This window comes from Procambarus clarkii, chromosome 23, assembly GCF_040958095.1.
Source record: "Procambarus clarkii isolate CNS0578487 chromosome 23, FALCON_Pclarkii_2.0, whole genome shotgun sequence".
In the NCBI taxonomy this organism is placed as follows: domain Eukaryota; kingdom Metazoa; phylum Arthropoda; class Malacostraca; order Decapoda; family Cambaridae; genus Procambarus; species Procambarus clarkii.
Window position 1 is genome coordinate 6,779,946 of NC_091172.1, and position 144,179 is coordinate 6,924,124.

General features: G+C 41.1%; 1 protein-coding gene across 1 annotated transcript; it reads left to right on the plus strand.

Moving 5' to 3' along the window:
- Positions 1-10,755: 10,755 nt before the first annotated feature.
- On the plus strand, positions 10,756-91,287 carry LOC123753024 (keratin-associated protein 10-6-like). Its single transcript, XM_069329623.1, has 11 exons — positions 10,756-10,765; positions 11,222-11,344; positions 34,131-34,253; positions 36,468-36,590; positions 37,337-37,459; positions 60,223-60,345; positions 62,552-62,674; positions 63,422-63,544; positions 84,710-84,832; positions 85,417-85,545; positions 90,322-91,287. Exons 1-11 carry the CDS (start codon positions 10,756-10,758, stop codon positions 90,579-90,581), a joined length of 1,383 nt encoding a protein of 460 aa, XP_069185724.1. The 3' UTR covers positions 90,582-91,287.
- The last annotated feature ends 52,892 nt before the right edge of the window (positions 91,288-144,179 follow it).

Sequence of the window (144,179 nt, forward strand, 5' to 3'; positions counted from 1 at the left end):
TATATATGTCGTACCTAGTAGCCAGAACGCACTTCTCGGCCTACTATGCAAGGCCCGATTTGCCTAATAAGCCAAGTTTTCCTGAATTAATATATTTTCTCAATTTTTTTTCTTATGAAATGATAAAGCTACACATTTCATTATGTATGAGGTCAATATTTTTTTTGGAGTTAAAATTAACGTAGATATATGACCGAACCTAACCAACCCTACCTAACCTAACCTAACCTATCTTTATAGATTAGGTTAGGTTAGGTAGCCGAAAAGGTTAGGTTAGGTTAGGTTAGGTAGGTTAGGTAGTTGAAAAACAATTAATTCATGAAAACTTGGCTTATTAGGCAAATCGGGCCTTGCATATTAGGCAGAGAAGTGCGTTCTGGCTACTAGGTACGACATATATATATATATATATATATATATATATATATATATATATATATATATATATATATATATATATATATATATGTCGTACCTAGTAGCCAGAACGCTATTCTCAGCTACTACTATGCAAGGCCCGATTTGCCTAATAAGCCAAGTTTTCCTGAATTAATATATTTCTCTAAATATTTTCTCATGAAATGATAAAGCTACCCATTTCATTATGTATGAGGTCAATTTTTTTTATTGGAGTAAAAATTAACGTAGATATATGACCGAACCTAACCAACCCTACCTAACCTAACCTATCTTTATAGGTTAGGTTAGGTTAGGTAGCCGAAAAAGTTAGGTTAGGTTAGGTTAGGTAGGTTTGGTAGTCGAAAAAACATTAATTCATGAAAACTTGGCTTATTAGGCAAATCAGGCCTTGCATAGTAGGCTGAGAAGTGAGTTCTGGCTACTAGGTACGACATATAATATATATATATATATATATATATATATATATATATTATATATATATATATATATATATATATAATGGAGAAATATATATATTTCTCCATTATATATATATATATATATATATATATATATATATATATAATATATATATATATATATATATATATAATGGAGAAATTAAGGAACATATAATCTCTTCCCACAACCAAACCATCGCCAGAGAAATCCTAGTAAACAACACAGAAATCATCGATAGATACAGCGATAGCAGGCGGCTTGACGTTTGCGAGGCACTACACATCAAGAAGTCAACACAGTAATCAACAGCCAATTATTGCACAACTATATTCTGCCCACCTCAAGACTCCGCTCCAATATAGAAGCATCAAGAAATATGGACCAATAGGCTTTCTACAAACACTTCTATTCAATATCCATTGTTTTCGTGTTCTGTCTTGTGTTGATGAAATTAATACCCTATTAATACTCTGTTCTGTCCTTGTGTTGATGAAATTAATACCCTATTAATACCACATCTTGTTCCTGTCTTGTGTTAATGCCACATCACCCCTTTCACCTCCCTCAAATGTAGAATATAAATCGAGATGCGTAGTTCTATTCAGTTGTGTATTTGTGAACTAAAGTCTTGAAAATGTAATAAGTTTTACGAAACGCGCTCGTGTCGCGTCAGACTAGAAATAAAAATGAATTTTGGGGAATTGATTTTTTATTTACCTCCAACAGTGAAGCGAAATGTACGAAAGATTGAGAAAATTCGTGTTAGAATTATTAATCTTACTTTTTCGGTCATATTTAATAATATATATATATATATATATATATATATATATATATATATATATATATATATATATATATATATATATATATATATATATATATATACATATATATATATATATATATATATATATATATATATATATATATATATATATATATATATATATATATATATATATATATATATATATATATTAATACCTAGAAGGGGTACCACCTCTGGTGCAAGTGTAGGGACCCATAGCCTCGGAGAAGAAAATAAAGAGTACTCAGAGAAGAAACTTGTGGATCTTCACTGAACACTTATATTTTCTTCTCTTACCACCCCTATTCTTTTAGTATGTGTGTATATTTATCTAACTTTATTTGAAAATGTCATTACACAAAAAAGTTACAATTTTGATTACATGCAGGGTACAAGGCTGCTTGTCACAAGTTGTATAGCTCTTTCAGCTCCTCAGATGGCGGGCAGGAACCATGGATGCAGTGAGCATTTCCTCTCTGGATTGCCACACTAAGGCGCTGAAAAGAAAACTGGCAGCTCTAGGGTCTCTGGTTGTTTCGATTAGCTTAGGATCCGAACTCCTTCAAAAAGCTAGCAGCACTTTTACCCCAGGCACCAAGTGTCTCTGAAGCAATGGGGACAAAATTGTAGTGGTGCTCAAGGTCTCTGTATTTACGTGACTTTGCTGCTTCCCGGTGATTGGCAGCTCCTGCTTGTGTAGCACTGAAGTCAACATAGGTATTGGCTGAAGTTGAAACGCAAGTGAAGTCCCACACCAACTATCTACCATTCTTCCAGGGGTTCACCGTGATTCCGTCTGGGCGGCCGACAGGTTCATCAGAGTTGCAGGACATTAGGTAACAGGGCTCTCTCTCTGCTGGACAACCGGCTGTTGTAATGCTTCTATTAATAATGTCATTGACCTCGCTGTGTCTTTCATGCCATCCTCCTGTCCTTTGGCAGAGAAGGACATGCCGTCCGTACCTGTCGGCCTCTGCCTCGCCGCAAATACACCTGTATTCGGTGTGGATTGGGGCAGCATGGCGGAGAAACACGGCAATTCGGAGGGCCTGCGGTGTGAGACGGGTGCCAGTTGCTGACATTAGGGTTGCTAATAGGAAATCACCTGCATGGGGAGCTGCTACATCTCCAAATCGGGGCAGTGTCATGTGGTGTTGTCGCAGCTTCTAGCAAAGTCGCAGCTTCTTGGTCGGCAATGGGGCGATCCCAGCTGGATTGCTTATGGGCTTCAGAAGGCGGAGGTTGGGGTGCTGGTCCTGCAAGAGAGACCCATTTGGTTGTGCAGTCTGTGAAGCTGGGATCATGTACCCTGCCTGTTGAACTAGGTGCTCAGGTTAGGATTTCCTTCACCAAGTTGTCAGACCCCACTGAAGAGGACAGAAACGCTGGTACAGCAATTTGTGTTGCTGTGCGCACGCCAAGGCCCCCGAGGTCTGACAGGAAGGGAGGCCTGTTCCACTGTGAGTCGCTGAAGGAAAGATTGAGGGCTTTTTCTATTGTTGATTTCAGCAAGCTGTCGCACTCTTCTAATTTAATATTGTTGAAAGATGGCGAACATCTTAGAAAGTAGGTCAGCCTGGGGAGGGACAAGCGTCTGGTGATGAGGTAAAGTGCATCATGAGCATCGATGTCTTCAGTCCTCTCGTTCATCCTCTTCGGGTCAGTGATCTTCTTACGAAGGACCCCGTCGATGGCATTCCTTCCAAGAGGAGCATCTAGGATGTGTGCTGTCCTCAGGGTTGGTTGTATGAATGTCAGGCAAACAACCTTTATTTGCTCTATTATGCGCTGGTTGGTGGAGGTTATTTCGCACTTGCAAGGGTTCAGGGTAAGACATAGGCTTGCTCCTTGCTCCTGAATTATTCTTATGTCGTCCAAGAGTGAGGCTGGGGAGCCAGTTAGAGTACCATCGTCCATAAACCAAATGTTGAGCTCACTGGACAGGTTATCGGTGACTTCCTTGATGACTAGGCATAAAAGAAAAGGAGCAAGGGGGTCACCCTGTTGGACACCTTCTTGTGATTCAATTTCATGTTCCCCAAAAAGCAGAGTTAGATTCTTGCTGTAGCATGAGTTTACAAACGGGTAGAGGGAAGGAAAAAGGCGATGAACCGCACTGAGTACTGCATCCCTTCTAACCAGATTGAAAGCATTTTTGAAGTCTAGCTTAATCAGGGCTTTTTCATCCGTAATGTTGGCAATGTAGGCTCTAGCTTATATATATATATATATATATTATATATATATATATATATATATATATATATATATATATATATATATATATATATATATATATATATACTATATATATATATATAACTGAAAACTCACACCCCAGAAGTGACTCGAACCCATACTCCCAGAAGCAACGCAACTGGTATGTACAAGACGCCTTAATCCACATGACCATCACGACCGGACATAATGAGGTGATAGCCGAGGCTATATGAACCACCCCACCGCCGGCACTCGGATAGTTATCTTGGGCATAGCATTTTACCAAATCACCTCATTCTTTGGGGCACACGTGAGGAACACAAATGCGAACAAGCCTGAATGGTCCCCAGGACATATGCAACTGAAAACTCACACCCCAGAAGTGACTCGAACCCAATACTCCCAGAAGCAACGCAACTGGTATGTACAAGACGCCTTAATCCACTTGACCATCACGACCGGACATAATGAGGTGATAGCGAGGCTATATGAACCACCCCACCGCGGCACTCGGATAGTTATCTTGGGCATAGCATTTTACCAAATCACCTCATTCTTTGGGGCACACGTGAGGAACACAAATGCGAACAAGCCTGAATGGTCCCCAGGACATATGCAACTGAAAACTCACACCCCAGAAGTGACTCGAACCCATACTCCCAGAAGCAACGCAACTGGTATGTACAAGACGCCTTAATCCACTTGACCATCACGACCGGACATAATGAGGTGATAGCCGAGGCTATATGAACCACCCCACCGCCGGCACTCGGATAGTTATCTTGGGCATAGCATTTTACCAAATCACCTCATTCTTTGGGGCACACGTGAGGAACACAAATGCGAACAAGCCTGAATGGTCCCCAGGACATATGCAACTGAAAACTCACACCCCAGAAGTGACTCGAACCCATACTCCCAGAAGCAACGCAACTGGTATGTACAAGACGCCTTAATCCACTTGACCATCACGACCGGACATAATGAGGTGATAGCCGAGGCTATATGAACCACCCCACCGCCGGCACTCGGATAGTTATCTTGGGCATAGCATTTTACCAAATCACCTCATTCTTTGGGGCACACGTGAGGAACACAAATGCGAACAAGCCTGAATGGTCCCCAGGACATATGCAACTGAAAACTCACACCCCAGAAGTGACTCGAACCCATACTCCCAGAAGCAACGCAACTGGTATGTACAAGTGGATTAAGGCGTCTTGTACATACCAGTTGCGTTGCTTCTGGGAGTATGGGTTCGAGTCACTTCTGGGGTGTGAGTTTTCAGTTGCATATGTCCTGGGGACCATTCAGGCTTGTTCGCATTTGTGTTCCTCACGTGTGCCCCAAAGAATGAGGTGATTTGGTAAAATGCTATGCCCAAGATAACTATCCGAGTGCCGGCGGTGGGGTGGTTCATATAGCCTCGGCTATCACCTCATTATGTCCGGTCGTGATGGTCAAGTGGATTAAGGCGTCTTGTACATACCAGTTGCGTTGCTTCTGGGAGTATGGGTTCGAGTCACTTCTGGGGTGTGAGTTTTCAGTTGCATATGTCCTGGGGACCATTCAGGCTTGTTCGCATTTGTGTTCCTCACGTGTGCCCCAAGAATGAGGTGATTTGGTAAAATGCTATGCCCAAGATAACTATCCGAGTGCCGGCAGTGGGGTGGTTCATATAGCCTCGGCTATCACCTCATTATGTCCGGTCGTGATGGTCAAGTGGATTAAGGCGTCTTGTACATACCAGTTGCGTTGCTTCTGGGAGTATGGGTTCGAGTCACTTCTGGGGTGTGAGTTTTCAGTTGCATATGTCCTGGGGACCATTCAGGCTTGTTCGCATTTGTGTTCCTCACGTGTGCCCCAAAGAATGAGGTGATTTGGTAAAATGCTATGCCCAAGATAACTATCCGAGTGCCGGCGGTGGGGTGGTTCATATAGCCTCGGCTATCACCTCATTATGTCCGGTCGTGATGGTCAAGTGGATTAAGGCGTCTTGTACATACCAGTTGCGTTGCTTCTGGAGTATGGGTTCGAGTCACTTCTGGGGTGTGAGTTTTCAGTTGCATATGTCCTGGGGACCATTCAGGCTTGTTCGCATATATATATATATATATATATATATATATATATATATATATATGTCGTACCTAGTAGCCAGAACGCACTTCTCAGCCTACTATGCAAGGCCTGATTTGCCTAATAAGCTAAGTTTTCATGAATTAATTGTTTTTCGACTACCTAACCTACCTAACCTAACCTCACCTAACTTTTTCGGCTACCTAATCTAACCTAACCTATAAAGATAGGTTAGGTTTGGTTAGGTAGGGTTGGTTAGGTTCGGTCATATATCTACGTTAATTTTAACTCCAATAAAAAAAAATTGGCCTCATACATAATGAAATGGGTAGTTTTATCATTTCATAAGAAAAAATTAGGGAAAATATATTAATTCAGGAAAACTTGGCTTATTAGGCAAATTGGGCCTTGCATAGTAGTCTGATAAATGCGTTCTGGCTATTAGGTACGACATATATATATTTATAATATACATATAATATATATATATATATATATATATATATATATATATATATATATATAAATATATATATATATATATATATATATATATATATATATATATATATATATATATATATATATATATATATACATATATATATATATATATATATATATATATATATATATATATATATATATATATATATATATATATATATATATATATATATATATATATTATGATATGTTTGCCCGAAACGCTATGCGTATTAGTGGCTTTAGGTATTGTATGTACCAGCTCTATCTATAAATCCAACATTATGTTTGTAAATCAACAACGTATGTACTTTTCCGGAATAAAAATTTATTATTTATTATTATTATTATTATTATTATTATTATTATATAATAATAATAATTCCTTGTGTCAGTGGACAGTCCAAAAATGTCCAAAACCTTTGGACATTATTCAGAAGTAGAGGAAACCTAAATGATGTTATTCTAGCAGTAGTAACGAAGGTCCTGGGAAGCAGAGCGAATGTAAATTGTATTTAAATTAGCTCAAGGTACATAAAACTGCATGAGAGAAACAAGCAGATTCTACTGGACGCGGGACAGAGATGCGACGTTAATGAGAGAGTGATCTTACCTCTCTTGTAATTTTCCAGGAATTGCATGCCCCCTACAACAGAATAAGAGATATGTGGGAATGGCTTAAAAACATGTATAGAGAACATCCCGCATGGCTTATCGTTCCACAGAGGCCTCCAATGTTAGCATTAAGGAAGAATAAATCTTTAAAGGATCATCTGGTTAGAGCAAGCTTTCTTTTATATTAAAACTTTTCAGTCGACGCTTCGACCCACTGACCTATGTCAGCTGAGTTTCAATCTATCCAGAGTGACTATGTAGGGGGTTAGGAAGGCCCTTCGATAAAACTAGGCAGAGTTATGGAGGACCTTTTAATAGAACTATGCAGAGTTATGGAGGACCTTTGATAAAACTATGTAGAGTTATGGAGGACCTTTTAATAGAACTATGCAGAGTTATGGAGGACCTTTGAGAAAACTATCCAGGGATTAAAAGACCCTTCATTTAAAAAAATTGAAACTTACCCAGTTTATACCCATTGTTTTGTATTTCATTATGTGTTTACACTCCTTATACCTTTCTAATATTCCCTTTGGCATATTACTTCATTCATCCATATGTGCACTTCTATTATGTCACCCTAAATCTTCTTTTCTTTCTTTGTTGGTGGTTAAGGAGACTGAACTTCTTTTAACAGAGACTGAACATTCTTGTCTACTACATTAGTTTGCAAATTTTCAAAAGTGCAATAACGTGGGCTTAAAATTTTGGAAATTGTTTAAATATTGATATTGTATTAATAAGTAGACATAATTAATTTTGTTTAATAAATAACATGTTATAACTCTTCTTCAACAGTTCCTGCATTTTGTTTTAATTAGCTTTCTTACTTAATTTCTCCTTATCTCTATCTCTCTGTTTACCTTCTCTCTCTCTCATATTCAATTTACAGTAATAGCCTAGAACACGTTTAATAATATAAAATGGCATTAAATATTGTTACAGACTGTAAAATCTCGACCAGCGCGTGTTTAGCCAGGGGAGGCCACTGCAGCGACACATGCAACGCAGATGAGGACACAGTCAACAATATCTGCAGTAGTCCAGGCTGCTCCTGTTGCGTTAAAAGTAAGATTTTCCTTGTAAATCGTATTTATAAAGATAATATTTTATGTAATAACTTCACTGATATTTTTCCTGAATTTAACAGCAATTATTCTGAATACGCAGGTGAAAAAAAATCAATGAAAAATTTAAATTAAATATAAAATTTAAATGTCGATTCAATGATTTGGTGTCTCAACAAAATATTATAATGAAATAATTTATGCTTGTAATACATTAAATAAGTTATTTTTGTAATTGAATTATTAATCAAGTAGTTTTATTCATTAAGCAGTATAATGAAAAGTTGAAAGCTGTTTAAAGAACCTTCATGTCTCTCTTTAAAGAAAAGTTGTTTGAAATAATCATGAATCATGCAAGTGCATTTCATAGATTCTTGGTTTCCATTAATGAACATTTGAAGTTTTATTAACATTTTCTTTGAAGAGTTAAATGTTTGTTTGGTACATTAGTTAACAAATGCCAACATTGCAATTCCCGTTGTTTACGTTAATAAATGAAAATGTTTTATTAAATTAGTTCATGTCATAAAAAAATCCATATTATCGTCTCATTGAAGCTTTGCACCTTTGAATAAAAAGTTCTCTCTGTCTTTCTGTCTCTATTTATCTCTCTCTCTCTGTCTCTCTCTCTCTGTCTCTCTCTCTCTGTCTCTCTCTCTCTGTCTCTCTGTCTCTCTCTGTCTCTCCCTCTCTCTCTCTCTCTCTCTCTCTCTCTCTCTCTCTCTCTCTCTCTCTCTCTCTCTCTCTCTCTCTCTCTCTCTCTCTCTCTCTCTCTCTCTCTCTCTCTCTCTCTCTCTCTCTTTCTTTCACTCTGTTTTTTAACTTGAACTAGGGTTTATTGGGAATGTCATTGATGTTCCCGAGCTAATAACCCTTAATATGGGGATTAATGATTCTCCAATCTATGAGGTATTATTATCCTCCATCAGGTCATCTTGAGATTTATCTCAGAAACTCATTTAATAATAAGCTTATTAATAGATCTCATCAGGAATAAACAAAATGTAATGATATATTGCTCTGACATATGATAGAGAATGAACCAGGAGTCGGCTGTGTGCTACAGAACTCATTTGTTCGGTTAAATTCATTTCACGTGTATGTCCATGTTAAGTGAACATGTTCCAACTGCGAGTCAGTCTAGGCACGAATGATCGCTGATACAGCGATGTTCTATAGAAAGGCACAGCCAGCATGAGACTGTTGGTTACTGAACACCTTGTTTTGTGTTTGTCAACTTCTGGTTGACCTCGATGGTGGGACAGCTGAGGAGTCTTTTGAGCGTTGGCCTTGAAGATAATAATACGTTCACAACATCTTTCCTGTATTGAGCAATATTCCAACCAGAATGGGTCAAAACCCTAGATGAGCCATCTTTCACCGGAGAAGACCAAATTGAAGAGCGGTGCATACTCAAGACAGGAGCAAACTGGTCCTTCATATTAGGTTTTGCAATCCCTGCTGTCAAAAATGTATGGGGATGCAAAATAAGACTGGAAGTATCTTTACTGCCTTGTCTGTACAGCTGTTTTTTCCTATATGTAAATATTACAGTATAATTACAGTACAGTGCTTGAAGATATGTAGAACTCTGAAGTGATAAACCCAATCAAAGTCGTCTGTAGTGTTCAGGTCTATGGCACAACTAGTCTTGGAGTCCTCCAATGACTGATGCTACTTTGTGAAGAGTATTAGCAAAAGATCAGAAGCCGAATGATCTTTCCTGAAACAGTAATCTATGTTGGTAATAAAAAAGTTATTTGTTTTTGAGATTTTGTCACAAGAACTTTGCTAATAATTGAATGATTTTTTGCTTTGTGACTTGCAACTATATGCACCATCAACATTGCGAGGGCAAAATTCCTTCAGCTAGAGAGATTTGTGTGAATCCAGCAGATCTGCACAAATATGTAACAGTTGTTGATGTGCTTATCTGGCCCCATTGTTTGGGGCCAGATAAGCACAGGTGTTTAAGGAAATGGTTGACTTCATCCTTTTGAATAACACTTCAGACAACTTTGACACAGCTTGGATCACTCTGATCATGTTTCCTTCTTGATCAGGGACCTGCGTCTAAGCAGTAAAAACACTAGAAGGTCTCTCCCTGGCCTTCTTTGATTCCTTCTATACCTCTCTCTCTCTTTTATCTTCTTCAACTGTCTACAACACTTTCTTAATTAAAATGCAATTAAACATTTTTGTCACAGACTGCAAAACTCCGACCAGCGCGTGTACAGCCAGGGGAGGCCACTGCAGCGACAAATGTAACACAGATGAGGACACAATAAAAAATATCTGCACCACTCCAGGCTGCTCCTGTTGCGTTAAAAGTACAGATTATTCTTTAATTCAGAGATGGCATATTTAGAATTGTAATTCCACTGCTGCTCATTCTACTATAGTAAAAAATAATTGTTCATGCAGTTCCAATGATAGGAAAACAAAATACTATAAAACTATTGACTAATCATTAACAAAACAATCTTGGAGATATACAGTAAACTTGTTTAAAAATAAATTTTTCAATACATTAAAAAATAAATGCCAAACACTACAGATTTTACTTTTCGTAACATATATTTTGAGTCTCATACTGTTGTTCTGAGTATGAAGATGTTACATGGTGTGTGGGACATTAAAGATTTACTTATATGACTGTGATAAATTATGTGCTTAAAAAAGTAATCAATTGACTAAGAATATTATTTAAAGCATTTGATTCAATAAATATACTAATTGAGCAAAATCAAGGGCAGTTAATTACAACGATATATATATATATATATATATATATATATATATATATATATATATATATATATATATATATATATATATATATATATATATATATATATATATATATATATTTTTTTTTTTTTCTGGAATTTAGTGTGGTGTTTAATAGATATTGTTACGCAGACTTCGTAACTTACTATGTAATTCAAGTATGTAATTTTCCAATTTAGTCACTGGTTTTTATCTTTAATAATTGCCAAAACACTTTTGTTTATAGAGTGTTTATAGAGTATATGGACAACCTATAGAGTATTAATTATTTATAACTTAATTTTTTCAGACTGCAAAACTCCAACCAGCGCGTGTACAGCCAGGGGAGGCCACTGCAGCGACAAATGTAACACAGATGAGGACACAATCTACAATATCTGCACTAGTCCAAGCTGCTCCTGTTGCGTTAAGAGTAAGTTGTTTATGTAAATCATTATGCCATTGTGATAATACTTAAGCTATTAACTTAACTGCTCATCTTCCTACTGAAAAAAGAAATTATTCTAAAACGGAACATGACTGACGAAAAAAGTTAAATATAAATTTATATATTTATCATAACACGATCTGGAAGTTATATATATATATATATATATATATATATATATATATATATATATATATATATATATATATATATATATATATATATATATATATATATATATATATATATATATATATATACTTCTTTTCCGCAGCTCATAAAACGGAGGAAAGGGTCCTGAAAGATATTGTTAATATTGATATTTAATAATATATATATATATATATATATATATATATATATATATATATATATATATATATATATAAATATATATATATATATATATATATATATATATATATATATATATATATATATATATATATATATATATATATATATATATATATATATATTATTAAATATGACCGAAAAAGTAAGATTAATAATTCTAACACGAATTTTCTCAATCTTTCGTACATTTCTTTTCACTGTTAGAGGTAAATCAAAAATCAATTCTCCAAAATTCATTTTTGTTTCTAGTCTGACGCGACACGAGCGCGTTTCGTAAAACTTATTACATTTTCAAAGACTTTAGTTTACAAATACACAACTGAATAGAACTTACGCATCTCCGATTTTATATCTACATTTGAGTGAGGTGGAAGGGGTGATGTGGCATTAATCAACACAAGACAGAACAAGGGGTGGTATTAATAGGGTATTAATTTCATCAACACAAGACAGAACAAGAGGTGACATTAATAGGGTATTAATTTCATCAACACAAGACAGAACACGAAACAATGGGTATTGAATAGAAGTGTTTGTAGAAAGCCTATTGGTCCATATTTCTTGATGCTTCTATATTGGAGCGGAGTCTTGAGGTGGGTAGAATATAGTTGTGCAATAATTGGCTGTTGATTGCTGGTGTTGACTTCTTGATGTGTAGTGCCTCGCAAACGTCAAGCCGCCTGCTATCGCTGTATCTATCGATGATTTCTGTGTTTTTACTAGGATTTCTCTGGCGATGGTTTGGTTGTGGGAAGAGATTATATGTTCCTTAATGGAGCCCTGTTGCTTATGCATCGTTAAACGCCTAGAAAGAGATGTTGTTGTCTTGCCTATATACTGGGTTTTATGGAGCTCACAGTCCCCAAGAGGGCATTTGAAGGCATAGACGACGTTAGTCTCTTTTAAAGCGTTCTGTTTTGTGTCTGGAGAGTTTCTCATGAGTAGGCTGGCCGTTTTTCTGGTTTTATAGTAAATCGTCAGTTGTATCCTCTGATTTTTGTCTGTAGGGATAACGTTTCTATTAACAATATCTTTCAGGACCCTTTCGTCCGTTTTATGAGCTGTGGAAAATAAGTTCCTGTAAAATAGTCTAATAGGGGGTATAGGTGTTGTGTTAGTTGTCTCTTCAGAGGTTGCATGGCTTTTCACTTTCCTTCTTATGATGTCTTCGACGAAACCATTGGAGAAGCCGTTGTTGACTAGGACCTGCCTTACCCTACAGAGTTCTTCGTCGACTTGCTTCCATTCTGAGCTGTGGCTGAGAACACGGTCGACATATGCGTTAACAACACTCCTCTTGTACCTGTCTGGGCAGTCGCTGTTGGCATTTAGGCACATTCCTATGTTCGTTTCCTTAGTGTAGACTGCAGTGTGGAAACCTCCGCTCTTTTCCATGACTGTTACATCTAGAAAGGGCAGCTTCCCATCCTTTTCCATCTCGTAAGTGAAACGCAGCACGGAACTCTGCTCAAATGCCTCCTTCATCTTCTGCAGATGTCTGACATCAGGTACCTGTGTAAAAATGTCGTCAACATACCTGCAGTATATGGCCGGTTTCAAGTTCATGTCGACTAAGACTTTTTGCTCGATGGTACCCATGTAGAAGTTTGCAAATAGGACACCTAGGGGAGAACCCATGGCGACCCCATCTACTTGCTTATACATGTGCCCATCCGGGCTCAAGAAGGGTGCCTCTTTAGTACAAGCTTGGAGTAGTTTCCTCAGAATATTTTCTGGTATGTCGAGAGGAGTACAGGCTGGATCACGATACACTCTGTCGGCTATCATTCCGATTGTCTCGTCCACAGGTACGTTGGTAAACAGCGATTCTACGTCCAACGAGGCTCTTATCCCTGTGGCCCGTGTGCCCCGCAGTAAGTCAACAAATTCCTTTGGAGACTTCAGGCTGAAGGCGCAAGGAACATGAGGAGTCAGCAGGCCGTTGAGTCGCTTCGCCAGTCTGTACGTGGGTGTGGGTATCTGGCTAATGATTGGCCGAAGTGGGTTTCCAGGCTTGTGTGTCTTGACATTTCCATACGCATATCCAGGTTTATATTCCCCAATGATCTTTGGCAGGTGGAGTCCGGATTTCTTGGCGTTCACAGTTTCGATCAGTTTGTTGACCTTTGCTTTTAATTCGGCTGTGGTGTCCTTCGTTACCCTTTGGAACTTAGTTTGGTCATAGAGTATGAGGTTCATTTTCGCCAGATATTCGTCTTTTTTAAGAATGACATATATTGGCGACTTGTCACCTCTCCTGACAACTATCTCCTTGTTCTCACGAAGGCTTTTAGCTGCCGCTTTAAGCTCGGGGGACAGTATGGTGCTTCTGTAATTGCCTCGATTCTTTCCTCCTTCTGCAATAAGTTCTGCTTGTAAGGTATCAAAACTGCTACCAAAATATACTAATATTAAAGCGCACGACCCAGCAGCAAGGAATCAAGCCTTCACGATAAAATATCGCGAGGATCTGATTCGTGATCAGATATACAGGGCAGAGAATGAAATCAAAGACAACAAAACGCAACTACTTCATGCTACAAACGAGTGGAGAAATAGCAACATCGACGAAAGAATCCGTACCCGCATTGAACAACACCTCGACATCCTCACATAGTGTCCCCCGAGCTTAAAGCGGCAGCTAAAAGCCTTCGTGAGAACAAGGAGATAGTTGTCAGGAGAGGTGACAAGTCGCCAATATATGTCATTCTTAAAAAAGACGAATATCTGGCGAAAATGAACATCATACTCTATGACCAAACTAAGTTCCAAATATATATATATATATATATATATATGTCGAACCTAGTAGCCAGAACGCACTTCTCAGCCTACTATGCAAGGCCCGATTTGCCTAATAAGCCAAGTTTTCATGAATTAATATATTTTCTCTAATTTTTTTCTTATGAAATGATAAAGCTACCCATTTCATTATGTATGAGGTTAATTTTTTTTTATTGGAGTTAAAATTAACGTAGATATATGACCGAACCTAACCAACCCTACCTAACCTAACCTAACCTATCTTTATAGGTTAGGTTAGGTTAGGTAGCGGAAAAAGTTAGGTTAGGTTAGGTTAGGTAGGTTAGGTAGTCGAAAAACAATTAATTCAAGAAAACTTGGCTTATTTGGCAAATCGGGCCTTGCATAGTAGGCTGAGAAGTGCGTTCTGGCTACTAGGTACGACATATATATATATATATATATATATATATATATATATATATATATATATATATATATATATATATATATATATATATATTTATATATATATATATATATATATATATATATATATGTCGTACCTAGTAGCCAGAACTCACTTCTCAGCCTACTATGCAAGGCCCGATTTGCCTAATAAGCCAAGTTTTCATGAATTAATATATTTTCTCTAATTTTTTTCTTATGAAATGATAAATCTACCCATTTCATTATGTATGAAGTCAATTTTTTTTTATTGGAGTTAAAATTAACGTAGATATATGACCGAACCTAACCAACCCTACCTATCCTAACCTAACCTATCTTTATAGGTTAGGTTAGGTTAGGTAGCCGAAAACGTTAGGTTAGGTTAGGTTAGCTAGGTTAGGTAGTCGAAAAACAATTAATTCATGAAAACTTGGATTATTAGGCAAATCGGGCCGTGCATAATAGGCTGAGAAGTGCGTTCTGGCTACTAGGTACGACATATATATATATATATATATATATATATATATATATATATATGTCGTACCTAATAGCCAGAACGCACTTCTCAGCCTACTACATATATATATATATATATATATATATATATATATATATATATATATATATATATATATATATATATGTCGTACCTAATAGCCAGAACGCACTTCTCAGCCTACTATTCAAGGCCCGATTTGCCTAATAAGCCAAGTTTTCATGAATTAATGTTTTTTCGTCTACCTAACCTACCTAACCTAACCTAACCTAGCTTTTTTGGCTACCTAACCTAACCTTACCTATAAATATAGGTTAGGTTAGGTTAGGTAGGGTTGGTTAGGTTCGGGCACATATCTACGTTAATTTTAACTCCAATAAAAAAAAATTGACCTCATACATAGAGAAAATGGTTGCTTTATCATTTCATAAGAAAAAAATTATAGTAAATATATTAATTCAGGAAAACTTGGCTTATTAGGCAAATCGGGCCTTGAATAGTAGGCTGAGAAGTGAGTTCTGGCTACTAGGTACGACATATATATATATATATATATGTCGTACCTAATAGCCAGAACGCGCTTCTCAGCCTACTATGCAAGGCCCGATTTGCCTAATAAGCCAAGTTTTCCTGAATTAATATGTTTTCTCTAATTTTTTTCTTATGAAATGATAAAGTTACCCATTTCATTATGTATGAGGTCAATTTTTTTTTATTGGAGTTAAAATTAACGTAGATATATGACCGAACCTAACCAACCTTACCTAACCTAACCTATCCTTATAGGTTAGGTTAGGTTAGGTAACCGAAAAAGTTAGGTTAGGTTGACATAGGGGTACGACATATATATATATATATATATATATATATATATATATATATATATATATATATATATATATATATATATATATATATATATATACATATATATATATATATATATATATATATATATATATATATATATATATATATATATATATATATGTTGTACCCCGTTACGCAGGGTGCAGTCGCACCTCCACAGATCTCCAGTATCATCTATTGATACTGGTGATGGTTCAAAAGGGGCCACCACGTACGGGCTATTCATGCCCGTGCCACCTTTTGGATGGCTTCATCTTCATCTTAACACATTCACAAGGGAGACATCTCCCGTCATGCAGGGTGCATTCCCACCTCCACTGATCTCCAGTATCAGCTCTTGATACTGGTAATGGCTCAAAAGGGCCACCACTTACGGACTATTCATGCCCGTGTCACCTTTTGGGTGGCTTAATCTTCATCAATCAGTGTTTAGCATTTTTTATTGTGATTCATTGCACAGGTTCCTGAAGGATGTTTTGATGTTAGCCAGCCTCGTGTATGTTGCAGATGTAACTTCTAGATATTTCTCTCTGTCCGTTTCATGAAGTACTTCATCTTCTATTCTGTATCTTGTGTCTGATCTTCTGTTTCCACTGCCTAGTATCATTACTTTACATTTACTTGGGTTGAAATTTAATAGCCATTTGTTGGACCATTCATTCAGTCTGTTTGAATATTTGCATCATCATCAAACAGTGAGAGAAACGAGTCTATACCATCTGGGAAATCATTTACATATATCAGAAACAGTATAGGTCCAATGACTGACTCCTGCGGGACTCCACTGGTGACGTCTCACCAATCTGAGACCTCACCCCTCACAGTGACTCGCTGTCTCTGTTACTTAGCTACTCCCTTATCCAATGGAGTACCTTTCCTTTCACTCCAGCCTGCATCCTGAACACAGTGTGAGTGTGTGTGTGTGTGTGTATTCACCTAGTTGTGCTTGCGGGGTTGAGCTCTGCTCTTTTGGCCCGCTTCTCAACTGTCAATCAACTGTTTCTACTACTTTTTTTCAACACCACTCACACCCCAGGCAGCAGCCCGTGACAGCTGACTAACTCCTAGGTACCTATTTACTGCTAGGTAACAGGTGCATAGGGTGAAAGAAACTCTGCCCATCGTTTCTCGCCGGCGCCCGGGGATCGAACCCAGGACCACAGGATCACGTGTCCAGCGTGCTGTCCGCTCGGCCACCGGCTGTGTGTGTGTGTGTGTGTGTGTGTGTGTGTGTGTGTGTGTGTGTGTGTGTGTGTGTGTGTGTGTGTGTGTGTGTGTGTGTACTCACCTATTTGTACTCACCTATTTGGGCTTGCAGGATCGAGCATTGATTCTTGGATCATGCCTTTCTAGCCATCGGTTGTTTACAGCAATGACTCCTATCCCTTTTCCCTATCATATCTAGTTTTAAAATTATAAATAGAGTTTGCTTCCTCAACCTGTTCCTTAAGTGCATTCCATTTTTCCACTACTCTCACGCTGAAAGAAAACTTCATAACATCTCTGTGACTCTTCTGAGTTTTCAGGTTCCACCCATGTCCCCTCCTTCTATTGCTATTATGTGTGAACATTTCATCTATTTCCACTTTGTCTGTTCTCCTGAGTATTTTATACGGTCTTATCATAATCCCCCGCTTCCCTCTTTTTTCTAGTGTCGTAAGGTTCAGTTCTTCAAATGCTCTTCATATCCCATCCCTCGTAACTTTGGGACAAGCCTCGTCACAAACTTCTGAACCTTTTCCAGTTTACTTATGTGTTTCTTCAGGTGAGGACTCCATGATGGGGCGGCATAATCTAAGACTGGTCTCACGTAGGCAGTGTAAAGCGCCCTAAAAGCCTCCTCACTTAGATTTCTGAATGATGTCCTAACTTTTGCCAGTACAAAGTACGCTGCTGTCGTTATCCAATTTATATGTGCCTCAGGAGTTAGATTAGGTGTTACGTCCACGCCCAGGTCTCTTTCTCGAAACGTCACAGGTAGGCAGTTCCTCTTTATTGTGAACTGGCCCTTTGGTCTCCTATCACCTAGTCCCATTTCCATAACTTTACATTTACTCGTGTTGAACTCCAGTAGTTATTTCTCTGATCATCTTTGCAACCTGTTCAGGTCCTCTTGGAGGATCCTACAATCCTCATCTGTCACAACTCTTCTCGTTAATTTTTCGTCATCCACGAACATTGACATGTATGATTTCACTCCTGTAAACATACCATTTACGTAAATTAAAAATAGAATTAATCCAGCACCGATCCTTGTGGTATTCCACTCGTTACTGTTCGTCAGTCCGACTTCTCACCTCTTACCAATACTCTCTGGCTCCTTCCTGTAAGGTAGTTCCTTACCCATGCTAGGGTCTTTCTGCTTACTCCTGCCTGCCTCTCAAGTTTGATTAGCAGTCTCATGTGCGGTACTGTATCAAAGGCCTTTTGGCAGTCTAGAAATATGCAGTTTGCCCAACCATCTCTGTCCTGCCTTATCCTTGTTATTTTATCATAAAATTCCTAAAGGTTTGTTAGGCATGATTTCCCTGTCCAGAACCCATGTTGGTGCTTGTTTACAAACCTAATGCTCTCCAGGTGTGCAACAAGTCTTGACCTAATTATTCTTTCAAGTATTTTGCAGGGGATGCTTGTCAGAGATACGGGTCTGTAGTTAAGTGCCTCCTCTCTATCTCCTTTCTTGAAAATCGGTACGACATTTGCTTTCTTCCAGCAACTGGGCAATTCTCCCGACATAATGACTCATTAAAGATCATTGCTAGAGGCACACTGAGGGCCTGCGCTGCCTCTTTTAGTATCCACGGTGATACTTTGTCTGGTCCAACCGCCATAGTTGCATCCAGTGTTGTCAAATGTTTCATTACCTCCTCTTCTGTCACATTTATATCTGATAGTCTTTCATCTAGGGTAATCTCTTCTAACAATGGGAACTGCTCAGGCTCGGTTGTGAACACTCCATGGAAACTAACATTCAGTGCCTCGCAGATTTCCTTGTCACTTTCTGAATATGACCCTTCGGTTTTCCTTAATCTTGTCACTTGATCGTTTACCGACATCTTCATTCTTATATGGATATGTAGTAATTTAGGTAGTTTTTATCGCTTTGATTGCAATATCATTCTAATAATTTATTTCCGATACTCGTCTTATGTTAATGTAATCGTTCCTAGCTCTCTTAAATGTAATCCTGTTGTTCTCTGTCCTTTGTCTTCTGTACTTCCTACACTCCCTCCTGCTTCTCATTTTTGCTTCCTGACACTGTCTATTAAACCATGGGTTATTATATTCCCCTCCTGCATATTTCCTTTGCTGTTGGGATCAATCTCTCTTCGGCCTCCTTGCATTTCCATATGACTTGGTTCATCATATCCTGCAGTCTTTCCCCTAATTTCCTCCTCCCACTGCACTTCTCCCAGGTAGTCCCTTATCCTTCGGTAGTCCCCTTTTCTGTAATCAACTCTCCTTTCCCATACCTCTTGTCCTTTGGTCTCAATTTTGAGCTCCATCATGTAGTCAAAGACTAGGACACAATGGTCACTGGCTCCTAGTGGTATTTCATGTTCCAAATTCTCGACGTCTTCCACATTCTGGATGAAAATCAGGTCTAATAGGCTCGGCGTATCCCCTCCTTTTTCCCCTTGTGTCTTCCTTCACATGTTGTGTTAGGAAATCCTGTCTAAAACGTCTACTAACTTCGCTCCCCACGTTTTCTCCCAGCAATGGGGATTTCTTGTTTCCCCAGTTTTTCTCTCCGTGATTTAGGTCCCTCATGACCAGCAGTTTCGCTCTCATTCTATGCGCTATTGTTGCTGCCCTCTGCAGTTCATCTATACATGCCCTGATGCTGCCATCATACTCCAGCCTGGGCCTTCTACTGTTTAGTGGGGGGATTGTAGATGATCAAGATCACAATCTTCTTCCCATTCGCTGTCAGAATTCTATGTATGGAGCTTGTGCTTTCATTGGTACCCTGATTTTCCAGGTCATGAAACTTCCATTTCCGCTTTATTAGGAGTGCCACTCCCCTTCCCTGTCTCTGTGTCCTTTCTTTTCTTATCACCTGGTACCTCTCTGGAAAGATTGCATCCGAGAACATGCCATTTATTTTAGTTTCCACTATTGCAACTATGTCGGGATCTGCCTCACTAACTCTTTCTTTTATCTCTTCTGCTTTATTGGATACCCCATCAGCATTGGTGTACCAAACCTTGAGACTCTTCTTGAAAACTCTGGTACCAGAGTTCGCTCATTCTCTGGGGGTCTAAGGGGTGGATGGGGGCTGGGGGGTGCCTTGGAGGGGTGCTGGTGGCTGCCTTGGGGTGCCTGGGAGGCGAATGGTGTCTGGGCATCTAGGGGGTTAGGAAGGGCATAGTGGGTCTGAAAATTAGGGAGGAGTCTAAATGGCATAGAGGGGTTGAGAAGTAGAGTGAGGCTGAGTGTCTGATAAAGATTGAGAGATTGGGTGGGAGAAGGATAGTGGAGACACAGGGCTGAGGGGAGAATGGAGCATGGGTGTTGGGAGTGGAAGACAGGGTGTATCAGTCAAAGGGGGGAATCAGGGGTAGGTGGGGGTTTTGGGGTAGAATAGGGGAGGAGGGAGATGGGGGAAGGGGTTACCCTGGAAACACAAACCGAAACTGTCTCTATTTTCCGCTTGTTACAACTTGTAATAAAGTTGTTACATCTTGGCTTAACGTGTTTATGACGTATTAGAACGTTGTTACAACTTGATATATTGGTTGTTATAACTGGTTAGGAGGTGTTAAAACTTGCTCGAACGTTGTAGCAACGTCGTAGTTTCGGTGTGTGTTTGGCGGGTAGGAGGTCACAAGGTGAGGGGGTTATATGGGAGATGGGGGGTGCAGAGCAGGGGTGCGGGTTGGGTGGGGTTTGGGGGTGAGGGGAAGAGGGGGAGCAGGGATGGAGCAGATGGAATTGAAGGCAATGGGGTAGAAAGGGTAGGGAAGCTGGAGGGGGTAGTAGAGAAGGAGGGATCAGAAGGTGGGTTTGAGGAGGGTATGGCTTGGCCCGATAGGGTCATTGAAGGGTGCAATGCAAGTGTGGAAGGGGCAGGGAAGTTGTTGGGGGTTGAAGCAGGGGAAAGGGATGGGAGGGCAGAGTTGGGGAGGGTGTGACCTGGGAAAGAATGGTGGGACTACTTGGGAGACTAGGGTTTCGGTGTCTTGCAGGCCATTTCGCCTTGCGGGCTGTTTGTTCATCTTTCGTCATATACCTCTCAATAAACACAATGTAATGAGCTTCGATGCCTCTGAGTTTGTTCTTCATTATGTAATCCATTGCCTCTTCGTTAGAGAATTGTACCAGAACAGGTCTATTCTTGGTACAATTGTAAGGTCCAACCCGGCGGCTGAGTTCCACTTCGTTTCCTGCCATCTCGGTCTTAATACATCTCAAAATCTCATGCAATTCATATTTTTTTTTTTCATTTTTATCCTTTTTTGTCTTGATGTTGCTCCAGATTTGAATAATCCTTAGAGTATAATTGAGCGCCTTCTCAGTGATTCACTCTCATGCTGGTAGCCCCTCCCCTGGATACCCCCCATCTCTCCCACACTCACTAATCCATTCCACTAATCCACTGTCCCTAGACATGCTGTTAATCCTTCCTAATTCATTTGGGAGCCGAGCACATTCACTCTCTCATTCGTCCCTGCTCTTCCTGATTTCTTCCTGAATATAGTGCATAAGCTCTTGTTTCTGTCTCTCAACCTCGTCCTGTATTTGTTGAAATATCTCACTTTTAATCTCTTGGATTAGATCCTCCATCCAAATGCTCCTCCTCTCTACAAATTTCCCTATTAACTTGTCTACAAATCTATCCTCCTCATCTTCCTTGCTGGTGGTTGATCGTGAGACCCTTCCTGATTTTGTCATTGCAATAAACAACCTAACCAACAGGCGCTCCAAAATACCTTGCACGATCTGCTACACAAACGGCGAGCAAGTACTCCACACGGTGCGTCAGGTGTGAGGTCCTGATCGGTCACAGATTGAGGTTGGTGAGGTCGCGGCCACCACGAGGTCTGCTCCACTATTCCACAATACCACAGAATGTTCAACACTTATTATCGATGGTGCTATTGCTACTTTTTTTCTTCACTTTCTTGTGGTTTGAGTCAGTTTACTAGTTATTCATTCACTTATATACACTTTTTTCACTTCAATGTAATCTGATTATCCCTCCCTATTCACTAGTAGTCCAAGAGCTTCCCAGACCTCACTTTTGTCCATCACGGCTGACTGACCACGACTGTGAGTGCGTGTGTGAGTGTGTGTATTCACCTAGTTGTGTTTGCGGGGGTTGAGCTTTGCTCTTTCGGCCCGCCTCTCAACTGTCAATCAACTGTTTACTAACTACTTTTTGTTTTTTCTACACCACACACACACACACACACACCAGGAAGCAGCCCGTGACAGCTGACTAACTCCCAGGTACCTATTTACTGCTAGGTAACAGGGGCATTCAGGGTGAAAGAAAACTTTGCCCATTTGTTTCTGCCTCGTGTGGGAATCGAACCCGCGCCACAGAATTACGAATCCTGCGCGCTATCCACCAGGCCTACGAGACCCCTGTAAACACACACACCCCCCTGTGTGTGTGTGTGTGTGTGTGTGTGTGTGTGTGTGTGTGTGTGTGTGTGTGTGTGTACTCACCTAATTGTGCTTGCGGGGGTTGAGCTCTGGCTCTTTGGTCCCGCCTCTCAACCGTCAATCAACTGGTGTACAGATTCCTGAGCCTACTGGGCTCTATCATATCTACATTTAAAACTGTGTATGGAGTCAGCCTCCACCACATCACTTCCTAGTGCATTCCATTTACTAACAACTCTGACACTGAAAAAGTTCTTTCTAATATCTCTGTGGCTCATTTGGGTACTCAGCTTCCACCTGTGTCCCCTTGTTCGCGTCCCTCCAGTGTGGAAATCCTTGTTTATCCGGTCGATTCCCCCTAGGATTTTGTAGGTTGTGATCATGTCCCCTCTTACTCTTCTGTCTTCCAGTGTCGTAAGGTGCATTTCCCGCAGCCTTTCCTCATAACTCATGCCTCTTAGTTTTGGGACTAGTCTAGTAGCATACCTTTGGACTTTTTCCAGCTTCGTCTTGTGCTTGACAAGGTACGGGCTCCATGCTGGGGTCGCATACTTGATCGTGAGACCCTTCCGGGCGCACCCGAAGCAGGAGCCGCGAGAGCATCAGAGTCAACAGACAGAGCAGAGGACCCAGCAGCAGACGGAGAGGTAGGGACAGCTGGGGACGACGCCTCCAGAGGCACACCCACAGAGCCCGGGCCCACTGGGGGCGCCCCAGCCTCCGGCAGAAGTGGAAAATCATCCGCATGGAAAACCGATGGGTCCTCCGGGCGAGGGGCACGGCAAGCTGCAGCGAAATGGCCTACCTCACCACACCGGAAACAGGAGCGAGTCTGCCCTGGTAGAACACACGCACATAAAACCCACACACAGCCACCCGAGAGGGAATAGCCCCAGAGAGCCGCATGCGCAAAGTACGGGCACCCATACGGAGCCCCTTCAGGCGCCCACTAAGCAGACAGGCATGACGCTGCCCCACCACCTCACCATACCGACGGAACGCGGCGGACAGCTCATCCTCAGGAAACTGCACCGGCGCACCATGAACGCTCCCATACGTCAGGGGGGCCCCACGGATCGGAGACCTCCATCGTCACAGCAGAACCTGGAAGTACATGCGTCCGTGTACCCATCGACGCACAAACAGCTGATACACCTGCGCCGAGGAGAACGTCACCGCCACCCGGGTAGGGGAAAGTTCCTCAACACCGTAGAGATCTTGGTACTCCACACGCATGACGTCCATAAGGGCAACCTCCACCAAGGGCCAGTCAACGGAGGCCGAGAAATCAAGCCGGGCGGTGTCGACCCGGCGAACACGGCCACCACTAGTCGACGCCATGACACCCGCCAGGCCCCGGCCAATGGCCGCACCACACCGGCAACAAGACGACCACCACGCAGCAGTTACAGGTCAACACTGACAGCCCGGGCCGAACGTCAGCGCCCTCCGGTAGCAGAGCGGCGAATCATGATTGAATTTGTTAAGATAGGGTATTTATGTCACGTTGGCTTGAAGTGGTAGTTTGGTGATCGACGAGGGTGGTGCGGCGACAGCGAGGAGGGGGGAGTGGAGTGAATGTACCTCCCTGTAGAGACGTCTGTTATTCCACTTCTATAATTTTCTTGAATGTGGTATCTTGATGTTGCAGACGTAAAGAAGTAACGAGATGTAGGAAAGAGCATGTTAAATCTCTCTTGAAAGAGATTACTGTCACAATATGTTGTTAAATATGACCGAAAAAGTAAGATTAATAATTCTGATACGAATTTCTCAATATTTCTTATGTTTCTTTTTACTGTCGATGGTAATTGAAAAATCAATATTCCATAAATCATTTTTATTTCTAGTCTGACGCGACGCTTGAACGCGTTTCGTAATAACGTATTACATTTTCAAAAGACTTTAGTTTACACACACACACAACTGTAACCTGAAACACTTAAAAGAGTTTTACTAATTCTAACACTAAACAGCTTGTCTTATATACTCGCATTTCGGTGAGGTGATATGTTGAAACAGTTTTGGATGAGGTGAACAAACTTTTGACCAACACAAGACAGAACACGGTTCAATGGGGATAAATTGGATAAGTGAAAGGAAAGAATGGAAGTAACTGCAAAGGGCCTATTGGCCTATGCTTCCTCTTGATGCTTCTATATTGGTACGGAGTCTTGAAGTGGGTAGAATATAGTTGTGCATAAATTGGCTGTTGATTGCTGGTGTTGACTTTTTGATGTGTAGTGCCTCGCAGATGTCAAGCCGCCTGCTATCGCTGTATCTATTGATGATTTCTGTATTGTTTGTTACGACTTCTCTGGTGATAGTCTGGTTATGGGAAGAGATCACGGATTCAGCAACTTGCAACCGTCACGGCCGGACGTGTTCTCGTTGCTCCAGCTCTTCTCTCTCGCACCTATCACTGCAGAGTGGGTAAATAATTGGCAGAAGACTTGCGTCTCTCTAGATGGTCAGACCCCACTCCTAACTTGGTATTTTATGCCGAGTAAAGACAGGAGGCCATCTCCATCTCCAGTCTTTGAGAGAGACTCATCGGCCACCAGGAAGTTCACCATGCGCCACAAACGCTACAAGATCCGGGGAACGCCCCTTAACGAGCAACCATTCTCCAAGACATCACTCCTGAAGCTTTTAAAGACATTGCAGGAGTGACACTAACGACATCAAACAGGAAGGCACGGACATCCTCTTCTTCTATTATAGTGAGGAGGAAGTCGACAAACTTCTGTTTTTTCAGCGTCAATTTCTCCAATCAACATCTTTATCTCAACTTCCCATGCCAGTACCGGCTGCACGCTCTGTCGTTATTCATGATCTCAGCCAATGGATCGTGGAACAAGATGAAGCAGATGAAAGCGCATTCATGCACGACTTCAAGGAATCAAACCCGAACTTAGGGCTTCACGAAGCTCACTTCTTCAACAGAAATCGCTCCCTGAAGCTGACCTTCGAGACCGTAGCTGTGGCTACTATGGCTACCAGAAATGGAGTTTACAGCTTTGGTATTCACATTCCGCCATTCCGTGTGAAGATGGAACGTTTTCACATCGTCAACCAGTGCCTCCGGTGCTACGAGTACACCCACTCCACCAGCAAATGTACCCAGCGTATTCAGAAGTGGAGCCTCTGCTCAGCTGATCACCATTACTCCATTTGCAAGTCAGAAACACTATGCTGTTTACTTTGCAAAAGCGACCATCCTGCAATCTCCATACGTTGTCCTCATAGACAAGATGTCATCAAAAACATGGAGAAATCCACATCTTCTACCGGAGCCAGTACCTCTGAAGCAACAAGCCAATCAGCGACCACCTCTACTTCAGGTTTCAACGCCCAAGCCGCCATTTTCCCGGAGCTTCCGGGAGGACGTCCCACTGCTACTACCAGCCAATGGGGAGCCAGTTCCCAAACACCAGCCAGCAACTCATCGAGCCAGCCGACGCCACCTCCGGCTCACACCGACCAACCACTGTACAGCACAGTTCAAGCGTTAACATCAGCGGCCAGCATGATAGCTTGCAATAACCTCCAGGAATACGTAAGAATATTAAATATTCTATACAAAGCAAATGGTTTTCCAGCTTTCATAGTTCCAGAGGAAGTCTTCACCAACACCACTTCAAGTTCTCAAGATACAGTTTCGGTCCCTGACATCACCGTGAACGCCGCCGTGCTCACTGATCTACTATCAACAGCTGCAAAGCCTGCTCCTCCAGCAACTTTATCACAAGACACCCAGACGCCGACGCCTCCTCTATCGACAACTGCCACAGTTCCACCTCTCCTGTGCGAACCCTCTCAACGTCCTAAATCAGCTGCAGGTCCCATTAAGCCTCAACAGGCAAGAACTCATCCCTCAAGATTCCCTGCATCTACTTCTGAGTCAGCTGACTCGTCAGATGAGGACATCCCGGTTGGAACACTACCTCCTCCACTGAAGGACTCCTACACAACTAAAGATTTCAGGCTGGAAGCTACCTCCAACGATAGCCTCACCGTACCAACGCGAAGCAAGACCAACAAACTGGCCAGGAGGCCTGGGAAGAAGTACACCGACGATCTGCGCCCGAGTAAATCAAGTAATCAGTAGAACACCAACGTAATGCTGTAAAGAACACCGCGACGAGAAGCCCTGCCTCCTACAAGACACATCAGCAAGCAACCATGAGAACTCCACTTTACCACCAAACCGCAGCATCTGCTGCAATTCTTACCCACGGTGGTTGGGCCACCGATTTCTCATCTCCCCTCTTCACCTCGTCTCCAGTTCCTAGCTCAAGATTTCTGCATCCTCGCCCCTGTCTTCAACCCCCTGCTTGCCAGTTCTAGGGCCATGAAACTTAAACCTAATGGAGCCCTGTTGCTTATGCATTGTTAATCGCGTGGAAAGAGATGTTGTTGTCTTGCCTATACACTTAGTTCTTTGTGGCTTACAGTCCCCAAGTGGACATTTGAAGGCATAGACGACGTTAGTCTCCTTTAAGGCGTTGTGCTCTTTGTCTGGAGAGTTTTTCATGAGTAGGTTGGCCGTTTTTATGGTTTTATAGTAAATGGTCAATTGTATCTTCTGATTTTTGTCTGTAGGACAAAACGACATATATATGTCGTACCTAGTGGTTAGAACGCACTTCTCGACCTACTATGCAAGGCCGGATTTGCCTAATAGGCCGAGTGATTTTCTTTATTTCCAATAATTTTTTTCCAAATAGTTTATTTGAATTATTATTATTATTTTATATTAAGACCATAATTTATTTACTTGTGTTACTTTAGGTTCGGTTAAGATAGGTTAGGTTAGGTTAGGTAGGGTTGGTTAGATTAGGTTGGGTAGGGTTGGTTAGGTTAGGTTAGGTAGGGTTGGTTAGGTTCGGTCATATATCTAGATTAATTTTAACTCCAATAAAAAAATTGACCTCATACATAACGAAATAGGTAGCTTTATCATTTCAAAAGAAAAAAAATAGAGAAAATATATTAATTCAGGAAAACTTGGCTTATTATGCAAATCGGGCCTTGCATAGTAGGCAGAGAAGTGCGTTCTGGCTACTAGGTACGACATATATTATATATATATATATATATATATATATATATATATATATATATATATATATATATATATATATATATATATATATATATATATATATATATATATAATTAAATATGACCGAAAAAGTAAGATTAATAATTCTAACACGAATTTTCTCTATCTTTCTTACGTTTCTTTTCACTGTTGATGGTAATTCAAAGATCAATTCTCCAAAATTCATTTTTATTTCTAGTCTGACGCGACACTTGAGCGTGTTTCGTAAAACTTATTACATTTTCAAAAACTTTAGTTTACAAACACACAACTGAAACTGAATAGAGCTTACACATCTTCGAGTTTTTATCTACATTTGGGTGAGGTGGATGAGGTGAAAACAAACTTTCAACAATGGGTATTGAATGGGTATTAAATTCAAACACAAGACAGAACACGAAACAATGGGTATTGAATGGGTATTAAATTCAAACACAAGACATATATACACAGCTCAGAATGGAAGCAAGTCGACGAAGAACTCTGTAGGGTAAGGCAGGTCCTAGTCAATAACGGCTTCTCCAATGGTTTCGTCGAAGACATCATAAGAAGGAAAGTGAAAAGCCATGCAACCTCTGAAGAGACAACTAACACAACACCTATACCCCCTATTAGACTATTTTACAGGAACTTCTTTTCCACAGCTCATAAAACGGAGGAAAGGGTCCTGAAAGATATTGTTAATAGAAACGTTATCCCTACAGACAAAAATCAGAGGATACAACTGACGATTTACTATAAAACCAGAAAAACGGCCAGCCTACTCATGAGAAACTCTCCAGACACAAAACAGAACGCTTTAAAAGAGACTAACGTCGTCTATGCCTTCAAATGCCCACTTGGGGACTGTAAGCTCCAAAAAACCCAGTATATAGGCAAGACAACAACATCTCTTTCTAGGCGTTTAACGATGCATAAGCAACAGGGCTCCATTAAGGAACATATAATCTCTTCCCACAACCAAACCATCGCCAGAGAAATCCTAGTAAACAACACAGAAATCATCGATAGATACAGCGATAGCAGGCGGCTTGACGTTTGCGAGGCACTACACATCAAGAAGTCAACACCAGCAATCAACAGCCAATTATTGCACAACTATATTCTACCCACCTCAAGACTCCGCTCCAATATAGAAGCATCAAGAAATATGGACCAATAGGCTTTCTACAAACACTTCTATTCAATATCCATTGTGTCGTGTTCTGTCTTGTGTTGATGAAATTAATACCCTATTAATACTCTTGTTCTGTCTTGTGTTGATAAAATTAATACCCTATTAATACCACATTTTGTTCTGTCTTGTGTTAATGCCACATCACCCCTTCCACCTCACTCAAATGTAGATATAAAATCGGAGATACGTAAGTTCTATTCAGTTGTGTATTTGTGAACTAAAGTCTTTGAAAATGTAATAAGTTTTACGAAACGCGCCCGTGTCGCGTCAGACTAGAAATAAAAATGAATTTTGGAGAATTGATTTTTGATTTACCTCCAACAGTGAAGCGTAATGTACGAAAGATTGAGAAAATTCGTGTTAGAATTATTAATCTTACTTTTTCGGTCATATTTAATAATATATGTCTACAGGAAAGACTGCTACCAAAATATACTAATATATATATATATATATATATATATATATATATATATATATATATATATATATATATATATATATATATATATATATATACATACATATATATATATATTATATATATATATATTATATATATATATATATTTATATATATTATATATATTATATATATATATATATATATATATATATATATATAATATATATATATATATATTATATATATATATATATATATATATATTATATATATATTATATATTATTATATATATATATATATTAATACCTAGAAGGGGTACCACCTCTGGTGCAAGTGTAGGGACCCATAGCCTCGGAGAAGAAAGTAAAGAGTACTCAGAGAAGAACTTGTGGATCCTCACTGAACACTTATATTTTCTTCTCTTACCACCCCTATTCTTTTAGTATGTGTGTATATTTATCTAACTTTATTTGAAAATGTCATTACACAAAAAAGTTACAATATTGATTACATGCAGGGTACAAGGCTGCTTGTCACAAGTTGTATAGCTCCTCCAGCTCCTCAGATGGCGGGCAGGAACCATGGATGCAGTGAGCATTTCCTCTCTGGATTGCCACACTAAGGCGCTGAAAAAGAAAACTGGCAGCTCTAGGGTCTCTGGTTGTTTCGATTAGCTTAGACCCCGAACTCCTTCAAAAAGCTTGCAGCACTTTTACCCCAGGCACCAAGTGTCTCTGAAGCAATGGGGACAAAATTGTAGTGGTGCTCAAGGTCTCTGTATTTACGTGACTTTGCCGCTTCCCGGTGATTGGCAGCTCCTGCTTGTGTAGCACTGAAGTCAACATAGGTATTGGCTGAAGTTGAAACGCAAGTGAAGTCCCACACCAACTATCTACCATTCTTCCAGGGGTTCACCGTGATTCCGTCTGGGCGGCCGACAGGTTCATCAGAGTTGCAGGACATTAGGTAACAGGGATCTCTCTCTGCTGGACAACCGGCTGTGGTAATGCTTCTATTAATAATGTCATTGACCTCGCTGTGTCTTTCATGCCATCCTCCTGTCCTTTGGCAGAGAAGGCCATGCCGTCCGTACCTGTCGGCCTCTGCCTCGCCGCAAATACACCTGTATTCGGTGTGGATTAGGGCAGCATGGCGGAGAAACACGGCAATTCGGAGGGCCTGCGGTGTGAGACGGGTGCCGGTTGCTGACATTAGGGTTGCTAATAGGAAATCACCTGCATGGGGAGCTGCTACAGCTCCAAATCGGGCAGTGTCATGTGGTGTTGTCGCAGCTTCTAGCAAAGTCGCAGCTTCTTGGTCGGCAATGGGGCGATCCCAGCTGGATTGCTTATGGGCTTCAGAAGGCGGTGGTTGGGGTGCTGGTCCTGCGAGAGAGACCCATTTGGTTGTGCAGTCTGTGAAGCTGGGATCATGTACCCCTGCCTGTTGAACTAGGTGCTCAGGTAGGATTTCCTTCACCAAGTTGTCAGACCCCACTGAAGAGGACAGAAACGCTGGTACAGCAATTTGTGTTGCTGTGCGCACGCCAAGGCCCCCGAGTCTGACAGGAAGGGAGGCCTGTTTCCACTGTGAGTCGCTGAAGGAAAGATTGAGGGCTTTTTCTATTGTTGATTTCAGCAAGCTGTCGTACTCTTCTAATTTAATATTGTTGAAAGATGGCGAACATCTTAGAAAGTAGGTCAGCCTGGGGAGGGACAAGCGTCTGGTGATGAGGTAAAGTGCATCATGAGCATCGATGTCTTCAATCCTCTCGTTCATCCTCTTCAGGTCAGTGATCTTCTTACGAAGGACCCCGTCGATGGCATTCCTTCCAAGAGGAGCACCTAGGAGTTTGCTGTCCTCAGGGTTGGTTGCATGAATGTCAGGCAAAACAACCTTTATTTGCTCTATTATGCGCTGGTTGGTGGAGGTTATTTCGCACTTGGAAGGGTTCAGGGTAAGACCTAGGCTTGCTCCTTGCTCCTGAATTATTCTTATGTCGTCCAAGAGTGAGGCTGGGGAGCCAGCTAGAGTACCATCGTCCAAAAACCAAATGTTGAGCTCACTGGACAGGTTATCGGTGACTTCCTTGATGACTAGGCATAAAAGAAAAGGAGCAAGGGGGTCACCCTGTTGGACACCTTCTTGTGATTCAATTTCATGTTCCCCAAAAAGCAGAGTTAGATTCTTGCTGTAGCATGAGTTTACAAACGGGTAGAGGGAAGGAAAAAGGCGATGAACCGCACTGAGTACTGCATCCCTTCTAACCAGATTGAAAGCATTTTTGAAGTCTAGCTTAATCAGGGCTTTTTCATCCGTAATGTTGGCAATGTAGGCTCTATATATATATATATATATATATATATATATATATATATTATATATATATATATATATATATATATATATATATATATATATATATATATATATATATATATGTCGTACCTAGTAGCCAGAACGCACTTCTCAGCCTACTATGCAAGGCCCGATTTGCCTAATAAGCTAAGTTTTCATGAATTAATTGTTTTTCGACTACCTAACCTACCTAACCTAACCTCACCTAACTTTTTCGGCTACCTAATCTAACCTAACCTATAAAGATAGGTTAGGTTTGGTTAGGTAGGGTTGGTTAGATTCGGTCATATATCTACGTTAATTTTAACTCCAATTAAAAAAAATTGACCTCATACATAATGAAATGGGTAGTTTTATCATTTCATAAGAAAAAATTTGGGAAAATATATTATTTCAGGAAAACTTGGCTTATTAGGCAAATTGGGCCTTGCATAGTAGTCTGATAAATGCGTTCTGGCTATTAGGTACGACATATATATATTTATAATATACATATAATATATATATATATATATATATATATATATATATATATATATATATATATATATAAATATATATATATATATATATATATATATATATATATATATATATATACATATATATATATATATATATATATATATATTATATATATATATATATATATATATATATATATATATATATATATATATATATATATATATATATATTATGATAAGTTTGTCCGAAACGCTATGCGTATTAGTGGCTTTAGGTATTGTATGTACCAGCTCTATCTATAAATCCAACATTATGTTTGTAAATCAACTACGTATGTACTTTTCCGGAATAAAAATTTATTATTATTATTATTATTATTATTATTATTATTATTATTATTATTATATAATAATAATAATTCCTTGTGTCAGTGGACAGTCCAAAAATGTCCAAAACCTTTGGACATTATTCAGAAGTAGAGGATACCTAAATGATGTTATTCTAGCAGTAGTAACGAAGGTCCTGGGAAGCAGAGCGAATGTAAATTGTATTTAAATTAGCTCAAGGTACATAAAACTGCATGAGAGAAACAAGCAGATTCTACTGGACGCGGGACAGAGATGCGACGTTAATGAGAGAGTGATCTTACCTCTCTTGTAATTTTCCAGGAATTGCATGCCCCCTACAACAGAATAAGAGATATGTGGGAATGGCTTAAAAACATGTATAGAGAACATCCCGCATGGCTTATCGTTCCACAGAGGCCTCCAATGTTAGCATTAAGGAAGAATAAATCTTTAAAGGATCATCTGGTTAGAGCAAGCTTTCTATTATATTAAAACTTTTCAGCCGACGCTTCGACCCACTGACCTATGTCAGCTGAGTTTCAATCTATCCAGAGTGACTATGTAGGGGGTTAGGAAGGCCCTTCGATAAAACTAGGCAGAGTTATGGAGGACCTTTTAATAGAACTATGCAGAGTTATGGAGGACCTTTGATAAAACTATGTAGAGTTATGGAGGACTTTTAATAGAACTATGCAGAGTTATGGAGGACCTTTGAGAAAACTATGTAGAGTTATGGAGGACTTTTAATAGAACTATGCAGAGTTATGGAGGACCTTTGAGAAAACTATGTAGAGTTATGGAGGACTTTTAATAGAACTATGCAGAGTTATGGAGGACCTTTGAGAAAACTATCCAGGGATTAAAAGACCCTTCATTTAAAAAAAATTAAACTTACCCAGTTTATACCCATTGTTTTGTATTTCATTATGTGTTTACACTCCTTATACCTTGCTAATATTCCCTTTGGCATATTACTTCATTCATCCATATGTGCACTTCTATTATGTCACCCTAAATCTTCTTTTCTTTCTTTGTTGGTGGTTAAGGAGACTGAAGTTCTTTTAACAGAGACTGAACATTCTTCTCTACTACATTAGTTTGCAAATTTTCAAAAGTGCAATGACGTGGGCTTAAAATTTTGGAAATTGTTTAAATATTGATATTGTATTAATAAGTAGACATAATTAATTTTGTTTAATAAATAACATGTTATAACTCTTCTTCAACAGTTCCTGCATTTTGTTTTAATTAGCTTTCTTACTTAATTTCTCCTTATCTCTATCTCTCTGTTTACCTTCTCTCTCTCTCATATTCAATTTACAGTAATAGCCTAGAACACGTTTAATAATATAAAATGGCATTAAATATTGTTACAGACTGTAAAATCTCGACCAGCGCGTGTTTAGCCAGGGGAGGCCACTGCAGCGACACATGCAACGCAGATGAGGACACAGTCAACAATATCTGCAGTAGTCCAGGCTGCTCCTGTTGCGTTAAAAGTAAGATTTTCCTTGTAAATCGTATTTATAAAGATAATATTTTATGTAATAACTTCACTGATATTTTTCCTGAATTTAACAGCAATTATTCTGAATACGCAGGTGAAAAAAAATCAATGAAAAATTTAAATTAAATATAAAATTTAAATGTCGATTCAATGATTTGGTGTCTCAACAAAATATTATAATGAAATAATTTATGCTTGTAATACATTAAATAAGTTATTTTTGTAATTGAATTATTAATCAAGTAGTTTTATTCATTAAGCAGTATAATGAAAAGTTGACAGCTGTTTAAAGAACCTTCATGTCTCTCTTTAAAGAAAAGTTGTTTGAAATAATCATGAATCATGCAAGTGCATTTCATAGATTCTTGGTTTCCATTAATAAACATTTGAAGTTTTATTAACATTTTCTTTGAAGAGTTAAATGTTTGTTTGGTACATTAGTTAACAAATGCCAACAATGCAATTCCCGTTGTTTACGTTAATAAATGAAAATGTTTTATTAAATTAGTTCATGTCATAAAAAAATCCATATTATCGTCTCATTGAAGTTTTGCACCTTTGAATAAAAAGTTCTCTCTGTCTTTCTGTCTCTATTTATCTCTCTCTCTCTCTCTCTCTCTGTCTCTCTCTCTCTGTCTCTCTCTCTCTGTCTCTCTCTCTCTGTCTCTCTCTCTCTTCTCTCTCTCTCTCTCTCTCTTCTCTCTCTCTCTCTCTCCTCTCTCTCTCTCTCTCTTCTCTCTCTCTCTCTCTCTCTCTCTCTCTCTCTCTCTCTCTCTCTCTCTCTCTCTCTCTCTCTCTCTCTTCTTTCACTCTGTTTTTTAACTTGAACTAGGGTTTATGGGAATGTCATTGATGTTCCCGAGCTAATAACCCTTAATATGGGGATTAATGATTCTCCAATCTATGAGGTATTATTATCCTCCATCAGGTCATCTTGAGATTTATCTCAGAAACTCATTTAATAATAAGCTTATTAATAGATCTCATCAGGAATAAACAAAATGTAATGATATATTGCTCTGACATATGATAGAGAATGAACCAGGAGTCGGCTGTGTGCTACAGAACTCATTTGTTCGGTTAAATTCATTTCACGTGTATGTCCATGTTAAGTGAACATGTTCCAACTGCGAGTCAGTCTAGGCACGAATGATCGCTGATACAGCGATGTTCTATAGAAAGGCACAGCCAGCATGAGACTGTTGGTTACTGAACACCTTGTTTTGTGTTTGTCAACTTCTGGTTGACCTCGATGGTGGGACAGCTGAGGAGTCTTTTGAGCGTTGGCCTTGAAGATAATAATACGTTCACAACATCTTTCCTGTATTGAGCAATATTCCAACCAGAATGGGTCAAAACCCTAGATGAGCCATCTTTCACCGGAGAAGACCAAATTGAAGAGCGGTGCATACTCAAGACAGGAGCAAACTGGTCCTTCATATTAGGTTTTGCAATCCCTGCTGTCAAAAATGTATGGGGATGCAAAATAAGACTGGAAGTATCTTTACTGCCTTGTCTGTACAGCTGTTTTTTCCTATATGTAAATATTACAGTATAATTACAGTACAGTGCTTGAAGATATGTAGAACTCTGAAGTGATAAACCCAATCAAAGTCGTCTGTAGTGTTCAGGTCTATGGCACAACTAGTCTTGGAGTCCTCCAATGACTGATGCTACTTTGTGAAGAGTATTAGCAAAAGATCAGAAGCCGAATGATCTTTCCTGAAACAGTAATCTATGTTGGTAATAAAAAAGTTATTTGTTTTTGAGATTTTGTCACAAGAACTTTGCTAATAATTGAATGATTTTTTGCTTTGTGACTTGCAACTATATGCACCATCAACATTGCGAGGGCAAAATTCCTTCAGCTAGAGAGATTTGTGTGAATCCAGCAGATCTGCACAAATATGTAACAGTTGTTGATGTGCTTATCTGGCCCCATTGTTTGGGGCCAGATAAGCACAGGTGTTTAAGGAAATGGTTGACTTCATCCTTTTGAATAACACTTCAGACAACTTTGACACAGCTTGGATCACTCTGATCATGTTTCCTTCTTGATCAGGGACCTGCGTCTAAGCAGTAAAAACACTAGAAGGTCTCTCCCTGGCCTTCTTTGATTCCTTCTATACCTCTCTCTCTCTTTTATCTTCTTCAACTGTCTACAACACTTTCTTAATTAAAATGCAATTAAACATTTTTGTCACAGACTGCAAAACTCCGACCAGCGCGTGTACAGCCAGGGGAGGCCACTGCAGCGACAAATGTAACACAGATGAGGACACAATAAAAAATATCTGCACCACTCCAGGCTGCTCCTGTTGCGTTAAAAGTACAGATTATTCTTTAATTCAGAGATGGCATATTTAGAATTGTAATTCCACTGCTGCTCATTCTACTATAGTAAAAAATAATTGTTCATGCAGTTCCAATGATAGGAAAACAAAATACTATAAAACTATTGACTAATCATTAACAAAACAATCTTGGAGATATACAGTAAACTTGTTTAAAAATAAATTTTTCAATACATTAAAAAATAAATGCCAAACACTACAGATTTTACTTTTCGTAACATATATTTTGAGTCTCATACTGTTGTTCTGAGTATGAAGATGTTACATGGTGTGTGGGACATTAAAGATTTACTTATATGACTGTGATAAATTATGTGCTTAAAAAAGTAATCAATTGACTAAGAATATTATTTAAAGCATTTGATTCAATAAATATACTAATTGAGCAAAATCAAGGGCAGTTAATTACAACGATATATATATATATATATATATATATATATATATATATATATATATATATATATATATATATATATATATATATAATATATATATATATATATATATATTTTTTTTTTTTTCTGGAATTTAGTGTGGTGTTTAATAGATATTGTTACGCAGACTTCGTAACTTACTATGTAATTCAAGTATGTAATTTTCCAATTTAGTCACTGGTTTTTATCTTTAATAATTGCCAAAACACTTTTGTTTATAGAGTGTTTATAGAGTATATGGACAACCTATAGAGTATTAATTATTTATAACTTAATTTTTTCAGACTGCAAAACTCCAACCAGCGCGTGTACAGCCAGGGGAGGCCACTGCAGCGACAAATGTAACACAGATGAGGACACAATCTACAATATCTGCACTAGTCCAAGCTGCTCCTGTTGCGTTAAGAGTAAGTTGTTTATGTAAATCATTATGCCATTGTGATAATACTTAAGCTATTAACTTAACTGCTCATCTTCCTACTGAAAAAAGAAATTATTCTAAAACGGAACATGACTGACGAAAAAAGTTAAATATAAATTTATATATTTATCATAACACGATCTGGAAGTTATATATATATATATATATATATATATATATATATATATATATATATATATATATATATATATATATATATATATATATATATATATATATATATATATATACTTCTTTTCCGCAGCTCATAAAACGGAGGAAAGGGTCCTGAAAGATATTGTTAATATTGATATTTAATAATATATATATATATATATATATATATATATATTATATATATATATATATATATATAAATATATATATATATATATATTATATATATATATATATATATATATATATATATATATATATATATATATATATATATATATATTAAATATGACCGAAAAAGTAAGATTAATAATTCTAACACGAATTTTCTCAATCTTTCGTACATTTCTTTTCACTGTTAGAGGTAAATCAAAAATCAATTCTCCAAAATTCATTTTTGTTTCTAGTCTGACGCGACACGAGCGCGTTTCGTAAAACTTATTACATTTTCAAAGACTTTAGTTTACAAATACACAACTGAATAGAACTTACGCATCTCCGATTTTATATCTACATTTGAGTGAGGTGGAAGGGGTGATGTGGCATTAATCAACACAAGACAGAACAAGGGGTGGTATTAATAGGGTATTAATTTCATCAACACAAGACAGAACAAGAGGTGACATTAATAGGGTATTAATTTCATCAACACAAGACAGAACACGAAACAATGGGTATTGAATAGAAGTGTTTGTAGAAAGCCTATTGGTCCATATTTCTTGATGCTTCTATATTGGAGCGGAGTCTTGAGGTGGGTAGAATATAGTTGTGCAATAATTGGCTGTTGATTGCTGGTGTTGACTTCTTGATGTGTAGTGCCTCGCAAACGTCAAGCCGCCTGCTATCGCTGTATCTATCGATGATTTCTGTGTTTTTACTAGGATTTCTCTGGCGATGGTTTGGTTGTGGGAAGAGATTATATGTTCCTTAATGGAGCCCTGTTGCTTATGCATCGTTAAACGCCTAGAAAGAGATGTTGTTGTCTTGCCTATATACTGGGTTTTATGGAGCTCACAGTCCCCAAGAGGGCATTTGAAGGCATAGACGACGTTAGTCTCTTTTAAAGCGTTCTGTTTTGTGTCTGGAGAGTTTCTCATGAGTAGGCTGGCCGTTTTTCTGGTTTTATAGTAAATCGTCAGTTGTATCCTCTGATTTTTGTCTGTAGGGATAACGTTTCTATTAACAATATCTTTCAGGACCCTTTCGTCCGTTTTATGAGCTGTGGAAAATAAGTTCCTGTAAAATAGTCTAATAGGGGGTATAGGTGTTGTGTTAGTTGTCTCTTCAGAGGTTGCATGGCTTTTCACTTTCCTTCTTATGATGTCTTCGACGAAACCATTGGAGAAGCCGTTGTTGACTAGGACCTGCCTTACCCTACAGAGTTCTTCGTCGACTTGCTTCCATTCTGAGCTGTGGCTGAGAACACGGTCGACATATGCGTTAACAACACTCCTCTTGTACCTGTCTGGGCAGTCGCTGTTGGCATTTAGGCACATTCCTATGTTCGTTTCCTTAGTGTAGACTGCAGTGTGGAAACCTCCGCTCTTTTCCATGACTGTTACATCTAGAAAGGGCAGCTTCCCATCCTTTTCCATCTCGTAAGTGAAACGCAGCACGGAACTCTGCTCAAATGCCTCCTTCATCTTCTGCAGATGTCTGACATCAGGTACCTGTGTAAAAATGTCGTCAACATACCTGCAGTATATGGCCGGTTTCAAGTTCATGTCGACTAAGACTTTTTGCTCGATGGTACCCATGTAGAAGTTTGCAAATAGGACACCTAGGGGAGAACCCATGGCGACCCCATCTACTTGCTTATACATGTGCCCATCCGGGCTCAAGAAGGGTGCCTCTTTAGTACAAGCTTGGAGTAGTTTCCTCAGAATATTTTCTGGTATGTCGAGAGGAGTACAGGCTGGATCACGATACACTCTGTCGGCTATCATTCCGATTGTCTCGTCCACAGGTACGTTGGTAAACAGCGATTCTACGTCCAACGAGGCTCTTATCCCTGTGGCCCGTGTGCCCCGCAGTAAGTCAACAAATTCCTTTGGAGACTTCAGGCTGAAGGCGCAAGGAACATGAGGAGTCAGCAGGCCGTTGAGTCGCTTCGCCAGTCTGTACGTGGGTGTGGGTATCTGGCTAATGATTGGCCGAAGTGGGTTTCCAGGCTTGTGTGTCTTGACATTTCCATACGCATATCCAGGTTTATATTCCCCAATGATCTTTGGCAGGTGGAGTCCGGATTTCTTGGCGTTCACAGTTTCGATCAGTTTGTTGACCTTTGCTTTTAATTCGGCTGTGGTGTCCTTCGTTACCCTTTGGAACTTAGTTTGGTCATAGAGTATGAGTTCATTTTCGCCAGATATTCGTCTTTTTTAAGAATGACATATATTGGCGACTTGTCACCTCTCCTGACAACTATCTCCTTGTTCTCACGAAGGCTTTTAGCTGCCGCTTTAAGCTCGGGGGACAGTATGGTGCTTCTGTAATTGCCTCGATTCTTTCCTCCTTCTGCAATAAGTTCTGCTTGTAAGGTATCAAAACTGCTACCAAAATATACTAATATTAAAGCGCACGACCCAGCAGCAAGGAATCAAGCCTTCACGATAAAATATCGCGAGGATCTGATTCGTGATCAGTATACAGGGCAGAGAATGAAATCAAAGACAACAAAACGCAACTACTTCATGCTACAAACGAGTGGAGAAATAGCAACATCGACGAAAGAATCCGTACCCGCATTGAACAACACCTCGACATCCTCACATAGTGTCCCCCGAGCTTAAAGCGGCAGCTAAAAGCCTTCGTGAGAACAAGGAGATAGTTGTCAGGAGAGGTGACAAGTCGCCAATATATGTCATTCTTAAAAACGAATATCTGGCGAAAATGAACATCATACTCTATGACCAAACTAAGTTCCAAATATATATATATATATATATATATATGTCGAACCTAGTAGCCAGAACGCACTTCTCAGCCTACTATGCAAGGCCCGATTTGCCTAATAAGCCAAGTTTTCATGAATTAATATATTTTCTCTAATTTTTTTCTTATGAAATGATAAAGCTACCCATTTCATTATGTATGAGGTTAATTTTTTTTATTGGAGTTAAAATTAACGTAGATATATGACCGAACCTAACCAACCCTACCTAACCTAACCTAACCTATCTTTATAGGTTAGGTTAGGTTAGGTAGCGGAAAAAGTTAGGTTAGGTTAGGTTAGGTAGGTTAGGTAGTCGAAAAACAATTAATTCAAGAAAACTTGGCTTATTTGGCAAATCGGGCCTTGCATAGTAGGCTGAGAAGTGCGTTCTGGCTACTAGGTACGACATATATATATATATATATATATATATATATATATATATATATATATATATTATATATATATATATATATATATATATTTATATATATAATATATATATTATATATATATGTCGTACCTAGTAGCCAGAACTCACTTCTCAGCCTACTATGCAAGGCCCGATTTGCCTAATAAGCCAAGTTTTCATGAATTAATATATTTTCTCTAATTTTTTTCTTATGAAATGATAAATCTACCCATTTCATTATGTATGAAGTCAATTTTTTTTTATTGGAGTTAAAATTAACGTAGATATATGACCGAACCTAACCAACCCTACCTATCCTAACCTAACCTATCTTTATAGGTTAGGTTAGGTTAGGTAGCCGAAAACGTTAGGTTAGGTTAGGTTAGCTAGGTTAGGTAGTCGAAAAACAATTAATTCATGAAAACTTGGATTATTAGGCAAATCGGGCCGTGCATAATAGGCTGAGAAGTGCGTTCTGGCTACTAGGTACGACATATATATATATATATATATAATAATTATATATATATATATGTCGTACCTAATAGCCAGAACGCACTTCTCAGCCTACTACATATATATATATATATATATATATATATATATATTATATATATTATATATATATATATATATGTCGTACCTAATAGCCAGAACGCACTTCTCAGCCTACTATTCAAGGCCCGATTTGCCTAATAAGCCAAGTTTTCATGAATTAATGTTTTTTCGTCTACCTAACCTACCTAACCTAACCTAACCTAGCTTTTTTGGCTACCTAACCTAACCTTACCTATAAATATAGGTTAGGTTAGGTTAGGTAGGGTTGGTTAGGTTCGGGCACATATCTACGTTAATTTTAACTCCAATAAAAAAAATTGACCTCATACATAGAGAAAATGGTTGCTTTATCATTTCATAAGAAAAAAATTATAGTAAATATATTAATTCAGGAAAACTTGGCTTATTAGGCAAATCGGGCCTTGAATAGTAGGCTGAGAAGTGAGTTCTGGCTACTAGGTACGACATATATATATATATATTATGTCGTACCTAATAGCCAGAACGCGCTTCTCAGCCTACTATGCAAGGCCCGATTTGCCTAATAAGCCAAGTTTTCCTGAATTAATATGTTTTCTCTAATTTTTTTTCTTATGAAATGATAAAGTTACCCATTTCATTATGTATGAGGTCAATTTTTTTTTATTGGAGTTAAAATTAACGTAGATATATGACCGAACCTAACCAACCTTACCTAACCTAACCTATCCTTATAGGTTAGGTTAGGTTAGGTAACCGAAAAAGTTAGGTTAGGTTGACATAGGGGTACGACATATATATATATATATATATATATTATATATATTATATATATATATATATATATATATATATATATATATATATATATATACATATATATATATATATATATATATATATATATATATATATATATATATATATATATTATGTTGTACCCCGTTACGCAGGGTGCAGTCGCACCTCCACAGATCTCCAGTATCATCTATTGATACTGGTGATGGTTCAAAAGGGGCCACCACGTACGGGCTATTCATGCCCGTGCCACCTTTTGGATGGCTTCATCTTCATCTTAACACATTCACAAGGGAGACATCTCCCGTCATGCAGGGTGCATTCCCACCTCCACTGATCTCCAGTATCAGCTCTTGATACTGGTAATGGCTCAAAAGGGCCACCACTTACGGACTATTCATGCCCGTGTCACCTTTTGGGTGGCTTAATCTTCATCAATCAGTGTTTAGCATTTTTTATTGTGATTCATTGCACAGGTTCCTGAAGGATGTTTTGATGTTAGCCAGCCTCGTGTATGTTGCAGATGTAACTTCTAGATATTTCTCTCTGTCCGTTTCATGAAGTACTTCATCTTCTATTCTGTATCTTGTGTCTGATCTTCTGTTTCCACTGCCTAGTATCATTACTTTACATTTACTTGGGTTGAAATTTAATAGCCATTTGTTGGACCATTCATTCAGTCTGTTTGAATATTTGCATCATCATCAAACAGTGAGAGAAACGAGTCTATACCATCTGGGAAATCATTTACATATATCAGAAACAGTATAGGTCCAATGACTGACTCCTGCGGGACTCCACTGGTGACGTCTCACCAATCTGAGACCTCACCCCTCACAGTGACTCGCTGTCTCTGTTACTTAGCTACTCCCTTATCCAATGGAGTACCTTTCCTTTCACTCCAGCCTGCATCCTGAACACAGTGTGAGTGTGTGTGTGTGTGTGTATTCACCTAGTTGTGCTTGCGGGGTTGAGCTCTGCTCTTTTGGCCCGCTTCTCAACTGTCAATCAACTGTTTCTACTACTTTTTTTCAACACCACTCACACCCCAGGCAGCAGCCCGTGACAGCTGACTAACTCCTAGGTACCTATTTACTGCTAGGTAACAGGTGCATAGGGTGAAAGAAACTCTGCCCATCGTTTCTCGCCGGCGCCCGGGGATCGAACCCAGGACCACAGGATCACGTGTCCAGCGTGCTGTCCGCTCGGCCACCGGCTGTGTGTGTGTGTGTGTGTGTGTGTGTGTGTGTGTGTGTGTGTGTGTGTGTGTGTGTGTGTGTGTGACTCACCTATTTGTACTCACCTATTTGGGCTTGCAGGATCGAGCATTGATTCTTGGATCCCGCCTTTCTAGCCATCGGTTGTTTACAGCAATGACTCCTATCCCTTTTCCCTATCATATCTAGTTTTAAAATTATAAATAGAGTTTGCTTCCTCAACCTGTTCCTTAAGTGCATTCCATTTTCCACTACTCTCACGCTGAAAGAAAACTTCATAACATCTCTGTGACTCATCTGAGTTTTCAGGTTCCACCCATGTCCCCTCCTTCTATTGCTATTATGTGTGAACATTTCATCTATTTCCACTTTGTCTGTTCTCCTGAGTATTTTATACGGTCTTATCATAATCCCCCGCTTCCCTCTTTTTTCTAGTGTCGTAAGGTTCAGTTCTTCAAATGCTCTTCATATCCCATCCCTCGTAACTTTGGGACAAGCCTCGTCACAAACTTCTGAACCTTTTCCAGTTTACTTATGTGTTTCTTCAGGTGAGGACTCCATGATGGGGCGGCATAATCTAAGACTGGTCTCACGTAGGCAGTGTAAAGCGCCCTAAAAGCCTCCTCACTTAGGTTTCTGAATGATGTCCTAACTTTTGCCAGTACAAAGTACGCTGCTGTCGTTATCCAATTTATATGTTCCTCAGGAGTTAGATTAGGTGTTACGTCCACGCCCAGGTCTCTTTCTCGAAACGTCACAGGTAGGCAGTTCCTCTTTATTGTGAACTGGCCCTTTGGTCTCCTATCACCTAGTCCCATTTCCATAACTTTACATTTACTCGTGTTGAACTCCAGTAGTTATTTCTCTGACATCTTGCAACCTGTTCAGGTCCTCTTGGAGGATCCTACAATCCTCATCTGTCACAACTCTTCTCGTTAATTTTTCGTCATCCACGAACATTGACATGTATGATTCCTCCTGTAAACATACATTTACGTAAATTAAAAATAGAATTAATCCCAGCACCGATCCTTGTGGTATTCCACTCGTTACTGTTCGTCAGTCCGACTTCTCACCTCTTACCAATACTCTCTGGCTCCTTCCTGTAAGGTAGTTCCTTACCCATGCTAGGGTCTTTCTGCTTACTCCTGCCTGCCTCTCAAGTTTGATTAGCAGTCTCATGTGCGGTACTGTATCAAAGGCCTTTTGGCAGTCTAGAAATATGCAGTTTGCCCAACCATCTCTGTCCTGCCTTATCCTTGTTATTTTATCATAAAATTCCTAAAGGTTTGTTAGGCATGATTTCCCTGTCCAGAACCCATGTTGGTGCTTGTTTACAAACCTAATGCTCTCCAGGTGTGCAACAAGTCTTGACCTAATTATTCTTTCAAGTATTTTGCAGGGGATGCTTGTCAGAGATACGGGTCTGTAGTTAAGTGCCTCCTCTCTATCTCCTTTCTTGAAAATCGGTACGACATTTGCTTTCTTCCAGCAACTGGGCAATTCTCCCGACATAATGACTCATTAAAGATCATTGCTAGAGGCACACTGAGGGCCTGCGCTGCCTCTTTTAGTATCCACGGTGATACTTTGTCTGGTCCAACCGCCATAGTTGCATCCAGTGTTGTCAAATGTTTCATTACCTCCTCTTCTGTCACATTTATATCTGATAGTCTTTCATCTAGGGTAATCTCTTCTAACAATGGGAACTGCTCAGGCTCGGTTGTGAACACTCCATGGAAACTAACATTCAGTGCCTCGCAGATTTCCTTGTCACTTTCTGAATATGACCCTTCGGTTTTCCTTAATCTTGTCACTTGATCGTTTACCGACATCTTCATTCTTATATGGATATGTAGTAATTTAGGTAGTTTTTATCGCTTTGATTGCAATATCATTCTAATAATTTATTTCCGATACTCGTCTTATGTTAATGTAATCGTTCCTAGCTCTCTTAAATGTAATCCTGTTGTTCTCTGTCCTTTGTCTTCTGTACTTCCTCACTCCCTCCTGCTTCTCATTTTTGCTTCCTGACACTGTCTATTAAACCATGGGTTATTATATTCCCCTCCTGCATATTTCCTTTGCTGTTGGGATCAATCTCTCTTCGGCCTCCTTGCATTTCCATATGACTTGGTTCATCATATCCTGCAGTCTTTCCCCTAATTTCCTCCTCCCACTGCACTTCTCCCAGGTAGTCCCTTATCCTTCGGTAGTCCCCTTTTCTGTAATCAACTCTCCTTTCCCATACCTCTTGTCCTTTGGTCTCAATTTTGAGCTCCATCATGTAGTCAAAGACTAGGACACAATGGTCACTGGCTCCTAGTGGTATTCATGTTCCAAATTCTCGACGTCTTCCACATTCTGGATGAAAATCAGGTCTAATAGGCTCGGCGTATCCCCTCCTTTTTCCCCTTGTGTCTTCCTTCACATGTTGTGTTAGGAAATCCTGTCTAAAACGTCTACTAACTTCGCTCCCCACGTTTTCTCCCAGCAATGGGGATTTCTTGTTTCCCCAGTTTTTCTCTCCGTGATTTAGGTCCCTCATGACCAGCAGTTTCGCTCTCATTCTATGCGCTATTGTTGCTGCCCTCTGCAGTTCATCTATACATGCCCTGATGCTGCCATCATACTCCAGCCTGGGCCTTCTACTGTTTAGTGGGGGGATTGTAGATGATCAGATCACAATCTTCTTCCCATTCGCTGTCAGAATTCTATGTATGGAGCTTGTGCTTTCATTGGTACCCTGATTTTCCAGGTCATGAAACTTCCATTTCCGCTTTATTAGGAGTGCCACTCCCCTTCCCTGTCTCTGTGTCCTTTCTTTTCTTATCACCTGGTACTCTCTGGAAAGATTGCATCCGAGAACATGCCATTTATTTTAGTTTCCACTATTGCAACTATGTCGGGATCTGCCTCACTAACTCTTTCTTTTATCTCTTCTGCTTTATTGGATACCCCATCAGCATTGGTGTACCAACCTTGAGACTCTTCTTGAAAACTCTGGTACCAGAGTTCGCTCATTCTCTGGGGGTCTAAGGGGTGGATGGGGCTGGGGGGTGCCTTGGAGGGGTGCTGGTGGCTGCCTTGGGGTGCCTGGGAGGCGAATGGTGTCTGGGCATCTAGGGGGTTAGGAAGGGCATAGTGGGTCTGAAAATTAGGGAGGAGTCTAAATGGCATAGAGGGGTTGAGAAGTAGAGTGAGGCTGAGTGTCTGATAAAGATTGAGAGATTGGGTGGGAGAAGGATAGTGGAGACACAGGGCTGAGGGGAGAATGGAGCATGGGTGTTGGGAGTGGAAGACAGGGTGTATCAGTCAAAGGGGGGAATCAGGGGTAGGTGGGGGTTTTGGGTAGAATAGGGGAGGAGGGAGATGGGGGAAGGGGTTACCCTGGAAAACACAAACCGAAACTGTCTCTATTTTCCGCTTGTTACAACTTGTAATAAAGTTGTTACATCTTGGCTTAACGTGTTTATGACGTATTAGAACGTTGTTACAACTTGATATATTGGTTGTTATAACTGGTTAGGAGGTGTTAAAACTTGCTCGAACGTTGTAGCAACGTCGTAGTTTTCGGTGTGTGTTTGGCGGGTAGGAGGTCACAAGGTGAGGGGGTTATATGGGAGATGGGGGGTGCAGAGCAGGGGTGCGGGTTGGGTGGGGTTTGGGGGTGAGGGGAAGAGGGGGAGCAGGGATGGAGCAGATGGAATTGAAGGCAATGGGGTAGAAAGGGTAGGGAAGCTGGAGGGGGTAGTAGAGAAGGAGGGATCAGAAGGGTGGGTTTGAGGAGGGTATGGCTTGGCCCGATAGGGTCATTGAAGGGTGCAATGCAAGTGTGGAAGGGGCAGGGAAGTTGTTGGGGGTTGAAGCAGGGGAAAGGGATGGGAGGGCAGAGTTGGGGAGGGTGTGACCTGGGAAAGAATGGTGGGACTACTTGGGAGACTAGGGTTTCGGTGTCTTGCAGGCCATTTCGCCTTGCGGGCTGTTTGTTCATCTTTCGTCATATACCTCTCAATAAACACAATGTAATGAGCTTCGATGCCTCTGAGTTTGTTCTTCATTATGTAATCCATTGCCTCTTCGTTAGAGAATTGTACCAGAACAGGTCTATTCTTGGTACAATTGTAAGGTCCAACCCGGCGGCTGAGTTCCACTTCGTTTCCTGCCATCTCGGTCTTAATACATCTCAAAATCTCATGCAATTCATATTTTTTTTTTTCATTTTTATCCTTTTTTGTCTTGATGTTGCTCCAGATTTGAATAATCCTTAGAGTATAATTGAGCGCCTTCTCAGTGATTCACTCTCATGCTGGTAGCCCCTCCCCTGGATACCCCCCATCTCTCCCACACTCACTAATCCATTCCACTAATCCACTGTCCCTAGACATGCTGTTAATCCTTCCTAATTCATTTGGGAGCCGAGCACATTCACTCTCTCATTCGTCCCTGCTCTTCCTGATTTCTTCCTGAATATAGTGCATAAGCTCTTGTTTCTGTCTCTCACCTCGTCCTGTATTTGTTGAAATATCTCACTTTTAATCTCTTGGATTAGATCCTCCATCCAAATGCTCCTCCTCTCTACAAATTTCCCTATTAACTTGTCTACAAATCTATCCTCCTCATCTTCCTTGCTGGTGGTTGATCGTGAGACCCTTCCTGATTTTGTCATTGCAATAAACAACCTAACCAACAGGCGCTCCAAAATACCTTGCACGATCTGCTACACAAACGGCGAGCAAGTACTCCACACGGTGCGTCAGGTGTGAGGTCCTGATCGGTCACAGATTGAGGTTGGTGAGGTCGCGGCCACCACGAGGTCTGCTCCACTATTCCACAATACCACAGAATGTTCAACACTTATTATCGATGGTGCTATTGCTACTTTTTTTCTTCACTTTCTTGTGGTTTGAGTCAGTTTACTAGTTATTCATTCACTTATATACACTTTTTTCACTTCAATGTAATCTGATTATCCCTCCCTATTCACTAGTAGTCCAAGAGCTTCCCAGACCTCACTTTTGTCCATCACGGCTGACTGACCACGACTGTGAGTGCGTGTGTGAGTGTGTGTATTCACCTAGTTGTGTTTGCGGGGGTGAGCTTTGCTCTTTCGGCCCGCCTCTCAACTGTCAATCAACTGTTTACTAACTACTTTTTGTTTTTTCTACACCACACACACACACACACACACCAGGAAGCAGCCCGTGACAGCTGACTAACTCCCAGGTACCTATTTACTGCTAGGTAACAGGGGCATTCAGGGTGAAAGAAACTTTGCCCATTTGTTTCTGCCTCGTGTGGGAATCGAACCCGCGCCACAGAATTACGAATCCTGCGCGCTATCCACCAGGCTACGAGACCCCTGTAAACACACACACCCCCCTGTGTGTGTGTGTGTGTGTGTGTGTGTGTGTGTGTGTGTGTGTGTGTGTGTGTGTGTACTCACCTAATTGTGCTTGCGGGGGTTGAGCTCTGGCTCTTTGGTCCCGCCTCTCAACCGTCAATCAACTGGTGTACAGATTCCTGAGCCTACTGGGCTCTATCATATCTACATTTAAAACTGTGTATGGAGTCAGCCTCCACCACATCACTTCCTAGTGCATTCCATTTACTAACAACTCTGACACTGAAAAAGTTCTTTCTAATATCTCTGTGGCTCATTTGGGTACTCAGCTTCCACCTGTGTCCCCTTGTTCGCGTCCCTCCAGTGTGGAATCCTTGTTTATCCGGTCGATTCCCCCTAGGATTTTGTAGGTTGTGATCATGTCCCCTCTTACTCTTCTGTCTTCCAGTGTCGTAAGGTGCATTTCCCGCAGCCTTTCCTCATAACTCATGCCTCTTAGTTTTGGGACTAGTCTAGTAGCATACCTTTGGACTTTTTCCAGCTTCGTCTTGTGCTTGACAAGGTACGGGCTCCATGCTGGGGTCGCATACTTGATCGTGAGACCCTTCCGGGCGCACCCGAAGCAGGAGCCGCGAGAGCATCAGAGTCAACAGACAGAGCAGAGGACCCAGCAGCAGACGGAGAGGTAGGGACAGCTGGGGACGACGCCTCCAGAGGCACACCCACAGAGCCCGGGCCCACTGGGGGCGCCCCAGCCTCCGGCAGAAGTGGAAAATCATCCGCATGGAAAACCGATGGGTCCTCCGGGCGAGGGGCACGGCAAGCTGCAGCGAAATGGCCTACCTCACCACACCGGAAACAGGAGCGAGTCTGCCCCTGGTAGAACACACGCACATAAAACCCACACACAGCCACCCGAGAGGGAATAGCCCCAGAGAGCCGCATGCGCAAAGTACGGGCACCCATACGGAGCCCCTTCAGGCGCCCACTAAGCAGACAGGCATGACGCTGCCCCACCACCTCACCATACCGACGGAACGCGGCGGACAGCTCATCCTCAGGAAACTGCACCGGCGCACCATGAACGCTCCCATACGTCAGGGGGCCCCACGGATCGGAGACCTCCATCGTCACAGCAGAACCTGGAAGTACATGCGTCCGTGTACCCCATCGACGCACAAACAGCTGATACACCTGCGCCGAGGAGAACGTCACCGCCACCCGGGTAGGGGAAAGTTCCTCAACACCGTAGAGATCTTGGTACTCCACACGCATGACGTCCATAAGGGCAACCTCCACCAAGGGCCAGTCAACGGAGGCCGAGAAATCAAGCCGGGCGGTGTCGACCCGGCGAACACGGCCACCACTAGTCGACGCCATGACACCCGCCAGGCCCCGGCCAATGGCCGCACCACACCGGCAACAAGACGACCACCACGCAGCAGTTACAGGTCAACACTGACAGCCCGGGCCGAACGTCAGCGCCCTCCGGTAGCAGAGCGGCGAATCATGATTGAATTTGTTAAGATAGGGTATTTATGTCACGTTGGCTTGAAGTGGTAGTTTGGTGATCGACGAGGGTGGTGCGGCGACAGCGAGGAGGGGGGAGTGGAGTGAATGTACCTCCCTGTAGAGACGTCTGTTATTCCACTTCTATAATTTTCTTGAATGTGGTATCTTGATGTTGCAGACGTAAAGAAGTAACGAGATGTAGGAAAGAGCATGTTAAATCTCTCTTGAAAGAGATTACTGTCACAATATGTTGTTAAATATGACCGAAAAAGTAAGATTAATAATTCTGATACGAATTTCTCAATATTTCTTATGTTTCTTTTTACTGTCGATGGTAATTGAAAAATCAATATTCCATAAATCATTTTTATTTCTAGTCTGACGCGACGCTTGAACGCGTTTCGTAATAACGTATTACATTTTCAAAGACTTTAGTTTACACACACACACAACTGTAACCTGAAAACACTTAAAAGAGTTTTACTAATTCTAACACTAAACAGCTTGTCTTATATACTCGCATTTCGGTGAGGTGATATGTTGAAACAGTTTTGGATGAGGTGAACAAACTTTTGACCAACACAAGACAGAACACGGTTCAATGGGGATAAATTGGATAAGTGAAAGGAAAGAATGGAAGTAACTGCAAAGGGCCTATTGGCCTATGCTTCCTCTTGATGCTTCTATATTGGTACGGAGTCTTGAAGTGGGTAGAATATAGTTGTGCATAAATTGGCTGTTGATTGCTGGTGTTGACTTTTTGATGTGTAGTGCCTCGCAGATGTCAAGCCGCCTGCTATCGCTGTATCTATTGATGATTTCTGTATTGTTTGTTACGACTTCTCTGGTGATAGTCTGGTTATGGGAAGAGATCACGGATTCAGCAACTTGCAACCGTCACGGCCGGACGTGTTCTCGTTGCTCCAGCTCTTCTCTCTCGCACCTATCACTGCAGAGTGGGTAAATAATTGGCAGAAGACTTGCGTCTCTCTAGATGGTCAGACCCCACTCCTAACTTGGTATTTTATGCCGAGTAAAGACAGGAGGCCATCTCCATCTCCAGTCTTTGAGAGAGACTCATCGGCCACCAGGAAGTTCACCATGCGCCACAAACGCTACAAGATCCGGGGAACGCCCCTTAACGAGCAACCATTCTCCAAGACATCACTCCTGAAGCTTTTTAAAGACATTGCAGGAGTGACACCTAACGACATCAAACAGGAAGGCACGGACATCCTCTTCTTCTATTATAGTGAGGAGGAAGTCGACAAACTTCTGTTTTTTCAGCGTCAATTTCTCCAATCAACATCTTTATCTCAACTTCCCATGCCAGTACCGGCTGCACGCTCTGTCGTTATTCATGATCTCAGCCAATGGATCGTGGAACAAGATGAAGCAGATGAAAGCGCATTCATGCACGACTTCAAGGAATCAAACCCGAACTTAGGGCTTCACGAAGCTCACTTCTTCAACAGAAATCGCTCCCTGAAGCTGACCTTCGAGACCGTAGCTGTGGCTACTATGGCTACCAGAAATGGAGTTTACAGCTTTGGTATTCACATTCCGCCATTCCGTGTGAAGATGGAACGTTTTCACATCGTCAACCAGTGCCTCCGGTGCTACGAGTACACCCACTCCACCAGCAAATGTACCCAGCGTATTCAGAAGTGGAGCCTCTGCTCAGCTGATCACCATTACTCCATTTGCAAGTCAGAAACACTATGCTGTTTACTTTGCAAAAGCGACCATCCTGCAATCTCCATACGTTGTCCTCATAGACAAGATGTCATCAAAAACATGGAGAAATCCACATCTTCTACCGGAGCCAGTACCTCTGAAGCAACAAGCCAATCAGCGACCACCTCTACTTCAGGTTTCAACGCCCAAGCCGCCATTTTCCCGGAGCTTCCGGGAGGACGTCCCACTGCTACTACCAGCCAATGGGGAGCCAGTTCCCAAACACCAGCCAGCAACTCATCGAGCCAGCCGACGCCACCTCCGGCTCACACCGACCAACCACTGTACAGCACAGTTCAAGCGTTAACATCAGCGGCCAGCATGATAGCTTGCAATAACCTCCAGGAATACGTAAGAATATTAAATATTCTATACAAAGCAAATGGTTTTCCAGCTTTCATAGTTCCAGAGGAAGTCTTCACCAACACCACTTCAAGTTCTCAAGATACAGTTTCGGTCCCTGACATCACCGTGAACGCCGCCGTGCTCACTGATCTACTATCAACAGCTGCAAAGCCTGCTCCTCCAGCAACTTTATCACAAGACACCCAGACGCCGACGCCTCCTCTATCGACAACTGCCACAGTTCCACCTCTCCTGTGCGAACCCTCTCAACGTCCTAAATCAGCTGCAGGTCCCATTAAGCCTCAACAGGCAAGAACTCATCCCTCAAGATTCCCTGCATCTACTTCTGAGTCAGCTGACTCGTCAGATGAGGACATCCCGGTTGGAACACTACCTCCTCCACTGAAGGACTCCTACACAACTAAAGATTTCAGGCTGGAAGCTACCTCCAACGATAGCCTCACCGTACCAACGCGAAGCAAGACCAACAAACTGGCCAGGAGGCCTGGGAAGAAGTACACCGACGATCTGCGCCCGAGTAAATCAAGTAATCAGTAGAACACCAACGTAATGCTGTAAAGAACACCGCGACGAGAAGCCCTGCCTCCTACAAGACACATCAGCAAGCAACCATGAGAACTCCACTTTACCACCAAACCGCAGCATCTGCTGCAATTCTTACCCACGGTGGTTGGGCCACCGATTTCTCATCTCCCCTCTTCACCTCGTCTCCAGTTCCTAGCTCAAGATTTCTGCATCCTCGCCCCTGTCTTCAACCCCCTGCTTGCCAGTTCTAGGGCCATGAAACTTAAACCTAATGGAGCCCTGTTGCTTATGCATTGTTAATCGCGTGGAAAGAGATGTTGTTGTCTTGCCTATACACTTAGTTCTTTGTGGCTTACAGTCCCCAAGTGGACATTTGAAGGCATAGACGACGTTAGTCTCCTTTAAGGCGTTGTGCTCTTTGTCTGGAGAGTTTTTCATGAGTAGGTTGGCCGTTTTTATGGTTTTATAGTAAATGGTCAATTGTATCTTCTGATTTTTGTCTGTAGGACAAAACGACATATATATGTCGTACCTAGTGGTTAGAACGCACTTCTCGACCTACTATGCAAGGCCGGATTTGCCTAATAGGCCGAGTGATTTTCTTTATTTCCAATAATTTTTTTCCAAATAGTTTATTTGAATTATTATTATTATTTTATATTAAGACCATAATTTATTTACTTGTGTTACTTTAGGTTCGGTTAAGATAGGTTAGGTTAGGTTAGGTAGGGTTGGTTAGATTAGGTTGGGTAGGGTTGGTTAGGTTAGGTTAGGTAGGGTTGGTTAGGTTCGGTCATATATCTAGATTAATTTTAACTCCAATAAAAAAATTGACCTCATACATAACGAAATAGGTAGCTTTATCATTTCAAAAGAAAAAAAATAGAGAAAATATATTAATTCAGGAAAACTTGGCTTATTATGCAAATCGGGCCTTGCATAGTAGGCAGAGAAGTGCGTTCTGGCTACTAGGTACGACATATATTATATATATATATATATATATATATATATATATATATATATATATATATATATATATATATATATATATATATATATATATATATATATATATATATATAATTAAATATGACCGAAAAAGTAAGATTAATAATTCTAACACGAATTTTCTCTATCTTTCTTACGTTTCTTTTCACTGTTGATGGTAATTCAAAGATCAATTCTCCAAAATTCATTTTTATTTCTAGTCTGACGCGACACTTGAGCGTGTTTCGTAAAACTTATTACATTTTCAAAAACTTTAGTTTACAAACACACAACTGAAACTGAATAGAGCTTACACATCTTCGAGTTTTTATCTACATTTGGGTGAGGTGGATGAGGTGAAAACAAACTTTCAACAATGGGTATTGAATGGGTATTAAATTCAAACACAAGACAGAACACGAAACAATGGGTATTGAATGGGTATTAAATTCAAACACAAGACATATATACACAGCTCAGAATGGAAGCAAGTCGACGAAGAACTCTGTAGGGTAAGGCAGGTCCTAGTCAATAACGGCTTCTCCAATGGTTTCGTCGAAGACATCATAAGAAGGAAAGTGAAAAGCCATGCAACCTCTGAAGAGACAACTAACACAACACCTATACCCCCTATTAGACTATTTTACAGGAACTTCTTTTCCACAGCTCATAAAACGGAGGAAAGGGTCCTGAAAGATATTGTTAATAGAAACGTTATCCCTACAGACAAAAATCAGAGGATACAACTGACGATTTACTATAAAACCAGAAAAACGGCCAGCCTACTCATGAGAAACTCTCCAGACACAAAACAGAACGCTTTAAAAGAGACTAACGTCGTCTATGCCTTCAAATGCCCACTTGGGGACTGTAAGCTCCAAAAAACCCAGTATATAGGCAAGACAACAACATCTCTTTCTAGGCGTTTAACGATGCATAAGCAACAGGGCTCCATTAAGGAACATATAATCTCTTCCCACAACCAAACCATCGCCAGAGAAATCCTAGTAAACAACACAGAAATCATCGATAGATACAGCGATAGCAGGCGGCTTGACGTTTGCGAGGCACTACACATCAAGAAGTCAACACCAGCAATCAACAGCCAATTATTGCACAACTATATTCTACCCACCTCAAGACTCCGCTCCAATATAGAAGCATCAAGAAATATGGACCAATAGGCTTTCTACAAACACTTCTATTCAATATCCATTGTGTCGTGTTCTGTCTTGTGTTGATGAAATTAATACCCTATTAATACTCTTGTTCTGTCTTGTGTTGATAAAATTAATACCCTATTAATACCACATTTTGTTCTGTCTTGTGTTAATGCCACATCACCCCTTCCACCTCACTCAAATGTAGATATAAAATCGGAGATACGTAAGTTCTATTCAGTTGTGTATTTGTGAACTAAAGTCTTTGAAAATGTAATAAGTTTTACGAAACGCGCCCGTGTCGCGTCAGACTAGAAATAAAAATGAATTTTGGAGAATTGATTTTTGATTTACCTCCAACAGTGAAGCGTAATGTACGAAAGATTGAGAAAATTCGTGTTAGAATTATTAATCTTACTTTTTCGGTCATATTTAATAATATATGTCTACAGGAAAGACTGCTACCAAAATATACTAATATATATATATATATATATATATATATATATATATATATATATATATATATATATATATATATATATATATATATATATATATATACATACATATATATATATATATATATATATATATATATATATATATATATATATATTTATATATATATATATATATATATATATATATATATATATATATATATATATACATATATATATATATATATATATATATATATATATATATATATATATATATATATATATATATATATATATATATATATATATATATATATATATATTAATACCTAGAAGGGGTACCACCTCTGGTGCAAGTGTAGGGACCCATAGCCTCGGAGAAGAAAGTAAAGAGTACTCAGAGAAGAACTTGTGGATCCTCACTGAACACTTATATTTTCTTCTCTTACCACCCCTATTCTTTTAGTATGTGTGTATATTTATCTAACTTTATTTGAAAATGTCATTACACAAAAAAGTTACAATATTGATTACATGCAGGGTACAAGGCTGCTTGTCACAAGTTGTATAGCTCCTCCAGCTCCTCAGATGGCGGGCAGGAACCATGGATGCAGTGAGCATTTCCTCTCTGGATTGCCACACTAAGGCGCTGAAAAAGAAAACTGGCAGCTCTAGGGTCTCTGGTTGTTTCGATTAGCTTAGACCCCGAACTCCTTCAAAAAGCTTGCAGCACTTTTACCCCAGGCACCAAGTGTCTCTGAAGCAATGGGGACAAAATTGTAGTGGTGCTCAAGGTCTCTGTATTTACGTGACTTTGCCGCTTCCCGGTGATTGGCAGCTCCTGCTTGTGTAGCACTGAAGTCAACATAGGTATTGGCTGAAGTTGAAACGCAAGTGAAGTCCCACACCAACTATCTACCATTCTTCCAGGGGTTCACCGTGATTCCGTCTGGGCGGCCGACAGGTTCATCAGAGTTGCAGGACATTAGGTAACAGGGATCTCTCTCTGCTGGACAACCGGCTGTGGTAATGCTTCTATTAATAATGTCATTGACCTCGCTGTGTCTTTCATGCCATCCTCCTGTCCTTTGGCAGAGAAGGCCATGCCGTCCGTACCTGTCGGCCTCTGCCTCGCCGCAAATACACCTGTATTCGGTGTGGATTAGGGCAGCATGGCGGAGAAACACGGCAATTCGGAGGGCCTGCGGTGTGAGACGGGTGCCGGTTGCTGACATTAGGGTTGCTAATAGGAAATCACCTGCATGGGGAGCTGCTACAGCTCCAAATCGGGCAGTGTCATGTGGTGTTGTCGCAGCTTCTAGCAAAGTCGCAGCTTCTTGGTCGGCAATGGGGCGATCCCAGCTGGATTGCTTATGGGCTTCAGAAGGCGGTGGTTGGGGTGCTGGTCCTGCGAGAGAGACCCATTTGGTTGTGCAGTCTGTGAAGCTGGGATCATGTACCCCTGCCTGTTGAACTAGGTGCTCAGGTAGGATTTCCTTCACCAAGTTGTCAGACCCCACTGAAGAGGACAGAAACGCTGGTACAGCAATTTGTGTTGCTGTGCGCACGCCAAGGCCCCCGAGTCTGACAGGAAGGGAGGCCTGTTTCCACTGTGAGTCGCTGAAGGAAAGATTGAGGGCTTTTTCTATTGTTGATTTCAGCAAGCTGTCGTACTCTTCTAATTTAATATTGTTGAAAGATGGCGAACATCTTAGAAAGTAGGTCAGCCTGGGGAGGGACAAGCGTCTGGTGATGAGGTAAAGTGCATCATGAGCATCGATGTCTTCAATCCTCTCGTTCATCCTCTTCAGGTCAGTGATCTTCTTACGAAGGACCCCGTCGATGGCATTCCTTCCAAGAGGAGCACCTAGGAGTTTGCTGTCCTCAGGGTTGGTTGCATGAATGTCAGGCAAAACAACCTTTATTTGCTCTATTATGCGCTGGTTGGTGGAGGTTATTTCGCACTTGGAAGGGTTCAGGGTAAGACCTAGGCTTGCTCCTTGCTCCTGAATTATTCTTATGTCGTCCAAGAGTGAGGCTGGGGAGCCAGCTAGAGTACCATCGTCCAAAAACCAAATGTTGAGCTCACTGGACAGGTTATCGGTGACTTCCTTGATGACTAGGCATAAAAGAAAAGGAGCAAGGGGGTCACCCTGTTGGACACCTTCTTGTGATTCAATTTCATGTTCCCCAAAAAGCAGAGTTAGATTCTTGCTGTAGCATGAGTTTACAAACGGGTAGAGGGAAGGAAAAAGGCGATGAACCGCACTGAGTACTGCATCCCTTCTAACCAGATTGAAAGCATTTTTGAAGTCTAGCTTAATCAGGGCTTTTTCATCCGTAATGTTGGCAATGTAGGCTCTATATATATATATATATATATATATATATATATATATATATATATATATATATATATATATATATATATATATATATATATATATATATATATATATATATATATATATATGTCGTACCTAGTAGCCAGAACGCACTTCTCAGCCTACTATGCAAGGCCCGATTTGCCTAATAAGCTAAGTTTTCATGAATTAATTGTTTTTCGACTACCTAACCTACCTAACCTAACCTCACCTAACTTTTTCGGCTACCTAATCTAACCTAACCTATAAAGATAGGTTAGGTTTGGTTAGGTAGGGTTGGTTAGATTCGGTCATATATCTACGTTAATTTTAACTCCAATTAAAAAAAATTGACCTCATACATAATGAAATGGGTAGTTTTATCATTTCATAAGAAAAAATTTGGGAAAATATATTATTTCAGGAAAACTTGGCTTATTAGGCAAATTGGGCCTTGCATAGTAGTCTGATAAATGCGTTCTGGCTATTAGGTACGACATATATATATTTATAATATACATATAATATATATATATATATATATATATATATATATATATATATATATATATATATATATAAATATATATATATATATATATATATATATATATATATATATATATATACATATATATATATATATATATATATATATATATATATATATATATATATATATATATATATATATATATATATATATATATATATATATATATATATATATATATATATATTATGATAAGTTTGTCCGAAACGCTATGCGTATTAGTGGCTTTAGGTATTGTATGTACCAGCTCTATCTATAAATCCAACATTATGTTTGTAAATCAACTACGTATGTACTTTTCCGGAATAAAAATTTATTATTATTATTATTATTATTATTATTATTATTATTATTATTATTATATAATAATAATAATTCCTTGTGTCAGTGGACAGTCCAAAAATGTCCAAAACCTTTGGACATTATTCAGAAGTAGAGGATACCTAAATGATGTTATTCTAGCAGTAGTAACGAAGGTCCTGGGAAGCAGAGCGAATGTAAATTGTATTTAAATTAGCTCAAGGTACATAAAACTGCATGAGAGAAACAAGCAGATTCTACTGGACGCGGGACAGAGATGCGACGTTAATGAGAGAGTGATCTTACCTCTCTTGTAATTTTCCAGGAATTGCATGCCCCCTACAACAGAATAAGAGATATGTGGGAATGGCTTAAAAACATGTATAGAGAACATCCCGCATGGCTTATCGTTCCACAGAGGCCTCCAATGTTAGCATTAAGGAAGAATAAATCTTTAAAGGATCATCTGGTTAGAGCAAGCTTTCTATTATATTAAAACTTTTCAGCCGACGCTTCGACCCACTGACCTATGTCAGCTGAGTTTCAATCTATCCAGAGTGACTATGTAGGGGGTTAGGAAGGCCCTTCGATAAAACTAGGCAGAGTTATGGAGGACCTTTTAATAGAACTATGCAGAGTTATGGAGGACCTTTGATAAAACTATGTAGAGTTATGGAGGACTTTTAATAGAACTATGCAGAGTTATGGAGGACCTTTGAGAAAACTATGTAGAGTTATGGAGGACTTTTAATAGAACTATGCAGAGTTATGGAGGACCTTTGAGAAAACTATGTAGAGTTATGGAGGACTTTTAATAGAACTATGCAGAGTTATGGAGGACCTTTGAGAAAACTATCCAGGGATTAAAAGACCCTTCATTTAAAAAAAATTAAACTTACCCAGTTTATACCCATTGTTTTGTATTTCATTATGTGTTTACACTCCTTATACCTTGCTAATATTCCCTTTGGCATATTACTTCATTCATCCATATGTGCACTTCTATTATGTCACCCTAAATCTTCTTTTCTTTCTTTGTTGGTGGTTAAGGAGACTGAAGTTCTTTTAACAGAGACTGAACATTCTTCTCTACTACATTAGTTTGCAAATTTTCAAAAGTGCAATGACGTGGGCTTAAAATTTTGGAAATTGTTTAAATATTGATATTGTATTAATAAGTAGACATAATTAATTTTGTTTAATAAATAACATGTTATAACTCTTCTTCAACAGTTCCTGCATTTTGTTTTAATTAGCTTTCTTACTTAATTTCTCCTTATCTCTATCTCTCTGTTTACCTTCTCTCTCTCTCATATTCAATTTACAGTAATAGCCTAGAACACGTTTAATAATATAAAATGGCATTAAATATTGTTACAGACTGTAAAATCTCGACCAGCGCGTGTTTAGCCAGGGGAGGCCACTGCAGCGACACATGCAACGCAGATGAGGACACAGTCAACAATATCTGCAGTAGTCCAGGCTGCTCCTGTTGCGTTAAAAGTAAGATTTTCCTTGTAAATCGTATTTATAAAGATAATATTTTATGTAATAACTTCACTGATATTTTTCCTGAATTTAACAGCAATTATTCTGAATACGCAGGTGAAAAAAAATCAATGAAAAATTTAAATTAAATATAAAATTTAAATGTCGATTCAATGATTTGGTGTCTCAACAAAATATTATAATGAAATAATTTATGCTTGTAATACATTAAATAAGTTATTTTTGTAATTGAATTATTAATCAAGTAGTTTTATTCATTAAGCAGTATAATGAAAAGTTGACAGCTGTTTAAAGAACCTTCATGTCTCTCTTTAAAGAAAAGTTGTTTGAAATAATCATGAATCATGCAAGTGCATTTCATAGATTCTTGGTTTCCATTAATAAACATTTGAAGTTTTATTAACATTTTCTTTGAAGAGTTAAATGTTTGTTTGGTACATTAGTTAACAAATGCCAACAATGCAATTCCCGTTGTTTACGTTAATAAATGAAAATGTTTTATTAAATTAGTTCATGTCATAAAAAAATCCATATTATCGTCTCATTGAAGTTTTGCACCTTTGAATAAAAAGTTCTCTCTGTCTTTCTGTCTCTATTTATCTCTCTCTCTCTCTGTCTCTCTCTCTCTGTCTCTCTCTCTCTGTCTCTCTCTCTCTGTCTCTCTGTCTCTCTCTGTCTCTCCCTCTCTCTCTCTCTCTCTCTCTCTCTCTCTCTCTCTCTCTCTCTCTCTCTCTCTCTCTCTCTCTCTCTCTCTCTCTCTCTCTCTCTCTCTCTCTCTCTCTCTCTCTCTCTCTTTCTTTCACTCTGTTTTTTAACTTGAACTAGGGTTTATTGGGAATGTCATTGATGTTCCCGAGCTAATAACCCTTAATATGGGGATTAATGATTCTCCAATCTATGAGGTATTATTATCCTCCATCAGGTCATCTTGAGATTTATCTCAGAAACTCATTTAATAATAAGCTTATTAATAGATCTCATCAGGAATAAACAAAATGTAATGATATATTGCTCTGACATATGATAGAGAATGAACCAGGAGTCGGCTGTGTGCTACAGAACTCATTTGTTCGGTTAAATTCATTTCACGTGTATGTCCATGTTAAGTGAACATGTTCCAACTGCGAGTCAGTCTAGGCACGAATGATCGCTGATACAGCGATGTTCTATAGAAAGGCACAGCCAGCATGAGACTGTTGGTTACTGAACACCTTGTTTTGTGTTTGTCAACTTCTGGTTGACCTCGATGGTGGGACAGCTGAGGAGTCTTTTGAGCGTTGGCCTTGAAGATAATAATACGTTCACAACATCTTTCCTGTATTGAGCAATATTCCAACCAGAATGGGTCAAAACCCTAGATGAGCCATCTTTCACCGGAGAAGACCAAATTGAAGAGCGGTGCATACTCAAGACAGGAGCAAACTGGTCCTTCATATTAGGTTTTGCAATCCCTGCTGTCAAAAATGTATGGGGATGCAAAATAAGACTGGAAGTATCTTTACTGCCTTGTCTGTACAGCTGTTTTTTCCTATATGTAAATATTACAGTATAATTACAGTACAGTGCTTGAAGATATGTAGAACTCTGAAGTGATAAACCCAATCAAAGTCGTCTGTAGTGTTCAGGTCTATGGCACAACTAGTCTTGGAGTCCTCCAATGACTGATGCTACTTTGTGAAGAGTATTAGCAAAAGATCAGAAGCCGAATGATCTTTCCTGAAACAGTAATCTATGTTGGTAATAAAAAAGTTATTTGTTTTTGAGATTTTGTCACAAGAACTTTGCTAATAATTGAATGATTTTTTGCTTTGTGACTTGCAACTATATGCACCATCAACATTGCGAGGGCAAAATTCCTTCAGCTAGAGAGATTTGTGTGAATCCAGCAGATCTGCACAAATATGTAACAGTTGTTGATGTGCTTATCTGGCCCCATTGTTTGGGGCCAGATAAGCACAGGTGTTTAAGGAAATGGTTGACTTCATCCTTTTGAATAACACTTCAGACAACTTTGACACAGCTTGGATCACTCTGATCATGTTTCCTTCTTGATCAGGGACCTGCGTCTAAGCAGTAAAAACACTAGAAGGTCTCTCCCTGGCCTTCTTTGATTCCTTCTATACCTCTCTCTCTCTTTTATCTTCTTCAACTGTCTACAACACTTTCTTAATTAAAATGCAATTAAACATTTTTGTCACAGACTGCAAAACTCCGACCAGCGCGTGTACAGCCAGGGGAGGCCACTGCAGCGACAAATGTAACACAGATGAGGACACAATAAAAAATATCTGCACCACTCCAGGCTGCTCCTGTTGCGTTAAAAGTACAGATTATTCTTTAATTCAGAGATGGCATATTTAGAATTGTAATTCCACTGCTGCTCATTCTACTATAGTAAAAAATAATTGTTCATGCAGTTCCAATGATAGGAAAACAAAATACTATAAAACTATTGACTAATCATTAACAAAACAATCTTGGAGATATACAGTAAACTTGTTTAAAAATAAATTTTTCAATACATTAAAAAATAAATGCCAAACACTACAGATTTTACTTTTCGTAACATATATTTTGAGTCTCATACTGTTGTTCTGAGTATGAAGATGTTACATGGTGTGTGGGACATTAAAGATTTACTTATATGACTGTGATAAATTATGTGCTTAAAAAAGTAATCAATTGACTAAGAATATTATTTAAAGCATTTGATTCAATAAATATACTAATTGAGCAAAATCAAGGGCAGTTAATTACAACGATATATATATATATATATATATATATATATATATATATATATATATATATATATATATATATATATATATATATATATATATATATATATATATATATTTTTTTTTTTTTTTCTGGAATTTAGTGTGGTGTTTAATAGATATTGTTACGCAGACTTCGTAACTTACTATGTAATTCAAGTATGTAATTTTCCAATTTAGTCACTGGTTTTTATCTTTAATAATTGCCAAAACACTTTTGTTTATAGAGTGTTTATAGAGTATATGGACAACCTATAGAGTATTAATTATTTATAACTTAATTTTTTCAGACTGCAAAACTCCAACCAGCGCGTGTACAGCCAGGGGAGGCCACTGCAGCGACAAATGTAACACAGATGAGGACACAATCTACAATATCTGCACTAGTCCAAGCTGCTCCTGTTGCGTTAAGAGTAAGTTGTTTATGTAAATCATTATGCCATAGTGATAATACTTAAGCTATTAACTTAACTGCTCATCTTCCTACTGAAAAAAGAAATTATTCTAAAACGGAACATGACTGACGAAAAAAGTTAAATATAAATTTATATATTTATCATAACACGATCTGGAAGTTATATATATATATATATATATATATATATATATATATATATATATATATATATATATATATATATATATATATATATATATATATATATATATATATATATACTTCTTTTCCACAGCTCATAAAACGGAGGAAAGGGTCCTGAAAGATATTGTTAATATTGATATTTAATTATATATATATATATATATATATATATATATATATATATATATATATATATATATATATATATATATATATATATATATATAAATAAATATATATATATATATATATATATATATATATATATATATATATATATATATATATATATATATATATATATATATATATATTATTAAATATGACCGAAAAAGTAAGATTAATAATTCTAACACGAATTTTCTCAATCTTTCGTACATTTCTTTTCACTGTTGGAGGTAAATCAAAAATCAATTCTCCAAAATTCATTTTTGTTTCTAGTCTGACGCGACACGAGCGCGTTTCGTAAAACTTATTACATTTTCAAAGACTTTAGTTTACAAATACACAACTGAATAGAACTTACGCATCTCCGATTTTATATCTACATTTGAGTGAGGTGGAAGGGGTGATGTGGCATTAATCAACACAAGACAGAACAAGGGGTGGTATTAATAGGGTATTAATTTCATCAACACAAGACAGAACAAGAGGTGACATTAATAGGGTATTAATTTCATCAACACAAGACAGAACACGAAACAATGGGTATTGAATAGAAGTGTTTGTAGAAAGCCTATTGGTCCATATTTCTTGATGCTTCTATATTGGAGCGGAGTCTTGAGGTGGGTAGAATATAGTTGTGCAATAATTGGCTGTTGATTGCTGGTGTTGACTTCTTGATGTGTAGTGCCTCGCAAACGTCAAGCCGCCTGCTATCGCTGTATCTATCGATGATTTCTGTGTTTTTACTAGGATTTCTCTGGCGATGGTTTGGTTGTGGGAAGAGATTATATGTTCCTTAATGGAGCCCTGTTGCTTATGCATCGTTAAACGCCTAGAAAGAGATGTTGTTGTCTTGCCTATATACTGGGTTTTTTGGAGCTCACAGTCCCCAAGAGGGCATTTGAAGGCATAGACGACGTTAGTCTCTTTTAAAGCGTTCTGTTTTGTGTCTGGAGAGTTTCTCATGAGTAGGCTGGCCGTTTTTCTGGTTTTATAGTAAATCGTCAGTTGTATCCTCTGATTTTTGTCTGTAGGGATAATGTTTCTATTAACAATATCTTTCAGGACCCTTTCCTCCGTTTTATGAGCTGTGGAAAAGAAGTTCCTGTAAAATAGTCTAATAGGGGGTATAGGTGTTGTGTTAGTTGTCTCTTCAGAGGTTGCATGGCTTTTCACTTTCCTTCTTATGATGTCTTCGACGAAACCATTGGAGAAGCCGTTGTTGACTAGGACCTGCCTTACCCTACAGAGTTCTTCGTCGACTTGCTTCCATTCTGAGCTGTGGCTGAGAGCACGGTCGACATATGCGTTAACAACACTCCTCTTGTACCTGTCTGGGCAGTCGCTGTTGGCATTTAGGCACATTCCTATGTTCGTTTCCTTAGTGTAGACTGCAGTGTGGAAACCTCCGCTCTTTTCCATGACTGTTACATCTAGAAAGGGCAGCTTCCCATCCTTTTCCATCTCGTAAGTGAAACGCAGCACGGAACTCTGCTCAAATGCCTCCTTCATCTTCTGCAGATGTCTGACATCAGGTACCTGTGTAAAAATGTCGTCAACATACCTGCAGTATATGGCCGGTTTCAAGTTCATGTCGACTAAGACTTTTTGCTCGATGGTACCCATGTAGAAGTTTGCAAACAGGACACCTAGGGGAGAACCCATGGCGACCCCATCTACTTGCTTATACATGTGCCCATCCGGGCTCAAGAAGGGTGCCTCTTTAGTACAAGCTTGGAGTAGTTTCCTCAGAATATTTTCTGGTATGTCGAGAGGAGTACAGGCTGGATCACGATACACTCTGTCGGCAATCATTCCGATTGTCTCGTCCACAGGTACGTTGGTAAACAGCGATTCTACGTCCAACGAGGCTCTTATCCCTCTGGCCCGTGTGCCCCGCAGTAAGTCAACAAATTCCTTTGGAGACTTCAGGCTGAAGGCGCAAGGAACATAAGGAGTCAGGAGGCCGTTGAGTCGCTTCGCCAGTCTGTACATGGGTGTGGGTATCTGGCTAATGATTGGCCGAAGTGGGTTTCCAGGCTTGTGTGTCTTGACATTTCCATACGCATATCCAGGTTTATATTCCCCAATGATCTTTGGCAGGTGGAGTCCGGATTTCTTGGCGTTCACAGTTTCGATCAGTTAGTTGACCTTTGCTTTTAATTCGGCTGTAGTGTCCTTCGTTACCCTTTGGAACTTAGTTTGGTCATAGAGTATGATGTTTATTTTCGCCAGATATTCGTCTTTTTTAAGAATGACATATATTGGCGACTTGTCACCTCTCCTGACAACTATCTCCTTGTTCTCACGAAGGCTTCTAGCTGCCGCTTTAAGCTCGGGGGACAGTATGGTGCTTCTGTAATTGCCTCGATTCTTTCCTCCTTCTGCAATAAGTTCTGCTTGTAAGGTATCAAAACTGCTACCAAAATATACTAATATTAAAGCGCACGACCCAGCAGCAAGGAATCAAGCCTTCACGATAAAATATCGCGAGGATCTGATTCGTGATCAGATATACAAGGCAGAGAATGAAATCAAAGACAACAAAACGCAACTACTTCATGCAACAAACGAGTGGAGAAATAGCAACATCGACGAAAGTATCCGTACCCGCATTGAACAACACCTCGACATCCTCACATACTGTCCCCCGAGCTTAAAGCGGCAGCTAAAAGCCTTCGTGAGAACAAGGAGATAGTTGTCAGGAGAGGTGACAAGTCGCCAATATATGTCATTCTTAAAAAAGACGAATATCTGGCGAAAATGAACATCATACTCTATGACCAAACTAAGTTCCAAAGGGTAACGAAGGACACTACAGCCGAATTAAAAGCAAAGGTCAACAAACTGATCGAAACTGTGAACGCCAAGAAATCCGGACTCCACCTGCCAAAGATCATTGGGGAATATAAACCTGGATATGCGTATGGAAATGTCAAGACGCACAAGCCTGGAAGCCCACTTCGGCCAACCATTAGCCAGATACCCACACCCACGTACAGACTGGCGAAGCGACTCAACGGCCTGCTGACTCCTTATGTTCCTTGCGCCTTCAGCCTGAAGTCTCCAAAGGAATTTGTTGACTTACTGCGGGGCACACGGGCCAGAGGGATAAGAGCCTCGTTGGACGTAGAATCGCTGTTTACCAACGTACCTGTGGACGAGACAATCGGAATGATAGCCGACAGAGTGTATCGTGATCCAGCCTGTACTCCTCTCGACATACCAGAAAATATTCTGAGGAAACTACTCCAAGCTTGTACTAAAGAGGCACCCTTCTTGAGCCCGGATGGGCACATGTATAAGCAAGTAGATGGGGTCGCCATGGGTTCTCCCCTAGGTGTCCTGTTTGCAAACTTCTACATGGGTACCATCGAGCAAAAAGTCTTAGTCGACATGAACTTGAAACCGGCCATATACTGCAGGTATGTTGACGACATTTTTACACTGGTACCTGATGTCAGACATCTGCAGGAGCTGAAGGAGGCATTTGAGCAGAGTTCCGTGCTGCGTTTCACTTACAAGATGGAAAAGGATGGGAAGCTGCCTTTTCTAGATGTAACAGTCATGGAAAAGAGCGGAGGTTTCCACACTGCAGTCTACACTAAGGAAACGAACATAGGAATGTGCCTAAATGCCAACAGCGACTGCCCAGACTGGTACTAGAGGAGTGTTGTTAACGCATATGTCGACCGTGCTCTCAGCCACAGCTCAGAATGGAAGCAAGTCGACGAAGAACTCTGTAGGGTAAGGCAGGTGGTAGTCAACAACGGCTTCTCCAATGGTTTCGTCGAAGACATCATAAGAAGGAAAGTGAAAAGCCATGCAACCTCTGAAGAGACAACTAACACAACACCTATACCCCCTATTAGACTATTTTACAGGAACTTCTTTTCCACAGCTCATAAAACGGAGGAAAGGGTCCTGAAAGATATTGTTAATAGAAACGTTATCCCTAGAGACAAAAATCAGAGGATACAACTGACGATTTACTATAAAACCAGAAAAACGGCCAGCCTACTCATGAGAAACTCTCCAGACACAAAACAGAACGCTTTAAAAGAGACTAACGTCGTCTATGCCTTCAAATGCCCTCTTGGGGACTGTAAGCTCCAAAAAACCCAGTATATAGGCAAGACAACAACATCTCTTTCTAGGCGTTTAACGATGCATAAGCAACAGGGCTCCATTAAGGAACATATAATCTCTTCCCACAACCAAACCATCGCCAGAGAAATCCTAGTAAACAACACAGAAATCATCGATAGATACAGCGATAGCAGGCGGCTTGACGTTTGCGAGGCACTACACATCAAGAAGTCAACACCAGCAATCAACAGCCAATTATTGCACAACTATATTCTACCCACCTCAAGACTCCGCTCCAATATAGAAGCATCAAGAAATGTGGACCATAGGCTTTCTACAAACACTTCTATTCAATACCCATTGTTTCGTGTTCTGTCTTGTGTTGATGAAATTAATACCCTATTATTGTCACCTCTTGTTCTGTCTTGTGTTGATGAAATTAATACCCTATTAATACCACCCCTTGTTCTGTCTTGTGTTGATTAATGCCACATCACCCCTTCCACCTCACTCAAATGTAGATATAAAATCGGAGATACGTAAGTTCTATTCAGTTGTGTATTTGTAAACTAAAGTCTTTGAAAATGTAATAAGTTTTACGAAACGCGCTCGTGTCGCGGCAGACTAGAAATAAAAATGAATTTTGGAGAATTGATTTTTGATTTACCTCCAACAGTGAAAAGAAATGTACGAAAGATTGAGAAAATTCGTGTTAGAATTATTAATCTTACTTTTTCGGTCATATTTAATAATATATGTCTACAGGAAAGACTGCTACCAAAATATACTAATATATATATATATATATATATATATATATATATATATATATATATATATATATATATATATATATATATATATATATATATATATATATATATATATATGTCGTACTTAGTAGCCAGAATGCACTTCTCAGCCTACTATGCAAGGCCCGATTTGCCTAATAAGTTAAGTTTTCCTGAATTAATATATTTTCTCTAATTTTTTTCTTATGAAGTGATAAAGCTACCCATTTCATTATGTATGAGGTAATTTTTTTTATTGGAGTTAAAATTAACGTAGATATATGACCGAACTTAATAAACCCTACCTAACCTAACCTAACCTATCTTTATAACCTATCTTTATAGGTTATATATATATATATATATATATATATATATATATATATATATATATATAAATATATATATATATATATATATATATATATATATATATATATATATATATATAAATATATATATATATATATATATATATATATATATATATATATATATATATATATATATATATATATATATATATATATATATGTGTCGAACCTAGTAGCCAGAACGCACTTCTCAGCCTACTATGCAAGGCCCGATTTGCCTAATAAGCCAAGTTTTCATGAATTAATATATTTTCTCTAATTTTTTTCTTATGAAATGATAAAGCTACCCATTTCATTATGTATGAGGTTAATTTTTTTTTATTGGAGTTAAAATTAACGTAGATATATGACCGAACCTAACCAACCCTACCTAACCTAACCTAACCTATCTTTATAGGTTAGGTTAGGTTAGGTAGCGGAAAAAGTTAGGTTAGGTTAGGTTAGGTAGGTTAGGTAGTCGAAAAACAATTAATTCAAGAAAACTTGGCTTATTAGGCAAATCGGGCCTTGCATAGTTGGCTGAGAAGTGCGTTCTGGCTACTAGGTACGACATATATATATATATATATATATATATATATATATATATATATATATATATATATATATATATATATATATATATATATATTTATATATATATATATATATATATATATATATATATATATATATATATATATATATATATATATATATATATATATGTCGTACCTAATAGCCAGAACGCACTTCTCAGCCTACTACATATATATATATATATATATATATATATATATATATATATATATATATATATATATATATATATATATATATATATATATATATATATATATATGTCGTACCTAATAGCCAGAACGCGCTTCTCAGCCTACTATGCAAGGCCCGATTTGCCTAATAAGCCAAGTTTTCCTGAATTAATATGTTTTCTCTAATTTTTTTCTTATGAAATGATAAAGTTACCCATTGAATTATGTATGAGGTCAATTTTTTTTTATTGGAGTTAAAATTAACGTAGATATATGACCGAACCTAACCAACCTTACCTAACCTAACCTATCCTTATAGGTTAGGTTAGGTTAGGTAACCGAAAAAGTTAGGTTAGGTTGACATAGGGGTACGACATATATATATATATATATATATATATATAAATATATATATATATATATATATATATATATATATATATATATATATATATATATATATATATACATATATATATATATATATATATATATATATATATATATTATATATATATATATATATATATATATATATATATATATATATATATATATATATATATATATATATATATATGTTGTACCCCGTCACGCAGGGTGCAGTCGCACCTCCACAGATCTCCAGTATCATCTATTGATACTGGTGATGGCTCAAAAGGGGCCACCACGTACGGGCTATTCATGCCCGTGCCACCTTTTGGATGGCTTCATCTTCATCTTAACACATTCACAAGGGAGACATCTCCCGTCATGCAGGGTGCATTCCCACCTCCACTGATCTCCAGTATCAGCTCTTGATACTGGTAATGGCTCAAAAGGGCCACCACTTACGGACTATTCATGCCCGTGTCACCTTTTGGGTGGCTTAATCTTCATCAATCAGTGTTTAGCATTTTTTATTGTGATTCATTGCACAGGTTCCTGAAGGATGTTTTGATGTTAGCCAGCCTCGTGTATGTTGCAGATGTAACTTCTAGATATTTCTCTCTGTCCGTTTCATGAAGTACTTCATCTTCTATTCTGTATCTTGTGTCTGATCTTCTGTTTCCACTGCCTAGTATCATTACTTTACATTTACTTGGGTTGAACTTTAATAGCCATTTGTTGGACCATTCATTCAGTCTGTTTGAATATTTGCATCATCATCAAACAGTGAGAGAAACGAGTCTATACCATCTGGGAGATCATTTACATATATCAGAAACAGTATAGGTCCAATGACTGACTCCTGCGGGACTCCACTGGTGACGTCTCACCAATCTGAGACCTCACCCCTCACAGTGACTCGCTGTCTCTGTTACTTAGCTACTCCCTTATCCAATGGAGTACCTTTCCTTTCACTCCAGCCTGCATCCTGAACACAGTGTGAGTGTGTGTGTGTGTGTGTGTATTCACCTAGTTGTGCTTGCGGGGTTGAGCTCTGCTCTTTTGGCCCGCTTCTCAACTGTCAATCAACTGTTTCTACTACTTTTTTTCAACACCACTCACACCCCAGGCAGCAGCCCGTGACAGCTGACTAACTCCTAGGTACCTATTTACTGCTAGGTAACAGGTGCATAGGGTGAAAGAAACTCTGCCCATCGTTTCTCGCCGGCGCCCGGGGATCGAACCCAGGACCACAGGATCACGTGCCCAGCGTGCTGTCCGCTCGGCCACCGGCTGTGTGTGTGTGTGTGTGTGTGTACTCACCTATTTGTACTCACCTATTTGGGCTTGCAGGATCGAGCATTTATTCTTGGATCCCGCCTTTCTAGCCATCGGTTGTTTACAGCAATGACTCTTATCCCTTTTCCCTATCATATCTAGTTTTAAAATTATAAATAGAGTTTGCTTCCTCAACCTGTTCCTTAAGTGCATTCCATTTTTCCACTACTCTCACGCTGAAAGAAAACTTCATAACATCTCTGTGACTCATCTGAGTTTTCAGGTTCCACCCATGTCCCCTCCTTCTATTGCTATTATGTGTGAACATTTCATCTATTTCCACTTTGTCTGTTCTCCTGAGTATTTTATACGGTCTTATCATAATCCCCCGCTTCCCTCTTTTTTCTAGTGTCGTAAGGTTCAGTTCTTCAAATGCTCTTCATATCCCATCCCTCGTAACTTTGGGACAAGCCTCGTCACAAACTTCTGAACCTTTTCCAGTTTACTTATGTGTTTCTTCAGGTGAGGACTCCATGATGGGGCGGCATAATCTAAGACTGGTCTCACGTAGGCAGTGTAAAGCGCCCTAAAAGCCTCCTCACTTAGGTTTCTGAATGATGTCCTAACTTTTGCCAGTACAAAGTACGCTGCTGTCGTTATCCAATTTATATGTTCCTCAGGAGTTAGATTAGGTGTTACGTCCACGCCCAGGTCTCTTTCTCGAAACGTCACAGGTAGGCAGTTCCTCTTTATTGTGAACTGGCCCTTTGGTCTCCTATCACCTAGTCCCATTTCCATAACTTTACATTTACTCGTGTTGAACTCCAGTAGTTATTTCTCTGACCATCTCTGCAACCTGTTCAGGTCCTCTTGGAGGATCCTACAATCCTCATCTGTCACAACTCTTCTCGTTAATTTTTCGTCATCCACGAACATTGACATGTATGATTCCACTCCTGTAAACATATCATTTACGTAAATTAAAAATAGAATTAATCCCAGCACCGATCCTTGTGGTATTCCACTCGTTACTGTTCGTCAGTCCGACTTCTCACCTCTTACCAATACTCTCTGGCTCCTTCCTGTAAGGTAGTTCCTTACCCATGCTAGGGTCTTTCTGCTTACTCCTGCCTGCCTCTCAAGTTTGATTAGCAGTCTCATGTGCGGTACTGTATCAAAGGCCTTTTGGCAGTCTAGAAATATGCAGTTTGCCCAACCATCTCTGTCCTGCCTTATCCTTGTTATTTTATCATAAAATTCCTAAAGGTTTGTTAGGCATGATTTCCCTGTCCAGAACCCATGTTGGTGCTTGTTTACAAACCTAATGCTCTCCAGGTGTGCAACAAGTCTTGACCTAATTATTCTTTCAAGTATTTTGCAGGGGATGCTTGTCAGAGATACGGGTCTGTAGTTAAGTGCCTCCTCTCTATCTCCTTTCTTGAAAATCGGTACGACATTTGCTTTCTTCCAGCAACTGGGCAATTCTCCCGACATAATGACTCATTAAAGATCATTGCTAGAGGCACACTGAGGGCCTGCGCTGCCTCTTTTAGTATCCACGGTGATACTTTGTCTGGTCCAACCGCCATAGTTGCATCCAGTGTTGTCAAATGTTTCATTACCTCCTCTTCTGTCACCTTTATATCTGATAGTCTTTCATCTAGGGTAATCTCTTCTAACAATGGGAACTGCTCAGGCTCGGTTGTGAACACTCCATGGAAACTAACATTCAGTGCCTCGCAGATTTCCTTGTCACTTTCTGAATATGACCCTTCGGTTTTCCTTAATCTTGTCACTTGATCGTTTACCGACATCTTCATTCTTATATGGATATGTAGTAATTTAGGTAGTTTTTATCGCTTTGATTGCAATATCATTCTAATAATTTATTTCCGATACTCGTCTTATGTTAATGTAATCGTTCCTAGCTCTCTTAAATGTAATCCTGTTGTTCTCTGTCCTTTGTCTTCTGTACTTCCTCCACTCCCTCCTGCTTCTCATTTTTGCTTCCTGACACTGTCTATTAAACCATGGGTTATTATATTCCCCTCCTGCATATTTCCTTTGCTGTTGGGATCAATCTCTCTTCGGCCTCCTTGCATTTCCATATGACTTGGTTCATCATATCCTGCAGTCTTTCCCCTAATTTCCTCCTCCCACTGCACTTCTCCCAGGTAGTCCCTTATCCTTCGGTAGTCCCCTTTTCTGTAATCAACTCTCCTTTCCCATACCTCTTGTCCTTTGGTCTCAATTTTGAGCTCCATCATGTAGTCAAAGACTAGGACACAATGGTCACTGGCTCCTACTGGTATGTCATGTTCCAAATTCTCGACGTCTTCCACATTCTGGATGAAAATCAGGTCTAATAGGCTCGGCGTATCCCCTCCTTTTTCCCCTTGTGTCTTCCTTCACATGTTGTGTTAGGAAATCCTGTCTAAAACGTCTACTAACTTCGCTCCCCACGTTTTCTCCCAGCAATGGGGATTTCTTGTTTCCCCAGTTTTTCTCTCCATGATTTAGGTCCCTCATGACCAGCAGTTTCGCTCTCATTCTATGCGCTATTGTTGCTGCCCTCTGCAGTTCATCTATACATGCCCTGATGCTGCCATCATACTCCAGCCTGGGCCTTCTACTGTTTAGTGGGGGGATTGTAGATGATCAAGATCACAATCTTCTTCCCATTCGCTGTCAGAATTCTATGTATGGAGCTTGTGCTTTCATTGGTACCCCGATTTTCCAGGTCATGAAACTTCCATTTCCGCTTTATTAGGAGTGCCACTCCCCTTCCCTGTCTCTGTGTCCTTTCTTTTCTTATCACCTGGTACCTCTCTGGAAAGATTGCATCCGAGAACATGCCATTTATTTTAGTTTCCACTATTGCAACTATGTCGGGATCTGCCTCACTAACTCTTTCTTTTATCTCTTCTGCTTTATTGGATACCCCATCAGCATTGGTGTACCAAACCTTGAGACTCTTCTTGAAAACTCTGGTACCAGAGTTCGCTCATTCTCTGGGGGTCTAAGGGGTGGATGGGGGCTGGGGGGTGCCTTGGAGGGGTGCTGGTGGCTGCCTTGGGGTGCCTGGGAGGCGAATGGTGTCTGGGCATCTAGGGGGTTAGGAAGGGCATAGTGGGTCTGAAAATTAGGGAGGAGTCTAAATGGCATAGAGGGGTTGAGAAGTAGAGTGAGGCTGAGTGTCTGATAAAGATTGAGAGATTGGGTGGGAGAAGGATAGTGGAGACACAGGGCTGAGGGGAGAATGGAGCATGGGTGTTGGGAGTGGAAGACAGGGTGTATCAGTCAAAGGGGGGAATCAGGGGTAGGTGGGGGTTTTGGGGTAGAATAGGGGAGGAGGGAGATGGGGGAAGGGGTTATCCCTGGAAACACAAACCGAAACTGTCTCTATTTTCCGCTTGTTACAACTTGTAATAAAGTTGTTACATCTTGGCTTAACGTGTTTATGACGTATTAGAACGTTGTTACAACTTGATATATTGGTTGTTATAACTGGTTAGGAGGTGTTAAAACTTGCTCGAACGTTGTAGCAACGTCGTAGTTTCGGTGTGTGTTTGGCGGGTATAGGAGGTCACAAGGTGAGGGGGTTATATGGGAGATGGGGGGTGCAGAGCAGGGGTGCGGGTTGGGTGGGGTTTGGGGGTGAGGGGAAGAGGGGGGAGCAGGGATGGAGCAGATGGAATTGAAGGCAATGGGGTAGAAAGGGTAGGGAAGCTGGAGGGGGTAGTAGAGAAGGAGGGATCAGAAGGTGGGTTTGAGGAGGGTATGGCTTGGCCCGATAGGGTCATTGAAGGGTGCAATGCAAGTGTGGAAGGGGCAGGGAAGTTGTTGGGGGTTGAAGCAGGGGAAAGGGATGGGAGGGCAGAGTTGGGGAGGGTGTGACCTGGGAAAGAATGGTGGGACTACTTGGGAGACTAGGGTTTCGGTGTCTTGCAGGCCATTTCGCCTTGCGGGCTGTTTGTTCATCTTTCGTCATATACCTCTCAATAAACACAATGTAATGAGCTTCGATGCCTCTGAGTTTGTTCTTCATTATGTAATCCACTGCCTCTTCGTTAGAGAATTGTACCAGAACAGGTCTATTCTTGGTACAATTGTAAGGTCCAACCCGGCGGCTGAGTTCCACTTCGTTTCCTGCCATCTCGGTCTTAATACATCTCAAAATCTCATGCAATTCATATTTTTTTTTTCATTTTTATCCTTTTTTGTCTTGATGTTGCTCCAGATTTGAATAATCCTTAGAGTATAATTGAGCGCCTTCTCAGTGATTCACTCTCATGCTGGTAGCCCCTCCCCTGGATACCCCCCATCTCTCCCACACTCACTAATCCATTCCACTAATCCACTGTCCCTAGACATGCTGTTAATCCTTCCTAATTCATTTGGGAGCCGAGCACATTCACTCTCCCATTCGTCCCTGCTCTTCCTGATTTCTTCCTGAATATAGTGCATAAGCTCTTGTTTCTGTCTCTCAACCTCGTCCTGTATTTGTTGAAATATCTCACTTTTAATCTCTTGGATTAGATCCTCCATCCAAATGCTCCTCCTCTCTACAAATTTCCCTATTAACTTGTCTACAAATCTATCCTCCTCATCTTCCTTGCTGGTGGTTGATCGTGAGACCCTTCCTGATTTTGTCATTGCAATAAACAACCTAACCAACAGGCGCTCCAAAATACCTTGCACGATCTGCTACACAAACGGCGAGCAAGTACTCCACACGGTGCGTCAGGTGTGAGGTCCTGATCGGTCACAGATTGAGGTTGGTGAGGTCGCGGCCACCACGAGGTCTGCTCCACTATTCCACAATACCACAGAATGTTCAACACTTATTATCGATGGTGCTATTGCTACTTTTTTCTTCACTTTCTTGTGGTTTGAGTCAGTTTACTAGTTATTCATTCACTTATATACACTTTTTTCACTTCAATGTAATCTGATTATCCCTCCCTATTCACTAGTAGTCCAAGAGCTTCCCAGACCTCACTTTTGTCCATCACGGCTGACTGACCACGACTGTGTGTGCGTGTGTGAGTGTGTGTATTCACCTAGTTGTGTTTGCGGGGGTTGAGCTTTGCTCTTTCGGCCCGCCTCTCAACTGTCAATCAACTGTTTACTAACTACTTTTTTTTTTTTCTACACCACACACACACACACACACACCAGGAAGCAGCCCGTGACAGCTGACTAACTCCCAGGTACCTATTTACTGCTAGGTAACAGGGGCACTTAGGGTGAAAGAAACTTTGCCCATTTGTTTCTGCCTCGTGCGGGAATCGAACCCGCGCCACAGAATTACAAGTCCTGCGCTCTATCCACCAGGCTACGAGGCCCCAGGCCTCGTGTGTGTGTGTGTGTACTCACCTAGTTGTACTCACCTAGTTGTGTTTGCGGGGGTTGAGCTCTGGCTCTTTGGTCCCGCCTCTCAACCGTCAATCAACAGGTGTACAGATTCCTGAGCCTATCGGGCTCTGAAATATCTACACTTGAAACTGTGTATGGAGTGAGCCTCCACAACATCACCCCCTAATGCATTCCATTTGTCAACCACTCTGACACTAAAAAAGTTCTTTCTAATATCTCTGTGGCTCATTTGGGCACTCAGTTTCCACCTGTGTCCCCTTGTGCGTGTTCCCCTTGTGTTAAATAGACTGTCTTTATCTACCCTATCAATCCCCTTCAGAATCTTGAATGTGGTGATCATGTCCCCCCTAACTCTTCTGTCTTCCAGCGAGGTGAGGTTTAATTCCCGTAGTCTCTCCTCGTAGCTCATACCTCTCAGCTCGGGTACTAGTCTGGTGGCAAACCTTTGAACCTTTTCCAGTTTAGTCTTATCCTTGACTAGATATGGACTCCATGCTGGGGCTGCATACTCCAGGATTGGCCTGACATATGTGGTATACAAAGTTCTGAATGATTCTTTACACAAGTTTCTGAATGCCGTTCGTATGTTGGCCAGCCTGGCATATGCCGCTGATGTTATCCGCTTGATATGTGCTGCAGGAGACAGGTCTGGCGTGATATCAACCCCCAAGTCTTTTTCCTTCTCTGACTCCTGAAGAATTTCCTCTCCCAGATGATACCTTGTATCTGGCCTCCTGCTCCCTACACCTATCTTCATTACATTACATTTGGTTGGGTTAAACTCTAACAACCATTTGTTCGACCATTCCTTCAGCTTGTCTAGGTCTTCTTGAAGCCTCAAACAGTCCTCTTCTGTTTTAATCCTTCTCATAATTTTAGCATCGTCCGCAAACATTGAGAGAAATGAATCGATACCCTCCGGGAGATCATTTACATATATCAGAAACAAGATAGGACCGAGTACAGAGCCCTGTGGGACTCCACTGGTGACTTCACGCCAATCGGAGGTCTCACCCCTCACCGTAACTCTCTGCTTCCTATTGCTTAGATACTCCCTTATCCACTGGAGCACCTTACCAGCTACACCTGCCTGTCTCTCCAGCTTATGTACCAGCCTCTTATGCGGTACTGTGTCAAAGGCTTTCCGACAATCCAAGAAAATGCAGTCCGCCCAGCCCTCTCTTTCTTGCTTAATCTGTGTCACCTGATCGTAGAATTCTATCAAGCCTGTAAGGCAAGATTTACCCTCCCTGAATCCATGTTGGCGATTTGTCACGAAGTCCCTTCTCTCCAGATGTGTTACCAGGTTTTTTCTCACGATCTTCTCCATCACCTTGCATGGTATACAAGTCAAGGACACTGGCCTGTAGTTCAGTGCCTCTTGTCTGTCGCCCTTTTTGTATATTGGGACCACATTCGCCGTCTTCCATATTTCTGGTAGGTCTCCCGTCTCTAGTGATTTACTATACACTATGGAGAGTGGCAAGCAAAGTGCCTCTGCACACTCTTTCAGTACCCATGGTGAGATCCCATCTGGACCAACCGCCTTTCTAACATCCAGATCCAGCAGGTGTCTCTTGACCTCCTCTCTCGTAATTTCGAACTCCTCCAAGGCCGCCTGGTTTACCTCCCTTTCTCCTAGCACAGTGACCTCACCCTGTTCTATTGTGAAGACCTCCTGGAACCTCTTGTTGAGTTCCTCACACACCTCTCTGTCATTCTCTGTATACCTGTCCTCGCCTGTTCTAAGTTTCAATACCTGTTCTTTCACTGTTGTTTTCCTTCTGATGTGACTGTGGAGTAGCTTTGGTTCGGTCTTGGCTTTGTTTGCTATATCATTTTCAAAAATTTTCTCTGCTTCTCTTCTCACCCTGACGTACTCATTCCTGGTTCTCTGGTATCTCTCCCTGCTTTCTGGTGTTCTGTTATTCCGGAAGTTCCTCCACGCCTTCTTGTTCAGTTTCTTCGCTTCCATACATGCCCTATTATACCATGGATTCTTTTGTTGCTTCTCGGATTTTTCCCTTTGGGCCGGGATGAACCTGTTTACTGCCTCCTGACACTTTTGGGTAACATAGTCCATCATACCCTGTACAGACTTGTCTCTGAGGTCTGTGTCCCAAGGTATTTCACTTAGGAAACTTCTCATCTGTTCATAATTCCCCTTTCGGTATGCCAGCCTTTTGATTCCTAGTTCTTTTTGGGGGGAGATAAGTCCTAGCTCTACCAGGTACTCAAAGTTCAATACACTGTGGTCACTCATTCCCAAGGGCGCTTCCATCTTAACTTCCCTTATATCCCATTCATTTAGGGTAAATATCAAATCAAGCATTGCTGGTTCATCTTCTCCTCTCATTCTTGTTGGCTCTTTGGTATGCTGGCTTAGAAAGTTTCTTGTTGCCACGTCCAGCAGCTTAGCTCTCCATGTTTCTGGTCCTCCATGCGGGTCTCTGTTCTTCCAATCTATCTTCCCATGGTTGAAGTCTCCCATAATTAGTAGTCCAGATCCATTCCTGCTAGCAACAGAAGCTGCTCTTTCTATTATGTTAATGGTGGCCATGTTGTTTCTATCATATTCCTGTCTAGGTCTTCTGTCATTTGGTGGTGGATTATATATGACTGCGACTATAATTTTTTTCCCTCCATTTGTTACAGTACCTGCTATGTAGTCACTGAAACCTTCACAGCCCTGAATATCCATCTCCTCAAAATCCCAGCCTTTTCTTACCAGCAGAGCTACACCACCCCCACCTCTTCCTTCCCTCTCTTTCCGCATAACATAATAGTCCTGTGGAAACACTGCATTTGTTATTGTTTTCGTGATCTTTGTTTCTGTGAGGGCTATTATGTCTGGGTTTTCCTCTAGTACCAGTTCTCCAAGCTCATTTGCTTTATTTGTAATTCCATCTATGTTAGTGTACATCGCTTTGAGGCTCACTTTCTTCTGTCCCTTCTCAAATCGCCTCCTTGGTGAGTGTTCTGCTGGTGGGGGAGGCTGTTCCATGGGTGTGAGGACCTGTGAGGTGGGTAACAGGATCTCAGAGGATACTGGAATGAGGGGCGGGGGATCCAGTGAAGGGGGAGGGACAGGGAGGGTATGGGGTGAAAGGGGAGGGAGGACGGGAAGGAAAGGGGGGGAGGGAGGACTCGGGAGGAGGGGAGGGGTAGAAGGGTGGGGATTGGGTGTGGGGGGAGGGAGATTTGGCTGAACTTTTGAGTGGGGGCAGGGAGGGTTTGGGGTAGGGGGGTTTTCTATGCAGAGGAGGGAGGCGGGGTTGTCCTCCCTTCTGGTGTTACTGGGTAGCTGGTTGTGGGTTCCCCCCTCGCCTCTGGGTGTGTGTGTGTGTGTGTGTGTGTGTGTGTGTGTGTGTGTGTGTGTGTGTGTGTGTGTGTGTGTGTGTGAGTGTGTGTGTGTGTGTGTGTCTGTGTGATTGTGTGTGTGTGTGTGTGTGTGTGTGTGTGTGTGTGTGTGTGTGTGTGTGTGTGTGTGTGTGTGTGTGTGTGTGTGTGTGTGTGTGAGTGTGTGTGTGTGTGTGTGTGTGTGTGTGTGTGTGTGTGTGTGTCTGTGTGATTGTGTGTTTGTGTGTTTGTGTGTGTGTGTGTGTGTGTGTGTGTGTGTGTGTGTGTGTGTGTGTGTGTGTGTGTGTGTGTGTGATTGTGTGTGTGTGTGTGTGTGTGTGTGTGTGTGTGTGTGTGTGTGTGTGTGTGTGTGTGTGTGTGAGTGTGTGTGTGTGTGTGTGTGTCTGTGTGATTGTGTGTGTGTGTGTGTGTGTGTGTGTGTGTGTGTGTGTGTGTGTGTGTGTGTGTGTGTGTGTGTGTGTGTGTGTGTGAGTGTGAGTGTGTGTGTGTGTGTGTGTGTCTGTGTGATTGTGTGTGTGTGTGTGTGTGTGTGTGTGTGTGTGTGTGTGTGTGTGTGTGTGTGTGTGTGTGTGTGTGTGTGTGTGTGTGTGTGTGTGTGTGTGTGTGAGTGTGTGTGTGTGTGTGTGTCTGTGTGATTGTGGTGTGTGTGTGTGTGTGTGTGTGTGTGAGTGTGTGTGTGTGTGTGTGTGTGTGTGTGTGTGTGTGTGTGTGTGTGTGTGTGTGTGTGTGTGTGTGTGTGTGTGTGTGTGTGTGTGTGTGTGTGTGTTATTGTGTGTGTGTGTAAATCACGAAAATTAACATGTGATGAAAAATGTGACAGTGTCAGACCACGAAGAAAAGGATTGAAACAGGAATTTCCTTAAGTACTTTCGTATTTAATAATACATCTTTAGAAGGATAGTACAAGTACAGAACAATAGTACTTAAGGAAATTCCTTAATTCATTGAATACGACTGCATATTCTGTATTGGTTATTTTCTTATTTAGGGCTTCTATCCCTCTGACTAGTGCTCTAGCATCTTGGTTTAATTGGAAGAGCAGTTCTTCAAAGGTCATCTTCGTTCGATGTGAAGAAAAAGAAATAAATAACTGAATAATGTATTACTCATATTGTAAAATTTACATAACGTTTCGAACCTACATGGTTCATTCTCAAATGATAAGAAAATACAGGATGTGTTAGATTTATACCATTAAGGGGTCAGGTGAGGACGAAGCACATACAAAGATTAATCAGGTGTAGTGGGCGTAGCATGTTGAGCAGTGTCTTCTATGCTGGCATCTTCATGTTCCGGTCTTGTTCTTACTCTCATGGTGGGTTATCTTGAGATGATTTCGGGGCTTTAGTGTCCCCGCGGCCCGGTCCTCGGCCAGGCCTCCACCCCCAGGAAGCAGCCCGTGACAGCTGACTAACTCCCAGGTACCTATTTACTGCTAGGTAACAGGGGCATTTAGGGTGAAAGAAACTTTGCCCATTTGTTTCTGCCTCATGCGGGAATCGAACCCGCGCCACAGAATTACGAGTCCTGCGCGCTATCCACCAGGCTACGAGGCCCCTTCACTGGGTAGAGTGAATAGTTCCATAATTTGGGTATTTATGGTAAGTTGTTCTATTTTTATATGGATTGCTTCAAGAATTTGTAATCTTCTTACATCTTGGGTTTTGTCTGTTATACAAGTGCCTTCATTCAACATTTCTCTCTTTAGGGTGATGTCATGGGCTTGTCTAATGTGATTTTGGGGGGCACCTGATTGAAGATGACTGGTCAAACGCCTCGTCAGCTTGGTCGACGTCATACCTATGGGCTTAGATTGAAGGCTACATCCTTCGTGGGAGCAGGTGTACATATGTATAGCACGTTTGACTGCTGTAATGGGTTCTCCGGCGGGCTTCGGGCTGTTTTTAATAAGGAGGCCTTATTAAATTAGGCCTAATTAGGCCTATTAGGCCTAATTCTTTGTTTTATTGAATATGATTAGTTCTACGTTATGGGTAGGATTAATGCTTTTTACTCCTTTACGGATTATTTCTTTCATTATCCGTTCTTCTTTTTTATTTTCACTGTGCATAGTTGATTTATATTATAATTTTATTGGAGGTATTGTAGTTTCTGTTCTTGGTTCAGGATTGTACCATCGATCCAGGTGTCGTCTTATTGTAGTGTTTATTTCTGTGTTGCTGTATCCATTGTTCACCAACACCTGGGTTATTCTTTCAAACTCCCTACTCACGTTGCTCCCATTCAGAGCAGTGGGTAAGCGCTCGACGATATAAGCGTTGAGAACACTGGCTTTGTATCTTTGGGGGCACTCACTCCTACCGTTCAGGCCTAATCCTATGTTTTTAGGCTTGGTATATACACAGGTGCTTAGAAAGGTTCCTGTTTTTGTTATTAGTACATCCAGGTACGGCAGACTGTTTTTTCACCGTTTTCATGGGTAAAACGGAGTACTGACTCTCTCTCTCTCTAGATGGCTTTTTAGATCAATTAGTTCATCTGAGTCTTTTACTATGACGAATATATGTCATCTACATAACGGCAGTATACCATTGACTTTTGCCTACTACTAAAGACTCTGTCTTCGATGGTTCCCATGTAAAAATTAGCGAATAACACTCCTAAGGAGGAACCCATTGCTTCTCCATCTATTTGTTGATACATGTTACCTTGCCAACTGATGAAAGGAGCTTCCTTTGTACATGCCTCGAGAAGGCTCTTCAAGTATGGCTCGGGTATGTCTAATTTGGGGGTGCTCTCGCCTCTGTTTACTCTGTCCAGTATCATACCTATGGTTGTGTCGACTGGGACGTTGGTAAATAGGGATTCTCCAAGGCAAGGTAACATGCGTATCAACCCTGGCTAACACCTACATTGACTTCAGTGTTGCACATCTGGGTGACACTGTGACTCATAAGGAATCAGCAAAGTCCTGTAAGGTCAGAGAACTGGATCACCACTACAATTTTGTACCCATTGCTTCTGAAACACTTGGTGCCTGGGGTAAGAGTGCCACCAGTTTTTTAAGGAACTATGTTCTAGTATAATTGAAACAACAAGAGACCCTAGAGCTTCCGCTTCCTTTTCCCAGTGCAACAGTCAATTTTTGCACGTTCGACCAAATAATTGTTATAAATACTATCACTATAGGAAGATGGGTGGCATTTTAAGTAAACATTATCCTATATCCAAAAGCTCATGTGAACAAATGCTTGCTTCCCAAAGAATGCATTACAGTTTACTGACATCGAACAAACTCTCCTATCGTAATAATGACTACTACCACAGGTGTTGACTAATTCCTAGCTGGATCATTAATGGAAAATTTTTACTTTCCATTAAACGGTAAATATATGCCAAGTGTTGGAACATCCTTGTCTCTCTCTCTCTCAAAAAAAATAATAAAACAAATTTCACAAATTAAATTTCTGAAACATGTAAATATTTTTTATGTATTGGAGGATTCAGTTGTCAAAAATATAAATATTTATTAATTTTTTCTTTGAAGAGTGATTATGTTTCAATTGTGTTCTCAGTGACAACAAAACATTATAAAAGTGATTAATTAAATTTAACCATAATAATCATAGATCATTTATGTTTTCCTTCAATATTTAGTATGTAACTCTTTTCAATAAAATTAGAACTGTTTCTTAACTCAACTGAAGTTCTGCATAGTTCCGTTTTTGCAGTATCAGCATCGCAATATTTTCCATTTACTTTGTTATTATATAGGATAAAAACCCATACTTATTTATTTCTGAATTTTATGTAAAGATTTACACCCTTTTCGTGCAAATCTTTACATAAATTGCCGAATACATAATTGTGGGCTTTTACCATATGTTATTATGCCTGTGACAAGATATTACAATGTCTTGTTTGTTATTATTAGTATTGTAGTGTTTGTAGTAGTAGTGAACAATTGTAGTGTTTGTAGTAGTAGTGAACAATTGTAGTGTTTGTTGTAGTGAGTTTATATGTAGTGGCATCAGCAATACTAACTGCAGTATTTTCATTATTGCCATTTTTTTTTTAAATATGGATAAGTTCATACTTTTCTCGAAAATGCATGTCATTTTTTCAATAAAGTGGTTACGAAACTTATTTTTCACAGCCAGCATTGTAAGCTGGAAAAAGTGCAAAATATTTATATAATGTCTTATTTGCTACGTTATTATGTCTAATCAGATGGAACTTAGTGTAGAGAGGAGTAGATATTCTCATCCATATGTTGTAATAAATAACTTTGATATGACCTAAACGATTCGCAGCTTTGTTTTTCTATTTACTCTGTCTCTCTCTCTCTCTTTTCTATCTGTTTTGCCCTCTATCTCTCTCTTTCCGTATATATATTTTTTCCAACACGTATTTTAAAAATAAAATTACATTTCTAAAATAAATGTTGTTGTTGTCACAGACTGCAAAACTACAACCAGCGCGTGTTTAGCCAAGAGAGGCCACTGCAGCGACACATGCAACAGAGATGAGGACACATTCAACAATATCTGCAGTAGTCCAAGCTGCTCCTGTTGCGTTAAAAGTAAGTTGTTTACGTAAATAATCAGTCCATTGATACAATAATAAAACTATTAACATCCATTTTCATCTTTTTACAGTAAAGATAATTATTCTGATTGTGTAGGTTGATTGTCAAACTTTATACATAATGTTGTTGATTAAAATATAAAATTTGCGTCAAATAGTTCGGTTACAAATGTTATAATTATTGTTAAACACAGACGCGCTGATTTCTCATATATTTAAATGAATCTGTTGTCTCATTCTTACTGACAGTGTGTCATTGAGTGGAATGTTTACTGTGTTAGTGGCTCTTAAGTGCTCCAGTGGGTATGATACATTGCGTGTAGGGGTAATAATGTTGTGTTTGAGTATCTTATAAATGTCTTATTTGCTGGATACGACATAGGCATTTCAGAGCTCCTATATATATCTCTTATATCTCTTGGCTGTTATAATGGACATAACAGTTCTTTTCTGATCATCCTGCAATAGTACTTTTCTTCTAAACGTCGGTCAAGAATTTTGTAAGCTCATAAGTTTTAATTTTTTTTATATTTTACGTACTGTTGCCTCTACTAGTATTTATAAGTGATGACCTGACAGAAGCCTCGTGCCAGAGTCAGACCAACGAGTGCAGAGCCAAACTGGGCCGCTGTGGCTCCACGTGTGGCAAAGATGAGAATCCGCTCCTGAATCTTTGCACAAGTAAAAACTGCTTCTGTTGCGTTAAAGGTAAATTATATTATAATTCATTGAGTAAATTGAGTGGATAAATATTTGTTATTGTTTTATGTTTCTATGAACTATAGTAACATAGCATTATGTGTCATTTGTTATAAACAATGTATTTTCAAACTAATAGGGAAAATAAGTTTTGATTTATCACTTATTTATGTATACACAAGATGATCAAAGAGATTGCATGTCTATGAGTTCGTCTAAATACATGGGTTTGTAACGTATACAAGGATGCAATTTAACTTTATGCTTCTAATGACCTTATTTCACTAACTGTATAAAGTAATTCACACGTTGTACACTGAACAGTGTTATCAGTAGAGCTCCAGTGTCATTCATTATCAAACTGTTCATAGTTATTATTTTTTCTACTCTAAATATTTCAACATTCCACATCTCGAACACCTTGAACAATGCCCCTGTGAGTAGTATAAAGTACGCCAAGTACGTGCGATTTTGGTTTTTTCCCACGCACGTACTTGGCGTACTTTATACTACTCCTGTGGAGCAAATTGTAATACTAACCACATATTTGTCTTGCAATTACCACGTTCTTTTTTTCTTTTGAAATACATATAAAGTGTGATTCCTTGTCTTCAAAGCAGGAAATCTTCCATATATCTATTCAGGTTTATAGCGCTCATTGATCAAGGCAAATTGGGGGAACTTCGACAAGCCACCGGCTTCCTGACCACGTCAAGGCCACTAGTGTTAATAAATTCTGTTAAATAAGTAACTCAGATAAATTCATTATAAAGTGTAAAGTCCTGTTAATTACAACACAATATCATAGAAATTAATAATACTCCGATAGGGCCCATATTGACCCATAAAAGAATGCTATATTGTAAAGGCACTATACATATATATATATATATATATATATATATATATATATATATATATATATATATATATATATATATATATATATATATATATATATATATATATATATATATAAATATATAAATGGAAATGTGCGTTTCTTTAAAATCGGTACTCTCCGAAAGTTCTTCACCGATTGCTTTGAAATTTTGACACAACGTTGCATTCGAATAGGCGCGTCTTTTTATATACCTACTATATAGATGCCACCCCCTGTGACAGGTAAAAACATGCGTTTTTGAAAAACAGCGCCATCTGTTGCACATAATAGCAATATTCACGCTATACAAAATATGTCACGAATTCCATTTCAATGTTTCCGATTGCATTGATAAATTTTATTTTCATTGATTTCGATTTATTTTATTTTTTATTGAATTATTTTGTGTGACATTGTGTTGGAATTGCGCTGTGTTGTTTACTATACTGTTCATTTCGTAAGTATAAGTATAGATGCCACACCTGTGACAGGTAAAACTATTTATGTCGCCAGTCAAACACATGTTGGAGAATCTGGTAAGTTCCACTAGAAGGTCTTTGGCAGCATCTCCAAGCACCGGGTTCAGCATTTGTTTGATGTGCTGGGGTTTTAGGCCTGCAAAGCCCCTTGCTGAACCTGTTGGGAAAGACATGGCTGCTTTGTACACCTCAGATTCTCAAACAGACAATGGATCTACGCCAGTATTGTGTTCCTGGGGATCCCTTCTACTGTCTGGAGCTCTGGGTGGGTGTTTGTCTTGTAGAGCCTCTGCTGTCGTGGCGTTCCTGGGGGCAATAGTGTCATCGCTGGTTATGATTCTGATGGCACCTGTGGTATTTTTCTTCTATTTTCCAGGTGATCGGTGTTCTCATTTTGTGGTTCACGGGTGAGCTATTGTTGGTCGCCCTGCGACTGGTGTTCTTGGCACGAGGGGGGGGGGAGGCAGACCAGGTTGTCTGCTCTGAGGAATTCATTAAGAGCCCTAATTACTGAGGTTACTAATGACCTACTGAAAGTGTTTTTAATGTTTTACCTCTTTCTGCTGATATTCTTGTTAAGTTTTGCAATCTTTTAAGTTTTGCATTAAAGAATGTTAATTTACCTTTAATAATAAGAATTACTTACAGACTTTTGGAATGACAATGGGGAATCCTTTATCGCCATTGCTTTCAAACTTGTACATGGAATTCTTCGAAAAGAAATTTATTTCAAAAATTACCCCTGGAATCATTCCATGGCTTAGATATGTTGATGATATTTTGTGTATATGGCCGACAGATGTAAACACAGACGACTTTGTAGCTAAACATAATAATCAAGTTTCCTCTATAAAATTTATTATAGAGACTTAAATTGATAAATGTTTGCCATTCCTAGATGTACTTAATAACTTCACTTAAACACTTCATAACATTGTTATGGCAAAAGTATTGATAGACTGGAAAAAATGCAAAATGAAGCACTCAGAATAATACTTGGCTGTCCTATAACTACTAAAGTTCTCAACATGCGGAAAGAATTAAATATACTTAGCATTCGAGACAGAATATTTGAAATTAATCTTATGATGGGACTAAAGCTTCTGCGTGATAACAAAAACAACATTGTGTCAGTTAAACTGTTAGAACACATACGAAATGGAACCAGTGAGTCTAAATGGATTCAAAGAACAGCCACTCATATTAAAATGATGGGACTGCACGATGTATATACAGATGAAAGAGTATAGCGCTTCCTTCCACCCTGGCAGATAGTACCTTTTGACATCCTGTCCCCTGCATACCCCACCAAGAAACTAATCACAAGCAACCCTCATGCTCAGCTTGCTGCTAAATTAAGCACCATAGAACACATTCACAATATACAAGCTGAAAACAACATAACACAGATCATATACACTGACGGATCACTCAGTACACCTACAGGGAGGGCAGGAAGTGCTGTTATTGCTCATCAGCCCGATGGCAGCACAATTCAAAGGAATATTCGAATTAGTAACTGGGCATCCACAATGCAAGCTGAGTTGGTAGCAATACTGGTAGCACTCGAAATCATTGACAACACTGAAGTAGACAGCTTAATTATTTCTGACTCCCTTTCCTCACTACGAGCAATAAACAGTTTGCAATCAAGTAATAACGTGCTTGTCTTGGAATCTAGACGTAGATATATAAGAATACTTAGCAAGAGGGTAAATATGAAAATGTTGTGGATTCCTTCTCACATTGGCCTGCAGGAACATGACAAAGTTGACGCCCTCAGGTGCTAAGGCTGCAGTAAATAAAGACAGTATTGAACGGAATCTTGAGTTATCAAATAAGTCCCTTAAAAGTGTCATTAGACAAGAACTCCTGGATGGATTTGAAGAAAATAGAACTGTGCAAACTGGAACTAGTAGGTCCATTGTTCATCACAATGAAATGTGTGAAGTAAAACATGTGTATGGGCAAGTAACAAAGTAAGTAGACTAACAGATGTTGTCACAGCTTGTATAAGATTTGGCTACAAGTATCTCTGGCAGTTCGGCTTGTATAGGGATCTAGATGAAGTAAAGTGTAAAGTGTGTGGACAAAGACAGGGACACACACTCGAACACTATATCTAGGATTGTAGTAAAATTGAGCCTTTTAGAGATAGATCTGAGATCACTCTGTATGCTATGGCAACCTATCACACAACCGTTGTGTGAAAATTTCAAAGCAATCGGTGAACTGAACGCCTGTGAAGGACTCGAACCTTGGAAGGCCAGGTGTTAACGCCCCGTTGACACAACCAGTACTCTAGACCCTTATACCACGGCAGATCGTTAAAAAAAAATTGAAAGTCGGGAGCATTAACCAAACAATTTCAACTTCCCAACGACACCAGCCGTGATAAGAGATCAAAATTCATTTTTATCAGTCAATCACATTACTAGAAAGAATGTGAGCCTCATATATACACGGTACACTTGCATAAACTCATAAGTCATATGTAATACACAAAGAACTCAACCCCTATGAAGGACTCGAACCTTGGAAGGCCAGGTGTTCGTGCACCGTTAAAACAACAGTGTTCTCACACTGTTGACACATATATTATCTGCCAATTATCGTGGCGGACAATATATATAGTTAAAGTGGTGGCGCCACATTAAGAGGTCATATTATTGTCCAAACTACATTGTTCCTCTTACGGTCGTGCATATCCTTGTTGAATGTCCAGATTTCCAGAACGTGTGTGTCTTGCATCCTAATCGTCCCTCGCGGTCATCTGTCCCCTCGATAGAATTATTGGGGAATCAGATACCTTTGATATTGTTCGCTTTATGCGCTTTTGCTCTCGTATGTGCATCCTTAGTGATATTTATCCCTTTCTGAATATCCTTCACATATGATGGTGCTATATAGCGTTCCTGGAGCCGTCGGCCGAGCGGACAGCACGCTGGGCACGTGATCCTGTGGTCCCGGGTTCGATCGCGGGCGCCGGCGAGAAACAAATGGGCAGAGCTTTTTCACCCTATGCCCCTGTTACCTAGCAGTAAAATAGGTACCTGGGAGTTAGTCAGCTGTCACGGGCTGCTTCCTGGGGGTGGAGGCCTAGTCGAGGACCGGGCCGCAGGGATACTAAAGCCCCAAAATCATCTCAAGATAACCTTCCCGGCTTGGTACCTTCTTTTGATAATTACTTACTTTCCTATTTTTAAGTAGTTTGCATATAGCCTTCATTTCTTTTTCTAATTTTCTTCATGGATGGGTGTTCATTTTAGTTTAATGTTTATTCAAATTAACCAGATCAGTGGATCTTGTCATGTTATTTGACCTACTCCTGCTACTAATACAACCATATTATGTTATTCTAATTATCAAATCTTTTAATTAAGAAGATTTCGGTAATTATATTCTTTATTCACAAATTTTCAGCTCCGCTTACTTCCTGTGAACAAGAAACTGACTGTGCCATGATAAACGGCAAATGCAAGCCCAAGTGTGTACTTCCCGAGAAGTCTTACCCAGAGCTTTGTGAGAGTAAGTCGTGTACCTGTTGCTCATCCAAGGCCAAGCCCAACAGCCCTCAGACCTGCTTGCTGGCGAATGGAGAATGCATAGCCACTTCTTATCCATGCTGGGGCGTCTTCTGGGGCAACTGTGGCTCCAGCAGCCAACGGTGCTGCATCGATTAGGAATCAGAAACACGACCTAAATTTATAAATTTTCAAAATGTGTGGGTTTTATTTTTGGTTTTAGATCCATGATCAGGTCAAGTAACGTTCTGCACCTTTGTATGAATACCCAGTATATTTCAGTATATTTCCCAGTATATTTCCCAGTATATTTCACAGTCCTTGGCATATTTAAAAATGTATATTCATATAGAATAATAAGTGCCCTTTTATATCCATTCCTACTTCCAAATTTGCAGCCCCCTCTCAGGCTGTAGAACAGCACCAAAAACGTTGTTAAATTATAAGTAGAGTAAATTATATCGTTATCTTTCAAAATGTCTTCTTTTGCAAAATATATGTATTATTATGAACATCTTTACTTACAAAATTAATATTTAACTTTGAAAGTAGAAGTAATGATGATGATGGTTAAATAAGGTCTTCCCTAGATCTACAGTGTACTAAAGTATGAAGTTACTACATGGTTAAATAAGGTCTTCCCTAGATCTACAGTGTACTTTAGTATGAAGTTACTATTTGTGGGGGTCATAATCAACTTCACAAGAATCTGGGTCCTGTGTGATTTCAACCTCAGTTGTTTAGAATCACATTTTCGAATTTTGTTGCTTTCTGTGTATTGAACACAATTTTTGATTGAGTGAATTTTTTCTATGTTTTGATCTTACATATTTTGTTCGTATTAACAAAATGTTAATGTAATGCAAAAATTAGTGATAAAGTTATTGATGTTGCAATTGAAAATAATCATATTTTATATTTTATTTACCTTAAAACTATGTGCCAGGAAAAAGAGTTTTATAAATGGCATAAAAAACACTTTTATGTTTTTACATGTATTACAGAATAATACCTTAAAAAAAATTAATAATTCAACTAAAGTTTCAATGAAAAAAAATATAAATCTGAAGTAAAAAATATTTATTTATACAAAAAATTATGAACACCTAAAATTTGAAAATTTCCAAAAGAAATCGAAAATATATAAACAAATTACTTTATAAATCAGATTTTTTAAATGTCAGTTAAAATTATTGTTTAATTTGCACTATATTAAATACCACATGGGGTACCTGGTGGTGCAAGAGAACATCCATCATTGCTCCCACCACCACCTGTTCCACCCCCTCTTGTCCCATCCTCCCCTTGACCCCCTTTTCCTACCCCCTTGGTCCCACCCATTAGACCCTTCACCCTATCCCCCCTCCCCCCCCCTCTTCCCCCCCCCTCAGTAATACCCCTTCTCTCAGAAAACATATTATTAAAAATGTGCACGGGTAAACTTCACCCTCTACGGACATCTCATTCCCGATTTTTTATCCATCCAGTTGGTCTGCCCCTTTCTCTTTCTCCTCCCACTTCTCCCTCTCCTCCACCACCATGGTCCCACCCTTCTTCTCCCCTCCCCAGAAAATTTATAATTCAGAAAATTCGTGGGGGTAACCTTCCCTCTCTACAGACATCTCATTCCCAGTTTCATCTCGGATTAATTTCAGACTTAATGAAAGTCACTCAGGAGTGTTGTGTTACTTGATATATTGTTGAAGCATTCATCTTGGGCCTACCCCACCCGTCCAGTACCCACACTATTTCCCCTACAAATTTGGGTAAGTCTAGGCCCACGTGTCTGACCTCCAACTTTGAACAGACAGACAGATAGATAGATAGACATTCTCACTTATATTATAGACATCTGATCATTTTAAAATTTAACAATTTGGATCATAACTAAATTAAGAAATATGAGAAGTAAAACCTAATAAAGGGCACTTCTGTCTACTGTAATATAATCAGCAGCCCCGTACCTACTGTGGTATTCTTATGCCATAGAAGTGTGGTAGCTCCACTGCACGCTAAAATGCAGTTCAATCAGTCATGTATCCTCTAAATTATTAAGGTGGGGTTGGAGAATTCTTACAATATTTCTCCTTCTTAATGTTTAAAATGGTCTTAGAGCGCACCTGTTCCAGAAAACATATGTAAAATTGTATGATATTGTGGAATTTGAGAAGAAGAATTAGGAACGAACAGAAGTTTTGCATGGAGAAAAAATTATAGTTGAATGTTTAATGTTCTTAGTTTATGTACTATTAAGATAAAAGGAAATAATAATGAAGAGGTGACTGGAGAAAATGTCATAAGAAAAGAAGTGAGATTAGAAGAAAGAAACAAGTATGTTTCTTTATGAATAAAAAAGTTAAGAAACAATAAATTATTTGTACTATTATTATATGCATATTGAATGTGTGCATTGTGAAATTATAGTGGGAAACAGTACACATAAGTAAGTACAGTACAGTAAGTACACTTACTACTCGCCATAAGTAAGGTGTAATGAAGTAAGAGCGAAGAGGTAGAACAGCTTATTGACACAGCTTGGGTGCATAGGGGAATTGTGTAAAAATCCTGGTTTGTGTCTCGGAGAGGCTGCAGGATCCGAGTAAGGTCAGTAGAACTTCCGGTTGCAATTCTTTTCCATGCCATAGCTCAGTCGATTAAGGCAGCGTCTGGGATCCTCTCGGACGTAGGTTCGAACCCTCGTCACGGCCCAAGATGTTTATACCCTGTCGCCTCCAGATGAACCTCCCTAAACCCAAAAACTCATTTCATATATGTTTGTAAATACCCGGATGATCAGGTATCTTAGAAGCGTGCGCAAGTTTCAACACAATAGTTCATCACTCATCTCGAAGCTCGCAAGCAGTCATGATAGATGGGACTGCTAGAGATATCTGTCCGACAGTAGAACGGAGCTTCGACGTACAATGGTGTCTTACGACGGGAGTGGACATCGAGCGCCGTTGAAGTGGATGGCGTAGTAGCAGGACAGGTGGGTTTCGGCCTCAGCTCCTGGGTAACGTCATCTTGCAGTGTCACATAACTACTAGGCCGAAACAACTTCCATGTATATCTTCGTGCAGCTGACCCAGGGCTGATGGTGCAAGCGTGCACCCTGTTGGCGAGTCAACCACACTCTGTAGGGAGAACAGTAATGTGACCGACTCGTTACACTTCCGGTTGCATCAGACGACGTATCCACAGACGTCGAGAGGGGACTGGTGAGTCCTGCAGCTGGCGTACTTCTTCGCGGGTCTCTCTTCATTCACTTCCGGTTTGCCTGCCATCTTGACGCTGCTAGTGGGTGGCGTTGACCACCGATGATTTTAATCGTTGACATCTAACAACTGCTCCTTGTAGACAGCATGCTGGGGAGAGGACAACCTCGTTAGTGACGTGAGGTATCGGCCGGGTGATTGATGTAATAATCAGCCACCAATTGACGAATTACTGGGTCGGGGGTGGGGGGGTAAGGATTTTCTGCAATGTACCTTTCCTGATCTTATCAAAAGGCACGGCCAAGTCACTCCCACTGACCTCGATGATGGTTTCACATGTGACTGGACAGGGCTGGAACGGGTGTACAATCAGACCCGGGAAAGACAGACAATAAACAACTGGCGGAAGCATGGATTATACTCTGGGTTTTAAAAGACTGGAAAACCCCAGACCAAGTTAAAGTCTGCTACCTGATTCATGAACAATTAGTAAATCCACACTATTGCCTCTACAGGAATAGATGAACTCTACTTACCTGACTAAGGAAGTTAATTAACATCTACTGCATAGCTCGAGATCTTGTTACGATGGGGTGACAAGACTGAACTTGACTACTGATGAGAGTTGACAGAAGTTCGTTCTTTGCATCCGACTCAACACTTGAAATATTAGTTAGCTCACCTGGGTCAGGAATCAGATTTGCTGAAGGCAGTTCTAGTTCCTCCCTAGCCTGATATTGCTTTAATTTGTTAATATGTATAGTTCTTTTAACTTGGTCCTCAAATACACCTTTAATAACAATATTAACAGGACCTGCTCTCTTAATTACTCTATAAGGGCTCTGCCATCTAGATGCAAGTTTCCTACTACTCTGATTGGCGGGTGCCAATTCATTAACTCTTAACACGAGACTACTCTCTTTCAACACGATAGGTTGTACTTTCCTGTCATGGTACTGAGCATAATGATCCCGTGCTGTTTTGGAAGCTATGGCTGCGATCCTCCAAGCATTTTTCATTTTAATGAGGACTTCTGAAGAATAATCCTTTCCATACACAACATTATGTCTGTTAACTGATGGGAAGGTACATGAATGTCCTGTGAAAAGCAAAAGGAGTTGGGCTGTTAGTTGACTGATAGATAGTAGTACTCAAAGCCAGCTGCACATACGGTAGTTATTCATCCCAAGTGGCTGCATCATGCTCTGCAAGGATTGCCAGCATATCTTTAACGGAACGATTGGTTCGTTCCGTTATTCTGTTCGCCTGAGGGTGCAAGCTGTTGTCAAGGATGTAGTGGTCTCTAAAATTTTACAAACTTCTTTAATTGACCCCGGTCAGAAACTAATACCTTAGGTGGACCAAATACAGTTACAAACCTATGCAAAAAAGCGTCGGCAACCGTGCGAGTGTCCCTCTGAGGTGTAGCAATCAGCGTAGTGTTCTTGTACAGATGATCCACTAATATCAAAACGTATCGATTGCTTGAGTGCCTACTATATAAATCAATCAAACCAGCTCCCACCCGATTTAAAGGTTCGAAAATTTCTGGGAATTCCTGCAGTGGGGTTTGTACCTTACGGGTACTTTTCTTTTTCTGACAGTTCTGACATGATTTATCATGTATAATTACATCTGACAACATTCCTGGAATATAGAACAATGATTTTGTTTTCATATGTTTGTAAATACCCGGATGACCCGCTATCTTAGAAGCGTGCGCCAGTTTCAACACTGATGATCTTAATACGTCTGGAATAACCAGCTGAAATACTGCATGAACCTTCTGGGCATTTACAAAATACAGTACACCTTTGAGTTCAAAATCTTTTATTGACAATTAATGTATCTTTGATGGATAATTACCTCCTTCTAAATGTTCAGTAATTTCTTTTCGCCCAGTTTCGTTCATCTGGAATTCTCTCATTTTGTCTCTGGGAACAGACTCGATGTTAACCTTCTCATCAATGGAGGCGACGTTCCTCCTTAAAGTATCTGTCACAACATGTGATGGTTCTGGCTAGTAAAGTATCTAAAATGAGTGTGCTGATAGTTCAAGGGACCAACGTGACATCCGCGGGCACTTAATCGTTTCTTAAATATATGTGTGAGAGATCGGTGATATGTATAAATTACAAAATGGCGCTGGAATAGATATGGTTCAAAGTATTTAACGCTCTCCACGACTGCAAGCACTTCCTTATTCGTAACAGAGTATCAAACTTCAGGACCCTTCACTTTCGTACTGAAATACGCCACCAGATGAGGATGGTTCTCAGAATCGCGCTGCATTAAACAGCCACCTATGGCAATGTCACTTCCTATGATGGAAGTACACATTAGTGTGTACTTCCCACTCTTTATCAAAGTCAGGCATGGCTAATACTGGGATGGTAATGAGTTGACTCTTGATTTTTTAATATGCTGCATCATGTTATGGTTTCCAAACAAATATGACATTTATTTGTAAGGTCAGTCAAGGGTGCTGATGTACAGGCAAAACCCTTAATGTGGCGGTGGAAGTACCCAGCTGCCCCAAGAAACCTGCACACTATCTTTGCTGTCCTTGGAGTAGGCATCTCAGCAATATCATGGCATGAATCCGGGTCAGAACGGATCCTTTCTGTTCTCACTTAGAACCCCAGAAACTTGAATTTCTGAGATGCCAGATTGCATTTCTAAACATTTAATTTAAAGCCTGCCTTATCTAATAATGAGTCTCAGTCAAGTCCTGTAAGTCCTCATTAAACGACTTGCAATAAACCACCACGTCATCTAAGTACACTAATGAGTGCCAACTCAAGACTGGACTGAGGATGTAATTAATAGTCTTCCGAAATGAACAAGACGTTATCTTTAACCCAAAAAGGCATGTGCTTGAACTGGTAAATGTGCACATCATCAGAGAACGTTGTATTTTATCTGTCCTTATCTGCCACATGTATAGCCTAATACCCTGAATTTGCATCGAGAGTGGAGAAATATTTGGCTGCCCCAAACTGATCTATGATCTCTTGAATTCGGGGTAGGGTATACACATCACCATTTGTAATCTCATTAACCTTCCTGTAGTCCACGCAAAACCTGTAATTACCATCCGGTTTGCGAACCAACAAAACCGGAGACAATCACGGTGAAGTATTAGGTTCAATGACATTCTGTCACAACATCTTTGGACACTCATCTCTAATAACTTTCTTCACGTGTTCCGGAAGCCTCCACTGCCGAGTGTACACAGGCGCGTGGTCACCTGTTGGAATGGTGTGCTCGAACTTATCAAGTAATCCAGTTTGATCTTCATCAGTTGCAAACAATTTTGGAAATCTACATAGGATTCCTCTCAACAGTTCCCTGTCCGTCTGTTGAATATGCTGCAAATCCAGTGCTGATATTAACTTGTCCACATTATGAGTATCTTGAGATACTCTTGTCTCATTATTTCTGTTCGAAATCTAATTAATGTCCTTAAGATTTATTGTGCTTCACTGTACAGTGACGGCTGGTATCTCAGGTTGCCCATGCTGAAAAATGTCTGTCTCGTCTAAAATAGCCCTCTGAGATATCCTTAATAACTTTCACCAATTAGAAAGTTAGTATAATAACTTTCTCTATCTAATAACGTTACTATACACAATAATTTCAATCTATTATAATCTCACCGATTAGAGATCACCCACTCTGAAGCGATAGGTCGTGTGTAAGAGATTGACGACTGGGAAAAGGGCACCTTTGTCAAGCACAACAATTAGGTGGTGGGGACATTAGCAATCTGTCAAATCTACTAGGTACCTGAAGGGTACCTAGTAGATTTGTCACCTGGTGGAATGTGACGTTCCACAGACACATTAATGAACCTAACTGACCGTGGTGGACAAGTCTGCTTAGTCAAGGCATGCTACACATGATTTCTTATTGGTGTCTGGAAGAGACAAATAATAATTTGGGGTAATTAATGTTATATATCTGCTTCCTCTTAATTGAAGCAATAACTGGTGGATGGTCAACAAATTTAACAGTAAGACACGTTGTTAGGAAAAGGTATGTGGTTAAACTGAGAGGGCCAATGGTACATGATTAAAGAATTCATAAACTAGTGGAATTAGGAAGGCCCCGGCCCCAGGGAAGAATATTCCCAATAATTACTAAAAATTAGGTTAGGATATGTACCCGCAGCCTAAGGTGATTCCCTATTCCACACTCAGCAGGATTAAAGGAAAACCTCCTTCTTATACCTTATTTATTAAACCCTCTAATAACCCCCTCATATACATTAACACACTAAAACACTTATTCTCTTTACCACTCTATCTTACGTTAAATACCTTGGTCCACATAAGCAGGATTCAAGGTTTACAATGGCAACTAGGGGTAAAGACTACTTGGTAAGGGACACTAGCAAGAACTCTAGGTAGCCTGGTACCACTTGAGCACACGTGGTTCCACTGAGACCCCCCCCCCTAGAGTAACTTAGCAATATAAACACTAGCATAGACTATACACATTACAACACACTTATGCCAGAAACCGTACAGGTAACACTGTATAGTAATACTTAACTGGTAGATCAAAGGTTAAAGGATAAGGTAAGGGAAGAGGAGGAGGAGACAGAGCCACACAGGGGAGATGTTGACCCAAGCACAGCAGTCCAGAGAAGGCGGAAGCAGACCTCAGTGCCCGAGCTCTCTCAAGTTGTTGCCCGGAAGATACCTAGCTGATTGTGCAGCTTATAAACATTACAAGTCTTCACCGACATTCAATACTGGTTACTTTAACAGTTCTAAGAATGGTTGATAACTAGTTCAATATTATATTTAATAGTCAACAAGCTCAGAGTCTGAATGCTCTGTAAGAAACCAGATTTATCTTACGTTTGGCAAGGATGACGAGAATACTGCAGAACCAGGCTTTAAGGGGTCCTGCATGTAAATGTTATTGTTAATTGACTATCTTTCTCACATGATCCAATCCTATCAATTAATGTAAAGTAATTATTTAGAGCTCAATTTGACCTCTTGTTTCCAACTAAGGAAGCCAGGATCTCTAACACTCCTCCCCCCTTATGAGAAAAAAAAATGTTGCTACTAGAATAGTAGTCATATTTTTTGTAAGAGCATATAGAGAATAAAAAGGAAAATCTTATGTAATAAAAGAAAATCAACCAAAAACAAAAATTTCTCTGCAAGAAAAAACACAAAGGAATTCTCTGAAAGTAAAAGCAAATATAAAAAAAAAGACGGGGAAGTAAATAAATTTGACACGAAATATTTAATGTCACAGGAGAACCTAAAAAAAAAATAACTAAAACATGACAGTTGGTATATGGTTTCCTGTGGCTCAGATGAATGTTACTCAGGTAACCGGGACAGCGCATCGGCTATCACTTTGAGCCAGCTTGGTAGGTGGATAATGGAAAGATTGAAGTTCTGTAGGTACAATGCCCACCTGAGGATGTGTTTATTTTTCGCCTTCATCTGGTTTAAGAGCACTAGTGGTTTATGGTCCGTGTACACTTCCACTATATTTCCCGTTAGATATACTTCAAACTTTTTACATGTTAACACAAGCGCCAACGCTTCTTTTTCCACCACTGAATAATTGCATTGCGCATTGTCAAAATTCAGAGTAATAGTATACTGGGTGGTCCACTTGATAATCCCCAGTTTGCAACAACACTGCATCAGCACCCGAGTCAGACGCATCAACATGAATTTTAAACGGTTGATCGAACCTTGGACTAGCGAGCACTGGGGCGGACGCTAAGATCAATTTCAAATTTTTAAATGCCTCTGCACAGTCTGTTGATCACTTAAATTTATTGGCCTTTCACAACAAGTCCGTGAGAGGAGTGGCGACACTCAAAACGTTCTGACAAAAGCGTCGGTAGTACGTACACATACCGATAAACTTTTGAACGTCCTTTTTAGACCGGAGCACTGGATACACCAGAATAGCACTGATTTTATCTTGCCGAGGTAACACTTTTCCTTGGCCCACTTCATGACCAAGGTACGTCACTGTGCCTTGGCCAAAATGACACTTTTTTGCATTTAAGGTTAGATTTGCACTTTTCAAAACTGTGAACAACTGGCATAACCTAGCTATGTGGTCAGCCCAATTTCTATCAAAAGCACAATGTCATCTAAATACGCCCGACAATTTGGCACATTAGCAAGCAGAGTGTTCATTAGCCTCTGGAACGTTGCAGGGGCATTATGCAAGCTGAACGGTAACACTTGATACTCGAAGTCACCATCGGGTGTTACGAACGTAGTTAGTTGCTTGACTCGTTCGGTGAGCGGGATCTGAAATATCCTCTTGAGAGATCGAATTTCGAGACGGACGTGGCGTTTCCGATCCCGTCGATGCAGTCTTCTAGTAGGGGCAGCGGATAGGCATCCACAATGGTGACCGTTTTGAGCTGCCGATAGTCGGTGCATAATCGCCAGGAGCCGTCTGGTTTGGGGACCAAAAGGCAGGGTGAGCACCAAGAGCCTGGCTCGGCCGGATGAGGCCGTGCTGGAGCAGAAAGTTGGCTTCGTTTCGCACGATGGCCTTTTTTCCGGACTCATCCGATAGGGTTGAAGGCAAATGGGGGTGTAGTCTGTCAACTTGACATCATGATAGATGGCATCAGTCTGGGTCGGGAACTCCCCGAACAGACTAGAGAATTCGTCAAGTAGCGACTACACCTCTTCACGTTGGGCCATCTGCGAATGGGACAGTCTCTCCTCCACAGCATTCACAGAACTAGAATTATTGAGAATGAGATTAGTTGGGTCCCCAGAACAATCATCCACTCCCTCACTGGAAAAGGAAACATTGGTTAGAGCGACAGGCCTGGGGCCCTGGAATTTCTTCAGATGGTTCAAGTGTACAAGCATCACCTGGTTACACTTGTCAGAGTGCCTCACTTTGTACGTGAGGTCTCCAACCTTTTCTGTCAATATATAGGGGCCTTCATACTTGTGAGACATATTGTTTCCTAGTCGAGGCTTCAGTACCATGACAGGGTAACCAGGCTGAAATACCCACAACTTAGCCTTGGCATCGTGTCGTTCTTTCATACTTTCTTGGGCTTTCCCAAGATACTTTAGTGCAGCCGCCTTGCAGTCACTGAGTCTCTGGTGGTGTTGCGTAAATAAAGCTGAACCTTCGGTCAGCGTTACATTCCCTAACAGATTTTCCTGTAACATTTGCAAGGTCCACGAACCTTATCGCCAAAGACTAATTCAAAAGGAGAACAACCCAGTGAACTTTGTAACCCCTCTCGAGCAACAAACAAAACATAAGGCAGGTTCTCATCCCAGAATTTGTGGGAATTCTCGCACGAGGTCTTCAACATCTGCTTAAGTGTTTGATAGAACCGCTCAATTACCCCCTGACTCTGTGGATGGTATGGGCTAGAAACCTTATGAGTTATTCCATGGTCCTTACAGAATTGTTATAAAATATCAGACTTAAAATTAGTAACATTGTTGGTTTGTACAACCCGAGGCAGTCCAAAAGTAGAAAAAAATTTCAACATACGAGCAACAACCATCTTTGCTCGGATGTTCCTTGCAGAAAAAGCCTCAGGGTAACAGGTCATGATACACATCATGGTTATTAGGTAAATATTACCAGACTTAGTTCTAGGTAATGGACCACACAGTCCATTACCACATGAGAAAATGGTTTCTCCAGCACGACAATAGGCCTTAAAGGAGCTTTAGGTGGTGTCTGGTTTGGTTTCCCAACAAGCTGACAAGGAATACATGAGTTACAAAATTTTGCCACATCGCTTTTCAGCTTGGGCCAGAAGAAATATTAAAAATTTTTGTGATAGGTGGTATTAATACCTTGATGTCCCTCCATAGGATCATCATGAGCAGCTGCCAAAACTCTTTCCCAATAGCAGGTAGGCAACATAACCTGGTAGACTACCTCCCACTCTTTTGACAAGGGAGAACTCTGTGGTCTCCATTTTCTCATCAAAATCTGCTCATTGTAATAGTACCCAGTTGCTACATCTACAATCTCCTTAGAGAGAGCTACATCGTGACATTCTGCAAGACTAGGGTCAGTGTGACGATAATCTCCTTCAAGAGATTGAGCCTGCTCTTCCCTTCATAATTACGTCGTCACAATTATATAATACGACTATGGAAGAAATGTCCATCAACGACAACAACACCAGCAAGGCTTGCCAGGGTGAGCAAAACGTATGCAGCCAGCCACCTGTTCGGACCCAAATCACCAAACTACCCGTTGATCGCTACGGCTCCGCTGATTGGTCGCCGGTCTGGCTGCACCTGCCTCGCCCCCCCCCTATACTACCTGATGTCTGGGGTCGCCCCAACATCAGTCCTCAGAATGTTCAGTGCTTTCGTGGCCATCACACCTCCCAGCTAGACTCTAGCGTGTACTGAGAGAGGTGGTGGCTTTAAGCCAATATTCCAGCACCTCCCACTTAACTTTTGTATTGCACTTCTTGTTATTTTGCCTTAACGTAACTTTTCATTGTGTCATTTAAGTATTCTTATTATTTTGATTGATTGATTTTATTATAAGAATTTGTTTGTGCATTTTATTCATGTTTTGATTTATTTAACGTAATTAAAATTTCATTGTTAAAGTTTACTTGTGTTTTGTGTGTCTTCTCCTTACCTTACCACAGACGAAGTTCCAGTTTTTTCTATTTTTTTTTATAACTATGTGACGAGGCCATACCCCTAGCCTTAAACAGCCGAACACCAACGCGTTACCGTCACAAGTTATATGGGGGCCTGTCCTAGGAGCTTCACTCAGGTACTGGTGCCAAGTGGTAATTTATGGTAAGCGTATTTAACTTTGTTAACGTAGCTTTACTATTTTTCATTCAATTTCATTTTTTATAAGGTGCGGTGTATTGTGCATTACGAGAGTAACATATAGTGAAGGTGAGACAACTTTGGATTACGTGGTGACTGTAGGCCTCAGTCATACTCTTAATTGGTCATCTCTCCCTCCATGTTATTACTCGTATTTACCATCTATGTCCCTTGAATATTTCTCATTCTGACAGATCATCATATTGGTACCCTGGTACTGTGGTCTGCCCCGGGTCAAGAGTACCCAATCTTCTGCAATCTGACTGTAGGAGGACAAAGAGGGCCATAGTTCCTCTAGCTCGAACTTTAGTTGCTGAATTGGGACCTCAGCAGCAGTTCTCGTCACCAGTTGACACCTCGCACCCCTACACGTCAGTCAGAGATGATGATACATACAACGGTAGGGAATTAGCTTATTTTTTCAGAGCACAAAAGTTCGCTAATTCTGTAAGTATCATATTAAATTCAGTGGGAAAAACTTGCTTTATGTCCTATAGAGACTTGGCAAGGTATGCCTACATCCTTGGACTACCAATTTTACTTTTGAAGCATTTAACTGTTTCACTTGTTTTCGAAACTTAGTTTCATTTGTTAGTAGGATTTTCTTGCCCTTATTCTCTTACATGAGTACCGGGTACAAGATTTCCTGCGCCCTTGATTTAATTTAATCATTTAATATCTTTCACTTAACGTTAATTGTTAAAGATCACACAGGATAGGTACCAGTTGCCACGTTGTCCTGTTTCTGACATTTCATTATTGAACATTCGTGTACCTTTATTTGCTAATTTCACCATGTTTCGTCTCCAAACTTTCCGTGCAAATCCAGCAGGTGAAATAGGGACTTTAAGTCGTGCCAAGAGGACTGAATTACAAACTCTTGCACATGAGTATCAACTAGAAGTTCCCTACCAAGCCAACAAAAATGACCTACACAACCTGTTGCTGGATTACTATTTAGAGCAAGGTAAGATAGACTCTGAAACTCATGAAACTTACTATATTGCAGATAAAACTGACTTGGCAACGATGAAACTTAAACTAGAGCTGGCCAAGATTGAACGTGAGCAGCAAAGGGAAGCCCTCGAACAACAAGAACGAGCGGCTGCCATACGGAGGGAAGAACAAGAACGCGGACTCGCCCTCCAAGAACGTGAGGTTGCACTACTCCAGGAGCGGGAACGAGTACAGCTTGAAGCACTCCAGGAGCGGGAACGCGTACAGCTTGAAACCAAACAACGCGAGTTGGAAATGCAACGCGAACATGACAAGCAACAAGCGACTCTGGCTCTAGAGTGTCGTCAACGTGAAATCGCCTTGGAAACTTCCCACTTCACTCAACGCCAACAAGCTACTGCCAATCTTCCCGTCAGTTTTAATATATCACATGCAAGTAAGTTAATGCCATCCTTTGTAGAAGCAGAAGTCGATGTGTTTTTCACCACCTTTGAAACCCTTGCTAATCAACTCAGTTGGCCTGTCGACCAATGGGCCACACTTCTCAGAGTCCATCTTACAGGTAGAGCTGCAGTCACACTCAGTACTTTGGCGTCTGAGAATGACTACTACACTCTGAAACAAGCAGTGTTGGACGCCTACCTACTTTCCACAGAAAGTTATAGAAGGAAATTCCGTGACCACCTGAAGGCAAGTACCACTACCTTCCTCGAGTTTGCTAACACGAAACGGAGGTATTTCATGAAATGGCTGGAAGCAGCACATGTCTCTACTTTTACAGAACTCGTCAACCTGATGCTTGTTGAAGAATTCTTGAGACGTGTGCCGCCTCCTGTCCGCCTCTACTTAGCAGATAAAGAAGAAACCGACTACCTGAAGTGTGCTAAGTCGGCTGACACTTACAGCCTCATCCACCGGCTGACACCTGAACCATCCTCCAGTAAGAAGTCGTGGTACAGTTACGAGAAGGTGAGCCCCGATCAAGCTGGTTCACAACTGTACTGCAAGTATTGTAGACTCTATGGACATACCATAGACAAGTGTGGTAAGTCTCAATACAAGGGAACCACTGACCAACAACGACCCAAACCAACTCCTCCTAAGTCCGGTAAGCCTGTGATGAATGTTGGTGTTGATGTTAATGATCTTTCTCTTTTCAGTAACCACCTGTATACTGGAACTGTCTCTGCCAACGGTTCAAATCCGGAGGGACGTTTCAAATTGAAGATCTTGAGGGACACAGCGGCTCTACAATCGATCATTTTGAAGTCGGCTGTGCCCAACATCGTCTACACCGGGGAAACAGTCTTCATCACTGACCTCACTGCTACCACTCCATACCCTCTCGCCAGAGTCCACCTGGATTGTCCCTACGTGAACGGGGAAGTCCAAGTCGCCGTCAGGGAAAAGCCTTTTCCCATGCCTGGAGTGCAACTTCTCCTAGGCAATGACTTGGCAGAAGACCTGCAACCGACCAACCTGATCGTCATGGACAAACCCCAGGTGTGTAACTCTGTGCCAAGTAACCCTATTCTTGAGTATGTTCCAGCAGAGGTTCAAGAGAGTGATGAAGTTTCTCCTCCGGTTCTCGTGACCACCCGTGCACAAGCCGCACGTCCACAGCCAGCTGACTCTACTGCTACCGCTGTCCCTCAAGACCCTCAGAAACTCCCCCCGCATCTGACCAAGTTGGAGTTCCGTAAGTTGCAGAGGGAAGATCTTACTTTAACACCATTGTTTTTCCAGGCTGAGACTCAACCCGACAGTATTCCTGGGTTCTTCCTAGAGAACGACTTGCTCTACCGCAGATATAGACCCAGTAAACTGAAGGAGGAGGACGATTGGGCCAACATCGAACAACTTGTGATTCCCACCAGCCTGCGGCCCACTATTCTACACCTGGCCCACGGAGCATTCTCCCACTACGGCTTCAACAAGACTTACCATGGAATTCGTCAAGACTACTACTGGCCAGGTATGGTAAATAACGTCAAACAGTACGTAAAACAGTGTCATACATGTCAGGTGGCAGGCAAACCGAACGTCTCCATTCCCAGAGCACCACTGATTCCCATACAGGTGCCTGCGGAACCTTTCCACAGACTCATAATAGACTGTGTTGGTCCTTTACCTCGGACCAGTTCAGGTAACGCCTACATCCTAACCATCCTGTGTCCTACCACCAGATTTCCCATAGCAGTTCCAGTGAAGAACATCACGGCTGCTACGGTTATAAAACATCTATTGAAGATCTTCACTCAATACGGATTTCCCAGGGAGATTCAAAGTGACTGTGGCACCAACTTCACCAGTGATCTCTTCAAAAGGACACTGGAGGAGTTCAACATCAAACAGGTATTGTCCAGCCCCTATCATCCTGCTTCACAGGGTTCTCTTGAACGTAGTCATCAGACCATCAAAGCACTCTTGAAAAAGTTTTGTAGTGAAACCTCAAAGGATTGGGATAAGCAGATTGACCTAATAATGTGTATTTTCAGAAGTCTCCCCAATGAGTCCCTAGGAGTATCTCCTTATGAGATGCTCTACGGCCGTAAGTGCCGTACTCCCCTTAAGGCTTTCAAAGACTCTCTCAGAGATGCCACCTTCAGTGAGCATCAGAATGTGCCCCAGTTTCTTCAAAACCTTCAACACATTCTAGAGAGAGTCCACCGCTTTGCCCATGATAATCTATTGAAAGCCCAGGTGAGAATGAAGACTCATTATGACCAGACCAGCAAAGTAAGAAAATTCAAGCCGGGAGACTTCGTCCTTGCCTATTTTCCTATCCCAGGTTCACCTTTACAAAACAAATTTTCAGGACCCTACTGCGTCAAAGAGTGCAGAAGCAACAACACATACGTCATAGAGACTCCAGATAGGCGGCGGAAGACCCAGCTGTGCCACGTCAACCTCCTGAAGCAATATAATGGTACTCCTCCCACTGTCTTGACTAACTATTCCACATTCACAGAACCCTACATCCACAGTGAGACCATCCCGGCTTCTTCTCCCGAAAGCACTGACAAGGAGTCGGCGCTTTCTAATTCCAAAATCCTTAATGATCTTCCCAAATGCTTTCAGGATAATAATCGTGCTCCTTTGCCCTCTTCTAATTCCACTCTCACCTCGTCAGATAAGCCCTTCATCCTCCATGTCGACGCCAATGGTACCGACGATGGTGGTGTCGTGATGCAGCAACGAAGCGAGAAGAATACACCTGTCAGCAACTACTGCTACAAGGAACGACGGAACAATTGGCAAGGAGCTACTCTTCCTCATCCTGAAGCTTCAGCACTTCACTCCACACCTGAAAAGTGCTCGGTCCACCATCAATACGGACCACACCACCCTACACCTCCTGCAGCACGCCCACTTCTCATCTCAACGTCTTCTACTATGGGCTTGCTAACTGCAGAAATTCAACCTGGAGACACGCTATACCAAGAGTCTGACAACATCTTAGCCCATGATCTCTCCAGAGTTTATGAAGTAGAAGCAACTCCATCCATTACTCCACCACATAACGACGTACTTCTTCCAGAACCGCAGGCTTCGGGGGAGAGTTGTGACGATAATCTCCTTCAAGAGATTGAGCCTGCTCTTCCCTTCATAATTACGTCGTCACAATTATATAATACGACTATGGAAGAAATGTCCATCAACGACAACAACACCAGCAAGGCTTGCCAGGGTGAGCAAAACGTATGCAGCCAGCCACCTGTTCGGACCCAAATCACCAAACTACCCGTTGATCGCTACGGCTCCGCTGATTGGTCGCCGGTCTGGCTGCACCTGCCTCGCCCCCCCCCCTATACTACCTGATGTCTGGGGTCGCCCCAACATCAGTCCTCAGAATGTTCAGTGCTTTCGTGGCCATCACACCTCCCAGCTAGACTCTAGCGTGTACTGAGAGAGGTGGTGGCTTTAAGCCAATATTCCAGCACCTCCCACTTAACTTTTGTATTGCACTTCTTGTTATTTTGCCTTAACGTAACTTTTCATTGTGTCATTTAAGTATTCTTATTATTTTGATTGATTGATTTTATTATAAGAATTTGTTTGTGCATTTTATTCATGTTTTGATTTATTTAACGTAATTAAAATTTCATTGTTAAAGTTTACTTGTGTTTTGTGTGTCTTCTCCTTACCTTACCACAGACGAAGTTCCAGTTTTTTCTATTTTTTTTTATAACTATGTGACGAGGCCATACCCCTAGCCTTAAACAGCCGAACACCAACGCGTTACCGTCACAGTCAGCTTTCTGTAAATCACTCAAGGAGGCATCCATGCCATGGTCAGATGCAATTGGCCGAGGCTCAACAGTTTTCTCTTCCACCTGCTCACTACTTTCGGTAGGAGGCAATGGTAGGCTCTCCAGCCTCCTCGGTCTCGTCATCGAGTTGGACCATGAACGTGTCTGCAAGGTCCACTTGGCTTTCCCCCCTCGGAAAGTTCCTCGTGTCCTCGGGATTTACCACCTTGGCAACCACAGGGCTGCCCTTACATTTAAGTCCCAAAGACCTGGTCACCGTGCACGCAGGGTACACAACATTATCCTCTGCGGCGAGTAGATCCAGGGAAACCTTAGGGGTAGGCAACATAATAGGCAGTTTGGAGTCCCCTACCTTATCCCCTGCTAAATCATTACCCAATATTACATCAACATTAGGGAAAGGTAGGTAAGAAGTGACTCCGACTGTACAAACACCCTTGTGGAAATCAGATTCCAGGGTAACCTTATTGAGGGGTACTGCTCGAGTATCACTAGTGACACCCTCGAGCAGTACTACCTCTCCAGTGTCGAGAGTGTTGGCACCTTGCAACACACTCTCCAAGATTAAAGTCTGGATGGCACTGGTGTCTCGGAAGATCACCACGTCCTTCCAGGAAGAACCCTCAGACAACAAAAGTCTCCCTTTCGATAAGAATGGGGTAAGCAGGTCCAACCAATGTGGGTTGGAAATCTTACTCCCTAATCCTTAAGAAGGCCTCAAGCCCTGTGTCACAAGAGCATTGGGTTTTTTTTCAGGGTGCAGTTGCCAACAATGGCTAGTAATGTGGTTTGCACGTTTACAGTGACCACAGACTCGTCAGGGAGAAGAGACAGTACTAACAGGATTGCCCTTTGGTTCACCCATAGGTGCCATGGGGTTAGACAATTTAACAGGGTTAGTTTTGTCTGAAACAGAAGGTGCATTAGTTATAGTGTTAGAATGGGCTGGTCTGGACTGGCTGTGGGCATAAGTTTTGTTACTATGTGGGCTATAATTATTTTTATTGGGCATTTTGCCCGCCAACTGGAAGTTTTCTGCCATCTTGGCCAAATCCATAATATTAGTATCTACCTCCGTCCTCTCTCTAAGGTACCATGCTACATTCTCTGGCATATTATCTATAAAATTCTCAGTTAAAACTAAATTTTTGAGTGCCTCGTATGTTTCAGCTTTAGTTAAGCGAATCCATTTTTCGAACAGTTTGATTTAATTATTTGCAAATTCAGTGAGAGGTTGGTTGTGAGTAGGCTCAAGCTTGGCGGTGAGCTTCAGGCATAATATCACATGCCCTTAAAATTCGTTCCCTGACTTTACTATAATCAAAACAATCGCATTCAGGCATGTTTATAAAAATATCTTGGGCTTTACCTCTATGTCTTCCCTGTAGGATTTTCACACATTCTTCCTCTGGCCAGTTCATGGACATGGCCAGTCTCTAAAAATGGTTGAAAAACCTTTCAGGGTCTGACTCTGAAAATTCAGGCAAGTTATGCTTTTTATCATAATGCCTGGGGTTTGAATCCCCGGCAGGTGGTGGTACATTGGCATTGCCTCTATTTTTTGCCTCCTCAGTTTTGAGCCTTTGCTCCTCTACCCTAGCATTTTGTTCTGCCACTCTTGCCTCTTGCTCGGCTAGTTTTAATCGGGCCAGCTGTAATTCAAATTCTATCCTGTTAGATTCATTTTCAGCTGGACTGGCCTGGCATAAAATAGTATCACTTGCAAATAGGCCTTGGTCTATGCAATGCCGTAAAATTTCATTTGTCAGGCTCCACTTTTTAGTAGCTACCTCTAACTCAAGGCCAAATTCTTTGCTTAACTAACAACACTAAATTAGCTTTGATAAGCTTCTTGATCTCTACTACTGAAGGTGCCTTTGCCAGTTGCTGCAATTTAGCCTCCATCACTACTTATTTTAGCTCCAAGCCAAAGTAAAAATAATAATAAAAATTGGAAAAAAAATTGCACGGCCCCCTATCACAAGGCCACACTTACCTCAGTCGTGAAGAGATCCAGCTGGGTGTCCAGTCAGTGCAAGATGTATCCTTAGTTAGTTGAGCTGTACCCTAGGCTACCACACAACCGTTCTGCGGAAAGCAAGAATTTTTGTTTTAGCACTCAAAAGTCTATTTTTTTACAATTTATATATAAATATTACAACTCTCGGTCGGCCAACCACTTGTTATGGAAAGGTATGTGGTTAAACTGAGAGGGCTAATGGTACAAGATTAAAGAATTCCTAAACTAGGAAAATTAGGAAGGCCCCGGCCCCCAGGGAAGAATATTCCCAATAATTACTAGAAGTTAGATTAGGATATGTACCCGCAGTCTAAGGTGATTCCCTATTCCTCAGTCAACAGGATTAAAGGAAAACCTCCTTCTTATACCTTATTTATTAAACCCTCTAATAACTCCCCATATACATTAACACACTAAAACACTTATTCTCTTTACCACTCTATCTTACGTTAAATACCTTGGTCCACATAAGCAGGATTCAAGGTTTACAATGGCAACTAGGGGTAAAGACTACTTGGTAAGGGACACTAGCAAGAACTCTAGGTAGCCTGGTACCACTTGAGCACACGTGGTTCCACTGAGACCCCCCTAGAGTAAATTAGCAATATAAACACTAGCATAGACTATACACATTACAACACACTTATGCCAGAAACCGTACAGGTAACACTGTATAGTAATACTTAACTGGTAGATCAAAGGTTAAAGGATAAGGTAAGGGAAGAGGAGGAGGAGACAGAGCCACACAGGGGAGATGTTGACCCAAGCACAGCAGTCCAGAGAAGGCGGAAGCAGACCTCAGTGCCCGAGCTCTCTCAAGTTTTTGCCGGGAAGATACCTAGCTGATTGTGCAGCTTATAAACATTACAAGTCTTCACCGACATTCAATACTGGTTACTTTAACAGTTCTAAGAATGGTTGATAACTAGTTCAATATTATATTTAATAGTCAACAAGCTCAGAGTCTGAATGCTCTGTAAGAAACCAGATTTATCTTACGTTTGGCAAGGATGACGAGAATACTGCAGAACCAGGCTTAAAGGGGTCCTGCATGTAAATGTTATTGTTAATTGACTATCTTTCTCACATGATCCAATCCTATCAATTAATGTAAAGTAATTATTTAGAGCTCAATTTGACCTCTGGTTTCCAACTAAGGAACCCAGCGTCATAACACACATTACCGAACCACAACCTGCAGTGTCTTGCACCCTTTTGAGTAGACAAGGAGTAAGGAAATCTACTCCAGAAATCCATTCCAATTAAAATATCCGCAGGGAATGCACGATTATCGACAACTGTGATGTATGAGGGTGTGACTTATCATTATCTATTTAAAAAATAATGGTACCTTGGCCCAAGATGTCAATGTGCTGCCCCATTAACTGCTGTTAGATTTTTTCACAACGCTTCAGGTGGGCACGTTTCAATTTGCTAAAGGCTGAATTTTTAATTAATGTCGCCTAACTCCCTGTGTCTACGAAAGCCGTTCATCTCAAACCATCAAACTTCACCTCAAAAGTCGGTCTGCCATCATGAACGCTGACCTGTCCTGGTTTTTCATTAGCCCTTGCACTTGTGCAGACATTCCTGAAATGACAATGCCACGACAATTCCAACATATCTCATTACGTATACTATGTCTTCCAGAAGCACGCTTGTCACATTTATAAGCTATTTCCTGGGAGTCAACATTAGGAAGAGAGGGAGGAGGGACAGGGTGCTGGAGCTGGATGAGGAGGGAGGTATAGGGTCGGTGGCAGGTTGGGGACATGGCGGTGAGAGGAGAGGGTGCTTGGCTGGGACCAGGAAGGAGGGGCGGTTGCAGGGTTTGGGGCTGGGCGGAAAAGGGCAGCCCATCCACCAAACAAAGACCCAAAAGTGATTCCATGCACCTGCAAAACCCCCCTCTTTATAAATGAAAACCGGTTTACACACATCTCACAACCAACCCATTAATCACAGAAATCACAATAGCGAGATGCATCAAATGAACAAACCCAAAAGGGCCGTGACGAGGGTTCGAACCTACGTCAGAGAGGATTCCAGACTCTGCCTTAATCGACTCAGTTACGACACGGTAAAAGAATTGCAACCAGGAAATCATCCTGCCCTATCACAGATCCTGCAGCCTCTCCGAGACAAAATATCAGGGTTTTACACAATTCCCCCATGCACCCGAGCTCTGCCTATAGGCTGTTCAACCTCTTCGCCCTTACTTCAGTAAACACATATCAAAATAGTGTGATGCATCATATGAGCAAATCCACAAGGGCCGTGACGACGGTCCTTGTGAACCCTCGTCACAATTGAAACCTTGATTGTAAAATTGAAACCTTGTGGCAACCTTAAATGTTTCATAAAAGTAGTTTTTGTTATTACTGTTATATATAAAAATGTAGAAATATAAAAGTATATTTCTACATTTAGTAAAATAAAACAGGAACATAATAAAGGTTGCTTCAACATTTTTATTAATTTTTTCAATTTATGGAGAATCCATGGAGGTGGGGGTTATTTTTGGTGGGTTGTGGTTGGTGGTAGTGGTGGTCAGTTATTGTGGTTGGTGGCAGTGGTGAGTGATGGTTACAGTTGGTGGTAATGATTGATGGTGCTCGTGGTTGCAGTGTGCATGTTAGTGTGGTGTGGTAATAATGGTATTGTGGTGGTGTGGTGGTAATGTGCAAGTGAGGTAGCGTGGTGTTGTAGTGAGGTAGTGTTGGGGTGGTGTGGTAGTGTGATGTGGTAATGGTGTATTGTGATAGAGGTAGTGTGTGGTGGTGGTGTGCTGTAGTGTGATAGAGGTAGTGTGTGGTGTAGTGTGGTAGAGGTAGTGTGTGTGTAGTGTGATAGTGTGTGGTGGTGTGGTAGTGGTTGTGTGTGGTTTGGAGTGGTGGTGGTAGTGCGAAGTGGTGGTGGTGGTAGTGTGTAGTGGTGGTTGTAGTGTGTGGTAGTTATCTTGAGATGATTTGGGAGCTTTAGTGTCCCCGCGGCCCGGTCATCAACCAGGCCTCCTTTTTGTTACACACACCCCGGAAAGCATCTGTAGCAGCTGTCTAACTCCCTATTTACTGCTAGGTAACAGGAGCATCAGGGTGAAAGAAACATTTTGCCCATTTGTCTTCGTCTCCACCGGAAAACGAACCCGGAACCTCAGGACTACGAATCCGAAGCGCTGTCCACCCAGCTGTCAGGCGCCCTGGTAGTGGCAGTGTGTGGTGGTGGTGGTAGTGTGTGGAGGTGGTGGTAGTGTGTGGTGGTGGTTCTAGTGTGTGGTGGTGGTTGTAGTGTGTGGTGGTGGTTGTAGTGTGTGGTGGTGAATGTAGTGTGTGGTGGTGGTACTCACCTAATTGTGCTTGCGGAGGTTGAGCTTTGGCTCTTTGGTCCCGCCTCTCAACCGTCAATCAACTGGTGTACAGATTCCTGAGCCAACTGGGCTCTATCATATCTACATTTGAAACTGAGTATGGAGTCAACCTCCACCACATCACTTCCTAGTGCATTCCATTTATTAACTACTCTGACACTGAAAAAAATCTTTCTAACGTCTCTGTGGCTCATCTGGGTACTAAGTTTCCACCTGTGTCCCCTTGTTCGTGTCCCACCCGTGCTGAAGAGTTTGTCTTTGTCTACCCTGTCAATTCCCCTGAGAATTTTGTAGGTGGTTATCATGTCTCCCCTTACTCTTCTGTTTTCCAGGGATATGAGGTTCAGCTCCTTTAGCCTTTCCTCGTAACTCATTCCTCTCAGTTCCGGGACGAGCCTGGTGGCATAGTGCTGCATTTTCTCTAACTTTGTCTTGTGTTTAATTAGGTATGGACTCCAGGCTGGAGCTGCATGCTCCAGGATTGGTCTTACATAAGTGGTATACAGGGTCCTGAACGATTCCTTACACAAGTTTCTAAAGGCAGTTCTTATGTTGGCCAGGCTAGCATATGCCGCTGATGATATTCTTTTGATGTGGGCCTCTGGAGACAGGTTCGGTGTGATATCAACCCCCAAATCTTTCTCTATATTTGACTCTTCCAAGATTTCACCTCCCAGATGATACATTGTGTTCAGCCTCCTGCTCCCTTCGACTAATTTCATTACTTTACACTTTCCTGAGTTGAACTTTAGCAGCCATTTTCTAGACCATTCCTCCAGTTTGTCCAGGTCATCCTGTAGTCTCTGTCTATCTTCATCCGTCTTGATTCTTCTCATAATTTTTGCATCATCAGCAAATATTGAGAGGGATGAGTCTATACCCTCCGGAAGATCGTTTACATATATTAGAAACAGGATGGGTCCAAGTACTGAGCCCTGTGGGACTCTGCTGGTAACATCTCGCCACTCTGATGTCTCCCCCCTCACCGTTACTCGCTGTTTCCTGTGGCTTAAGTACTCCCTTATCCACTGGAGCACCTTACCTTTTACTCCTGCCAGATGCTCCAACTTTTTTAACAGCCTTTTATGGGGTACTGTGTCAAAGGCTTTTGGGGAGTCCAGGAAAATGCAGTCAGCCCACCCTTCTCTTTCCTGCCTAATTTTTGTTGCCTGGTCATAGAATTCTATTAAACCTGTGAGGCACGATTGACCATCCATGAACGCATGTTGGTGGTGTGTTACAAAGTTATTTCCCTCCAGATGTTCTACGAGCCTTTTCCTCACGATTTTCTCCATCACCTTGCATGGTATACAATTTAGGGAAACTGGCCTGTAGTTCAGTGCCTCTTGCCTGTCACCCTTCTTGTATATTAGGACTACGTTAGCTGTCTTGTAACTTTCTGGTAAGTCTCCTGTTTCCAGTGACCTGTTTTACATCATAGAGAGTGGCACACTTAGTGCTTCTGCACCTTCCTTTAGTATCCATGGTGAGATTCTGTCAGGCCCAACAGCCTTTGTCACATCCAGCTCCAGCAGACACCTTTTGACCTCATCACTGTTGAGGTCAAATTCCTCCAAGGTTGCTTGGTTTGCCTCCTCCTTATTTAGTGCAGGGGCTTTTCCTTGTTCTATTGTGAAGACCTCCTGGAATCTCTTGTTGAGTTCTTCACACACATTGTCATTCTCTGTGTATCTGTTCTCCCCTTTTCTCAGTTTCATCACTTGTTCCTTCACTGCTGTTTTCCTCCTGATGTGGCTGTGGAGCAGCTTTGGTTGGGTCTTGGCTTTACTCGCTATGTCATTTTCATACTGTCTCTCTGCTTCTCTCTTCTCTCTGAGGTACTCATTTCTGTCCCTCTGGTATCTCTCCCTGCTCTCCGGTGTTCTGTTATTTCTGTAGTTTCTCCATGTTCTTTTACTCAGTTGCTTCGCTACCTTGCATTCCTGGTTGAACCATGGGTTTTTCTGTTGTTTTTCGTTTTTCTCCTTTTGGACAGGAATAAACCTGTCTGCAGCTTCCAGGCACTTCTGGGTGACAAAATCCATCATGTCCTGCACATTCTTGTCTCTAAGTTCTGTTTCCCATGGTATTCCCCCTGAGGAAGTTCCTCATCTCGTCATATTTTCCTCTTCGGTAATTTAGTCTTTTTCCCTCCGATCCCATCCTTGGATAGGTTATCCCTACCTCCACCAAGTACTTAAAAATCAGTACTCTGTGGTCACTCATTCCTATGGGGGCTTCAACTTTAACTTCCTTTATTTCTGACTCATTCAGGGTGAATATCAAGTCGAGTTTAGCCGGTTCATCATTGCCTCTCACTCTTGTGGATTCCTTGACATGCTGGGTCAGAAAAGTTCCTTGTTGCCACTTCCAAAAGTTTAGCTCTCCACGTATCTGCACCACCATATAGGTCCCCCATTTCATGGGTCCCCCCATGTGGGCAGAGTTTCTTTCACCCTATGCCCCTGTTACCTAGCAGTAAAATAGGTACCTGGGTGTTAGTCAACTGTCACGGGCTGCTTCCTGGGGGTGGAGGCCTGGTCGAGGACCGGGCCGCGGGGACACTAAAAAAAGCCCCGAAATCATCTCAAAATAACCCCATTCTCCCAGTCAATCTTTCCATGGTTGAAATCGCCCATGATTAAGAGTTTTGAGCCATTCCTTCAGGCAACTGAAGCTGCTCTCTCTATTATATTAATGGTTGCCATGTTGTTCCTATCAAACTCCTGTCTAGGTCTTCTGTCATTTAGGGGAGAATTGTAAATGCTGTCACTATTATCTTAGGTCCACCCAATGTTATAGTTCCTGTTATGTAATCTGAACGTGTCACAGTCCAGAATTTCCATCTCATCAAAACTCCAGTCCTTCCTTATCAGCAGGGCCACTCCTCCACCTCCTCTCCCTTCCCTCTCTTTCCTTACTATATAGTAGTCTTTTGGAAACACAGCATCTGTTATGACTCCTGACAATTTTGTTTCCATGAGTCCTATTACATCAGGGTTTTCTTCTTTGCGCCCTTTCTGCCGCGGGGACTGTTATGACTCCTGACAATTTTGTTTCCATGAGTCCTATTACATCACAGTTTTCTTCTTGCGCCCTTCCTGCCAGTTCACTTGCTTTATTGGAAATCCCATCAATGTTTGAGTACATTAACTTGAAGCTCACTTTCTTATATCCAATTTCACCCTCACTCCCCACAAGTGTAGGAAGTTGTTCCATGGTGGTGGTGATAGTGTGTGGCGGTGGTGATTGTAATGTGTGGTGGTAGTTGTAGTGTGTGGTGGTGGTTGTATTGTGAGGTGGTGATTGTAGTGTGTGGTGGTGGTGGTGGTGGTGGTAATGTGTGGTAGTGGTGGTGTATGCTGGCGGTTGTAGTGTAGTGTGGCTGGAAATGTTGAAGTGAGAAAGTGTGTGTGGTAGTGGTTGTAGTGTGTGTGGAGGAGGTGGTAGTGTGTTGTTGTGGTGGTGGTTGTGGTAGTGGTAGTGTATGGTGGTAGTGTGTGGTGGTGGTTGTAGTGTGTGGTGGTGGTTGTATTGTGAGGTGGTGATTGTAGTGTGTGGTGGTGGTGGTGGTAATGTGTGGTAGTGGTGGTGTATGCTGGTGGTTGTAGTGTAGTGTGACTGGAAATGTTGAAGTGTGAAAGTGGGTGTGGTGGTGGTTGTAGTGTGTGTGGAGGAGGTGGTAGTGTGTTGTTGTGGTGGTAGTGGTAGTGTATGGTGGTAGTGTGTGGTGGTGGTAGTGGTAGTGTATAGTGGTGGTGGTTGTATTGTGTGTGGAGGAGGTGGTAGTGTGTTTTGTGGAGGTAATGGTAGTGTGTGGTGGTAGTGTATGGTGGTAGTGGTAGTGTGTGGTGGTGGTTATAGTGTGTGATGGTGGTGGTAGTGTATAGTGGTAGTGGTAGTGTGTATTGGTTGTAGTGTGTGGTGGTGATGGCAGTGTGTGGTGGTGGTAATGTGTGGTGGTGGTAGTGTGTGGTGGTGTTAATGTGTGGTAGTGGTAGTATGTGGTGGTGGTAGTAGTGTGTGAGGGTGGTAGTGTGTTGTGGTGGTGGCAGAGTGTTGTTGTGGTGGTGGTAGTGTGTGGCCGTAGTGTGTGGTGGTAGTGGTGGTGGTATTGAGTGGAGGTGATGGTAGTGTGTGGTGGTGGTGGTAGTGTATGGTGGTGGTAGTGTGTTGTGGTGGTGGCAGAGTGTTGTGGTGGTGGTGGTAGTGTGTGGTGGTGGTGGTCGTGTGTGGTGGTGGTGGTGGAGGTAGTATGTGGTGGTGGTGGTGGTAGTGTGTGGTGGTGGTAATGCATAGTGGTGGTGATGGTAGTGTATGGTGGTGGTGGTAGTGAGTGGGGGTGGTGGTAGTGTGTGGTGGTGGAGGTGTGTTGTGGTGTATTGTGGTGATGGTGTTAGTGTGTGATTATGATGGTAGTGTGAGTGTGGGTGTAGTGTGTGGTGGTGGTGATGGTAGTGTGTGGTGGTGGTGGTAGTGTGTGGTGGTGGTGGTGGTGGTAGTGTGTGGTGCTGGTGGTAGTGTAGTGTGGCTGGAAATGTGGAAGTGTATAGTGGTGGTTGAAGTGTGTGGTGGTGGTTGTAGTGTGTGGTGGTGGCGACGACGACACAGACGTCGTCACACACTACCACCACCACCACACACTACCACCATCACCACACACTACCATCACCACCACCATCACACATTACCATCACCACTACCACCAAACACTACCATCACCACCACCACCACACACTACCATCACCACCACCACTACCACACATTACCACCACCACCACACACTACCATCACCACCACCACAACCACCACATATCACATCCCAAATTCTTTCCCAAGAGGCAGACAAGAGGAGCTCCAGCATATTTCAACAATCCTAAATATTGTAGTACAGGATGATGATAGTGAGTGGTGTCCCAGAGAACATAAAGGTATAGTGTTTTTGAAAAATAGGTGAGATAACAGGAATATGCCAAGGGAAGGGAAAAATTGGATGAGAAAAAGTTGCCCTAGTGTTTCGAGTGAAGAGAAGCACATTTAAGATGGCCGCCGGCAAGAGGAAATACAAAACAGACCTTGATTTTGCTGGATTCAGTGAAGAAAGCATTGATATAACCAGTCTATACAACAAGTTGGTAAAATTAGATACTATAGTGAACTCTCATGTAGAAATAATTAGTAAATTGAAAGAAAGTAATGACCATTTAAATAGCAAAGTTATATGTCTTGAGGGTTTAGTGAAAGACTTGTGCAAGGATAAGAATCAATTGGAAAAAAATTGCAAAGCCATGGAAGAAGAAAATAAATTCTTAAAAATAGCTTTGGAAGACGTTAAAGTAAATTTAAACTTAAATGACTACAATAGGTTAGGTAAGGAAATTCAACAGGAAAAACAGCTTTCGTCAGCACAGATAGAGGAAGCTACACAGGGAATAGAAGAGTGCAAGAAAGATATGCAACTCACCTATGCACAAGTGGCCAAGGAGAAGGAAAAAATTGAAGAAGCAGTAAAGGAAGTCAAACACTACAGCAACCAAGATAAAACAAACATTAGGCTGGAAGTGAGAAACGAATTGGCATCCAACCCGAAGTTGGTGCAAAACACAGTTGATCGGAATAAGTCCCTGATCATTTTTGGCTGCAAAGAAAAGGAGATAACATCTAGGTCAGAAAGAGCTGTAGAAGAAGCTAAAGTAGTAGATAAAATTGTTGGCCTCGTGGAAGGTCTTACAACCATAGAGAATGTGTGCGAATACAGGAGAATAGGCAGATATGTAAAAGGGAAAGATCGACCTTTGAAGATCACCCTAAATGGTGCCAAACAGATGGAAGAAGTACTAAGGAATGCTAGAAAATTACAAAGTGATGAGGATGGGAAAGTGTGGTCGTTAAAACGAGATCTTTCAAAAGAAGATAGAGAGAAGCTGAAACTGAACCTCGCCGAGGCAAAACGTTTAAATAAAAGCAGGAATGAATCAATTCATTTTTCTACACAGTGATAGGGGTAGGCAGACCAGTAAAGTGGTACATAAAGGCAAGCCAACAAAATCATTAGAGTGAGGGGGAGTGAAAAATAAGAAGAGGGGGAACAAGTTCCTGGAGATTGCATACACCAACATAGATGGTTATCTTGAAGTTATCTTGAGATGATTTCGGGGCTTTTTAGTGCCCCCGCGGCCTGGTCCTCGACCAGGCCTCCACCCCCAGGAAGCAGCCCGTGACAGCTGACTAACACCTAGGTACCTATTTTACTGCTAGGTAACAGGGGTATAGGGTGAAAGAAGCTCTGCCTATTGTTTTCTCGCCGGCGCCCGGGATCGAACCCTGGACCACAGGATCACAAGCCCAGTGTGCTGTCCGCTCGGCCGACCAGCTCCCTTATGGGTCTTAGATGGATCGACCGGCCGACTGGCTCCCTTATGGGTCTAAGACTGGATCTTAGATGGAGTAAGATCGAAGATACTGGAGTTAACTGATGTAATACAGCTGCAGACACCAGACATTGTTGCACTCACGGAGACAAAACTTGAAGATGTTATTTTAAATGAGGTCATATTCCCAAGGGGCTACTCAATTTGGAGACGGGACAGAAAAATTAGGAAAGGCAGTGGCGTTGCTGTACTAGTGAAAGAACAGCTAAAGGTGAACGAAATAATGACTGCCAATCCACAAGAAGTTGACATAATAGCACTAGAGATCTGCCATGAGGATGATAAACTAATGATCATAAATGCATATAGTCCGCCGCCAAGCAGCACATGGTCCAAGGAGGAGCTAGATAGTAAACGAGAAGGTCTTATAACAATAATGAGAGAATCATAGCGAGAGCGGATAACGATAGATCACGACTGTTGATAGTCGTCGACTTCAACTTGAAATCCATAGACTGGGAAGCATATGAAGCTAAAACAGAAGATTTTTGAACCTGTAAATTTGTAGACCTCATCCTGGAAACATTCTTGTATCAACATGTTAAACAAGCTACGAGGATGAGGGAAGGTGTTCTTCAGGTTATCTTCAGATGATTTCGGGGCTTTTTTTTAGTGTCCCCGCGGCCCGGTCCACGACCAGGCCTCCACCCCCAGGAAGCAGCCCGTGACAGCTGACTAACACCCAGGTACCTATTTTACTGCTAGGTAACAGGGGCATAAGGTGAAAGAAACTCTGCCCATTGTTTCTCGCCGGCGCCTGGGATCGAACCCAGGACCACAGGATCACAAGTCCAGCGTGCTGTCCGCTCGGCCGACCGGCTCCCAGGGGGAGCCGGTCGTTCCCTCGGGAACGTCCCCTCGGGAAGGGGACGTTCCCTCCATGCTAGATTTGATATTTACCAGGAAGGAGGAAGAAATATTTGACATTCACTACCTTCCCCCTTGGGTAAAAGTGACTATGTCTTTTTGGGAATAAAGTATGCAATGCGTTATAATCTGGAAGAAAATAAGAAGGTTGATGCAATTGAAAAACCTGACTTTAGGAGAGGACATTATGGCCACCTTAGAAATTTTTTTAGTGAGTATAATTGGATAGACTTGTTGCTAGGCAAGGAAGTGGTTAAGATGTATGTCAGGTTTTGTGAAATATATTATAAAGGCACAACAAAATTTATACCAAAACAGAGATGCAGAACTAGGAAACAGGATTGGTTCAACAGAAATTGTGAGAGAGCCAGAGACCAAATGACACAAAAATGGAATAAATACAAGGAAGAGGCCAAACCCCCAAACATACCAGCGATACAGATGCGAGAAACAACTACACGGCAGTGAGGAGAGAGGCAGAAAGAAATTTTGAAAAAGGGATTGCAGACAAATGTAAAACAGAACCAGGTCAATTATATAGATTCATAAACAACAAATTACAGGTGAAGGATAATATTCAGAGGTTGAAAATGGGAAATAGATTCACGGAAAATTAAAAGGAAATGTGTGAAACATTAAACGAAAAGTTCCAAAGTGTGTTTGTACAAAATGAAATCTTCAGGGAACCAGAAACAATAAGAATTCCAGAGAACAACATAGAGCACATAGAGGTGTCTAGAGACGAAGTGGAAAAATGCTAAAGGAGCTCAGTAAGAACAAGGCAGTTGGTCCAGATGGAGTTTCACCATGGGTTCTGAGAGAATGTGGACCTGAGCTCAGCATTCCACTTCAACTGATTTTTCAGGCATCCCTGTGTACAGGAGTTTTAGCTGATGTGTGGAAAAAGGCTAACATAGTTCCAATCTACAAAAGTGGAAGCAGGGAAGACCCCCTTAATTATAGACCTGTATCATTGACAAGTGTAATAGTCAAAATATTGGAAAAAATAATTAAAACTAAATGGGTAGAACACCTGGAAAGAAATGATATAATATCAGACAGACAGTATGGTTTTCGATCTGGAAGATCCTGTGTATCGAATGTACTCAGTTTCTATGATCGAGCAACAGAGATATTACAGGAAAGAGATGGTTGGGTTGACTGCATCTATCTGGACCTAAAAAAGGCTTTCGACAGAGTTCCACATAAGAGGTTGTTCTGGAAACTGGAAAAATGTTGGAGGGGTGACAGATAAGCTTCTAACATGGATGAAATATTTTCTGACTGATAGAAAAATGAGGGCACTGATCAGAGGCAATGTATCGGACTGGAGAAATTTCACAAGTGGAGTACCACAGGGTTCAGTTTTTGCATCAGTGATGTTTATTGTCTACATAAATGATCTACCAGTTGGTATACAGAATTATATGAACATGTTTGCTGATGATGCTAAGATAATAGGAAGGATAAGAAACTTAGATGATTGTAATGCCCTTCAAGATGATCTGGACAAAATAAGTATATGGAGCACCACTTGGCAAATGGAATTTAATGTTAATAAATGCCATGTTACGGAATGTGGAATAGGAGAACATAGACCCCACACAACCTATATATTATGTGAGAAATCATTAAAGAATTCTGATAAAGAAAGAGGGTGGTTCTGGGGGTGGTTCTAGATAGAAAACTATCACCTGAGGACCACATAAAAAATATTGTGCGAGGAGCCTATGCCACGCTTTCTAACTTCAGAATTGCTTTTAAATATATGGATGGCGATATACTAAAGAAATTGTTCACGACTTTTGTTAGGCCAAAGCTTGAATATGCAGCGGTTGTGTGGTGCCCATATCTTAAGAAGCACATCAACAAACTGGAAAAGGTGCAAAGACATGCTACTAAGTAGCTCCCAGAACTGAAGGGCAAGAGCTACGAGGAGAGGTTAGAGGCATTAAATATGTCAAAACTAGAAGACAGAAGAAAAAGAGGTGATATGATCACTACATACAAAATAGTAACAGGAATTGACAAAATCGATAGAGAAGATTTCCTGAGACCTGGACCTTTAAGAACAAGAGGTCATAGATTTAAACTAGCTAAACACAAGAAAACATATGCCGAAGAAATATAAGAAAATTCATTTTCGCAAACAGAGTGGTAGACGGTTGGAACAAGTTAGGTGAGAAGGTGGTGGAGGCCAAGACCGTCAGTAGTTTCAAAGCGTTATATGACAAAGAGTGCTGGGAAGACGGGACACCATGAGCGTAGCTCTCATCCTGTAACTACTCACACGAGGTAATTGCCTATGTGTAGGTAATTACACGTAGGTAATTACACTACCAACACCACCACCACACACTACCATCACCACCACCACCACACACGTAACAACCTGCCCTCTTAAAAATAACGTCGCTTTTGGCCGTTTGCCAGTATGCCCGAATTTGGACGTAATTTGAAAATTAACAAAAAATAAAATAAATTTGGGATTTTTTTTTTCAACAACAGTAAGTTAAGGGTCCTCTGTTAGGCTAGGTGGGCAGGAAATTCTCATAAAGTTTCAAAACGTTAATTTAAAGTTTCCTCTCCTAACCTCTCCGCGTAGGCCGGACGACTCAAACAGAAAACGGAACAGTACGTCACTTTTGTGAGTCGATTTAATTTCAAATTTGGCCATAGCGCACATACGAGCGAAAAGTGACGTTATTTTTAAGAGGACGGGTTGCCTCCACTACCACTACCACCACGCACTTGTAACGGGGGGGCCAGCCTTTAACCTCACTTATAGTTAAATGCTGGTCGTTATTAAGTAAATATACAGAGACCAGAGTTCTGCTGTGTATCCTTCAGTTCAACTCCTCAAGATCTAAACGTTTGATCATTTAGATATCACGGCTTGAGGATACTGTACCGTTCGATGCTACACTGCAAGCTCTGACTTACGCTGCCACCACCTTCTCCCTTCTACCTCCTGAGTAATTCCCCCAATTGACGGTGAAGCAGGATACCGCCACTTAGGTATAAACCCCGAAAATAGATCCCCCAGTTATCGGAAAAGGAGGGATAAGATTTACGTTAAGTGTGAAAATTAAATCAAAGTAAACAAGGATTATCTTAGGTATTAAATAAATGCTTGTAGGCTTGCAGAGGATGTTTAGTCTCAAGCATGGCGCTTGAGCCCATCAACATAAAGTATAAAATAAACGTTGGTGGAAATTTCACTAAACACCATAAATTCTAAACAAAATTTATTAAATAAAAAAATCACACTGAAAATAATGACAAAATTCATACGGCCTATCTGGACACTTCCTAACTGAGGCAATGACTACAAAAACAATGTGGATTCTACACGGTAATTTAATGAGAAATACCGAACAGAACATTTACCTTAAATACCACAGACAGACCAGTTGTTCAGCCTTGCCCTCTGAGAGGAGGTGTTGACCTCCCTGGATGTCTCAAACCACTCTGACCAACCTCTCCACACTGACCTCGTGTGAGGCTGACAAATTAATCTTTGACAGTTGCCAAATTAATCTTTGAAGAAGATTACTAACAAAAAAATCCCATATGCGTCACTAAAGGTGACTTATTATTCCAAAACAATTAGGAATTATCTAGATACTCGAGCCAGGCTGATTACAATATTCAGTCGCACTTGTATTTCACTAATTTACATGAATTAACAAACATGTTGGAAAGGTACTTATTTTCCAGTGACGAAATATTTCTTGCATATATATTCAAATCTTTCTGAAGTCAAATGCTTCTTTGATAACATACAAGACTTATTCATTATTCTCAATTGATGTTAATTTTAACATAAGTACTTAACCACGATTGATATATCCTACTAATTTTGTAATACCTCTCATTATTCTCCTAGTTTGATGACTCGACACAGGATGCAAATAGCTCTACTGTTTTCTACACATGAGTCTAATTCCTTGGCGAAGGGATTAACCTAGCTTGCCAGTCAGGTCACTACCAACTTTTAATGTTAAAACTATCCTATCTAACCATCAATGACAACCAACAGGTTGTATAGCAATAATCATTAATACACAATTGAAAATTCAGGGATGTGAATCCAGACTATCCTGTTGACTGCCCAGTAAACTTCCCAATACATCTGAAGACAAAAGATCCTATCACTGAACTGATATAACTAAATGCAATATCCCTAAACTTTCAGCAAAGCTAGCTAGCAAAAATCATTGGCTTTCCTTTAGCCATGCACGTGTACCATCTAGAACAAGAGAATTAAACACACAAACTGAAATCTCCGTCTTTCAGGAGAGGAACACTGAACTTGCGCAAAGTTCATCTAGGTGTTCCACTCACCCTTTTTTATTTAAAATTTAATGTCTTCATGACATTCTCTGAATTTAACCAATAAAACACAGTATTTTATTTATTTATCAACACTACTTCTAATATCACAGTTCTAGCTGAAATGACAGCCATAAGGATGTTCACACTATCACTTAAGTGTCAATTGTTTATTTAGTTCGCCCTTCTTGCTCTCAAAGCACAGAACATGACATGACAACAATTTTCCTAGTACCTGATGTTCTAGGCACCGTGCAATAGGTTTTCATTAGACAGTGTTATTTAACAAAAATTTCCATATTTCCTTCCTCCAGAATTTTAGTAACTTATTTTCTTAGTTTCAACATTTAAACACTATTTTTCCAAACTCATGTTCCTAGATATTCAAAAGCATTACACTAATATTATTGAGCAAAGATTGTGAGGGGATGGTTCACCAGCTCACTTACAATAGTGCTCTTATGCCTGTGGGAGCCAGTACACTTGTTAAGTGCACTTGTTAAGTGGGCGGACTTAAGTTTGGTAACCAGCAACCGAAACATCTAGTGTTTGGGCTCATGTGAGAGCCCCAGTCATCAGCAGTCCAGAAATGTTACCCTGGCCGGGGTAGCACGTCTGTGGACAGTGCTAGAGCCGATAGCATCATCTCATTGTATGGCATGAAGCGAGACTCGACTTTGCGCGGGAACAGCTAGGCCGCAGGCGTGGAGTGAGCTGCGGGCCTCCCGTGCTCGCTGGCCACTTGAGTCGTCGTCATGGAAACAGCCGCCATCTTAGTAAACATCTTGAGCCGCCATGTTGGTCAGCCATCTTGGAGCTGCCCTAGGGGCTATGCTACACCGTCGCTGATTGGATGAGAGGGGTAGGCCGCTGTATGCCTTCCTCTCATTGGTTATTTCGAGGAGGACGCGGGAATCCTCGGTGTAAGCATCATTCTGAACCCAGCTGCCACTCTGTCAAGACGCTTCCTGTACTCAATTCGGCCAAATCCAGCATAGGGCGTCGTGGTGGCTGGGCTACTCAACTGCTTCACTTCCTGCTTCACCAACGACAGCGGTCGTCACAGAAGTCGTCGCTTGGAGGGGAGAAAGACATTGTGTACAGTGGGTAGAGGTACAGTGATCTGGGATTGTGGGGTAATGTGCATACGAGCAGTAACAGACTCGTAGATCCCATACCAGTGATGATTAGACTTGCTAGTGCTCTGTAGCAGTCGATAGGAATGGGGAAATTCGTGTCAGTGCTAAGGCAGATTTCCCATGTTTGTGTAAGACGCTATCGTTGTGCGCGTCACCTGGGTATGAACGCTTCGCTTCACCGGTGGGTCGAGGGTGCGAACCGAGCCGTGCTGTGAGTGGGAGGGGTTCGAGTGCGTGCCAATTTGTACGTAAAATACCACGTGAGGTACTACCGCCGCCTACGCCACCTGCTACTGCCGTGAGCGAGCCAGCCACCCGTAGCGGGGTGCCTGATGTATGGGAATGGTGTGTAAGCCGGCAGTATGAATGAGTAAGTACCTATGTGTGTATTTCTGGTGATCAGTTAGTCTCTAAAAGCTTAAATTCGAGGTCAAGTGTTCTGTCACATTGTCACGCAGCACCTGTGAGGTGAAGTGAAGTGTGGACGAGGAGATAATCACCCTTTATTGTCATCTTGTCAGTCCAGAGGGACTTACGTCTGGTGTACTCAGACGTACAGTGTGTGTGTGTGTGTGGGTACACACGGGAACAGAGTATACATAGATTAGCCAAGGACTGTGAGGATGTCCAAGTAATAATTATATTATTCCATTGTGGTAATTAAATCGTTTTTGATCGTCCGTGGGACAGAGTGATATCATTTCCTTGTGTAGTCTTGCAGGTGTGGAATTCCAACACTGAGCGCTCAGGTATGTGTGTAACGCCAGTGATTCCTGGCAATGACTATTGTGGAGTGTACCACAGTGTGGTCTTAATTTCTTGTATTGTTCCCAGGGCCGTGACAAGTGTGATTTATATATATATATATGTATTGTGGTTGCAGTATTAACGTAATTTTGGTAGAATTTGGTGAGTGATGAGGCTGTCTGGAGAGACCGCCATCGCTCTGTCGAGTAACGTAACTCTCGAGAGTGTTTATCGACATGCGTGATCTATAAATCACTCACCCATGTGATTTAGGATTGCGAGATCTCCTTAGTGTTCCCAATAACGTTTGATAGCTGTAGGGTACATGTGTCAGCAGTAATTATATATATATTTATATATATATATATATATATATATATATATATATATATATATATATATATATATATATATAATTATATATATATATGTCGTACCTAGTAGCCAGAACTCACTTTTCAGCCTACAATGCAAGGCCCGATTTGCCTAATAAGCCAAGTTTTCATGAATTAATATATTTTCTCTAATTTTTTTCTTATGAAATGATAAAGCAACCCATTTCATTATGTAAGAGGTCATTTTTTTTTTATTGGAGTTAAAATTAACGTAGATATATGACCGAACCTAACCAACCCTACCTAACCTAACCTAACCTATCTTTATAGGTTAGGTTTGGTTAGGTTGCCGAAAAAGTTAGGTTTGGTTAGGTTAGGTAGGTTAGGTAGTCGAAAAGCAATTAATTCATGAAAACTTGGCTTATTAGGCAAATCGGGCCTTGCATAGTAGGCTCAGAAGTGAGTTCTGGCTACTAGGTACGACATATATATATATATATATATATATATATATATATATATATGTCGTACCTAGTAGCCAGAACGCACTTCTCAGCCTACTATGCAAGGCCCGATTTGCCTAATAAGCCAAGTTTTCATGAATTAATGTTTTTTCGTCTACCTAACCTACCTAACCTAACCTAACCTAGCTTTTTTTGGCTACCTAACCTAACCTTACCTATATATATAGGTTAGGTTAGGTTAGGTAGGGTTGGTTAGGTTCGGTCATATATCTACGTTAATTTTAACTCCAATAAAAAAAATTGACCTCATACATAGTGAAAAGGGTAGCTTTATCATTTCATAAGAAAAAAATTATAGTAAATATATTAATTCATGAAAACTTGGCTTATTAGGCAAATCGGGCCTTGAATAGTAGGCTGAGAAGTGCGTTCTGGCTACTAGGTACGACATATATATATATATATATAATTTTATATATTATATAAAATATATATATATATATATATATATATATATATATATATATATATATATATATATATATATATATATATATATATATATATATATATATATTTTATATAATATATAAAATTATATATATATAATTATATATATATAATTATATATATATATAATATATATAATTATATATATATATATAATATATACATATATATATATATATATATATATATATATATATATATATATATATATATATATATATATATATATATATATATATATATATATATATATATATAATTATATATATATATATATATATATTTTATATAATATATAAAATTATATATATATATAATTATATATATATATAATATATATAATTATATATATATAATAAATATATATATATATATATATATATATATATATATATATATATATATATATATATATATATATATATATATATATATATATATATATATATATATATATATATGTCGTACCTAGTAGCCAGAATGCACTTCTCGGCCTACTATGCAAGGCCCGATTTGCCTAATAAGCCAAGTTTTCCTGAATGAATATATTTTCTCTAATTTTTTTCTTATGAAATGATAAAGCTACCAATTTCATTATGTATGAGGTCAATTCTTTTTTATTGGAGTTAAAATTAACGTAGATATATGACCGAACCTAACCAACCCTACCTAACCTAACCTATCTTTTTAGGTTAGGTTAGGTTAGGTAGCCGAAAAAGTTAGGTTAGGTTTGGTTAGGTAGGTTAGGTAGTCGAAAAACAATTAATTCATGAAAACTTGGCTTATTAGGCAAATTGGGCCTTGCATAGTAGGCTAAGAAGTGCGTTCTGGCTACTAGGTACGACATATATATATATATATATATATATATATATATATATATATATAATTATATAATTAGAACTTATTAGAACTTACGTATCTCTGATTTTATATCTACATTTGAGTGAGGTGGTAGGGGTGATGTGGCATTAACACAAGACAGAACAAGAGGGGATATTAATAGGGTATTAAAAGTATCAACACAAGACAGAACACAAACAATGGGTATTGAATAGAAGTGTTTGTAGAAAGCCTATTGGTCCATATTTCTTGATGCTTCTATATTGGAGCGGAGTCTTGAGGTGGGTAGAATATAGTTGTGCAATAATTGGCTGTTGATTGCTGGTGTTGACTTCTTGATGTGTAGTGCCTCGCAAACGTCAAGCCGCCTGCTATCGCTGTATCTATCGATGATTTCTGTGTTGTTTACTAGGATTTCTCTGGCGATGGTTTGGTTGTGGGAAGAGATTATATGTTCCTTAATGGAGCCCTGTTGCTTATGCATCGTTAAACGCCTAGAAAGAGATGTTGTTGTTTTGCCTATATACTGGGTTTTTTGGAGCTTACAGTCCCTAAGTGGGCATTTGAAGGCATAGACGACGTTAGTCTCTTTTAAAGCGTTCTGTTTTGTGTCTGGAGAGTTTCTCATGAGTAGGCTGGCCGTTTTTCTGGTTTTATAGTAAATCGTCAGTTGTATCCTCTGATTTTTGTCTGTAGGGATAACGTTTCTATTAACAATATCTTTCAGGACCCTTTCCTCCGTTTTATGAGCTGTGGAAAAGAAGTTCCTGTAAAATAGTCTAATAGGGGGTATAGGTGTTGTGTTAGTTGTCTCTTCAGAGGTTGCATGGCTTTTCACTTTCCTTCTTATGATGTCTTCGATGAAACCATTGGAGAAGCCGTTATTGACTAGGACCTGCCTTACCCTACAGAGTTCTTCGTCGACTTGCTTCCATTCTGAGCTGTGGCTGAGAGCACGGTCGACATATGCGTTAACAACACTCCTCTTGTACCTGTCAGGGCAGTCGCTGTTGGCATTTAGGCACATTCCTATGTTTGTTTCCTTAGTGTAGACTGCAGTGTGGAAACCTCCGCCCTTTTCCATGACTGTTACATCTAGAAAGGGCAGCTTCCCATCCTTTTCCGTCTCGTAAGTGAAACGCAGCACGGAACTCTGCTCAAATGCCTCCTTCTGCTCCTGCAGATGTCTGACATCAGGTACCTGTGTAAAAATGTCGTCAACATACCTGCAGTATATGGCCGGTTTCAAGTTCATGTCGACTAAGACTTTTTGCTCGATGGTACCCATGTAGAAGTTTGCAAACAGGACACCTAGGGGAGAACCCATGGCGACCCCATCTACTTGCTTATACATGTGCCCATCCGGGCTCAAGAAGGGTGCCTCTTTAGTACAAGCTTGGAGTAGTTTCCTCAGAATATTTTCTGGCATGTCAAGAGGAGTACAGGCTGGATCACGATACACTCTGTCGGCTATCATTCCGATTGTCTCGTCCACAGGTACGTTGGTAAACAGCGATTCTACGTCCAACGAGGCTCTTATCCCTGTGGCCCGTGTGCCCCGCAGTAAGTCAACAAATTCCTTTGGAGACTTCAGGCTGAAGGCGCAAGGAACATAAGGAGTCAGCAGGCCGTTGAGTCGCTTCGCCAGTCTGTACGTGGGTGTGGGTATCTGGCTAATGATTGGCCGAAGTGGGTTTCCAGGCTTGTGCGTCTTGACATTTCCATACGCATATCCAGGTTTATATTCCCCAATGATCTTTGGCAGGTGGAGTCCGGATTTCTTGGCGTTCACAGTTTCGATCAGTTTGTTGACCTTTGCTTTTAATTCGGCTGTAGTGTCCTTCGTTACCCTTTGGAACTTAGTTTGGTTAGAGAGTATGATGTTCATTTTCGCCAGATATTCGTCTTTTTTAAGAATGACATATATTGGCGACTTGTCACCTCTCCTGACAACTATCTCCTTGTTCTCACGAAGGCTTTTAGCTGCCGCTTTAAGCTCGGGGGACAGTATGGTGCTTCTGTAGTTGCCTCGATTCTTTCCTCCTTCTGCAATAAGTTCTGCTTGTAAGGTATCTTTGGTAGTGACCTTCTTTTGTGTCTCGAGGTCGAATATGTCGTCCAACAGAATTTCCAACTCTACTTTCCAGGCCATCTCACTCGGTCTGGACATAACATGACAGTTTATGCCCAGATTTAGGAGAGTGACTTGGTCCTCAGTGAGGTTAATTCCTGCAAGGTTCAGGAAGCCATCTCTTGGTCGTGGAATTGCCATAGGTCCTCCATATAATGTTGTTCTGTAGGGTAAGGCAGGTCCTAGTCAATAACGGCTTCTCCAATGGTTTCATCGAAGACATCATAAGAAGGAAAGTGAAAAGCCATGCAACCTCTGAAGAGACAACTAACACAACACCTATACCCCCTATTAGACTATTTTACAGGAACTTCTTTTCCACAGCTCATGAAACGGAGGAAAGGGTCCTGAAAGATATTGTTAATAGAAACGTTATAACTACAGACAAAAATCAGAGGATACAACTGACGATTTACTATAAAACCAGAAAAACGGCCAGCCTACTCATGAGAAACTCTCCAGACACAAAACAGAACGCTTTAAAAGAGACTAACGTCGTCTATGCCTTCAAATGCCCACTTAGGGACTGTAAGCTCCAAAAAACCCAGTATATAGGCAAAACAACAACATCTCTTTCTAGGCGTTTAACGATGCATAAGCAACAGGGCTCCATTAAGGAACATATAATCTCTTCCCACAACCAAACCGTCGCCAGAGAAATCCTAGTAAACAACACAGAAATCATCGATAGATACAGCGATAGCAGGCGGCTTGACGTTTGCGAGGCACTACACATCAAGAAGTCAACACCAGCAATCAACAGCCAATTATTGCACAACTATATTCTACCCACCTCAAGACTCCGCTCCAATATAGAAGCATCAAGAAATATGGACCAATAGGCTTTCTACAAACACTTCTATTCAATACCCATTGTTTGTGTTCTGTCTTGTGTTGATACTTTTAATACCCTATTAATATCCCCTCTTGTTCTGTCTTGTGTTAATGCCACATCACCCCTACCACCTCACTCAAATGTAGATATAAAATCAGAGATACGTAAGTTCTAATCAGTTGTGTATTTGTGAAGTCTTTGAAAATGTAATAAGTTTTACGAAACGCGCCCGTGTCGCGTCAGACTAGAAATAAAAATGAATTTTGGAGAAGTGATTTTTGATTTACCTCCAACAGTGAAGCGTAATGTACGAAAGATTGAGAAAATTCGTGTTAGAATTATTAATCTTACTTTTTCGGTCATATTTAATAATATATATATATATATATATATATATATATATATATATATATATATATATATATATATATATATATATATATATATATATATATATATATATATATATATATAATCGTAGTGTCACGGTGCCCAGTGTTATTGTGTGATTTACTGTGTGGTGATTGCAAATTTGGGACCTATGTTCTAGGGGTTATTGAGAGCACTGGGGTCATTTGCAACAGTAAGTAAGTAAGTGTGTGCAGTATTCTAATACTTGGAAATTAGAGTACTTGCCGTGTGTGTTATTGCAAAGGGGTTGTTATTTGATGGTGATTGTTGCTAGTGTTGAGCATCACCGTATGTGATTGCAGTTCAGTAAAGCCATTGTGGGGCAGTGTTCTAAAGGGTTCATGTCCTGTATGATATTTTACTAGGTTCTGCAGTATTGTCATTGCAACCGGATTGTAATGTAAATCACTGTGATTTATCATTGTCGTGGGTGAACTCGGCTGTAGACGAGTACTTGGGTACACATATATTCACCTGTTTATCTGGTAGGACATCGAAGTCCAGTATTCAGTGAGGTGATTGCGAGGCAATTAATATAACGTAACCAAGGGAACGCCCATTGCTCTAAGAGACTTTGTTCTTTGACAATTTGAGTAACGTAGAATACGTTTGGGTTAATTTACTTTCCTGCAAGCAGCTACGGTAATCTCAAGGAGCCTAGCTATCAGCCAAATAAGAATTATAGTATTGTCTGTCGTAATTAACGGTCAGTGGGCCTGGTAATTGACGTGTTTCAGGAAGTCAAAGTAATTAACCTCGATCCTTGTTTGATCGACTCACACGAAGGCTCCATTGTTCCATTAACGTAACGTCGTTATTTATCTGCCCGGAAGTACCGGCACTTGATTGACTCGTGGGAAGAGTAACGTCAATTTAGAATAACGTAAACGTGGGGCTAATTGCTGTTATTAGCCACCTGAATTGGTCTGAGTATGGAAGGCTCAGACGGAATTCATACCTTAATGTAAATTGCTGAGCCAGTGTGAAAGGTTGCGTATTTTAATTGTTTAATTATTGATCTTGAGGATAGTAATTAATTACTCTAAAGGTAATCACGAGTGATTACCGTTCTCTTAGCACTTTGGATATTGTAAATCAGAGTTTACCATCGCTGAGTGATTAGTAACCGATTAACATAAATTAACGTAACTAGTAAAGATATTAATCAGCTGTCTGGTAGTACAGGGATTAATGGGATTTTCTCACTAAATGCTCGACGGGTAGAGTGTTGTGTAATTTCCGCGTTACTAGTGACAGTTGTAAGAGTTATTAATTTAACGTAAATGTTATTGTGTTAGTAACGTAAATCAATTGTTATTGATTGTTGATCGTCCATGGGACGGAGTGTTAACGTAAGGAGTAATTTGTGGAAGGGTGCTGGAGTTGCCAGTGAACCCATTAGTTATTGTTGTCATTGAAAGACTACTGATTTGATTGCATTGCAACCGCTGTTGCAGGTGTAGACTGCACTGAGGCGTAGAACAGTTAGGAGGTTACTGGAGACGTATTTCAGAACCTACTGTGTCATTTGTTGTAATTGTGATTATAGATCTGTTAGTTCTTGTTTCTTGTTGATTCCTCTGTGTTCACCCTTATGTTCGAGTTAGTTCATTATGCAGTCCGAGGGGCTGGTGTCTAGCTGTCATTGATAGTGTCACAGGAAGGATTTCGAGTAACGTCATTGACATTTCTTTTTGTTTTGTTGTAGTAGTTAGTACTTTATTGAATAAACTAAGTTGTTATGGTTAACACTGTCTTTTCGTTACACCCCCACACATTATTATTGTTATGCAAGTGTTCTTCACACTCGACTAATAAAATTGAGACTGATTCTGAGTTTTGGACCAAATATACGGCACCACACAACAATAAATTATTGTTGTGAGAGCCCTTGACCTACTCGCTGATTCGCTTCGGCGAATAGCGAAGGTCGTCGGCCCAGTGGAGGGGATTTCAATTTTTCATTGGGGTCTCGGCGTTTGCTCGCGCCTAGTCAATTGTTCATATATGGTCCCAAAGTGAGGAATGAGCTGCTTACTACACTGGTGTGTTAGCTAAGCAAGTCCTTCCTCAGGCAACCTAATTGAATATCACGACAGGAATAATGGTTAAAGAATAAAGAAAATTCTTAGAAATTTTCCGAGCTCAATTCCTTATACCAATTTCATTTTATTCCAAACTCACAAGTTTAAAAACTCTCACAAAGATTACATTCACTTTTCCCTGTTCCACAATTGTTCATGAAAAAAAAAGATGATATTAGAAGACTGACAATTAGTTAATTGTAGTACCAACGACCATCAGTTGCTGACTGTAGAGAACCTTGATCCTCTTGTACGTCATACCAGTTACCACTGAAGGACAACAGACTGTCCTATAATTGAGTGTTGAGTGACCAGTGGCAGCCCGTGACAGGCTGCCGCCGGTCGGGTGAACCTCGCTAAAGGGACGCGACTCATTACTCATCTTGTAGTCCACAAAAGTCTTGATAGAAGAGCTGAACAGCGGAAATGCAAGACTTAAACCCACAACGATGTCTCGTGACGGAAGCAGCTGCAGAAAGACATTGAGGTGGGTGGCGTGTTGACAAAACAAGTGGCTCCCAATCTTCAGTCACCATGGTTCACTTTCTCCCAGGCGTTTCTTGATGACACCAGACTACTAGACCGTAAACACCATGCGTGTATATCCTTGTACAGTTAACCTTGGGCCGCGGGAGGCTGTGGGCCCCGTCTATGGCGAGTCAACCGTACTCTGTAGAGAGCCCGTGTCGGTCATCTAGTGTCCGCCTCGTTCCGCTTGCGTTACAGTAGATGACGAAACCATTGATCCAACGACGAGAATAATAAGTACTGCAACATGCTGGCTCCCTCTTCGATATTCCTACATTTACTTCCGGTTTGTTTACAGTCTTGACGACGCAGCTGGTGGTTGTAGTGTACTCAAATAATTGTGCTTGCAGGGGTTGAGCTTTGGTCCCGCCTCTCAACTGTCAGTGTGGTGGTGGTTGTAGTGTGAGGAATTGGTGGTGGTGGTTGTAGTCTGAGGAGGTAGTGGTGGCAGTAGTGAGTGGAGGTGGTAGTAGTGTGTGGTGGTGGTTGTGAGAGTGTGGTGGTGGTGGTGGTAGTGTGTGGTGGTTGTGGGAGTGTGTAGTGGTGGTGGTAGTGTGTAGTGGTGGTGGTAGTAGTGTGTGGTTGTGGTAGTAGTGTGTAGTTGTGGTGGAAGTGTGTAGTGGTGGTGGTAGTGTGTGGTCGGGGTGGTGTGTTGTGGTAGAAGTGGTAGTATGTGGAGGTGGTGATGGTTGCGTGTGGTGGTGGTGGTAGTGTGTGGTGGTGGTGATAGTGTGTGGTGGTGATGGTATTGTGTAGTGATGGTGGTAGTGAGTGAAAGTTATGGTAGTGTGAGGTTGTTGTAGTGGTGTGTGGTGGTGATGGTGGTAGTGTGGAGGTCGTGGAAGTGTGTGGTGGTGGTGGTAGTGAGTGGTGGTGGTAGTGTGTGGTGGTGGTGGTAGTGTGTGGTGTTGGTAGTGTAATGTGGTGGTGGTAGTGTGTGGTGGTAGTAGTGTGTGGTGGTAGTGTATGGTGGTGGTAGTGTGTTGTGGTGGTGGTAATGTACTCACCTAGTTGTACTCACCTAGTTGTGCTTGCGGGGGTTGAGCTCTGGCTCTTTGTCCCGCCTTTCAACTGTCAATCAACAGGTGTACAGGTTCCTGAGCCTATTGGGCTCTATCATATCTACACTTGAAACTGTGTATGGAGTCAGCCTCCACCACATCACTTCCTAATGCATTCCATTTGTCAACCACTCTGACACTAAAAAAGTTCTTTCTAATATCTCTGTGGCTCATTTGGGCACTCAGTTTCCACCTGTGTCCCCTAGTGCGTGTGCCCCTTGTGTTAAACAGCCTGTCTTTATCAACCCTGTCGATTCCCTTGAGGATCTTGAGTGTGGTGATCATGTCCCCCCTAACTCTTCTGTCTTCCAACGAAGTGAGGTTTAATTCCCGTAGTCTCTCCTCGTAGCTCATACCTCTCAGCTCGGGTACTAGTCTGGTGACAAACCTTTGAACCTTTTCCATTTTAGTCTTATGCTTGACTAGATATGAACTCCATGCTGGTGCCGCATACTCCAGGATTGGTCTGACATATGTGGTATATAATGTTCTGAAAGATTCCTTACACAAGTTTCTAAAGGCCGTTCTTATGTTAGCCAACCTGGCATATGCTGCTGCTGTTATCCTCTTGATACCTCTTATCCTCTTCAGGGGACAGGTCTGGCGTGATGTCAACCCCCAGGTCTTTCTCTCTCTCGGACTCTTGAAGTATTTCATCTCCCAAGTGATACCTTGTATCTGGTCTCCTGCTTCCTACCCCTATCTTCATTACATTACATTTGCTTGGATTAAACTCTGTTCGACCATTTGTTCGACCATTCCTGCAGCTTGTCCAGGTCTTCTTAGAGCCTCAAGCTGTCCTCCTCTGTCTTAATCCTTCTCATAATTTTGGCGTCGTCAGCAAACATTGAGAGGAATGAGTCTATACCCTCTGGGAGATCATTTACGTATATCAGAAACAGGATAGGTCCAAGTACAGATCCCTGTGGGAATCCACTGGTGACTTCACGCCAGTCTGAGGTCTCACCCCTCACTGTAACTCTCTGCTTCCTATTGTTTAGGTACTCCCTTATCTACTGGAGCGCCCTACCAGTTACTCCTGCCTGTTTCTCTAGCTTATGCATCAACCTTTTATGGGGTACTGTGTCAAAGGCTTTCCGACAGTCCAAAAAAATGCAGTCCGCCCACCCTTCTCTTTCTTGTTTAATCTTTGTCACCTGATCGTAGAATTCTATCAATCCTGTAAGGCAAGATTTACCCTCCCTGAACCCATGTTGATGGGTTGTCATGAAATCTTTTCTCTCCAGATGTGTTACTAGGTTTTTTCTCACAATCTTCTCCATCACCTTGCATGGTATACAAGTTAAGGACACTGGCCTGTAGTTCAGTGCCTCTTGTCTGTCACCCTTTTTGTATATTGGTACCACATTAGCAGTCTTCCATATTTCTGGTAGGTCCCCCGTTTCCAGTGACCTACTATACACTATGGAGAGTGGTAGGCAAAGTGCTCCTGCACACTCTTTCAATACCCATGGCGAGATTCCATCCGGCCCAACAGCTTTTCTCACATCCAGCTCCAATAGGTGCTTCTTGACCTCATCTCTTGTAATTTCGAACCTATCCAAGGTCACCTGGTTTGCTGCCACCTCTTCTAGCGCCGCGACATCTCCCTGTTCTATTGTAAAGACCTCCTGGAACCTTTTGTTAATGTGTGGTGGTGGTAGTGTGTGGTGCTAGTGGTAGTATGTTGTGGTGGTGGTAGTGAGTGGTAATGGTAGTGTGTGGTGGTGGTGATAGTGTGTAGTGGTGGTAGTGTGTTGTGGTGGTGGTAGGGTGTGGTGGTGGTAGTGTGTGGTGGTGGTGGTAGTGTGTGGTGGTGGCGGTAGTGTGTTGTGGTGGTGGTAGGGGTGTGGTGGTGGTGGTAGTGTGTGGTGGTAGAGGTAGTGTGTTGCGGTGATAATAGTGTGTGGTGGTGGTGGTGGTAGTGTGTTGTGGTGGTGGTGGTAGTGTGTGGTGGTGGTGGTAGTGTGTTGTGGTGGTGGTGGTAGTGTGTTGTGGTGGTGGTAAGGTGTCGTGGTGGTAGTGTGTGTGGTGGTGGTGGTAGTGTGTGGTGGTGTTGGTGGTGGTGGTGTGGTAGTGTGTAGTGGGTTCAGTATTGTGTGGTGATGGTTGTAGTATGAGGTGATAATTGTAGTGTGTGTTGGTGGTTGTAGTGAGGTAATGTTTATAGTGTGCAGTGATGGTTGTAGTGTGTAGTGGTGGTGATTGTGCGTGTGGTGGTGGTGGTAGTTTGAAGTGGTGATGGTAGTGTGTGGTAGTGGTGGTAGTGTGTAGTAGTGGTGGTAGTGTGTGGAGGTGGTGGTAGAGTGTGGAGGTGGTGGTAGTGTGATCGAGTATGTAGTGGTAGTGGTAGTGGGAGTGTTTGATGGTGGTGGTAGTGGGAGTGTGTGTTGGTGGTGGTGGTAGTGTGAGTGTGGTTGTAGTGTGTGGTGGTGGTTGTAGCGTGTTGTGGTGGTTGTAGTGTGAGGTGATGGTTACAGTGTGTGTGTTGGTGGTTGTAGTGTGTGGTGGTGGTTGTAGTGTGTGGTGATGGTTGTAGTGTGTGGTGATGGTTGCAGTGTGTGGTGATGGTTGTAGTGTGTGGTGGTGGTTGTAGTGTGTGGTGATGGTTGTAGTGTGTGTTGGTGGTTGTAGTGTGTGGTGATGGTTGTAGTGTGTGGTGATGGTTGTAGTGTGTGGTGATGGTTGTAGTGTGTGGTGATGGTTGTAGTGTGTGGTGATGGTTGTAGTGTGTGGTGATGGTTGTAGTGTGTGGTGATGGTTGTAGTGTGTGGTGATGGTTGTAGTGTGTGTTGGTGGTTGTAGTGTGTGGTGATGGTTGTAGTGTGTGTTGGTGGTTGTAGTGTGTGGTGATGGTTGTAGTGTGTGGTGATGGTTGTAGTGTGTGGTGATGGTTGTAGTGTGTGGTGATGGTTGTAGTGTGTAGTGGTCGTTGTAGTGTGTGGTGGTGGTGTTAGTGAAGTGGTGGTGGTCGTAGTGTGTGGTGGTTGTGGTAGTGAGTGGTGGTGGTGGTAGTGAGTGGTGGTGGTGGTAGTGTGTACTGACGGTGGTAGAGTGTGGTGGTGGTGGTAGTGAGTGGTGGTGGTGGTAGTGTGTACTGGCGGTGGTAGAGTGTGGTGGTGGTAATGTGTGGTAGCGGTTTGTGTGAGGTGGTGGTGGTGGTAGTGTGTGGGTGATGGACGTAGTGTTTGGAGGATGAAATGTGTAGTAGCGGTTTAGAGTGTGGTGGTTGTGGTAGTGTGTGGTCAGCCTATGAGTCGTGTGTGTTTTTTATTACAAATGGTGGTTCCCAGTCTATAAGTCGTGTTTTGCGTTACCTCGGTAATCCTGCACAGGCGTCGCTAATGGTCAATGACGTCACCAGCTAGCCGCTCAGTGACCCTGCACAGGCACGTTCAAGGGGATTAAAAAGCCGGTCTGTGAGTCATGTGTTTTGCATGACCTCGGTGACCCTGAAACCGAATGTATAATAACATCATTCCTAATCTATTTTAAATCTCCTATTTACTTCCAATCTATGTTAACCAGAACATGAAGCAGCGCTATTAGATGATCTGCAGTAGATCTATTCCCTATTAATATCCCCTTTCTTCTCCATTTATACATATCAATAATGTAACTCCATTAATATTCAAAAGGACCTATTTATTCCCCTTACTTATCTAGAAGCTTTGTATTGAGTGTCCGGTCAAGGATCGTTTATTGAGCATAGGAATGAATGAAACCCATTCATATTAAACAAAGGGGGAACAACACAGAAGATACCAGTGTGAACAAAAGAACAAAGATAACTGCAGAAGGCCTATTGGCCCATACGAGGCAGCTCCTATTTATAACCATCCACTCCCACTCAAAGACCAAGAACTATCATGTATCTCAGCGTTCACCCCTTTTACCAACCAGTACTTAACCAGTTTTTTCCAAAATCTAAAACTTATCCGATTTATACCCATTGTTTCGTGTTCTGTCTCGTGTTGATGCGTTTAATAGCCTATTAATATCCCCTTTTATCATGTCCATTCAGTCACACCTCTATCGTGTCGCTTCTATTTCTTCTCCTTTCTAGAGAATGTAATTTAAGCTTTGTCAATCTTTTCTTCAAGGATCGTTTCTTGAGCATAGGACAAATAAAAATGAAAACCCGCTACTAGCCATTTGTATGAAAACAGACCCCACCCCCCAGGCATGATGACTTCAATAGGGGATTCAGTAGTAATCCAAATATATTTATTGCTGCATAAATATATATTCACGTGCATAAATATATATATGCATGTCTCACATTTGTTCAAAAAACACGCCCCCCACACCTTACTGTAACATATAACAAATCTACATACTCATTCAGTACGCATATATCTGCACTGCATTAAGGAAAAGCGGCCTCGAATATTTTGAACTAGGCCTTCTGCAGTTACCTTTCTTTCTGACGTCATCACCCCCAATGCGGTGTTATCCACCAATAGGGCACGTTGCTTAAAAACATAACGTTACAAGCAGTTCCAATGAAGGACCCCCCCGCCTCTCATTAGCACATTCCTTAATTTTGCGTCTAACTATCGACCAATTAGCCTAACGTCTATTGTGGGAAAGTTACTCGAATCTATAATAACAAATAAAATTCATCTTCATCTCGAAAAACATAAAATAATAATTGAGTCGCAACATGGTTTTATAAATGGCCGTTCATGTTTATCAAATTTGTTATCTTTTTATTCTAGCATAGTTGAGGCAGTTGATAGTGGTAAGGATTGCGATGTTGTGTACCTTGACTTTAGCAAAGCTTTTGATACAGTGCCACATGAAAGACTGATTAAAAAGATAGAGTCTCATGGTATTGGGGGTGCTATATTAAGCTGGATTAGGGCATGGCTATTCCAAAGGAAACAGAGAGTTAGCATAAATGGAGTCAAGTCAGAGTGGGAAAATGTTGTAAGTGGGGTGCCTCAGGGCTCTGTCCTGGGACCTCTGTTGTTTATAATATATATAAATGATTTAGATTCAGGTTTGAGTAGCAACATTTGCAAATTTGCCGATGATACGAAAATCGGTAAGGAAATTAATTCGGAGGAGGACTCACTATCACTTCAATTAACAAGTTGATCTAGATAGGGTTTTGAAATGGTCGAAGGATTGGCAGATGCAGTTTAATGCTGATAAATGTAAAGTTCTGAGGTTAGGTAATGATGATTGGGTTACAAGATACGAGCTTGATGGTGTTGAGATTGCGAAAGGGATCTGGGAGTTATGATTAGTAAGAATTTAAAACAAAAGGATCAATGCATAAATGTTCGTAATAAGGCAAATCGGACACTTGGATTTATTAATCGCAGCGTTAGTAACAAGACACCTGGTGTGGTTCTCAAGCTATATCTTGCTCTAGTTAGGCCCCATTTAGAATATGCAGTTCAGTTTTGGTCACCATATTATAGAATGGATATTAATTCACTTGAACGTGTCCAGCATAGGATGACTAAGTTAATTCCCCAAATTAGAAATCTTTCATATGAAGAAAGATTAACAAAACTTAAGTTGCATTCACTGGAAAGGCGAAGAGTTAGGGGTGACATGATAGAGGTTTACAAGTGAGTGAATGGACATAACAAAGGGGATATTAATAGGGTACTAAAAGTATCAACACAAGACAAAACACGAAACAATAGTTATAAATTGGATAAGTTTAGATTTAGGAAAGACTTGGGTAAATACTGGTTCAGTAACAGGGTTGTTGATTTGTAGAACCAATTGCCGCGTAACATTGTGGAGGTGGGGTCCCTCGATTGTTTCAAGCATGGGTTGGACAAGTATATGAGTGGGATTGGGTGGTTATAAATAGGAGCTGCCTCGTATAGGCCAATAGGCCTTCTGCAGTTGCCTTTGTTCTTATGTTCTTATGTTAATCTCTCTACTGTTCTCTGCAAGTGACATCACGGCCAGATATGATGATGCCAGTCTTGCATCATCATATCTGACTCATTGTATCATTGCTCGTATTTTTCTATTATTCAATTCATATCAGCCCTACCAAACTAACCTAACCTATATAAAAAAACAAACAAATGCATTCTACAGACCCCTTGTTGTTGTTTTAGAGACGTCACAAAAAGCTGCCTAGTATAGGGATAGGGTATTGTTAGCCATTAGCATAAGTTTTAAGGCACCACAGTAACCTGACTTTTCAAACTGGTGTGACGTCACAAGATGGCCAATGCGGCCATTGGCATTACACTTTTTTTTTTTGAGATGTATCCAAGTGGCTGTACATTCTTGTGCAGCCACTAGTACGCGTAGCGTTTCGGGCAGGTCCCTGGAATACGATCCCCACCGCAAAGAATCGTTGTTACAACCAAGTACACATTTTACTGTTGAGTTGGGATTCCTGGCTGCGCCACCAGAGGGTGCAGACGTCGGGCTTCAGCTGTCAATAGTCGTCTGTCGTTGCTGAGTGGTGGTTTGCTGTGGGGGGGGGGGGGGTGGAGCGCCCGCTGGTCGGGGCTCCTGCCTGTATGGACGCGGCTGGTACTAGCCGTATTCGGCGGATCGACACTGTATGGCTGGATTTTCCTGCTGCTGTGGACTGGCCCGCTGTAGAGATTGCTCTCCTGGACGTCCTCCGTGTTGACGTCCCCGAGCTCCTGGGTCTCGAGAAGTTATCGCCTACCCGTATTGCGGTGTTGTTCGCTACGTCACATGTTTACCAGGAGTTTGTGGCTCGCTGGGATAGCTGCACGCTTCCTCTTCCGGCTTCGGCTGCGTCTGTGGAGATCTCGGATCCCTGGGGGCCCTTGTCGTTTGTGAGTGTTCACGGCGTGCCAGTGACCTTCCCCGAGACGGCCCTCATGTCCTTGTTTATGCGGTTTGGGACGGTGGTGAAGCACCGGTTCAATATTTTGAGTGCGGGCCGGCTGAAGAGGGTCCGGCTGGGTTCACGCACGCTTGTCATGCGGCTCACGAGCCCTATACCATCCAGGGTCTTGTTTCGTGGGCTCTCTCTCCGAACCTTTTATCAAGGTCAAACCCGCACGTGTTTCCGGTGTGGTGCTGAGGGCCACGTGGCGACCGATTGCGATGCTCCTCGTGCTGAGGCCCCTTCAGTTTTCCTGGAGGATGACTTTCCCCACTTATCTGTGCGTGTGGATTCCCCGGCGGATACTCGCTCTGTGCAGCTGCCTGGTGTGGTTCCCGCGGCGGTTCCAGCTGTCGCTACGTCTGGACCTGATCTGTCTGCCCCACCGGTGAGCTCGGGGAACCTAGGGGCACATGTTTCGGACCTTCGTCGTTCGATAAATGCGGAGGTGCATCCGCATCCGGTGGCCTTAGAAGATGCTGTAGGAGTGGCGCCTGCATCACCTGCTGAAGGACATGTGCTTCTCGGGGCTGGCGGGGCGGTGGGTTGTGTGTCTCCACCCACGTCCTCTGCCTCGTCGCCTCTGGCAGTTTCCTCGTTGACGAGTACCTCTTCCCCTCTGCCGGTTCCGTCACCCTCCCTGGATACCTCACGTGTGCTGTAGTCTACCCTTCCGTCTGCTGTGTCTCTTCCTTCTCCGACTCCGGTCTCCGTGCCTGGTGGTGGCTTTTTGCCCCGCGTTGTTGATGCTGCTGTTCTGCGTGATCGTGCTGCCCCGGCTTTGGGGGCCGCCTGCCGATGGATCTTCTGGGGCACCGCTTGCTGGGGGGGTGATAGTTCCAACGATTAGCGGCCTCTTTTTAAGCGCCGTCGCTCGGCTCGGGATGCGTCACCTCGCCGGTCGTGGGCAGAGGAGCGTGATGCGATGAATGATGATGCTGTGGCCGACACTGTGTTGCCTCCTCTGGTGCCTTCTGTGTTGGATGCTGTGCCCCATGCTGGTGGCTCCCCTCAGTGGGCGGTTGCCCCTAGTGATCGCGACCTTGTAGTGGTGTTGTCGAAGGATGTGAGGCGGGGGGCCTCTGCTCCTGTTCCGGTTGGTGGGGGCGCTGGGACCCCTGCGGAGCCACCCTCCGCTGGACTCGGTGCGGTGCCCGGCGTCGAACGGAGTGCACGCCCTAGTGGGCGGGCCGGTGTGCGGTCTGCCGTGCAGTCTGGTGTGCTTCCAGGTGTGCGGCCCTGTGACCAGCTTCCTAGGGGGAAACCCATCCCTTTCGTCCTCCTGTCCGGCGAGGTGGTAGGCTCTGAGGCAACTGTGGCTTTTGAGTGTGATGACCTGATGCGTCCTGTTCCCTGGTGCCCATCTACCATCTGGGTTCCACGGGTGCAGTGTTTTGTCTCGGGAGTGCCAAATTCGATGCGTTGGCCTATTGCGACTCCTAGATGTCCGCTTCCTGAAAGTGACCAACTTGTTTGGGAGGCTTATTTCTTACGGTTTCCAGCTCGG

What these genes read in the sequence shown, in the direction of transcription:
- LOC123753024 (XM_069329623.1), top strand. An exon ending in CTGCTCCTGTTGCGTTAAAA is followed by an intron (nt 34,254 to 36,467) that starts GTAAGATTTTCC and finishes TTTTTGTCACAG; the next exon opens with ACTGCAAAACTCCGACCAGC. An exon ending in CTGCTCCTGTTGCGTTAAAA is followed by an intron (nt 60,346 to 62,551) that starts GTAAGATTTTCC and finishes TTTTTGTCACAG; the next exon opens with ACTGCAAAACTCCGACCAGC.